This window comes from Dermacentor andersoni, chromosome 11 (assembly GCF_023375885.2).
Source record: "Dermacentor andersoni chromosome 11, qqDerAnde1_hic_scaffold, whole genome shotgun sequence".
Classification (NCBI taxonomy): Eukaryota; Metazoa; Arthropoda; class Arachnida; order Ixodida; family Ixodidae; genus Dermacentor; species Dermacentor andersoni.
The window spans coordinates 115,707,557-115,846,863 of NC_092824.1; the positions used below are offsets into that span (position 1 = coordinate 115,707,557).

The following is a 139,307-nucleotide window of genomic DNA, read 5'->3' on the forward strand; positions in this document are numbered from 1 at the left end:
ACCTGGGGTTCGTTAACGCGCACTTAAATCTAAGTACACGGGTGTTTTCGTATTTCGCCCCATCGAAATGCGGCCGCCGTGGTCGGGATTCGATCCCGCGACCTCGTGCTTATAGCAGCCGAACACCATAGCCACTAAGCGACCACGGCGGGTAACCTGACTGCGTTCTAAATGTAGCAGACAATCCAACACAGCGCAAGTTTCGAAAGCTTTTCCTGCGCCAACAACGGCCCAGATACAAGCATAGGCATTGAAATACGTGACGTCACTATAACGTTACAGATGCTGAGATTTCCCGCGCGAAAGTGAAAAAAAAAAAACGGCGAACTCAACCTACATTTTCCTCAAGGAAGAATCCACCGTTTACAAGCAAATTAATAATAGCAGATGCTGACATATAATAATCAACATTAAAAGAATACCTTGCATTCTATAAGCAACGCATGAACGGAATAGTACTAAGTTGTCCTCGTCCGTGAGTATACGCTGCTTAGAATGGATAAATTCACTCCTTACCCGAAGCTCAGAGGGTTTTGAGCTTAGGTGACAGCATGCTCAGCGTCGGTTATGTTGTAGTCCGAGACTGCAGGTCCAGAATATAGGTGACTTAGGTCAGTGTAGGCTACACCGTCCACACAAACCAGCCCATAGAAGAAATATGCATGGCTTCTTTTCTTTTAAATACAGCGTTTTCTTAGCGGGTTGCCCCCTCCTCCTCCCCCCTAACACACAATTTGCTATATCGGGTGTTTCTAGCCTCTTTAGTGGGCCGATCCCGAAGACAGTGCAGCCAACAAAATTTAAGCAGCCTACAAACTACAGCTGAAGCTAAATTTTCTTATATGATAGAGTGACCACATAAGTAATGCTTTTCTCTACTACACATCCCCTGCTTTGATAGCGAGGATCGTCTTTTGTGCCTTCTCGGGACGCCCTATAGCAGAGGACACGCGGTATTCGCCCTACACGCTCGCGTTGCGGAGGGTTCCTGGCACTGGGCAGCTCCCGCCCTAACAAATATCAGCAGTAAAGAAAACAGTGCCCATCCACTCTGTGAAGAAGGATGATAAGCTAACTTTTATTACTACTAATTTTATTAATACTTTCATTAATACTTGCACTTCAAGAAACTTCGTGTGACCTGTGTTAGTAGCTGGTGCACATTGCGACGTCCGCAGCCGCGGTAGAAGCGACCTCGACGCATGTTGCTCGTTTTATTGCGACAGCAATTATATCGACACTACATGCAAATTTTCTCAAGGCCGTATGAATGCGCGACCCATGCAACGTGGGTGCGACAAAAAGCACGTAAGAGTGAGCCGAAAAGGATGGCTGCTTGATGGGCATGCAAGCCGCCATTGAGGACTCGTGATCAAATGCGCGCTTGGGAAGTAGAGGCGTCTTCTTCTCTAGCCCTGTCGTAGCTGAGAATGACTGTGTGCGGCTGTCGCTTACGCGGCCCACGTGCGGTATCTAATTGTTGGTAACCATTGGTGGGTGCAATGATGAAGGGCGAGCAGGGATGACTGCTAACTTCATGCGTTTGCGTTAGTTTCCAGGCTGTATAACCACGCCCCTAGTATTGCAGATCGCGTAGTCTAAAAAGAGGCAGGGGTAATTGGAGATCGCTGACAGAGGCTGGCCTCTAGTGGACATAAAACCTGGCCGATGATGATGATGAATCTAATTTTCGAAGTGGCGGTGAATCGCGCGGCCATACGCACCCTTCACCCCCGCTGCCGGCATTCTTCATAATTCAAGCGTTGTGACAGCCAGTGGTCGTGGTCATTCACATGATCCGTACATTACACTATGCTTGTTATTTTAATTCGTAAGTGAATGTTTACTACAATTTCTATAGCGGATATAACCTATAGATTCGTATAGATTTTGACGAGCCTTACGTGGGACAGGGCCATTTGATCAATTTTTTCCAACTACGTGTATGAATCATCCCCCGAACTAAGGTCCCTAGGCAAAAGTTAGGTAACGCGTTCTACTTTCTGCTCCAACCTCCTCTTCATCGTTGTATGGAAGCGCCCCTAAGAAAGTTCAAATAGAATCAAGCTATACAGAAAAATAGGAATACTTATTTACTTTCGCATCAACTGCAGGTACTTCTTTCATAAAAACATTATTTAACATCCAGAGTAATCTTTTGTTTATATAAGGAAGCATATGCCAGCATCTATCCAAATTCACGCTATATAGCTACTTGCTCTCCACTCCGACAGCAAGAAATAAAAGATTAAAAACCCGCCGTGGTTGCTCTATGGTGTTGGGCCGCTGAGCACAACGTCGCGGTATCGAATCCCGGCCACGGTGGCCGCATTTCGATGGAAGCGAAATGCGAAAACATTCGTGTACTTAGATTTTGGGTGCAAGAACCCCAGGTGGCCGAAATTTCCGGAGTCCTCCACAATCAGAAAGTGGTTTTGGCACGTAAAACCCCATAATTTAAATAATTTAAAAGATTAAATCAGTCATCGCTCAGTCTCACCTCACGCTGAGGGTGCAACTGTTTTTAGAGTGCATGGAGATTACGCCACCGCGTGTGCGTTTTTATGACAGCGGTCGTGTTCGTTTTAGCTACGTCTTTTCTTCCAGCGAAAATTTGACCTATCATTGGTGCATGTGCACTAGTTTTGAACCTTCTGCGATGTATTAAATATCGTCTCTAGCCATTTAGCAAACCACGTGCAAGCAACGCACCCATCTAAGCATAGAGAAAGGATCCCTTCTCTATGCTCCAAGTAGAAAAGAGAGTGCAAGTGCAAGAGTGGAGGACGCGCAAAGAACAAGTGTTGGTACCTCGTAAACTTGCTTTCTTCAGGAACCTTAGTTATCTGATTGAGCTATGTCGAATGCTCGGTTGCGATAGTCAGAAGTTCGAATCCCCCCCCCCTCGCTTTATTTTTTAATCTGACGATGTTTTGTCTGAATTTGACATCCTCAAGTGCACTACATCTGCAGGCTTGGAGTGACGCCTGACACTGGCAAAAGATGCCGAGAGCAAGTGGGCTACACTAATCCAGGTACAACCAAATTAGGAAGGCCCGCAAAGCTTCAACAAGGACACTGCCTCACCAGAACAGGAATTGGCCTCCGTGGTGCAGTATTCAACTGCTACCTCCCTGATGATTCCTACAATTAACCCATGGCCCTCAGTCCCCAGCACCTGACCAAGGCAGCGGTCAGACCAGTAACACAGCAGAGGGTGCTAAGAATCTCTGGGTCCAAACAGGTTGCCAATGGAAACTGACCCTGTCAGCCTTTAACAGCCGAACTCTGTCGAGTGAGGTTAGCTTAGCGGGACTTTTTGAGGAACTATCAGACATTGTTTGGGATATTATCGGCCTTAGTGAAATTAGAAGAACTGGTGAGGCTTATACACTGCTGAATAACGACCATGTCCTCAGCTATAGAGGTCTCCCAGATAAGAAGCAATACGGGGTAGGATTCCTAATCCATAAGGACATAGCAGGAAACATTGACGAATTCTACAGCATTAATGAGAGGGTAGCACTAGTCGTAATCAAACGTAATAAGAGGTATAGATTAAAGGTAGTACAAGCCTACAGTCCAACATCCAGTCACGACGATGAGGAAGTAGATCAGGTTTATGAAAATGTTGAATTAGCGATGAGAAAAGTGAAAACTCGGTATACTGTAGTAATGGGCGACTTCAATGCAAAAGTGGGGAAAAAGCAGGTGGGTGAACAAGCAATTGGCAACTACGGCGTCGATTCTAGAAGCGCTAGAGGAGAGATGCTGGTAGAATTCGCAGAAAGGAATAAGCTGAGAATAATGAACACCTTTTTCAGGAAGCGTAGCAACAGAAAGTGGACCTGGAAAAGCCATTATGGTGAAACAAGAAATTCAATTGATTTTTTACTTTCTGCCGATACCAGCATAGTGCAGGATGTAGAAGCGATAGGTAGGGTAAAGTGCAGTGATCATAAGTTATAGAGGGCTAGGATTCACCTCAATTTGAACAGAGAAAGAGTCAAATTGGTCAAGAAGAAACACGTAAACTTAGAGGCAGTAAGGGTAAAAGCAGGGAAATTTAGGCTGGTACTTGCAAACAAATATGCAGCCTTAGAACAAAGGGATAATGATGACATAGAGGTAATGAATGAAATCGTAACGAGGCTGCCTTCAGTGGCAGCAATTGAAGTGGGAGGCAAGGCACCAAGGCAACCAGTAGGCAAGGACCTAATAAAGAAACGACAAAGAATGAATGTGTCCAACTCAAGAGATAAGATAGAATTCGTGGAACTGTCAAAACTGATCAATAAAGCGAAAATAAGTGATATTAGAAATTATGATGTGAGAAAGACTGAAGAAGCCGTAAAAAAATCGATGCAGACTGAAATTAGTGAGAAGGAAACTTGGCTAGGACAAACCATGATGTATGCACTGAAAGATAAGCAGGGTAATATCATCAGCAATCTCGAAGGTATAGTAAAAGCAGCGGAAGAATTCTGTACTGACCTGTAAGTACCCAGAGGACTCAGGAGAACTCCATTTGAAACAGTAATGAACAGGGTACAGGCACTCCTCCTATATTTAGTGATGAGATCAGAAGGGTCTTGCAAGATATGAAATGGGGAAAAGCGGCAGGAGAAGATAGAATAAGAGCCAGTTTAATCAAAGATGGAGGAGACATAATGCTTGGAAAACTGGCAGCTCTCTATATGAAGTGTTTATCAACTGCAAGGGTCCCAGAAAATTGGAAGAATGAAAACATTATACTAATCCACAAAAAGGGAGATGTTAAAGAATTGAAAAATTACAGGCCCATTAGCTTACTCCCAGCACTATATAAAATTCACCAAGATAATCTCCAATAGAATAGCGGCAACACTGGACTTTTGTCAACCAAAGGAACAGGCAGGTTTCAGGAAGGGATACTCAACAATGGATCACATCTATGTCATCAATAAGGTAATCGAGAAATCCGCAGAGTACAATCAGCCTCTCTATATGGTTTTCGTAGATTACGAAAAAGCATTTGATTCAGTAGAGATACCAGCAGTCATAGAGGCATTGCAGAATCAAGGAGTACAGACCGCTTACGTAAATACGTTGGAAAGTATCTACAGAGGTTCTTCAGCTACCTTAATTCTACACAAGAAAAGTAGGAAGATACCTATAAAGAAAGGGGTCAGGCAAGGAGACACAATCTCTCCAATGCTATTCACTGCGTGCTTGGAATAAGTATTCAAGCTATTAAACTGGGAAGGCTTAGGAGTAAGGATCGACGGCAAATACCTCAGCAACCTTCGGTTTGCCGATGACATTGTTCTATTCAGCAACACTGCAGACGAGTTACAACAAATAATTGAGGACCTTAACAAAGAGAGCGTAAGAGTGGGGTTGAAGATTAATATGCAGAAGACAAAGATAATGATGAATAAATGGGCAAGGGAACAAGCGTTCCGGATCGCCAGTCAGCCTCTAGAGTCTGTGAAGGAGCATGTTTACCTAGGTCAATTAATCACAGGGAAGCCTGATCATGAGAAGGAAATTCATAGAAGAATAAAAATGGGCTGTATCGCATACAGCAGACATTGTCAGCTCCTGACTGAAAGCTTACTGTTATCATTGAAAAGGAAGGCATACAATCAGTGCATTTTACCGGTGCTGACATATGGGGCAGAGACTGACAAAGAAGCTTGAGAACAAGTTAAGGACCGCGCAAAGAGCAATGGAACGAAGAATGCTAGGCATGACTTTAAGAGACATAAAGAGAGCGGTTTGGATTAGAGAGCAAACGGGTAAGACGATATTATAATTAACATAAAGAGAAAGAAATGGTTCTGGACAGGTGATGTAATGCGCAGATTAGATAACCGTTGGACCATTAGGGTGACAGAATGGGTACCAAGAAAAGGGAAGTGCAGTAGAGGATGGCAGAAGACTAGGTGCAACGAAATAAGGAACTTTGCAGGTGCTAGTTGGAATCTGTTGGAATAGTTGGAATTGGTAACTGGAGATCGCAAGGAGAGGCCTTTGTCCTGCAGTGGACATAAAATAGACTGATGATTTTATATATATATATATATATATATATATATATATATATATATATATATATGTATATATATATATAGCACCTAAGGTTGGACGCAAATGCCTGTATGTGAAGCCCAATCTTGTATGCCATGCTTAATTATGTACGTCGCACATACATATGTGTGGAAAAAATAATCTGGAGTTGTACATGCCAAAACCATGATAAGATTAAGGCACACCTGAGTGACCATCTGGGGCTCCTTAAAGTGTGTGCGTGTGTGCATGTTTGATTAGCATTCTGAGAATACTTCACGCATTATGCGGCATCTATTTCTACCTTTGTCTCAAACCGTTTTGCCGACAACAACAAAAAGAAAAGTAAAGCTGTGCACAAACTTCAGAACGAACCCACCGCACGCTGCTAGGAGCACCAAACCACTATGGCCGATTGTCAACGTCCACGAAAAATGAACAAGAAGGCAGTTTAAGTAGAGTGATTCAAGACTCTTACCTATTATAAAGTGCTGACCACAGACGTGGACGTTGTTGAACTTCTTCAAACCTTTCCTGTTGATGCGAGCCAGACAAATGCTCCAGTGGTTTTGAGACAGTACCTGCGTCCGCTCACATTGGCATGTTATATGATTTTAGGCAAACTAAACATGCTGATGTCTGGCTCTCTGTAGGTCAGTTTCACAGAAGTCTCGCTTCTGCTTCGACATCCAAACATCACACAAAATGGCACAGCTGTTGTGGCAAATAAAGCGCAGCAAAATATGCATGCTAGCTACAACATAGGGTGGCCGAGTCAAGCGAAGGGGCCCAGGTATGGTAGCTGCATTTAAGGGAAGTGCCAGTGGTGACGTAGTGTGACATCCATGGAAGCTATGTATAGCTCCTTGTTTTTAAAGCAAGGATTTCTTCACCTCTTCCTTTGACTTTTACACTACTGCTGCTGCTGTGTGGCACACTGTATCGGGGGAGGTGGTTCAATGCGTGTGTATAAATGGCAGAAGCGCAGCAGAAAGGCAACATGAGAAACTCATTTGGGTCATTCCATACGTCACCACAATGCCCTCTGGAGCTCCCTGGGCATGGCCACAACAGCCTCTTGACGGCTGTAATTATCCGTTGAATGAAATGACACGATGGACTGACTGGCCGTCATGTGGCACATGCAGAAATAATGGGCAGGACATGTATTCCCACACAGCCTTAGATGACAATGTTTCACTGTTGCTAGTTGAGCGGAAGAATGCACGTCCAACACCAAACACTACAAACGGCTTATAAGCAGAGCTTTTAGTTTATTGGTTTTCATTTTTGATTTTGTCATTTAGGTTGGCTTGTTAGCCGCAGTGGCACTGCAAGCGTAATGTGTGAATACAATTATTTATTTGGACTGACGCAAAGCATGACTGCAAATTCCTATATACTAAATCTCACAAATTCTGGCGCGCACAAACTATGCTTATAGCCTATTCTAAAACTCTGTTCTCAGGATGATTGTTGTTTGCGAATGTAAAAGAAGTTTAATTATTTCTCACATAAGTGTTGCTAATTCGCACAGAACTATAAGTCCATGCGACAAGGCTGTCATCAATGGTGTGCTTTGGCTGTTAGCTGGTCATTAGACCATGATGCTTTTCACACCGCCCAGGCATAGAAAAGCCAAACAGCTGCAGATGTGATACAGTAGCTGTGGAGATCCACGAGCGCCGTTTGCCTAAACACGGCAGGGTCGGCAGCGCCGAACAGGAGGGTTCTGCTTTCCACCTTCAAGAAGTAGATGTCGTGAGTCTGCACCACCGTTGCCCTGCATGCCAGTGTCAGAAAATACAAGGCTTAATTAAATAAACATTTAATAAATTATGCCGTTTTAGGTGCCAAAGTCATGATATGATTATGAGGCACAGTGTAGTGACGAGGTACTCTGGAATAATTTTGACTACATAAAAAGGGTTTGGGCGAGTTCGTAGCAATCCATAATAAACAGTTGTAGCGCACAAACTGAAAGACAAAGGACAAGGGATTTGACGAACACAAGTGCAAACTTTCAACAGAATTTTACTTGCAAAATAGGATGTATTATATACCTGGCCGATGTATGACAGGCACAAGGAGGGGTGAAAAAGAAACAAGGAAGCTGTACCGCATGGCAGGCTCCGACAGGCATGTCTACACACAACGCAGTCTTGTACCACCACTGATCTAGTGCTTCACCATAGATAACGAAGTTCTTTTTAGGACAACCCCAACGAGGCCATGTTGGCACAATCGACCCCTCGGCGGCTTATCTCAACCGCCTCGATGATCGCTCGTGTCGCCTGAAACATGGGAATCAGACGACACGAGAGATCATAAAGGCGACTGAGATAAGCCGTGGAATAAACTCAAATCACGAAACTTCTCAAAAGCTCAAAAAACCAAACAAGTGAACAAAACTGTGGCTTTTTCGGCACCTGTCTTTTTGTCTGTTGTTCCAATAATCTTACGAAAAACTATTCTTGAGCCTTACTTAAGGTGGTCGTGGTTTAAAAGCTTTTCTATCGAACCAGGAACAACAAATGGCCAGACATTCCATCAGCTCTTCCCAGACATCACAGTCCCCTGCCAATTTTCGTCCTGGCAACATGCTTTCATGATGACCTCGACCATGTTAGAGTTGCTGTATATGCTCCCCTTGGGGGCATATACAGCGACCTGACAAATGACCTGGCAAAGCCAAGTGAAGCCTAGCGCACCCACAATCATATAATGACTGGATTGCTAAAAATGCTTGAGCCAGCCTGAAACAAGCCAATCCGGAAAATACAATATGGCAGTGCCCGTCCATTGCTTGCGTTCATGGTGGTGCCAGCAGCTGTTACCTCGATTCAAGGTGCATGCAGATGACTATACTGCTCGCATGCTGCTTCCCCACATGGTTATATTACAGGGCGTAATAGCATTATAGCGACTGGGCGTTTAAAAAAAAACACGCTGTGCAGTGGCGGCCACTTTTTGGGAGATTTAAGGTTGCGTCCATACAATCAGGAGATGTGACCGAAATTCGGGAGGCTCCCAGACAATTCGGGAGAGTTGGCACGTATACACGTGCACACAAAATTATTTTGTGCAAGTGTTAATTCGAAAATTCGTTAATCATGTGTAACAGTGCAACCACCTGCACACAAGTTTACCAGGAATAAAACAGATAAGTAGCATTTCTGAAGCTCGCACATTTTTCTGTTATATTAAAAAATGTCACATGCCTGCGCAACACAGCCAGCGCAGTCAGAGCCTACAGTAGAGGAACAGCTCCAGAGGAGCTCCATTTTCCACAGCACTCACTATAGGGTCTTCACGCAAAGTCTCTCAGTGTTGTTTTCACGAGAGCTATCTGAACTGTCTGCCCAGCATTCATGGCAAGCTATGGCTTGTGCTGCTCTCTGCACAGTGACCTGCTGAGCCTGACGTTGCCTGGTTGTAGCGGAGCGCGCTCTAGGATTTACTTCTGCAGCAGCGGTTCGTACCTTGCAAGGAGGTGCCATAAAGTGTACCGAAGAGTAAACACGTGTATCGTGACTACACGGCGCACACGTCACATCTTTTGAACCATGGCATGATACGGTGCTGTTGATGATGATGATTTATTGGTATCCCCTTTGAAACGGGACGGTGACAAACAGTCAGTCACTTAGCCTGCTTGATGTAATCATGTATGCCATACAGGTTTTTCATGCTAGCATTTTTATACATCTCCTTAATCTTCTTTTTTTTTCAAAACAATTCAAACATTTCTTGGCCAATCCCCCATAGTGGGTAGGAGCCTGGCAATAGCTGCAATGGATACCAGCGGCGGTGGCAGACATCATCGCCAACCAAAATGGCTATTGGAATGAGCCCATAACAGCTTACGCTGTAAAACGAATAAAGTTTAACTTTGTATGTGCGGTATGATATGTAAGGCACAGACACATCCAAGAACAAGAAAAGTCAATAACAAAACAACATAAGAACTAAGATATCCAGCACTATTATCTATTGCCTAACCACCAGCATCATGTTCAGCCAATGTATCACAACCAAGAAAACTACATTATACATAATTTTACACCCCTTAGTGCTCAACTTTTCTCCAGCGGTAACTGCCATCAATCTTGTGTGCACTTCCTTTATTTAACATTCTGTGCTCACTACTTTCCTGTAAGGTGCACTACATAACACTGGCATGTCCACGCTTTTCGTTACCTGGTAGCACCATAAATGCAGCGTTAAAGAAATGCAAATCATGCAAAATATAGGATGAATAGTTGTTGAGGCCAAGATAAGCCCAAAAAAGTTCAAATATTATTTAGAGTGCAGTTCTTTACCTGCCTGGTGGATGCCATGCACTCATAATCTTGGCTACCAGCTCCCAGCCAGTGGTGCACAATAATCCAGTGTTATGTGAGCCAAACTAAAAATAAAATCTTCATTAGCCTGTAATTCTGATATTTCACTGCAATCTTGTGAGAGCCTCCTTGTCCCTTTTGGTTCAAACATTGTCCAAAAATTGGCAGGAAAGGATAGAATTCCTGCATGCGACGTCAGTGCACTGATTCTGTTTTCATGACTGAGTTTATGTTATTGGTCAGGGTCTTCGCTCCAAAGTATCCACACTGCCTTACCTAAAAATGGCCTGGACAAGATCCTTTGGCCTAGGTTCCGGTCTCCAGTGGACCACAACCTCCACCTTGTCTTTGCTGTCTCCATGGCTCACGGCACTCTACACCAAAGAGAGAGAGAGACGTTGGCGGCAGATGAGGCAGGCGTTTTCCTCTTTGGCATCAGTTGAGGCTGTCCCACTCTCACTGGTGAAAAGCAAATCTACTCATCGAATGACATAACAGGGAATTTCACAAATTTCACAAAGCACATTTCACAAATGCAACACTTGTGGCAAGCAATCTATAGACAATGCATGTAATAGAAAATGTAAATGCACGCCACTACAAGTGAAACCAATTCTATAGGCATCAAATTTATCCTTCCTGTCCCATAATTTAATCTCTGACGTGGCAGACCAGTCATTTGACTGTCAATGTTTTGGAAAGGTGGTAGCATGACCGGTTGGGCGGGACACTCTAGCAGTTTCCTGGCCCGGTGTGTCCAGCCCGTCCAACAGCAACAAGGAGAGGAAACTCCTGTCATTATAGGAACGTCGAATGAGCTCAAGGAAATTAATTTTAGTTTCCTCTAATTTCCAAAAGCTTGAGTGGCAGACACACACACGACAACCGCCATCTATGAGGGATCAAGGGAAATCGATTACGGACTGACTAGAGTGGCCAGAGAACTGAAACTGGCAAGAGTCTCCAACGATGCAAACATCAGCCATTGTGAATCCCTAAGAGAGAATGTAAGACAAGTGAATGAAGCCTAAGCAGTTCCTAAGCGAGGCTAAAGAACAATGCCCCAAGTCCCATGTGCATTCATAAAGGAGCATTCGTGATGTCGAATACACGCTGCGCCTCCACCTATAAAAATCATGAAGTGAAGAAAATCGTCACATGGCACTTCAATGGAAAAGTGTTACCTGCCGCCAGAAGCAAGACGGCTAAACCATGAGGCAAAGTGGCAATTTAGGCAAGTTGGTTATACATTGCAAAATTACTTTTGCACTAGAATACATGGACAAAGAAAGGGAGCACAGGACAACAAAGCACTTTGACTATTCAACTACTCAAAATCTGAATAGTTGTCTCAGAGGCTTTGCTTATCAGAGGCTATGCTCTCGAGCTTTGCTTATAAAGTAAGCAGCATTAGGGCCTGGATCTTGCAAAAATCAAAAAGTGCAGCAGCAAACTGAAATATGACCATGTTTACACTATAATGAACATATGAACGAGTCTGTGTTTTCAGGTTCACGCACATTTGTAACATTGGCGCTTTTCGGACTCCGTGACGTATAGCTTGGAGAATACAACATGTTTATGAACCAGGAGTACATCAATTGCACATTGCACTCCTAGTAATAAAGTGCAATTGCGTTCCCTTTCTTTTTGTCTGTTCACATTTCAAATCATGCTCATGGTCTCCATCCCTATGCCTAATGAAGTGCTCGAAAAGTTGTGGCGATATCCGTGAAAAGGGCACCTTTTCGTGGCCATCGCAGTTGACGTACAAGGAGTCCTGGAACTTCGCATCCTTCTCAAAGATCCCAGGGAAGAAGACCCAGCTGCTGCCCTTGAGCGACATGGCACGAATGAAGAAGCCCCGGAACTTGACGCTCTGATTGAGCGTAAGAAGTCTAATTGTAACCCGGCCTTCCAAGACACCAGTGTCCACCACCAGCTGCCATGCAAAGAATTATTCATTGTTTCCAGAGATATACAGTCATGTGCACAGTTAACACTATCACACACCATGTAGACATTAAATTTTTTTACTTTTGCTTTAAGTGATGTCCTGAACCTCGAAACCTTAGAAAATAGATCAGCAAGTCTCAGAGTGCTCTATGAAATTTGCTATAGTAGCTTTTCTACGAACCAGTTTCGATTTCATTTACTAGGATTTACATGTGTCGTAACATCATGACACAGAAGGTGGCCATGTGGGAGGAGGACATCACAACGTTTTGATACTCGTGCTGGCTCACTTGGTCGTCTGTTATCCTGCTACATCTGACCACGCAATGATTAGCAGCATAACAGACAACCCGGTGAGCCGAAGCAAATAACAAAAAAGGAAAAAAGTTGCAGTTTCGCTCAAAAGGCAAAGCATCGATTGCGATGGCAAATTAGTGTACAGCTATATGAAGTAAGGATGGTAGTTTTATCGGCCATATAGACTTGTAAACATAGGCATACTAAATAAATAAACAAGCATGGTGCACGTCACGCGCACAAGCAAACATAAACACATCTCACTCGATGACTGTGGAAACTCGCTGTCGAAACATTGGAGTGAGGAAGTGTGACAGCAGCAGCAAGTGACCTTCGTGCTGCCTCTCACATCAACGCGAACTAAACTGTGAAAACACAGCGCAAAGCGGACTATGTACCCATTGCAGATCAGTGGCATACCTTTTTTGAGTGGGGGCAAGCCATATCTCTTATATATATATATATATATATATATATATATATATATATAAACAGAGAGACTTCAGTGACAAAAGCCGGACCCCAGCCAAAACGTCAGAAAGGGAAATGTTTCGTAAAGTCATTCGTCCCTTTTGCGTGGTTTTAAAAGAACTGGATCATCCAGAGAAACAGTCATCTGGTGTGTGTGTGTGTGTGTGTGTGTGTGTGTGTATATATATATATATATATATATATATATATATATATATATATATATATATATATATATATATATATATATAGAGAGAGAGAGAGAGAGAGAGAGAGAGAGAGAGAGAGAGAGAGGCTTGCAGATTGGTAAGTGATCTTTGCAGTAAGTGCCACCTAGGATTGCTCTGCCGCCACATTCCTGTCGGCATGGACGACACGCCAACGGAAGCTGTGCTAATGTAAACCTGTACATAGCTTCCCCTCTGAATTCTGCAGTACATGTTCGTTTTTCGAATGTTTTAGTACAAAGCCTGACTAACAAGGAGGGCTCCTGCCAAGGGGCGTGGGGCAAGCCGGCGAGCAGCGCTGGTCGCAGGGGAGTTAGGTAGATGCTGCTTTAACGGCTGCAGACCAATAAAGAATGACACATTCTTTTATTTAATGTGTTACTTTTGTGTTGGTTTATTGTAAAGTATTCACTGGAGGTTATAAGAAGTTCATGCTCACGACTGGGCGAAGCATACTGAGAGCAGGCCCAGATGGCACGAGCTGTAAAGGTCGCCTCCCTTGCGGATTACGCGATTTCTATTGCGCTAAAAAAGGCTGAAAAATGTGCCAGTGAAAGTTACCTTTGTCATCTACATATCTGGTTTTCAATTGCACATTATGAACTATTATAGTGTACTGTTGCCAATATTTTCTGAAGTGTGTCAATCGAGTAAGACAATAAAGTCACTAAAATTGTAGCTATAACTGTGAAGTGGAATTTAAGAACGTAGGTATTCCGAAACACCCTGATATAAGTTAACATGAAGTAACTTATTACCTAGATGCATCATGTTGGTCTAATGTTCGTGAAGCTGAAGTAAAACAGTGAATTTACTAGCACGGTATAGAGGGCTTTACTAATGTAGGGTAGTGTAGGGTACTAATGTAGAGGGCTTTACTAATGTAGGGCTATAGGGTGGGAGAATATTCGACGTTACGAATGCAAATAATCTGTATGTAATACCTTATTTGTACCCGAAAATGAACTGTTCGGTATTTTCGAAAATCAAAACTGATCAAATATGCAATAACTGACTGTTAAAGTTGGGTTACTGTTCTCCACCTGCTGAACAAAGCGTCGTAAATTATAATTATCAGAAGTAAAACAGTGATAAAGTTTTCGATGCAATACAGAAACAAGATTGCTAATGCAAGCTTTGTTTTCAGTTTTGCAGTAGAAGTGCAGCGCTGGTTAACACTCCTTGGGTTAGATTTTGTGCACATACATAAATACACAAGAATGCGTGGACGTCGTCGCCGTAGCACAACTGGTAATGCCACGCGTGCGTAATGTGGAGGTTGTGGCTTCGGCTTTCACCATCAGCAAGCTGGTTTTTTCCTCTATTCCCCTTTAGTTTCTCATTTTTACATTTCAATTAAAAACTACACATAATTTTCCCTACACTTTCCTTTTCTTCATTACCTGTTGGTTTCATATAGTTCTGGCTAACAAATATGCACAAGCGTTCTTACAAAATCGGGCCCCTTGGTTTCCCTTCTTGCGTTCAATACATGACAACTGGCTATTTTTGCTTCTGGCCTGCCCATTAGTCTTTTTTTCAGTCTAGTTATGCAGCATTTCTATCTTATATGTTACAACCAGTAATGTTTTCTTTGTAACAGGCATTTTATTTTGTCTAGGGCACACAATTACTTCGTTTGCTTTTTTATTTTCCAGGACTTTTGATATTTCTTCAAGAACTATTTATTTTGTGTTTTTGGAAAGTTGGTCATACGGCAGCCTGTCATTCTTGGAAAGCTTGTTTGCTACCAGGCTCTAAAGGTGTCAAGCGGCTATTTGTGCAGTTCTTTTCATGACAGTTATAGTGATTTAGTGCTCAAAATGATCCAATTATCCATGATAGTTGACTGTCTATTCAGTATAAGCGTGTTCCTAACTATACCAAAATAAATATTCCTGCTGTAAATATATGCATCTGCTTTTGTCTCTTTGACATTCTATTCTACATTCGATACTTACCATATTCATAGTCGATTCATATTTGAAAAAGTCTATATTCAATTGCCTACCTCTAATATTTACACAATGGATTATGACAACTTAAATTTTTCATCCTTCAGATTGGAAGGTTACAAATACAGCACGATTCAAAAGAACACAAGCAACGTAATTTTCCTAGCATGAAAATGCACTTATCTGCATATTATCCCTAAATTTATTGTGCTTCTCTACATTCGTGGTTGCAGAATGTGCTTAGCAGAGTGTTGTTAACACAGCGATGACAATTACCCGGGCTTTGTACAGGTTAAATACCACATTTTAACCCTGGATCTACCTGAAAGCCGCCATTAAGTACTGATTGGTCTGAAAGCTGTGAGATTACAGAAGCGATTTGTTCAGCCGTGCATGAACGAGCTCAGCCGTTCAGATATCTATGCCTTTTTTATGCAATCGATAAGTCTTATTCACCTGCTGTGTTCTAAATCTGAACACAAAATTCGTTCCATTTGGTTTTGGTAAATTAGCTCTCCGACATGCTTGCGCACGTTTACCAATCAAAAGGATTTGGTGATACCACTGAACCCGCGGTGTTTAAACACATTCAAATAGGTTTTGTAAATAGTAAAGAAACGTCAATTTTATGAGCACTATGATGGCTATGATGACCACTGTGCTCTGAAGCACAATCACATTGATGTGAAGGCTACAAATGTGAAGGCAACCGTTGGTTCATCATGGTCACCGAGCCTATGCGTCATGCAGCGAGTTTCAGCCACTTACATGTACCTTTTGAATATTAGACTGCGTTCTAGAAAGCCATTTTTCAAGCGACTTTCCTAACTTATAGGTCATTAAAATATTGCCAATTGTTCATTTAAGTCACTAAAATAAGTAGCTGATTGCTAAATAAAAAACTTTGCTGTAAACAGACAAAAATGTCAATAAGTCTAGCAACAAAATCATTAAAGTAGCAACACTAATTAAATACCAGTAAATTATAAAAATCAAATTTGATTCTGCTTTCAAAGATGGTTAGGTAAGATGGCCCCAAGAAACCCAGGTTGATGGAAGGGACGGTGGAATGAACTTGTTTTGGACTACTGAACAACAGCTTTCTCAGCAATTCAGGCTTGCACGGCATGTCCCGCAGGCGTCTCACACCACTAAGTACGGTAACCCTAACTGCTTAGTGTGGCCAGCCATGCGTCATCTACTACCGCAAGTAGCGGCAATGCCCCCAAAACAATCCTAGCTGCCCAAGCAAGGATACGTAATAAAGATATTGTACCTATACGGGTGCAATTCTGAGAGAAAATTTGGCATCAGTTGTTTGTTGTATTTCAATAACGTGCTAACTTGGGCTGATTGGTACATGTCTGAAGAAAATCAGTAACAGCGCTGAACAACGTGACGTGACTGAGCGCTTTATCTGTCTCAGTCATGTCTCGTTGTTCAGATCTGTAACTCATTTTCTTCAGTTTTGTTGTATTTGTCAGTGTGCAGCCGACAGTGCCCACTTTCAGGAGTGTATGTGTGCATGGGGGGAGGGGGGCAAATTGCCTACTTTTCCCTTTCCCTTATGACTGTGGGGGAGAGGGGCATGCTTCCCCCCAAACTAGTAGATACACCTATGACAAGCACGGTGTCATGCACACACAGGTAAATATAAGCACACCTCACTCAATAATCATGAGCGCTTGCTGTCACAAAGCTGGCATGATGAAGAGCACTGGCAGCGAGAAGCAAACGTTTCGTGCTGCCCCAGTTTCACTGCGAGAACAGCATTCACGGCCAAATAAACGAAAGCAGTCTTGAAAGTACTGGGAACCTCGATTGCACTATTGAGGTTCAACTGCACTATTGGCAGACCAAGTAGCCTGGACCAATGTCTAGATCAAGATTTGAAAGAGTATACTACAGACTTGCAGAGGTGGTGAAATTTACCAGCTAGAACCAAGTACACCTTGTGTGCTATATAAATAACTGTGAAGAGTGTGCTGAAGAATCACTGTGGCTGAGACTCCGCATGCAGCTGGTGGAGAGGCCAAATCCCCTTTATGAGGATTTCAAGTGCCTTTATGTAGACTTGAGTGATCTTGGTCGAGACTCCAGGCGCCGTGTTCCCGGATTTCAAAAGTGGGGTGGGCAGGGGGCAAATGACCACTTTGCCTCCCCCCCGCGGTAGATATGCCTACGTCACAAATGGGTTTCAAGATACAGTGGCGCGGGTGGGCGCCTGCACTGCCCTGAGTAGAATGTGCTCCCCCTCCCTACCCTCCCCCCAGTCTTATGCCCGATGGAAGATGGCACGCTTCCTTCCCGCTTTCCTCTGTTCCGTGCATGGGATTGAGCCACAATCACTGGCTCACCCTCATACACTTTCAGTCGCACATACAGAATGTGGCATGCGGCAATGATTTTATCGCCCTTAGGCCTTACATGAAACCTCATCATGACGGCGACACCGACAGTAAAAATACACCTGAGGTGTCCATGTAATTGCCATTGCAATAAAAAAAAAATGAAATGTCGAAAACAAGATGCCAGCACTTCTTCATAAGAGTGGGACGGTTTGTATGAGTTGATAGCCTATCTGTTTATACGTTCACGTACGAAGAGGTGCTGATAAATATTGAGCCTTACCCAGAAAGAAAAGTAAGCAAGGTATCTGTAAATTTCAGGGAGTATTGGCTAATTTGTCTATATTCAGTGGTGCAAAAATTAGTTATCAATGTTCTCAGCTTATCATTCTATTTAAAGACCAAAGCAAAAACAGCAGCACCTCCAAAATGTTCAGTCTGGAAGAGCATACAACCATAATCAAGTTCTTGTTTTCCCAAGGGAAACATACAAAGCAGGTCCATGATAAGATGTCCCAAACTTTGCATGACAGTAGGCATTCATATGCTACCATAAACATTGTGCTGTCATTTTTAAAAGTGGTCACTTCAATATTAAAAGTGAGAAACCCAGTGGGAGGCCTGTTTCTGTCACTGCGCTTGCAAATGTGAAAGCTATCCATGACATGATAATAGATGACTGCTGAACATGAGCCAAAAATATTGCTACATGTCTGTAAATATCATGTGGAAGAGTTGGTGCCATTATCCACGATGACTTGGAAATGAGAAAGCTTGCAACAAAGTAAATTCCAAAACTTCTGACAATTGAATAAAAGAGGAAACGTGCAGAAATGTCAGCGACTGTTTTGGAACATTTTTCAAAACATGAGTCAAACTTGACAAACTAGCTACAGGTGATGATACATGCATCTACTGTTATGATCCCGAGGCAGAGGAACTGTCTGAAGAATGGAGGCGCAGCAGTTTCCCTGGCCAAAGAAGTTCAGTGTGCAAATGTCAGTACAGAAACAAATGGCAGCAGTTTTTTGCAACAAGAAGGAATTTCTATTAGTGGACTACCTTCAATGGAGTTGAACCATTAAAGCAGATTACTGTGCTTTATTGACGAAGTTAGGCAAACCATCAAGGAACGTCGAGGAAAACTCCCCAAAGCTGTCACACGGTTGCATGAGAATGCCTTATCACACACAGCAGGTTAAACAATGGTAAAACTGACCTCCTTGGGCATTCGGGCGATGCCCTATCCACCCTATTCGCCTGACCCGACTCCAGATTATAATTTGTTCCATAATCTTAAAGAACACCCGAAGGACAATGATTGGTAGTGTTCTAGAGGCAACTAATGCTGCAAATGAGTGGTTACACAGGCAAACGAAATAATTTTATTTGCAGGGACTTAAGAAACTGCAGGACATATGTCACAAGTACTTTGAGTTCCTTGGAAAATATGTAGAATAGTGTGGCCAACCCAGCAGAAGCAGCCACACTAAACATAGGAGGGATTAACAAAGAAAGCGTCACATTAAAACTGCAGATTTCCATCATATTACAGAGTAGCTGTTGCCTTAATGAGGACGTTCGTATGGCAGTGCAAGGAGAAGCTGGTTGTGAAGTACTCGTACCTGAAAGTTGTGGTGCGTGAAGGTGGGCCCTTTCTTGTGCCTGGGCACCATCTCCTTGCAGGCGCTCAGGGGCGCCCCTTTTGAGTAAGAGAGCGCAGGTTGCAGTGCACACATGATGAGCACTGCCAGCAGCACAGCTCCCTGCGTCAAGCTTAAGCGTTGCGGAGCAAAAAAAAAAAAGAAAAATGTGTGGACTGACAGAGCGAGTAGACACGAGCCCCATTTGTTTGGTCCACATGAAATGGCACAACCCACTATGAATCCAGCGGTAGAAGAAACAGAATGGAAATGAATGAATAACATATTGAAATGATGCCCGGAGGCCTGTTTGGGAAAATGGATAAGGAGAAGGGAAGAATTAGGTAAAATTCAAGAGAGCACTCCTGTGCATTCTTGGTTGATTGGTTTGCATTTACCAGTGGATCATACCCATTATGGGGAAATGGCTAAGAATCGGACATAATGTGTCAAATCTAAAATAAGATATACACAAATAAGAAATTCAAATAAATCAAAAGTAACATAAGATGAAAATTTAAGAATTTAGCAAGAAAAGTGTCTTTCAAACAGGGCCTCAATTTTTCAAGTAGGACAGAAATTTATACTCCCATAGGTGGGGTTGGTAATCAGTTAAATGTGTTAATGATGGTTTCAAAGAACCTTGGATTACTGGACGCCTCCTAAACCTATAGCAGCAATTATGAAAGCTGACAACGAAAGTATTGCGAGAACAGGACCACTAAGGGCTGTTCTCACCAAGCTATCTGCTATCTCATTCATAACTGAGCCTTTGTGGCCAGGTACTCATGCCAATCTAATTAGGAATAAGTGAGAAGGTACCAGAGAAGAAAATGTACATGAAAGATGTGAACCACTATTTGCAGTGAGAGCTGAACATAGAAATAAAGAATCCGTTACTACAACAACCATCAGAGATTGACGAATTCACTTTTCATAGGGCCGATATAACTGACAGTAAATCAGCTGAAAATACAGGTATGAAGTTGGGAAGTCCTACCAAGAATGGCCAGACAAAAGCAGAAGAGGAGATAAAATGAAATCTTGAGGTGAACACAACTGTCTTTAAAAAGACCACCTAAGGTATGTAGAACCGAAGCCAGAAAGATTGAAAAAATACCATAGGCTGAGAAATAAAAATTATTTGTAATTTTATAGGAGATTCATACATCTTTGAGAATGCTTGGACAGTTAATAAGCAAAATTTACACAAAATTAAGGGTAATCTTGCTTCTAAACATAGTAAATTGTTGGCAACGAACTTTGGCAAACCAAAGCATAGGTGTTCTGTACTCCTGTTTTTTTTCCCCCTTTTCTGTGCTTTATATTCCAGGCTAAGTGATATGGTGGGACTCTCACATATTTGTATGGAAACTACAGGATATTATAGGCGACGTTCATTAGCATTGACGCAAACATCGACTGTGGTGCCACTGAGAAAGACTTGCAACACGCTGGTCATATTTCCTTTGTTGTGTGCCCAGTCCACCTCGTGGGTATGTGTCACCATGAAAGGAATAAACATGAACAGCTTGCCTAGAACGTGATTAATCCAGCCTAAATGACCACACCAGCTTGACTCTCTGGGTACTACCACATGATGGCTGGCTGGTATAAGTAAACCTTAGCCACAAACCTTACAGGCCACCTCTGCAGCTGTACTCGTCTCCATCAGGTGTCACATCGACCTCTGACGAATGGGCATTGCCTCCAAGCTGAATCACAGGAGGATACCACTCAGCCAAGGTCCAAGTCCCGTTGCCACAACACATTTCCACATACTTTACACAGCTCAGTCAGGGCCGGGCTCTATTTCTAAGTATACCAGCTTAGGAATTAAGACAGTCTGCTCAGGACTCGGTAAACCGTGTAGTGCAACTTGTCCTTACCTTTTGTCCCTGTATGCTTCAGTGTGTCTCGGTCTGCACGAGAAGCTCATTTACTCTGTTTAGACAATTCACGGAATGCTGCAGTTTTTGTCCCTAAGCAATGGCACTTACCCACTACAGGGTATTGGCCCAGAAGCAGGCGGTTTTAAAGTTCATATGCATTTAGTGAATAATGTAAGTGGGCATAGTTGCTCGAGCGACATAAATAAATTGCAGACATTAGAATTATTGTAAGGTAATTATAGAATTTTAGAGAAAAAATTAATAAACTAATGATGTGAAGGACACTTCCTGAAATTTAAGTATGGTAGTCATTATGTGTAATGTTATCAGTAGCAATACAAACGTCCAGGTGGCTTCAGCCCAGTGAAGATAAGTTAGGGGAAGTGCAAGCTAGAAAAATCGAATTTCTAAAGAACTTTTTGTGGTGTAGACTCTTCTTCTCTGACTTGCCATCAAAAGATCTGCTGCCCCCATCTGCCCCTTTACCTTGTGTGTGTTCTCTTTTTCTCTTCCAGGCAGACTGGCTCTTATACAGAACAGGGAATATACTCAGAAACAATGGACGTGTACATTGTGCAGGAGCACAAAGTTGGGCTAGGTAGATGAGCATCGACCTTTAAATAAACATACAGCACAATACTTGAGGATAACTTCATGTGGCAATGAAATTAAAGCTATGGAGGCAGAGTGCACAAATGAACTGTCCTGAAAGAAGTCTCACATTCTCATCCACGATAGCTTAGGTTGGGGAAAAGAAGACTTCAGCATCTTATTTTTCTGCTTTTCTGCATTTGGACGAATGCAAAACCTACTCACGTGGCAACAACGCTGACTCAATTATGTGCTCCAAGAAATTACGAACGTTGTCAAACACTGCTGGAATATTTGTGTTGAAAATTTAACACTATAAAAGACAAAGACAAAGAAGAACACACAATGAGCGCTTACTGATTGAAGGTTTATTTGAGAAGAAAAAAAAAATATATATATAGTGAGACTTGTGCATGCGTGTGGAGAAAAAAGTTATTACAGCAATAACACAGCCAGAAGAAAGAAGCATGAGAGCACCAAAACGGGGCTCTATCACACACTGAACCAAGACATGAAAATGTGGTGGTCATACCACTACAAAATCGAAGGAAGACTTTTCTCATGTAGACGCTCTTTCTCATGTAGTGCTAGAGTTGGGCGACACAAATTCAAAATTTTATTTATATTGTAAGCCTCGCTGATTTCCTTCGCCATCTGGTCCACGTGTCGAGCATGTGACGGAGCCCTGTTTTGACATTTATGCTTCTTCTGGTTGTGTTATTGCTGCAATAACTTTTTTCTCCACACACATGCACAAGTCTTACTATAGATTTGTTTTTTATGAAATAAACCGTTAGCTGTCAGTAAGCACTCCTGATGTGTGCTTCCTTTGTCTTCATATTTACTAGCACTAAATTTTCAACATGGATCAATACCAACTTGCTCAGTTCACTCCCCTTATTAGAATATTTGGCTCAGTAACAAATGTGCAGAAGCTTTGCCCCTGTAGCTTTTCCTTCAATGCCACAGCAAGACGGACAATATGGTCGCTCGCATTTACTACCATATTTCTGTGGTCCTTAGCTAGTGCTGTTTTTTCAGTAGCATACTTGAAGTGGGTCCCATCGATTCTTGTGTGTTTCTAACAGTTTCAAATGAACAGACATCATGTTTGATGTGCATGCTGCGAAAATTAGTGGAAACGGTAGTTCCGCTTGCAAAAACTTCCCATAAAGCACTAAGCGCACCGAATCTGAAGGCAGAACAGACAGCCGTGTGCTGAGAAGTTGCTTCCCACTTCCTCTTCAATCAACCTCTCTCTTGGAAAACTGTTCCCACTGTTTACAAGTTAAATAAAGCGATAAATTTTTATTAATGCTTTACGAACAACTAAGAGGAGAGGGGAACAAAGCACACATAACTGACAAATGCCACACATCCCAATTAATTTTACCAACATGGTAGACCTTGGGACTGGTTTCACCATCCTTGCATCTTTCCTTCCCTCGCACCAACTAAGCTTATAAAATTAGTCTCCCAACTTCAACAGTAAGTAAGTAAATAGGGTTTAGTGGCACAAAAGTGACTAAGGCTATGCTGCACCAAACACAAGGTGTTATAAAATAAAATTGAAAAACAGTGAAAGCTGTGTTGTTCTATAGCATGTGTAAATAGCCAGTGTTGTATAGAAATTTAAGCAGGTCAGGCAACGGTACTAGTGTATCATTTCCTAAAGCTAAGGCAGGGTGTAAGGTGTAATTTATATAAATTGTGCAACAGCGTTCGTCTGTGTGTTTCAATATGTGTGCATTTCAGTAATATATGCATAACTGTTAGCAGTTCTTGGCACTTCTCACACGTTGGTGGGTCTTCCTTTGCAAGTAAAAAATTGTGTGTAAGGTGTGTGTGCCCAATCCGCAGGCAGCACAAAATTAATGCAATAAAACATTCCTGATGATTACAACACTTCCACTCGCCAAGCACGGTTTTTGCAAGATGTAGCTTGTTGTTTGTGCAAGAGTCCCATTCGTGTTGTCATTTTAACGCCAAGTCCTTCCAAATCGCTTGGATACTACCTCTGTAAGGAAATGTGTTCATTATGTCTTTGTATGCTGCCATAGATGCGCATCTATCTGCTGCTCCATTACTTGGTATCCCAACATGGTTTGGGACCCAGCAGAAATTAATTGATCTGCCGCATTTGTTGAAAGTCACCATGTTTAAAATATCCCCTACCAGGGGTTCACACTCGGATTTCAGATTTAGAGCCTTCAGGGTACTTAATGAATCAGTGTATACGATTGTATTTTCTTGCTTGTCAGTGATAGTTTGTAACTACAGTCCATACAGCATAAACTTCAGCAGTGAAAACAGAGGCATAGTATGGTATTTGAATACTTGTTTTACAATTTTTTGTTACGGCCCTCACACCGACGTCTTCGTGTTTTAGAATCATCCATGTAAAATTCTATGTAATCTTTATATCTGCCCAGAATATGGCAGAAAACGTATTCGTGTGAAGTGTCTCTTTTCTTTAGACATGGTAATGTCTGGCAATATGATATGGCAATATAGCAATAATGACTGGCAATAGTTAGGCTGCTTTCTTTTAGGTCAAGTTAAATGTGTGGAAAAATTTCAGTGTTACGTGGTAGGACAGAGCTTAATAAAGATATAATAGCTGCAGATCCCCTCCAGATCTGCTTTAGTACCACCAATGCAAGACCATTCATGCATTCTACTTTCCCTTCTTTCTATGCTAAATGGTTGGCATAGCTGCCGTGAAATAAGTGTGCAAACTATGCCACACTGAGGAAGGTGGTGATTGTTCCTTTTGGCAGCAATTCTGAAATGAAATGTTTGTGTGTTACCACATGTTTTACAGAAAACTGTGTGCAATATTCTGAGCTGTCATGCCATGGCCGTTCATCACATTTCTGTTACTTAATTTCAAAGACCATTGCTAAAGCCCCACACGAGTAAGTCAACAAACTCACTGATGAGCCGACTCCCTCAGACTCAGACAGACCCATGAGTTTGAGCGAGTCCAGCTGAGTAGAATTTTGGCGAGTCCGAGTCTGGGTGAGTCCTGCTGAGTAAAATTTTGACAAGTCTGAGTCCGAGAAAGCCTGGCTGAGTAGATTTTGGCAAGTATGAGTTCAAGTGAGCCTTAGGCAAAAAATAAATTTTGTGAGTAAGCCGGAGTGAGTTCCAATGGTTTTGTCTACCTAAACTCACCTATGCACAGCAATCGGCTCATTCATTGCATGTGGCTCTACACTACATTATTTGGACACCATGGGCCATAACCTTAATCAACCACTTTCCATGAAACACTGGCAGGACAAAACATACTGTGTAATATCCCTGTGGGACACAGAGCATTTGCCAACATAATGTTTCTACTTCTCTTTAAGGCAGTATCCCTGCAAGAGATGACATGTGAATATGACCTGTCAAGTGATACTTGATCGTGCGTAGAAGGTGAGGCAAGAAAATGTCTGCCAGACAGGTGGCCCACCATGAGCAAAACATTACCCTGCAATGAACTTGCATGCAGTGGATGACATCATGAGAAGCCAACAAGAGCCCCTCGGTTAACCCCCTTTCCTCTCATGCAGTGGACAAGCCACAATGGCTTGATCGAACGTGGTTATAAAAGTGCGTTTTGAGGACAAGACACAGAAAGAATGCACACAGGACAGACGCCGTGTGTATTCTTTCTGTGTCTTGTCCTCAAAACGTGCCGTTATAACGATGTTCCATCAAGCCAGCAACCAACTAGCCCATCTAAGTCTGTTAATGAGCCACAATGGCTTTCTTTCCAAAGTGTATTGGTTGCTTGTGCATACAGCTCCATGTGTGAGCTGCATGCCTGCCAATGCAGGGCAATGCAAGTGGTTAAACGAGTGCCTTTGCAATGTGCATTGTTGTCTATATGTACTACACCATCTGCTTCCTACCAGTGTTACTCGTCTCCCAATAAGTAACACACTTTCAATGCCTGGCACAATTACAGTAGGCAGCGTCTTGTTATGTATAATGAAAGGATTTATTTGCTGACAGAAATGTAAGAAAGAAACATTAGGAGGAATTTATATGTACAAATCGTAGAAAAATCTGCCCGCAAGAGTGAGTGTTGGCACTGGCAATTATTGTGGGACAACAGGCTCGTTTTGAAATGAACAAAGTCATCTGTTGAATTCTGTGAACTGCTTCAGACGTCGCCTACTTTCTGCTGTGAGATCCATTGCACTGAAATGAAAGAAAACACACATGCAAGCACAATTCAATGGCTAGCGTTGACAAAATGGACCAGCTACAATTAACATTTGCAGATAAGCACCCTACATAAAACACATCAATGATATCTTTAGAAACTGTTAATACTACCTACAGAAGCAAGTGAAAGTGTATTAGGCCATTTTCAGACATCCCTCTGTCTTTTGGAGTCTTGGAAAGAAGACTAAAAAAAAATTTAATTATGGGGTTTTACGTGCCAAAACCCCGATGTCACTATGAGGCACACTGTTGTGGGGGACTCCAGAAATTTGGACCAACTGAGGTTCTTAAACGTACACTAAAATACTAAATATTAATACTAAATAAATAAATACTAAAAATGCATAAAGCATCAATACTATCGAGCACAGAGCTTTAGCAAGCGAGAAATCGAGGTAAATGTAGGGCATGATTTAAGACTTTACCGGGACATTCTAGTACTGGCCTGATGATTTAGCAACTATTCTATAATTCTGTCACTAGTACTAAGACAATGATTATAAAAAGATCATTGCATCACATTATAAGATGGAAGAAAATGCTACTTCTTCAGTTCTATTCAATTCCTGGAGAAATGCAAATTTGTAAGTAACATATTATTTACACGTAATTAATTACATTTTCTGGTAATTTAACAATCACTTTGTTTACTCGGTAACATTATCTGCAATTTATTGGGTTTTTTTCAGTAACCGATTACATATAACCAGTTACATTTCTGGCAAAACGAGTTCTAACAGGCAAGGCAGCTCTGAGAACTTAAATTTGGAGGGAAATAGAGCCCAAAGGAATGAAAGCATGTATATAGGTTACCTCCTTCCCACAATCAGCATCCTGCAGCTACACCTGGATCATGTGAACATGGCAGGCTTGCAGATTTGAACACTTCTCTAGGAGGTCCAACCTCTCAGCTTAACCCATATACGTAATCAATTTCTCTGCCTCTCTTCTGGAAGCGCTTATAGGCGGGCCTTCATATGTGATAAGAGCTGCTACTGAATTCTTCCTCACTTAGTGCAGTCTATGACTTCTCGGACAGAGACGAGTTTTTGGCAGGTAAATTCATGTTTCTATTTGTTTGACATTATGTGACTCATATATACCTATTTTTGTGATTGTAATACAACAGTATATCTAGGGCTGAATACTATCCAGTATTACATTGAATTACATTACAGATTTGGACACCTTCTCAAGGAACTTGAATGTTTGCTGGCATCCATTACAATTAGTCTAAGTTTAAGTGGTTAATGACTGAAGGGTGCCAAGAGGAGGTCCACCAAATGTTGGCCGACAAGTTGAAATGGCTTGAGAGCAATGGCCGCTTCAGACATAGATGCCAGGGAATCACCTAATATGATTCTTTCAGCTTATTGCTGCCCAATCACGAACACCTTCTCCTAGCCCCAGCAACAATGAAGCACTTCACTTCATAGAGAACCCAGACCCAAGCATCACGGCCTTGAGTAACGACAATCGTTTGAGAGAGGTGTTCATACGTTACTACAGAACCCTTCTCTCCATGACACACATTGAGCAAGTTTTCAGTATTGCTGCCAGATGAGCTCACGAGAAAACAAGGGAAGATTACCAAATAAAATTTGGAAAAGGAATACTTAGTGAAGATAAACAATGTGTGAAGAGCTGCAGAGGACACATTGAAAGAGCCAGACCAGCTCATTCTACTTAATGCATTTGTGCAATGTTAATAAAGGTCTGGAGGAAAGTAGTGCTGAAATAATGTATTACTTTTTATTAATTGCTTAATTACTTTTGTGGGGCAGTAACTAGTAGTCATATTCAATTACACTTTTGAAAGAACACTGTGGTATAAAGTTTGTAAACAGGAATAAGGTGCCTCAGAAAGGCTATCTTGGTCAAAGGCGGCCTCGTCATCCTCAGCATGTTAGTTTTAAAGGGTTAGTGTAGTGACGTCACGTGCGGTTGTTGTCGGCGGCGGCTGGTTATAAAGGGAGAGACTTCAGAGATAATGAGTGCTGTCGCCCGACGTCTCTGAGCGTGGTTCCCAAGACGAGGGGACAAGAGTGTGAGTGGGAAGGCGGGGAGAAAAGAAAAGAAAGAAAATGAGAAAAAAAATTGGGGGGTGGGGACACCAGGGAAAAAAAAATGATGAAGAAAGAACAAGAGAAAAAAAAAAGAGGGGGGCATGGGAGGGCGTTGGGGAAGCGAGAGGTTAGGGCGCATTCAGGGGTGTCTTTGCCGGCATGTTTTTGTGGCTTTAGAAGAGCCAGTCAGGCGGTCAGTGCGCGAGTAACACAAAAGACCCCCCTCCAAGAAAAAAGCATTAGTTGAAAGAGTGACTTTTGTAGCATAGCAGCAATGCGTCGAGTAATTTTGAAATAGTTAAGACGGCAACAAGGAGTCTGGGGTGCAATGTATGGGGTAACTGGAAGGCAGCTGCACGTTGAGCTACTGGGGCTAACGTCCCTTGAAAGACCATGCCGCTGCCTTCCAGTTACCCCATACATTGCATCCCACTTGTCGCCATCTTAACTATTTCAAGATTACTCGACACATTGCTGCTATGCTACTAAAGTCACTCTCTCAAGTCGTTTTATTTTGGGGGGGGGTCTTTCGTGTTACTTAAGCACTGACTGCCTGATCGGCTCTTCTGAAGCCGCAAAAACGTGCTGCAAATGACACCCCTGAATGCTCCCTAATCTCTCACTTCCCCAACGCCCTCCCATGCCCCCCCCTTCTTTCTTTTTTCTCTTGTTCTTTCTTTTTTTTTTCCTGGTGTCCCCCCCCATTTTTTTCTCTCCGTTTCTTTTGTCCCGCCTTCCCACTCTCCCGCTCTTATCCCCTCGTCTTGGGAACCACGCTCACAGACGTCTGGCGACAGTGCTCATTATCTCTGAAGTCTCTCCCTTTATAACCAGCTGCCACCGACAACAACCACATGTGACCTCACTGCACTAACCCTTTAAAACTAACATGCCGAGGATGACGAGGCCGCCTTTGACCAAGATAGGTCCTCCTATCGAAACGTTGGCCAGCATTTCTGAGGCACCTTATCCCTGTTTACAAACTTTATACTACAGTGTGCTATTCCATCTGTCAGCCCCTTTCTTGATTTTGGACTTTTGAAAGAAGTAACTGTACTTGTAATCAGTTACTTTTTTTTTTCAGCGATGTGTACAAGTCTGGAAAAAAGAACTCATTGATGTTACCATTGACAACGATGCAGCGGATGGTCAAAATGTTCAGTTTTCGCTCGACCCCATGCCACCCGTGCTCTCATGCTTGGTAGTTTCATGCTTGGTAGTTTCTGGTAGTCTCATGGTATTGTGCTTGTTTTGCTGTCTTGCAAAGCTCACACTAATGAGTCAACCACATTCACACAATATTCAAGTAACGGTAGTGCGACAGACGGACCCTGTAGCACTGTCGTGTCTTGCTGCAGGAGACATGGGCGTGACATCACAAAAGAAAGTAATGACAAATTTTCATTGTTGTCCAAATATATATTATTGTACGCCCATAGAGAAATCTCAAACGTGCCGTGAGGCCAGCATTTTAACCAGAGGGTACTAGATCTAGTTTCAATATGCTGCCGTTGCCAGTAACGATGCATTCCATGCCGACAATGGTAAATGCTGTGGCGCCACCTGATAACTTGAAATGAGAACACTCATGAATCCATGGCCTCCAAGATTGCACACACGCTCAATCTTGGATATTTCGTACCCAGTGGGAATGAGGCGAAGTGATGGCTCATTTTACCACTTATTTCTTGCTGTCACGGAGGAGAGCAAACAGCAATAATGAATTCAGATCGAAGCAGGCACACTGGTTGCTGTCATGCTGTTATGCAATCATGCCGAGTACACTACACAGTGATAAGCGAAATTTCTGCAAGCAGGCAAAAAATATCCCGTCCGCGAGATGTCTTGGGATGATTTCAGCTGTTGTCATCACTGGATTTCTGGCCATGTGTCGCATTTTAGACAAAAAAAAAAAAAAAGAAAAGAAACACGGCGCTGGCTGAACGCACCGTTTTAACTCGCAGACAACAGCACAAGGCATGATGGCATATGCAACATCCTACTTCCTCGCTCATGGTGGATGATTTGATTGCACTAGAGGAATGTAAACCCTTCAGATGCATTTTCTCTTAAACTAAGCACTTTCTTGGCACAACACATGTGCTGCAGGGTTTCTGGAATGGTATTTTATAGTCCACGTGGACATATTTGCCTTTAGTGTCCTTTCTATATCTCAGTAGCAACCTTTCCAGCAGCTGGAATGATTGTTGCATTTTAACATGGTGTTGTATGGTTTTCCATTTCACATTCATGGTGCATAGTCTAAAGTGCACTGTCACAATAATGGTCCTGTCACTTGGACAGGCACCAGTTGCGATGCCGGTTCAACAGTCCGACTGCATAGCCAGCCATTTTCGCTTGACTCGTAATTTTGACTGAAAGCTTTATAGCCAGATGCAAGCATTTTGCCATTCTACAATGTTAGTCTACAGGCAAATCAACAAGTATTTGGCATTGGGCAAAAATTATCAGCTGGTTAATTGCAGGACACCACCTTACTTTAGTTAAATTGCCTCTCACTAGTCCACACTATGTGTGCTCAATTTCAGGTTCAATCACCATTAGTGAATAGCAACGAGCTGGCCCACTCCAAGGCGCGAGGTCTCGCTTTCCGCGACCATGGAGAACTCCAACGCCGGCCCGCAGTGGTGGAGAACAGAGATCAACCGACCACATACAATGAAATTGCGCAGCACTTCTATCTCGGCAGAAGAGACTTTCCCCTTCCACACAGGAAGTTAAATAGAGCGCAGGCACTGACCCTCAGATTATTGCAAACAGGCTCGTATCCCAGCCCGGCTTTATTCCACAAGATTTATCCCGACACCTATGCCACTAGTTCTTGCAGGCACTGCAATGACATCGCTAGCCTAGACCACATGCTCTGGCGTTGCCCCTCGTTACGAGGCACAGAACGAATTAATGAAGACAAGTGGCTCTCCGCTATCAAGAGCCCCGATGCCGGGGCGCAGCTATGGGCTGTCCAGAGGGCCCACGATGCGGCGGTCGGGCATGGCCTGACTGTCCCAACGTGGGAGCGGCCCGCAGCGCGCTGAGTCTCGTACCTCAGGACCTTTATTAAAGTTTTGCATCCATCCATCCAACCACTGGTGTGGTACTGAGGTACCCCAGCAATTGGGATACTTCTGGCCAGCAATATGTCCACTGTTCAGATTACTGTTCATATTACTGAAGATGTTAAAAGAAGTGAGCGTGCAAAGCAGTGGATCAGCCACTGTTTTTTGCCACGAGGGCAGTTGTCCAATGGTCAAACAGCCTGCAGTAGCAGAACCTCAGCCTACCTGATATAAAACGCGGCAACTTCAGTAAAATATTTGTAGCAAATGTCATTGGTGGCTGTAAGAAACTAATGGTTATAATAAAGAAACTGTGGCAATCTGTGCACTTTTTCCGAAACCTTTGTCTGTGAAGTTATAAAAGCAATTTATATTGTTTTGGTAAAAATGGTTCCCAAAACGTATGTTGGCATGGATGTGTAGCACCATCTTTTGGCAATAACCTATGTTTTTTACCTTGCTGTGTTAATCGCTACATGGTATTACATGGCAGAAAAATCTCTTGCTGCTAGTCATGGGCACATTCTAATGTGAGTGACTGTGGAGAGATTGACACCCATCTGAACAACATGTAAACATAAAATTTAGTGTGAAGCTTGCCAAGACAGCGACAATGATGTACAAGCTTCTTCGCTACACTTACAGGAACTAGACATTACCACGATGCGAATGTTAGAGGGACACAAGATATATTTGTCGAGGAGAATGTTGGCAGAAGATGACAGAAAAATTTTCACCAGAACAATATAAATTTCTTTTATAACTTCACAGACAAAGTTTTGAGAAAAAGTGCACACAATGCCACAGGGGTGCCCTTCAACCTCATAGAATAAGGACAATATAGCTCATATTAGGAAAATCATAGAGCGAGACTGCAACATTATAGTCTGTATACTATGAGATACCCTCAACATCAGTACGACAACATGCCACCAAATTTTGCATGAGAACTTAGGGAAACAAAAGCCGAATGCCAAACTAGTGCCCCATTCCCTCATGCAGGACCAAAAGAACATGCGGGCATCAGTTTGTGCTGATTTGCTCTAAGAGGCGCACAAAGATGCAGCGCTCGTCAACGGCATCATGCCATATGGCAACCAAAGCAAATAAAAATTATGAACATCATTGTTGAAGACGAAACATGCTGCTTTCAGTACAATCCTCGAAGGACGAGTCAGAGCGTCAAATAGCAGTCTCATGAGCTCTTTGGCGTTGAGAAAGGTGCGGTGAAAGCAATCCAAAACAAAGGCATGTTCATAGTTGTTTTCGATGCCAGACGCCACGAAGGCAGATGGTAAATGAAGAGTTTTATGTACCGGTGTGCTCAAATGCACACATGGTGCACTGCAATGTTTATGAACAATGGAGTCCATGATAATGCCAGGCTGCAAACTGCCTGGAGTGTCACAATGTTCCTTGACAAGAATAGCATATCTATACTTCCACATCTGCCACACTCTGCCACGCAACATTTTTCTGTTCCTGTGCGTGAAGGAAGCCCTAAAGAGATGCTGAATGGAGAGCATTGAGGCCATTCAAGATGCCATAACAAAGGAGCTGACAGCCCTCCTCACCAAAAAAAGCATTCTCTAAATACTTCCAGGAACTCAAGATGTGTCGGAAGCTGCACATAGGCTGGAAGTGAAACTGCTTCAAAGGGGAGTGCAGAAATGATTTAAATATTGAAAGCCTCTATTAAAGCGAAGCTTTATTCATCTACCTTCCTGGATTTAACATGGCTGCCAGGTAAATCAATGGATATGTATATGAGGATATCTGTATATCTACATTTGTGGATATATAGATGGTATAAATGAAAGTTATATATATGCCAATGAAAGTAGCTGCAAATGAGCTTATAAAGCAATTTTGACTCAGGTTAATTCGATCCTGGCCATAGGTCCTGGTTGGCTACCATACATATTTATGGCCCCAACTTTTGTTATTTTGATCCTAAAATTGGCCTTCGCTGGGTAATTCAAACTTGACCAGTCAGCACGCATGGGCCTGACCCCTATGATGACTCACCTCAATAGCAACAACTTCAGTGGCAGCATTTGTCTTGCTGAGCTCAGGGGACAATGAAAACGTTAAACACATATCCTCTCCTGTCAAGAATAACTGTTGTCGGCCTACCCCAGAAAGATATTTAAGCAAAAGCAGTAGCTCACAATTAATGATTACGGTATATACTTGATTCTAATGTGCCTTGTTTTTCAAGAAAATTGGACCAAAAATTGCCTGCAGGGTGCAATCAGATAGGTAACCAAAACCGTATTCACAGCATTCGAACAGCCTACATCAGAGCCAGCCTAGCCAGCATTACTGCCATTGCCATTACAAAATGATGTCAGACGATCTCGCATAGCATGACAGTGACATTGTGTCATTTTCAGTTTTCGATCACTAAAGCTAATTAAAAATATTATTTTACATGTTAAGCTAGTGGAAACAAGTCACGTCACTTGTTTTTGATGTTGTGGATAATTGCAGGTGTCGCAGAACAAACTAGCCAAGTGGTTAGTCTAGGCAGGGGACACGATCCCGTTTGCAATTGTTGCGGAGTCGTTTGATAAATCCAGAATATCAAATGCACAATGGGCCATACGGAGGACATGTGACTCACAGGCAGCACTAAAGTGCTTTCTGGGACTGATGACGGTAGACATTACGTGCAAATAAACTTGAATTCTGCAAAGGTAAAGTTCGCTAGTTTTGTTCTTTTCGTATTCCCAGAATTAAAGGCATGGTACATTTTTCTAGATAAAGAATTGGGTGCACGTTACATCTGTACATTGCTAAGGTCTTTAATGTCATTTTTACATTAGTCTTCCACTTCAAACTCCGAGAAAGTGGGCCCGTGTTCAACTCGGGGGCGTGTTTGTATCGGGAAAATGCTGCGAAATGAATGAGGTGTGCTTCAGTGTATTCTGCGCACCTTGTTTAATTTGACCTGCCGGACAATTTTATCAATTTTGACGGTCCTGCCAAGGTCAAAAGAATGGAGGTCGACCGTATACACCTTGTACAGTGACCAACAAAGTAGTGCAAGTAAGCACATCTCCCTGTTCTGTGCAGCAAAAAAATTAATTCCTATTAAAACCAGAACGTATATTGCTGGCTCATAGATGTCTCTCAAACACACCAACCTACTATTGGAATACACTAGAACCTCGTTATAACAAAGCTGAAAGGGAAGCTGAAATTACTTCGTTATATAGACTATTGTCCTTTACTGCAGTATATTCCCAGTGGATTGCACAACTTAATACATGCAAACAAGACACAGAATGCTGAAACAGTACCTGGCCACACATGTAATGACATTTTAATAAAACAGCAAAGACTCTTCGGAATGTGAAACATGCGACAGAGTGTGCAATGCTGTCGCTATCCCGACAACACGCGATACCGTCCTTATGTTCCATTGGTTTGGCCTTTCACTTACACTTTCCACTTGGTTCATTCACACTGTCGTGAAAACTGGTGAAACAGTGACGCGGTCGACAAGAACAGCTAGCAGGCTGCGATGCAAACGCAGTCCGTCGTGTTCAAGCAGCACGTGGCCCACAACACGGGGCACCGACTACACAGCCGGGGAGTTATTCTCAGGCAAGCTCCATGACTTTTGGAGATAGTCTCTCCCGTGATGTCGCGAACCTGTCAAGATGTATGGCTGACAGAGCTTGGCACAGTGCCAGAAACATTGTCAGCCATATACGCGGTCGCGTTCGGCCTGTGAAAGCGAAACTATCTCATGCTGTTTTCAAGCAATCTCAGAGGTCATGCCCAGCTGCGTCGGCCAGTACAGCGCGCGGCATTGAGACAAAGAGAAGTGGAGGCATTGGTTTATTGGCATGCCGCACACAAGATCATCATGGATATGTGGTGTGTCGGAGCCTCCAAGATTGCGATATGGAAGGGTGCGCCGAGCAGCCTAGCTTTGGCAGCTATGTGCCGCAGCAAGAAAGGTACGATAAGACAAGAAAGAAGTGCTGCTTGTGCATAGCCACCGAGCACACAAGTGCAGTGTGAAAGAAAGACTAGTGGTGCTGGAAAGTGTATTCGACACGGGAATTTTGGCGACACGTTTGGCGTTCTGCCACGCCAAACGAGTGCAGAACCCAACAGAAATCGATATGCATGCTCAGTGCACCACGGACGGTACCTTTGGTTTCGGACAGGAATCTAGTTCATTATATCCATTAGCAGAACAATTTTACTTCATTAAAACAAGGTTTTAAAAACATGAATCTCTATGAAGATTTCAAGGGGAGTTACATTTACTTCGTTATATCCACTATTTCGTTACGACCTGTCAAACTATAACGAGGTTCAAGTGCAGTACACTGCATTTAACTAATTTTTTTTTATTTAGCTATTCGGTACATGCCACTGGGTGTGTGCCCGTTCTTGGCCAATCCTCCAGAATTACTGCCACAATGACAAAACAGCTACAGAATCGTGCAATACTGCCCGATACATGTCATACTTTTCTGTACATACACCTGTCATAGCCATTTTTCCCTCGAGAAACATCATAGATTGCTTTCGTCCTTGTGACATTACTGCATGGACATTTCGCGCTGTGCATCTGCCTGGCCTGGAGAGTGCATCTTGGCATAGCATGTGAGCAGTCTGGTGCATGCACAAAGAATTGCATGAGAATAAAGTTGTGGCCTTTGTGGTTGATAAACATAAACATTGCATGAGATTACACGTTGCATAGGATGAAAGTAATCAAAATTCGATGCACTGTCTTTACTTGTAAAGCAGTTAGGTTGCCATGTTGCTTAACATAGTTTCCAGCATGTGCAGTGAATCTGCATGTTCTTTTTCAGTGAACTCAAGTCAGAGAACTTTACGGACAGAGGTGGTACAAACAAGATCTCTCAGTCAGTATTTGAATTCACTGCTATCCTTACATCCTTATGTACTTACCCGAGGTGCTGTCGAAAAGTGGTGGTCAGCTGGTAGAGACCTGTTGAGACTGCAGCTGCCAAGGCCCTCCCCAAACGCAGCTCATGGCCTGAGCTGCTGTTGGGACGGCGCAGGATGGAGAAACGCTTGCCATGGCGTTCCAGAAGCTGCATGCACATCGCCACCCAGTCTTTGGCAACACCACACAAACAAAATAGCACTATGCTACTCTAATCTCAGAATATGATCAGTTAAGTTAGTTAGTGTATTAATGCGTGAGCATTGGGAGCACATTGGGAGGATGGTCAATGGTGGGGTCAAGGGGGCTTTGATGGAATGGCACAAGACTTGTGGCCTCGAGTTCGCAGCGAACAATACGTGTGACATGCTCATTTAAAGGTAGTGAAGTGGTAAGGTTGACGCAAGACGACGTCGCAGCTGTGTTAGGGAGCCAGGAGAACTGTAGAATCACACGGCGGCTATTTGCGAGCTCAAAGCGGCGGCATTCCTTGACAATGATGTCGATGGTGGACAGATTGTTGAAGACCAACAAGTTGAATGCGTCGTCCACGTAGCCGACTCTGTCAACCTCGGCCATTTTCTCATCAACTTTCCGGCAAAGAGCGAGCACGTCTTGTATGTACAAGACATACGATTCAGTAGAAGACTGAACTCGGGTAGCAAAGAACGACAGAAAGCTAGTTGGTAAGGATTCATTATGCAAAAAGGTGAGGCGTGCAGACAGGACACAAGAGCAAAAAGGTGGACAACACGAACACCGCAAGCTCGGGTAGCAAGCTCTTTTCTAGCAGCCAGCTGCCAAACGGTGGGATTTCCAAAGAGGTAGCTGAGCTTCTCCTTGAAAGCATCCCAGCTAGAGATCTCATCCTCGTGTGTCCGGAACCAGACACGAGGAGTTCCGCCCAAGTAGAATAGGACATTCGCTAGCATAATGGTAGGGTCCCAGCGGTTGTTTCGGCTAACACGCTCATACAGGCTGAGCCAGTCTTCGACGTCGACATTATCTTGGCCGGAGAATATGCCAGCATCGCGGGGGTTGGTGACCGTAATGTATGTTGTTGTCGGGGTCGTAGGAGTAGAAGAAGACGAGATGTCGTCACCAGGAGCCATGGCAGAAAGCTGGACGGTGTGGCCGCTGCGGAGCTCCGTGGCAAGGATGGGAACGGCACCCTCCACCAAAACGTTACGCGAACGAAGGATTAAAACTGGAGACTATTTACAAAATATATTTACAAGGGATAATGCAGCGCTGGCCAGTTCGATAGCCAGAGAGCATTCTTCCTCCTCTTTTCTCAAGTAATGGCGGCCACGCACCTCATTCAAACAATCAAATTCCACACGCGTATAGCAATACAACAAAGAAATAAGCCTATGTAACACTATCACATACTTTCATGTCACAAATTATTGCATATTTATTACTTGGAAATTGTCACGGATCCGAACTTATTTGCCACCAAATGAGGGAGTGGCGCATTTCTGCGATCAGCAGCCACAGTACACCATTTACGCTCACAACCAAGACATAGTACTTCACATGCTAGAAACACAAAGATGCACAAATAATACATAATCTCGCGTAGCCTTACACCGATGAGTTGCAGTTGTAATATATGAAATATTTATTCAATAGAATGTGTCGCAAGCCTAAAACAACTACACTGGGAAATGAGACTTTCATGAACAGACATGTGTAGCTCCTGCAGCATTGCCTGCTATGTATGAAATGTAATACTATAAGCCAGTTCTGACGCGAAAGCGTCAAATGGCCAACTGAGTGAAAAAGCCAGTGTCTGTCGCCTGGAGCAGCGAAACGGCACTTAAATTCCTACTGGCTGCAACGCCAAGTCACAAGCGCACCTTGATGGAGTTCCCATTGGCTGCGATGCCATGTCAGGAGCTGCACCTAAACGGAGCAGAGCAGGCAGCGCCTCAAGCATTACATGAGGGGAGAGGTCACCGCCGTGATACCCCGCCACCCTCGCTTTTGGAAGCCTATTTTATTTGCTCGTTCCTTGTCTGCGCAAGCTCTTACCTGCATTCTAACTGCTCTTCGGTAATCACTATAAAGAAATTAATGTATAAAGAAACAGAATTAATTCAAAAGGAAAAACACTGGCAGTAGCGGGTTTCGAACCTACGAACGCAGGCTCAGAAGTAAAGTGTCTTACCCACTGGGCTAAACTAATGCCTCCTAGATGGCAGGCCTGTGCACTCTGCTTTATGACGTCAGGGCACTTGGACTAAAATTTCCATTGCCAAGCCCGGCTTGACGAAAGCGGTGACATCAAAATCATCACAGCTTACTCGGGAGAGTCCACACTAGATTCTATGGCAGTTGGGAAAGGCAGCGTGACATCACGGATTGAAGTGTACTGGCCTTACGCTATCTAGAAGGCAGTGGCCAAGCATCTTAATGTGATCGCTTGCCCCCCGGGGAGTTCAAAACTCGAAAGGCCACTCAGCAGCACTCAATTAGACATTAATGCTTTCGCATTCACAACTCATAAGATGTGCTTAGGAGTCCTCGGATTTCTTTCTTACCATTTTCAAGGTGTTTTGCAGGACCCTTTTAATTATGAGATAGTAACTGCATTCAAGGCAGCACTCTTAAGTGCCTGGCCCAGTTCTGAAGGAGTCTCTTCCGGAACACAAAAAGCAGCTTGCCTGATCTAGCTCCAGCAGGGCATTGAAGATGCTGGGTAGGCTGAACTGCACCACACCATACTGGTCTTCAGTCTTGGAAGCACATGCCAGCAAGCAAAGACCTGCACAGGTCAAACACCATAATCACGTCTAATGCTGCAAGGTGGTCAAAATGCAGACTGGTATGCTTTGACTTTGCATTGCCTAAATAAGGGTGCCATCGTGCCCTCAATGTTATTACTTCAGAATTATTCAGTAAAATGAGTTATCGATAATCTTTTTCATGCTCATCCCCCTGATTTTAATGTTTACCATTGCTACAAGTGTATATTAGTAAAAATTACTTTGGTTTGAACCTCATATTTTTATTGACTGGAGACAGCCATCACTTAAACATCCTCGTGTGAGCACAGAGAGACCCTCAATAAATGCCAAGCAGGGGCGCGATCGGAGATTGTCGTCCGGAGCATACATTTGGTTGCGCCGCGTGCAATTAGTCTAGGCCATGCCGACTTCATGAGCCGCGCAAAGTCGGCACAGCCTAGGCCAATCACACACGGCACAATCGAACGTGTACTTCCAAAACGATCCCCGATCGCACCCCAACACTGTAGCCAGGCGGAAGCAAGCAGTATAATGGCAGTCAAAATTTGACTAGACAGTGCTGGTTCTGTTGCTGTAGCGTACACAAAATGCAAGGATGAAAGCACAAACCTTCTATGGCCCAGATGAGAGGTTGGCAATCAGCAAACAGCTGCCTGCTCTTGACATCGGGCAGCTCCGAGATGAAGTAGGTCACCAGAGGCTTGCTCTTCAATGCAGCCAGCACCTGCGCCCATTCAGCGAGCAATCAACAAAATACTGCACATGCAGTATAGGGCCCACAGACAGATAGTCGAGGCTGTATTGGATTCGTAAATACATAACTCTGTGCCAGAAACAAATATCGCAGTTTGTAAACAGAATCTGTTAAGAGAATCTAAAGTGGACAAATTTAATATATAAGTTTACAGCTTAGAAAATTGTTACAACGTTTATAAGGTTTCTGCAAAAGTCCTATTCACAAATTAGTGGTATATTTTGGAGCGTCATATAATGCATCAATTTTGTGCACTTTATAAGTGTCATTAGAAAGTTTTAATACAGTCGAATCTTGTTATAATGAAGTTGCATTTGACACGAAAATAGCTTCACTATATCCAATATTCCTTATAAGCGTTTACCCTGACATTGGTACCAGACATACACAAATGAAACAAGCATGACGTCTCTGACAGGCCAGCAATGGGTCTCCTGCAAATTTTGATGGCCCGCCAGTAACCTGCTGTACCAACACGTGGCACGGGAACAACAATTCAATACACATGCCTTACACCATCACTAATACACAACTGTGTGATCTGTGGGATCATACGGAATTATTACTATGGCTTGCCAGCTGCAGTTTGCCCAAGCCACAACCATTCTAACTAGAGATCTGCTTTTTTTTTCACCTTGCCATTGCTACCCAATGGCAATTTATTCTCAAACATTTACACAGGTGATAAGCTGCCGACAAGAGTGTCTTTCGAAACTTTATTCTGATAATGCATGACCAAATATGCTCCGAAAACCTCTCAGTATGTGAAATGCTCACTTACAGTCAACCTGAGATATATCGTACTTGAAGGGAACTGTGAAATAGTTCCATATATCTATAATTAGAAATGTAACATATGCCTATCTGTAGCTAATCTTAAAACTCCATATGTCTCGTATAGTTTCCCGAGGTTGTGAAAAGAAGGAATTTACCTATTTATTTCTTCAAGGTTTTGTCAAACGCACTTAACTCATTTTTTGCACATGATCGTCATAAGTCACTTGTCCTGCAGAATGGTCTTTGATACATACTGATCGCAACACTAACGCTTAAAAGCCCGAATCGCCTGGCCGCAGAACCGCAGTGTGCCTTGCACGTATTGAAGTGCTTGCTGCAAGTTTTTATTCAGGATAAAGTAGAAGTGGACTCAGCACGAATGCAAATGAGCCTGTATGAACATGCGCTGTGACATCATGAGCACACTTGTACTGCGAATCGCATGTGAATGTGCCCAGCTACGCGTCCATCACAATACGCTATGCAAACTACCGATCGCCGTGCATCAGCAATGAGTTAACCAGGCAGATGCTGTGATATTCGAAAGTGGCTTGCAGCTTACAGAACATCCGAGTTGATTCCCACTCACGTGTAACCCCATGAGCACGAATGAAATGTGTTCAGCGCACACTGTGGGCCCGCAAATTGCAAATTGATGAGTCTGGCACGCCACTGCCACGATGGCCTTTCCAAGAAATGCATATGCGGTGTGCGGTGGTTTTGTTCAATCTAAACTAATGTAATAAAACCTATCAAGTGGGAGTGGGAGTTGGGGTTGAATTCATTTGTATTTCCAATGCATTTCAACAGACATCTTGAAAATTAATATCTCATAACTGGTGCTGTCCAGAGAATTCATTCCAAGTGGATACGCTGTGCGAACTCGGCGGCTATAATTTGTAGATCAAAATATGTAGTGTAAAGTAAATAATTAAACAGTTAATCAGCGTAATTATGTTAATCATTCAATTGAACATTTTGATTTCTCACAGAAGTAAAATTCAGATCAAGGGTTAAAATTGCGCTATCTGCCATTGGCAATCTTTAAAAAGTTTGGTGCAGTTAAAAAAAAAATGCCTAATATACATACATGACATGTGCAATGTGCATGACAGTACAATGTGCAGCCAGTGTACACATACATGATGTTGTTCATATATCACTACAATCATTACTATTTCTGAACAGTTTCTGGAACATTTTGCTGCAGTATCTCGAAATCCACAGCAAAATGCAAAGAGCATGGTCACATTACATAGGTGTAGGCGGCTGACCGAGAAAACTTCTGTCTCTTCCCACTAGCTTCGGATGATCCTTTCAGTGACTTCACACTGTCGTGCCGCAGCATTGTGGCAGTTTTGGTAGACTAAACAGCTCTCTGCTTGCTGTCTCCCCAAAGCTGCCACTGTGCAGCTTGGTTGGCCTGGTTTATCTGGTTGGTATGACTTACCCGATTAGCCAGTGACAATTTTGGAGGAGCAGGGGGTGGTGGCGGCTGAGCAGGACTCATCATCTGCCATGGGTTTGCTAGAAAAAAGAAAGACTCACAGCCTCAGTATACAGGTGAGGTGACCAGCAGTAGGTGAAACATTGTTCCATAATTTACTTTTCAAATGAAATATGGAGTGGTGTGAGAAATAGAACATGCACCCACACATTGCCAAGCGCCAGTACATTTCATTCACCTATAAGCCAAGCTGTCGTTCACATGGCATACCACTCACACAGGTTTTTAATTACAAATACCTTGAAATGCACTTTTCAGAGAATGCCATAAGGTAGTATACAAGGTTTTATTGGCTAGTTGCCTGCTCCCAAGCGCACTTAATTTGTGGTGCCTGTGACCAAAACGATATTCCATGTCCATTGCCTTGTTAATGTGCAGTGTTGGCTAACATTCCCAGGGCCAATCTTGTACACACAAACAAATGCCAAAGAAAATGGATGGGAGGATGGCTACTACGGTGGCTTAATTGATAAAGCATCGCATGCACAATGCAGAATACGTGGGTTCGGCTCCCACCTTGGCAAGTTATCATTTTGTGCACTTTCACTTTTCTTCACATTATTTACATGTTTGCTATCTATATGCTATTTCTTGTATATGATATCTATATACCATTTATATGATATCATTGTATAATGCTAAGATTTCATGTATTTTCATGCATAAAATATAACTTTTTTTTTCCAGCCTTGCCAACTACGTATGCTTCTGTGCGTTCTTTTAATTTTTCATATGCACAGTGCTAAGCATCACGTGCAGTGCTAAGATGCTGTATATGACATTTTGACGATGTATTTATTATTCTTTCTGCCCCATTATTTTGTTTAGTTGCTATCATTGACCGATGTTTTGCTTTTATGTAATCCCACTTCTGCCCAATGCCTGACACTAAAGTTGGCAGTATTTACGAAATAAAATAAAATTAATTAAGCGAATAAATAAATAGATAAATAAATTTAAATTAAGCTTAACACATAATTTTACCCATAATTTCTGTGGTATCATTGTCTGCGTCATTACAAGGTTCTGAATAACAGATCCCCTCAGATCCCCTTATATTAGTTGCTTAAAGCATGTCAGTACTAAATCCCATTGTTATAACCAATAATTGTTATATCGTAGAATCTCAGTGATACGATCATGACTCGTACTAATTTCAGGCAAGGTGAAGCTGGCAAGGTGCCAAGGTACGGTGCTATAAACTTGTGCATATATGTCATGTTATGCGCTTATTTCAAATATAAGGCCCATATTTGTTTGTCTCCTCTGGGTTTAACTTTATGCAAGCATCCTTTAATTACTTTCTGCAAATATTTGCAAAATATAAGTTCATACAATATTGATCTACCTTACCTAGAACACGAGTTGTGAAGTTTTTAAGTTCAAACTCGAAAGAGTGTTTTTCTGGTGCTTATCCTTGAACTCTCACAACTCTTGTTGATATGCTGTTTAGCAAAATCTAAGGAACTGATATTTTGCAAATCTTTGCAAAAGATTATTTAGAGGAAGCTCAGCTATAATTAGGACTAGAGGAGATAAACAAAAATGGAATGGAAGCGCATAACATACATACATGTACAAGATTTCAGCACCATATCTCAAAGAATAAAACACTTCTTGTTTTTCTAAAACTCACTTCCCCCTTTAATCGGAGAGAAGCTAATCCGGTCTTAAAAGCCAGTTATTCAGACTTATAAAACTGAATATACTGGATATCCAGTTTGTGTAACTGGATAGCCGGATAATCAAATATTCATATGTGGATATTTGGTATCACTAACTCTTCATTCGAATATTCGATTTCTTCACATATATTTTCATATCACGTGCTAAGTGTAACAATTCACAGCCTATAATATATGCTGTTTATTAGATGGTTAAAAATGTTTCCATGGATTCATCTATGCGTCCATTTATGCTCCATGCGTCACTGAATACCAACAAAGGGCTGCTATTATTCTTTATGCAAAGGCATCTGCACCTTTAGGCGTCCAATAAGTATGTGGGGCAAAAATCTGCGAAACTCCCCACAAGCTCGTATACGGTGTAGTCCAACCAGCATATTTGAAATAAAGAGCTTCGAGGATTTCTGATTATTCTGCTTATATTCAGCCCTAAAGTTGCCCATAAACTCATTGGTGATCTGCTCTATAGTATCATCGTGCAATTCTTAAGAATTATACCAACAGTCTCAAATCAGTAATGTGCGAATGTTCTCAGGCCTACGACTTACGCTGTCATATCTCATCGACGGCACTAACAAACTGTTAACAAAGGCAGACACTACTCAGGCTGTGTCCTTCACTCGCTTTACTTTTTCTTTAAAGGTGGCGGTGATTTTTGTTCAACAAAACTAGATAAAGACCAAAGTAAAGGAAGAGTGAAAGTTTACACACAGCTATTTAGCAAGATGTTCATTACTCCACGTGAAAAAGATGTGTGTAAATTTACGAAACTAAACCACATTTATGGCAGGGACTGTGAGTTAGCTCATGACAAATAAAGTTCATAATTACCCCTACTTAATTTGTTGGCAGCTCACAGCTGTTCTTTATCTTCTTATACAATATGTCGCAGCTAATGTAGCCAAGTTGTTAAACATAGTGGCACGATGATGTCAAACACTTACATGAGGAAGTGCCTGTTATTATTACTATAATTATTTTAATAACGAATATAGCCCAAACATCGCTGCGGCTTAGGGCTGAGCAAAGATACCTTGCAATTGTATCACGATATGATACAAGATACTCGGGCAACAAGCATTTGAAATACAGATACAAGATACTACCGTTATTATTGTATCTGATGCAACTTTCCATTAGTATCTCAAGATACTTCAATACATTTGCAAATTTCTCTCTCTCTCTATATATATATATATATATATATATATATATATATATATATATATAGTAACAATATAATGTAGCAACAAATGCATATGCACAAAAATGTTCGCTTGGAAATTTCTTACTCCAACCAACCTTGTTTCATTTGAGTAAAATGTATGTTAGTATCTCAAAATTTTTCTTTCTTGCTCAAAGTATAATATTGTCATTCCAAAACACTAGATGCAAGGCAACCCATTCTTGCATTCTTCAGACTGTAACAAAGTGCCATGCAAGAGGAACTTTGATAACGAGAATATAACAGCATCAAAATTTTCGCAAGAGACGTTACGCCGCACACACTGGCATACACAGTACAGTATGATGGCTACGAGAAAGTTTCATGGCACTGACGGGACTGAAAACAAAACATAAAGAAAACAAAAGGCTGGGTGCATGCAGACGTTCGTGCGCTTGTTCTTGCCAAGACTGTGCAAGCACCACCACATGATTTTGTTCCACCAACAGGAATGTGCAGACCCTTTAGTTTTGTTCAGCTGGCTTAGTGGCAGTAGTTTCAGCTTGAGAAGCGAAGTCCAGCCAATCTTTATAGTTTCGCTTGTGGTGTTCTGATAGTAGTATCTTGTATTTAGGATACACGATTACGTTCTTTCATGTATCGGAAATGCAGATATTGATACATGTCTTGCCAGATGTATCATGATACAAATATCTTCGATACTGCCCAGTACTGCTGCGGCCGTATGGCTCCTGAAGTGAAGACAAAGACCAACTGATCAGTGTCGCTGCCTTCCTCGCGCTGGCGCCGGGCTGGGACTGCTCAGCTGTTCTCTGTGTTGGACCCAACATCACTGAGCTTCGCACTAACTGTCAATAAACCCCGTAGCACTGTTGTTATATTTTGCAAATTGTGCTAGGAGCATACTACTACTCATGGGCCTTCTACCATTTCAGCGAGTTCAAGTTTAGTCCAAGCAGGGGCTAGAAGAGATCGTCTATCAGCTGAGTGACACGGAGCTGGGCAATGAATAGTCATGGCCACTGGAGAGAAAAAAAAAAAGAAGGTGCGACCTGTCACATGCATCAAAAACGCTGTCCTCCGCCGCGTCACCACCGGCTGGGATTCTTTGTCTGGGATTGGCCTAGAAAATGTGTCAGGAACACGCTTGTAACGCCCTCACCTGACGTGTCTTGTCCCCCGCAACTAGTGCCGTTCAGCCTAGCTAAGCAACTGTGGCTGTCACATTCGCTCCCATTGCAGCAGGACGCACCCCCTTTTTTTTTATGCAGCGGCCGTGGAACAGTATACGAAGTGCCACTGGTTGAAACTGGCTAGTGGCCCTCCAGCTTTCATCAAATGGAGGCACTGGGTCATCCAGCATGTCTCTAATATCGGCGATTCGTGCACTAGTACAATTCCTTAAGTACATTGGTTTAAGACATCGCTTATAGTGCTCCTGCACATCCTCCCTTGTGCACTCATTGCTCCTTCTCTTCTTTTTATTCCGCTTACCCTTACCCGCAGTGTAGGGTAGCAAACCGGACATGCGTTTCGTTGACCTTTCCGCCTTTCCTCTTCTTGCTTTCTCTCTCTAATATCGGTATGGATTGCGCCCTGGTATCTGGCTACTCATTTTGGAGGCCTTGGTACCTGGGATCAAGAAATGATGCCCTCTGACTAGCAGACACCAAGCTGCACTAGGCATCCCGGTTCTGAGAAATTTGATGAGATATATCTCTATACCAACCATCTCAACTAAATGAATCACTTGCTCGTGCTATAGATTCATTGCGAGCACCTTCATCCCAGGTAGAACAATGAAGACGGGGGATGCCACATCGCTGCAGATATTGGTAGCAGTAAGTTGAAGAATGCCAGTGGTGATGTGAAGGTAAGACAGCAATAAATGTATCCAGGTAAAATGCGTTTAGTGAATGGCTTTACTGCGGCTCTTTCTTCTTTGTTCTTTCAAAAGATTTTGCATCTTTTTTTCTTTTGGCGCAAGCACCCAGTAGCCAGACTTCATTTTTACAACCGATAATGCGGAACCATAGAACACATACAAAAGATGACGACGCATTGGCTGCTCGTTGTTATATCTTATATACAGTAGAACCTCATTCACATATTTAAAAAAAATAAAAGAAAAAAAATGAGAAAAAAAGATACTGAGTTGACGTACAATCGGAATTCCCTAAAAAATTGACTGATTCAAGTGTAGTTGACTACATAATATGAAGTGTTTCACGAATCACTGCAGCACGAGACGCCCATGCAAACCAAGCCCAACACACACATTGGCGTCTTTACGGCTTCGGCTAACTTACGTTTGCAATCTCCAAATTTAGCCTTGGTCAGCAGCTTCGTCAAGCGGAGAATTTCGGCAGGAATTTTTTACATGCCCACTCAGCGTGAATTGTTGCAGCACGAGACATGGACGCGCATTGAGCTGTTAAGGTCCAAGCAACCCGCGACATCTGTTGTTGTTTTCCTATTGTAATGTTTGAAGGCTGTGACGGGAAATATAAACGAAATCAAGCTGATGGGCAACAATGGAATACAATGCCTCTAATGCCACCAGATCGACATATGACGTTCCCTTTGCTCCTTCTGCAGCAGGGAGCGGCAGCACTTTTGGGTTAGGTAGTGACTACAGTGACGGGGCCCGACACTTTAACATCTACACTACAGTGACGGGGCCCGGCTGCATTAAAGCTTCACTCTGTTACGCTCCATTTGGTTACACAAAACCGGACATTAAGAATCATGACGCACTTGAGAACCGATACACCCAGCAGGCCAGTGTTCAATCAACTAAACATATTGCCATTCGATCTTATGCGTGAGCATAAAACAGCTAGCTACGTAAACAGTGTTGTGAAACGTAATCATCCTTTCCCAGTGTCCACATTTTTTTCATCATCATACCAGAAGTACTGCCGCTGGAAATTTCAACCTGCCTCCTGTACATAATGTATATCGCAAAAAACTACTTGAATGTGTTGGAGTTAAGACATGGAACAACATACCCTCCAAAATAAGAAACACAAAATTTATTAGCTATAAACCACTGATTTTGTGCCTGTATTCTTGCTTGGCGTTCTGTTGTATGCGGTTTGACAATTTATGTAACTGGTGATAATTTCTATGCATGCCATAAAAAAATTCTTTTTTTTTCTGTTTTTAATGTTCTCATGTGTTGCATTCATCCTCTGTATTGGTCCCCCTATGCTTGTACTGAATGTCTATTATATTTCGCATATCCGGGCCCATCCTCTAGCCTGCAGCTATTGGGTCCAACAGCCTTTTGTGTATGCACTGTAACACCTATGATGATAATAATAAAGAAAGAGAGAAAGAAAGTTCACTAGAATGTAAAGAAAACAGTAAAAAGAACATTTAAAAAAGGCATGGCATATGTTCATGCTTGTGTAGCACCTGACAATCAACATTCGGCTGGATTAAGAAAAGAAGCAGCCGGTAATTGCTCGCTTAGAAGACCGATAAACATACAGTGTGATGCAACTTGAGAAATAATTACATTGAAACTTCCAACACTTTAGAAGAAAAGAAAAAGAAAACACTCGCGACGACACATCACAAGTCGCCGTAGGCGTCGAAGCCTAGCTATAACGAAATTATTTTTGAACAGCTCTGATAGTGTCCATGTAACAATGGTTGCTTGCGTACTGTCAAATGCTCATATACTGCGGCATAAAGCTCACGGTACGGTGCGAAAACGCCTTCGCAGTGAAAGCAAAACATTGCGCGCAGACATGCATGCAGACGCGCAGTCGGTCACTGCAAACCTGTTTCATCGCTGCATTGAAGCTTCATTCTGCTTTGCTCCATTTGGTTACACAGACAGCTTGCTATAAGAACATATTTCACATAGTTTTCTCTCAGCGATTGCCTACCTTTCACACAAGAAACCGGTTCAGGGGAATCGACTGCGACGACCGCATGCAGTGTCCCAGCTTACTGCACGTAGTAGGTAAAGAGATAGCATCTGTAAACTATTCTGTGCTTTCTGTTTGTCCAAGATTATTATTTTAAAGGTAAAATACTTGTGTCATTTCGAGAGTACTTGCGAAAATGTCCGGGAGGGCTCCCGCATAGTTTCTTTATTTAGCACCGATAGCCAAACCTATGCGGAGCGCATTGCGCTATCCTTCAGACAACGCAAGTAAGGCGCTTCCGACAGATGGCAACTCCATAAGTCCTCACCCCCATAGTTGTACGAAACTCTAAGGCTCGTCCCCAACACCGACGTCGTTATAGTGGTGGCCCCGTCGCTACAGTGTTATTAAAATGACAGGCCCAGTCACTGTAGTGCTGATGTTAAAGTACCAGGCCCCGTCATTGTAGTCACTACCTTTGGGTTATTACCTATTGAAAGAGTGCTTTACACCTATTGCAATAGGATTAGCAGCGATAGCTGTAAATGCGGTGTGCGACGACTTGGGAGGAGATTTGCTAGTTCCAGAATAAGAAATTTAGTGCACACTAGTGTTTTCATGTGAGACTAGTGGGCAAGCATTGGAGGAAAACTGCTGCAGCAGGTGGCTACTGTTCTCAATCACGCATGCCTTGCCCCTTTACTTGTTTACATGGGATCTAGCAGTTTGGCGATCTACTGAACATTGGTGCCAAAAGATTGTGTCTTCCAGGAACGTATGAGCCGCTAAAAAATAGATGTAACTGCATTGGGTAATTTTTGCGTTCTTGATCGGGAATGTTGGCGCCGGGAAATCATGCATAATGGGATTATATCAATGAGATTCTACTGTACATATTGTTAAAACCGATATAGTTAGAAGTGGGTTCAACTGTATTACATTGGCCAAAGCAGTTGCTGCATCAATGATTTGTTCAATGAAAGGGTCATTTGGCTGTACATTGCAAGGAGCATGGCTGTGAACCCAGGCTTGTGTGCTGCTCACAAGAAACAATCGGAAGGTGCTGAAATGGAGCACTACAACAAATTATTCGTCAGTATACCTTTAATTTATCAACAAAAGATCTACAATTTTTTAATGTCACATGTAGTCATCTTGTTTGTTTGTTTGTTTGTTTGCTGGTTCTGCTTGTACAATTAGTACAAAAGATTCTTGTATCTGGTTTTTCATGCCATTTTTTGTAGCTATGTATGCTGTAGTAGTAGTTGGAAGTAAGCACTTGTCCTGTAATTTCGTTTATTTCCTTTGTCTTCCTCTTTTGCTTGTGCTGTTAAACTATTCCCTCAATTTTTCCACTAATGGTCATTTTCAACACCTCCTGTTTCAATCACCTTGCCCATTTGATAATTCAACATTTGCATATTCGTCACATTCCTTTTAGTGGTTCAAAAATAAAACAAATACGATTGTATATTATGTTGAATCTTCAAGCAAAAGATAAAATGGGTCATGTTTCAGCACAGCTGGCCCTAAAGAGGCCTACCTTTCCATTTCTTTACATTAAACGAAAGAAACATGCAGTGTACAGTACAAACAATCTATTCAATGTTTTTGGAACAACAATTAAGGACAAACAGTAGAAGTAGGTGAAGAGACTGACTCACGTGGTGGTGTTGTTGCCATCAGTGGCCGCATTCGTACGAAGGAAAGATTCTCAGGTGTTTTGGAAGCTGCAACAGCACAGTCAGCCAAAAATCACAAAATATTAACAAAAGATCCCTAGTGCAGCATTTAACGTGCCGAAAATTTTACACTGCTCTGATTAAACAAGACAGTGATTGCTTAGTGTATAGAGCACATTTAGAACCCCAACAACGCAATCAATAAAAATGACACTGCCGCCGCCACCAGAAAAGATGCAATAACGAAAGACAGATAGTGATGCCACCTTGAAGTTTTCACAACAGCTCGCCATGACACCATAGATTTTGATGGTGTCTGCTCAGGCTTAGCCCACTTTTCATTACTAAAATGGACTATAGTGTTCTCAAAAAGTGAACGACTGAATTTAGCAAGTTTCCAGACAGTTTACTCAAGAACAATCCAAATACTAAAGGAGATACTTGGAAGTCTATGAAGGCACACTGATGTGCACAAACTGGTGTTCAGGCACAAAATTTAAGGAAGATAAACATGACTTTCATTTTTTTTTCTAGTAATCAGCATCTCACAGCATAATTAACGAAAATACAGTTTCGAATGAATACCTTATCAGTGTAAACTGACTTCACGTTGCTCTTTAAGGTCCTCTTCAGGAAGGTGAATGCAAGTCTCACACTGCCAAGACATAGCACATGATATACAGTAGAACCTTGTTCATACGTTTTGGAAAAGGCTGCAAGAAGAAACATACTAACCAGGAAAATGTGCGATTCGAAATAAAAAATTTTGACAGACAACTTTCGTTTAAATTTACATAATGAGAAGCGTCGCATGGGTCGTTGCAGCATGAGACGCCGACGCATGTCGAGCTGGGAGTGCGCTAGCAACCCGAGAGGCGGCTTGTTGTTTTCCTATTGCATGGTAGCAGTATGCTAGTGCCATTGGTAGCGGTATGGCAACAATGGCACTACGCACCAAGCGCTGTAAAACAGATAGGTGAACATGCTTATCGCAATAGGTTTGGTGGCGATAGCTGTGTATGCGACTTGCAACGACAGGGGCGGAGATTTGCTGGTACCGGAATAAGAAACTGTGCCGTTGTTTTCACTTGTGAGGGAGGGCGAGTACTGCGGTGAGGCTGCCACGCCAGGCAGCTACATACTGTTCTCAATCGCGCACCTTGCACTTTTTCTTGTTCACATGAGATCTAGCAGCCGGAAAGCATATACAATCGCAGTCTGCAGCAGGGAACAGCAGTGCATTTTGCTTACCACCTATTAAAGGTGTGCGCTACTCTTCCGACGGCACCACGTGCTGTGAAACAGATAGGCGGAGATGCTTACAGCAATAGAATTGGTGATGATAGCTGTGAATGCCACGTGCGACAAGCCCGGAGAAGATATTGTGGTACCAAAGTGAGAAATTGAGTGCTTGGCGGCATTTTCACATGAGAGGGCGGGCAAATATTGCGGTGAAGCTGCCATGCCAGGCAGCTACATACTGTTCTCGATTGCACACGCCTCGCGCATTTTCTTATTTACATGGAATCTAGCAGTCGGAAAACGTATCATACGATCGCAGTTTGGCAACATGCTGAACGTTGGTGCCAAAATATCATGTTCTCCGGGAACGTATGAACCTGTCAAAAATGAGCGTAACTCTACTGGGTAATTTTTCATGTTCTAAAATGCAAACGCTAGCGCCGGGAAAGCATACGTAACGGGACCGTATGAACGAGGTTCTACTGTAGTAGTATACTCACTCTGAGAAGTTGTAGGTGGAGGCTGACTTGTTCGTGTCGGCGGTGGGACATCCACTTGCCCCAGTGCCTGGCTGAATTGGCGCACAGGAACCAAGCACGCTTCACAAAGTGCACCCCAGTGCAATGGGTGGAAGCCTGTAGAAAATGTCGACCAGGGTGAATCTGCTTCTACACAGCCTCACATAGCGACAATGTCAAAATTCAGACTTCCTATTGTAAACTAAACAAACTTATCACTAAGGTGGCCTAAATTTGTGCCAATTTGTGGACCACATGCCAGACATTGAGTGCCTGACTGATTAGCGTGGTGGAACGTTCTCGTTCTTCTGCTGTTCTGAAGTGTATCCCTTGTTGATTATATATATATATATATATATATATATGTATATATATATATATATACACACACACACACACACACACACCCTACTACTTTTATTTTCTCATCCCTTCATTTATTATGCCTCCTGCCCCGTCATATGTTTTTCTACTCTATTCTTTACTTGTTATTCTTTCGGTATGTACTTTCCTGCAATAACGCCAGATTTGCGTTCACTGCCAATAATTCCTTTTGTGTGTGCTTGTAATAAGCAAAAGTTCCATGAACGGGATGCTTCAACACGAGAACAGCATAACAAGTAGCAGTGATTGAGGCTCTGACTCACACAATGGCAAGAATCTCATGTTTGAACAAAGATGAAGTGTTCCCTTTCATGCAGGAGAGTGGATAACTGGGCCGGGTGGCATAGATTCATGGTTGTTTGGAAGTGCAAACACACAAAACGAAAAAGAATAGGGCACAATGAGCCCAAGCAACCACGAGTTCTCTTTCACACTAGCGGAGAATGTACTAGTACCTTCCTAAAGCGGACAGGCATAATTATTAGGAGATACATAGCAAAACAATTATGGCTATACCAGAAGTGTGCAGGGTTTATGAGTGAATGTGCCAGCATACCTGGTGTGCTGACAGCAAACACCTGTGCTCGGCGTGCTCGAGAATGCTCAGCCAGGTGCCTGAAGTCCTGGAAGCTCAGGTACTGCATCACAGAAGTAGCAAACATGCGAGTCTCGAATCTACACTGTCAAAAGCAAGCACCATCTATAACATAAAAAAAAAGAAAAACATCAACTGCACAAGGCTCCCTACTGTGCACTTCTGACCGCCACCAACGTGCACTTTTGACGCCCCAGTTTGCAAAATTTCGGATACATTACGACATGCCATTAAGCACTCAGACTTCGCCTGCACAAGAGCATGCCAATTTGGCCACAGAAACAGGCAAAAATAGCAATATTTTGGCTTTAATATGCGGCCGGCATAATTGTCGGCCATGTCACCGGTTCCTCCTTGAAACTGAAACTAGCGAAGCGTAGATGATCCAGCATCACAGACGGCATCCAAACTACCCAAACCGCAGAATAAGTCAAGTAAAGCCGCTAAGTATTGAAAGGCTGTAGGCTGCTTCAACTGCATTTGCCATTTGTCGTGGCAGTTCTGCATGTCCAGCATTGTTTATTTTTGTGTTAATTAGTGATATGATCCCAGGTGACTTATGCAAGCAGCTTCAAGTGGTGCCAAGCCCACTCTCAACACCCGCAGCGTAGAAGGCAGCGATTAAGTGAGGAAAAAGCTGGACAATGGCTGTTGCGAAGAAATCTGCAATGATCTGCAGCTTGGTCGACTTTAGTTATATTGATATGGGAGAAGGATTCGGTGCATGCATTGACTGTACTTTCGTCTATCTGTGGTGACAGTATGACAATGGTCGAAGTACGGACTCACCATGTCACAAGCAAGTGCAAATGCGCGCAGCAACATTTTGACAAACTTGGGCCATAATCTCAAATGATCACTTTCAAGGATACTGCTATCACTTTCATAGCACCAAATGCTTTGATGATCCTGGCACTGTGCCAAGAATGCTGTCATTCGTAGATGCCAATGCACCCCAGGCACTTGTCACGCAAACGCTTTCGAAACTGAAAATATCCCCAGTAATGATCATCTTAGAATGCGAATCCCCTTTCTTGCCGAATCCAACACTTTGGACTCCCAATTGTTCAGACATTTAGGCAGTCCCCGAAAAGTCCAAATTAGATGGTGGAGACTGTAAATCTTTTAAAGAGTGTTTTAATACTTAACAGATAGTTCTCATAAGTTTAACAGCATGTTTTCATAATACATCCCTCAAAATTATTTTTATTTTTTTCATGCGGTCCCATGGAAAATGTATTAGAGAGGTTCTACTGTATACCACTAACCTGCAAGTAGGACTTTTGAAAAACCCTTAGAAACACTGTTAACAGTTTACTGTTAACTATAAACACATATATCAAATTTCTCCACTTGAGGTGTTCTAAGAGATGCACTATACAGAACTGTGATATTTGCTTTCGGTGCAGAGTTACAGTTTCTTAAACTATGTGCTTCAGTCTTGCTTTTCTTAATCTTGGCAATTTCCGGCAGGTTCTGTCAATAATTTGAGGCCCTAAATCAAAATTCTGCGTTCTACAGTCAAGAGAATTCAGCGTTCTCTCTTAAATGACACAAATTTCATTCATATCGGTTCAGCAGTTGTCTAACAAGAATACTGCTACATTTCATAGGCATTTTTAAGAGGAAAATCTGAGTTGGCCCCAAGGTGAACCTTCTTCATGTTGGTGTCACACACCTGCACAAAAGCACAGCCACGTGATGCCATGGCCGTTGACAGCTGCATGGGCTTGTCTGCATCACATTGGACCATGACAGGAAAAACATGGCCCTATCAAGAGAAAAAGCAGTCTTAGCACAACTGCAAGCTTAAAACGAAGATAATTATTATCCTATAAATGATTTGCAATGACTTTCTTTAAAAGTAAAGAATATAGAATTAAAAAGTAAGTCAAGCATTTTACACTTTGTACTTCCAATCAAATCATACCAATATAATCATTGAGCGGCAACACAAATACTGCCAAAAATATGCTGCCGTGCGTTGACAGGGAAGTGGTACAGCACTCTACCATAAGGGGCCACTGCTAGAGGGCCAACAGCTGCTAGAGGGAAGCTCACAGTAAAATTAATTATCAAGAATGACTGAAGAATATAGAAGAAAGTAAACAGGCTGGGAGAGCGTTAAGGTATTTGTACAAGAATAACACTGATTCACAGTGGAGAAAAAGAACTAGTAAGCTTACCAGCAAGTATTCGGCCTGTATGGTGAGCAATATAGCAACAAAGAACGTTAAGCAGAAAGTCAGAGAGGCTGAGATAATCGCATGAGTGGCGGCAATGGAAAAGAAACCTGCCACAAGTAACTACCTAAGAAGAAAAAACGAAATCAGGAAAGAAACAATTTATGATAACTCAAAAGGAAGCTCATTACTTTTCGAAGCGAGATAAGAATGCGTTAGAACATGCACTTACAAAGTGAGATATAAGATGGAAGAAGAAGCATGTGCCTGCTGAGGTAAAGCTTGGGAAATTATAGAGCACATCCTATTAGAATGTGAAAATATCTGCCCAACAGTCTATTTAGAAATCACTGGCCTCCTTGAAGCCCTTGGGTACAGCAAGAGCAGGGGGCAAGTAAGCATGTGCGCAATAGAGATTAGTAAGAGGCGATCGGAAGATTGGTGGAAGTAGGGAAACGACAAACGGAGGTATACAAAAACAAAGTTCACAGTAGGAGTTCAGAAACTTTGGTATGGGAATTCATCGTGTGTGTTTTTTTCACGCGTTGACCACATTGGACTGTTCGTCTTTCCTTGCGAATAGTTTGCCACCTCTTGTCCACACAAACTTCCAGTCTTGTGCCTTCTATTTTCCGATGGTCATGCCTAGCATTGACCAGCTATAATAGAACTGACCAACCACACTCCATTCAGCTGCTGGTGAAACACATCTGGAGCGACATAACCATTAACATGCAGTTCATTTTGATTTTCCTATGCAACACAAAGACATTTCAAACATGTGGTTGGTCAATACTGTACAATACAAAGCAACACAAGAATATGTTACTGTATTTCCCGCCTTACACAATGCCTTCTCGAAGGCCTGTAAAGTACTTGCAAATAATAAATAAATAAATAAAAGAGGTTGCTAGCAGTATGCTGCCAGCATTGCTAATGCTATCCGGGTTTCCGGCAATCCAGTATTCGATAAAAAGCAATATGTATACAGACAATATAAAAATCTGTTGAAACAGGGTTCTGCCTCCTTGTCAACCATGACAAAATATTCTAACCAAATGCTCCTCCCAATTAGTCATTCCAACGGCATCTAACATTCGATAAACTTCTTATTGGCCTGAAAGCATTGCTGACTACAGCCACCAACCGATAAATCGGACACCGTTAATCCAGACATGCTTGGTAATTCATACAGCTTCGCAGCACCACCAATAGCCCCATAGACAATGTGTAAAGATGACTGATATACCGGACAGCTGCCAGCGCTACATTCGATTATCAAAACTCCGTCAATGGCTGTAACATGCGCCGACTCTGCCGCCATTATCTCCTCTGGCAACCTCGACAAGATGACAAGTATAGCCTCAGAGATGTGAGACATCAAGTATGGCTTCGGAGATTACACGATAGATTGTAATCCCTGAGGCCTTGCCTTAGTCAGAGCACTACACCTTAGATTTAACTGCAAATGTGGACATTGGAGGCTTTGCCTGAATTATAGGTCGCATCAACATCGCGATCATTACATCCTATTCTGGCTATTGCGGCAAACCCGTGGATTGGCTGCTCTCGCCATTCTGTTCATCGAGTTTGCCTTTCAGACAGCGTACCGCCATTCTGAGCTTGTTTGTTTAGTTTGCTTTCTAGACAGCGCTCTGCTAGCTCCAGGAAGGCTTTCTCATGAACTTATCGACAGGCCCCGTCGATGCCTCTACCAGATGTCACGTGGTAGTGACGTATAAAGAACACAGTAGCAATACCGTGAAAGACGAAACTAACTTTTATTGGGCAAACCTGTGCCCGCAAAAACAGGCTACATTTAAAGAATGGCGACAACGGCGAACACAGTCGGCGATCATCAAAATCTGATCAGCGAGTCAAGCGCATCAGCTTTTATACATCAGTCATCGAATGTCCCAGACTAATCGCTGGGACCCCCGTGTCTTCCACAAAGTTCTACACCATTCGCGTCACGCGATGAAATCAGATAACACAAGGTTCGGTAAAAACAGACAGCGGACAGAAGCATCGATAACTTTCGAGAAACTTCTGATACATGCAGGCACGTCCTGCACTGTGCGATAACATTTGTTAGGCGGTGAAACGTGGTCGCCCAATAGAGATATACAAGTACACGTGTCAATATACAGGATTGGGAAGAAAGAAATTAGAAGAAAAAATGTGTACGGTAAAACAAAAGGAAGTACTTTGCTATTTGAGGCTCGAGCTGGTTCCCTAAGGACAAAACATACCAGAGCAAATATTCACAACTAGATGAGACATTTGTACGCTTCAGCCAAATTCCAGAGACCACTAAGCACATCCTAATGGAATGCAAAGGGATCCACACAGTGAGACCCATAGGTAACATGTACTTTCCAAAAGCTCTTGGAGTTAAGTGGACAGAAGTATCATTCGGTTAGCAGTCAAGTTAAGCAAGAGACGTTTAGAAGTATTGGTAGGGAAAGAAGCAGGGCAGAGATTGATATGACAGGATTCATTACAGACATAGGTAGCGGTACACTGCAGATAGAGAAGTTTTGAGGAAGAAAAGATTAACAAGATGTATACAAAAATGCAACAACGAAAGCATGCATAGCGTACCTGAGTAACTAGAGCAGGGTAGGTGATTATTTGTCACTGCCCCATTCAAAGAGGATGTCAATCAATCATGATCATCATACATGCTTGTGTCTCCATAGTATTCCATAATGACATAAATGAAAATACACCGCCAGGCTAGAACTTTTAAATGAAACAAAGCAGAGAAAAAAGTGAGACAGTCCACACCTTGGTGAGAAAGCAGTCTCGCATCTGTACAGCCAGCTGGTCCAGAGTTCTGAGAGCAGTGCCAGTGACTACCAGTGCCCAGAAAAGCCGCAAGTCCACCAGACCACATATTGTCTGCAGGTCGCCAATCCTAGGCAGCAACAGCCATGTAGTTTTGAAAACATTAACATGAGATAATAAGAATGATGTATCCACACAAAAGATTTGCAGTAGCCTGCCAATTTTTTCTTGCATGAACCTTCCCTCCACCTCGTGGAATTCTGCAGAACTGATTTGCCATATTCATTCTCCTTGAGCTTCGAGTTGGAGATTAAATCGCCCTCGCGCTGCGATCAGCTAGCCTCCTGGTTACTTTAGATGGTAGAGCAACCGCCCCGGAAAGGCGTTTGTCCCGGGTTCAAATTCCTGACCAGAGCGAATTTTTCTTCAACTATGAAGCTTTGTTTCTGAGAAACCCTTGTGTGTTTCCTTTGTAGCTTCATGCCACATACGGGTGGATGCCAATTTTTCCTTTCATAATCTTGGCAAAGTCGCAGGGCTGGTAATTGTCTAATCTCATTAGCAGCATTCAAGTAGCTCCTAAGCAAACGACCCGAGTAACTGGCGGTGAGCGCTAGTGATGCAGATATGATGATAATCCCAGAACAGTACACGACTGCTGATCTCCAAGTTGCACCTAGTCGCCCAGGAGCATCACTCTCTCAAAATTTTTTTTACTGATGGGCGCCTCGCTTGGCATGCTTTCTCATTGCACACTGGCCTGATATGAGTTGTTGAAAGAATGCCAATGTCTTGCATACTCAAACACAAGTGATCACTGTGCAATGCACAATGCTGTGCTGAAAAGGGCAGAACACATTTTTCCCAGCATTCTGGATGCAAGCATCCACCCCACCACAGCCAGTAAGTGCGATGCAGACCAGCCAACACGCACAAAGCATGTAAAATTGTAAGCTACACTTGACAAAGCTGCACAGGCTATATTTTGCGAGCACAGTTTGTAGTTGCAGCAGCAGATGATCCTGCAATGCAGGAGATAAATGGGCGAAACTTTACGTGCACTTGGTACACGAGTGTCCACTACTTCCTATCCTTTACCACAGATGGTAGTTGCCTGCTCAGTCTAAGGTAGCTAAGGTCCTCTAGCTTGGGCTTGCTCACCTCCATGTACTCCTCGTCTCACAGCAGAGATGGAACTCATCGACTTAGAAGGAAATGAAAGAACATCACGGGCATGCAATAGCGTGGGCACAGCACACGAAGCAGCTAACAGTATCTACTAACTCTATGATTAGCAAAAATGTGTGGGACCTGTTAGCTGATACACGAAAACGGTGCAAGGAAGGGAAGTGGACGACACAGGCGCTGGTTTTCCACGGTCGAAGTTGTATGTCACTTCCGGCAAGTGGTAATAAAGGCATTTTTTTGTCCGTTTTGTATTCTTGCAAGTGTTTTGGGCCACATCCACTTTGTCGAAAATTTTGTTGCAGTTGGCCTTTAAGCATTTGTACTCCACTGCAGACGCTTTTCATGATAGCGTCATCTCACTGCGGCTTACACTGTCGGCTGCAGGGGAGGAGTGGATATGAAAGCATACCTTCGATGTGAACATATTATCAACAGGGCATGAAATTCGGCATGAGTCTGCAATTCATGAAACATTCATTGCAGACTCTCTATTTCACCAAAATGAATATTGTTCTAATTCAAATTTGCTTTTTCCAATTGCCCCATAATTCAGAAAATCTTGTGGGCCCATCTGTGCAAAAATATATCCATCGGCAACTGTACTTATTTGTCTAAGAGGTCAAATTTCAATATAACGAAACTAACTGCCGATTGCACCGACTTTGTAATGTCAAGGTTTAACTACATCCATTATCGTTGTATTGAGGTTCAACTGTAACATGGCCACTGAAAGAATTTTAACATTTCATGCAAATACAGTTCATCTCGATTGATTGCCTTCGGGTATACATATAGGATACGATCACTTTCACGCTCGCCACTGGACACGTCTGTGTCTCCGGGCGACAGCATAAGCTGGAAAAATGCTGCTGCATGCGCGTAGCACTGCCGCTCTGTGTCCAGTGCCAAATTACACAAAATCTTGCATAAGTGATCATATCTCTGCAAGCTCTGATCGAGAATACTGCTTCACGGCAGTGCTGCCAACTGCTGATCGAGGCATGCGGCACACTTTGTACTGTCTGCAATGCAGTTCTCTGTCCTCGATCAAGGCTTGCCAATGTAGGCTAAAAGAATTTTGACAGTAAAGTTTCGTTCTGCGACGCATTACCTATCTGTGTTGTCTCATTCCGCAACAACGAAATTTTTGCAAAAGCGAATTTATTCGCATTCTCTACCGATTTTGTTATTGTATTGTGAGCACTGCATCAAAAGGAACACATTTGAAGCTGTCACAATTTCAAAAGTCAAGGAAGTTGCCAAAGCTGCCCTTTTATGCCCAACTTGCTAACGCCATCAGCAGCATATACATTTCCCAGCATTTTAATGTTATTTTTATTTTGAAAATGAGGTACGAAAACTTTTTTTCTGTGTGCTTGCGACCAGTACAGTAACTCTGTTGCTAATTGAAATTGCTCCTAAATATATATATATATATTTTAGGAAGCCAACAAACAAAGACACCAAGGACAACATAAGGTGAATGAATGAATGAATGAATGAAAGAATGAATGTGTGGTTTTTATTGGCGTAAGGGCCAGGTATGGCCAAAGAACGCCATGCCAGTTTTAGTGACTTCGCAGTGGAGTGATGGATTCTATGAAGTTGAAGTGACGTAGCTGTAAAGGGGCCTAAATAATAGTCGCTGTAAAGTGCGTAAAATCTACATGTAATAAGATTATGGTGATGACTACTGACGTGTACTATGAGCCTTAAAATACATTGCGAAAAATGATATGATATACAAAACATGTCATATGCAAAGACTGGCCACAGCACTATGGCCTCACCAGAGCCCTTGAGACACAGGCGCCTGGAGGCATGTGCTATACAATACTGCTATCACAGCCGCATCCTCTGAAGGGAGGAAGCGCTACGAATGTATGGGACTAATAACATCTAGGAAAACATCATTGAAGAAACCGAGGACTGCTTTGGCATTAAAAAGCGGTTCTATGCCAAGATACATAGCCGGGTAAAGTGGGGTACAATAGCAGTATGGCAGAAGAAAATGTTTCTTTCTCTCAGCTTCGGCTTCCCGACACTCCAGCAGGACGTGGAGCACGGTCAGCCTCTCCCCACTTCAACCACAGGTTGGAGGTTCATTTCCAGAAAGTAGAAAATTATGGGTCCCAAATGTGTGTCCTATTCTGAGTCGACAGAATAGGAAATCTGTTTGCCATGGTTTTGTTATGGAAGACCAAAACCTAACTGTGGCTTTATCACGTGGAGCTTATTATTTGTTGCCGCATCCCACAAGTGTTGCCAGTGGTTCCGCAGTTTCCTTCGTAAGAGAGGCTTCAGATCTATAGCAGGGACTGCAGCGGTAAGAGTAGTTTACAATGTAATTGATTTGGCCATTTGGTCTGCTAGAACATTTCCCTCAATGCTTCTATGGCCAGGTACCTAGCATATAATGATATGCTGGTTAGATGTGTAAGCTCTACACAGAATGGAGTAGAGCTCAATAAGTACAGGGTTTGTGTGTTTGCAGAGTTACTCCAGGGCTTTTACAACGCTTAGGAAGTCTGTAAATACGACTGTTTTTCGAAGTTTTGATTTCATTATATGCTTCTTTGTCGACAATAGTGCATGGGCTTCTGCCATAAATATACTAGTTTCTGGGTGCAGTGCGCCGGTTTCTGAAAAAGATGGGCCGATGGCTGCGTAAGAAACCCCTACATCTGACTTGGAAGCATCCGTGTAAAACTCAGTGCAGGAGTACTTATACTGGAGTTCTAAAATATGCATTTTACTATGTGCCTCTGGCACATGTTTCATGACATCTCAAACGACCTATCACAGTCAATGAGCTGCCACTGCCATGGAGGCAACGGTTTTACTTGAGTCATAGGACAATGTTCAAGAAGTGGAACACCCATTTCCGCAATGAGGTTATTCACACGCAAAGCAAACGGCTTCCTCACTGCAGGTCGGTTATGGAAGAGCGTAGCAGCGGCGATATCGTTTATGGTTGAATAGCAAGGATGTTCAATGTTCGCTTGTACTTTCAGAAAATATGTAAAACTGCTATATGATCGCTGCAGATGAAGTGACCACTGATTTGACTCTATGTAAAGGCTCTGGATTGGACTTGTCCTGAAAGCACCGGTCGCGAGACGGATACCCAGATGGTGGACGGGGTCTAGGGTTTTTAATGCACTTGGTGTTGCAGAGTTATAAATTATTGCTCCATAATCAAGGCGGGAGCGGACAAGACTGTAATATAATTTCAGAAGGCACTTTCGATCACTACCCTATGTAGTGCATTCAGACTAATTAGTTGTACTTATTTGAATTAAAGAAATAATAAATTAATGGCAATGAAAGTGGATGAAAAAACAATTTGCCACAGGTGAGGAATGATCCCACTTCTTCGCATTATGCATGTGATGCTCTAACCAATTTAGCTACTGCGGCACCATTTTCCCGTCCACTTTCTTGGGTATTCATGTTTTACTACTAGAACTAACCTTGGCTGTGTTAGCCAGCAACACCATTCACAAGCCTTGGCAGCAGATGTGGAACATCCTTTCTGCCCCAGGCATCACGAGTACGTTACCTTTTTGGGTGAAGGCAACTGGTCAATAAACCCACACATGCTACTTGGAGGCATCAACGTTGCCGGGTTTAAGACCCTCGTTAATTCACTTATTAAGTACAACTAATTTCCCCTATGTTGTTCTTGGTGTCTTTGTTTGTTGGCTTCTTATATATGATTAATACATAATACATATACATACATAATGCATCATGAGTCGGTTCATGTCGATATGTGAGATCAACAAACTGTTCTAGTTATTGAATGTTATAAAAAAGCTACCCTAAAAGTACTTTGTCAACCTTTCACCCTACCTTCTGTGTTTATCTTATTTATTGAATTCTTTAATTTTCACACAGAAAACCAAAACCTGACCCCTTATTATTATTATTACTATTATTATTATTATTATTATTATTATTATTATTATTATTATTATTATTATTATCTAAGCATCTTACAACCACAGGCCACTATTACAGTGTTTAACCAAGAAACATCTCCCTGTACATTGAACTGTTTATTCTATAAGTTTGTGATCAATATGTAAACTGAAACTGAATATGCATGAAAGAAATATCTTGCCTACCATATGGTTGGTTCCACATCACCATAAATCCAACTTCTTGGCAAGGAACCTTTGAAACAGAGGGAGAAGAGATGACAGTCCAATCTATCATTACATACACCTTATGTAATGCCTTCGGGCCTTTAAGGCCACAATAAATGAAATTAAATATTGATACGCGCAATAGGCAATGCATAAAATTTCGTACCAACATTAATAAAGAGAAACCCAACGCTGCAATTGTTCAGCCACTATAAAAAGCATGAGTAGTACATGGCTTTGTCTACAATTTGCCTTGGAACCATTAAGAAAGCACACTGCAGCTTCCTTCACTCTTCTTTTTTAGCCCCACATTTGCTTAAAATCAATTAAGTGTTTTTAATTTGCAAATCAGTTCATTCTTCAACTTTAAGTGCACAAAAACATTACAGCATTTTTTACAATTCATGTAACTAAATATATAAAAGTCGACCAAATGAAAATGGAACACACGGAGTTGACATCGAATTGTATAACATCTTGTACTGAGTATCATTATGAAGAAGTGCTGATAGTGTCCTTTTTTGTGTGTACGTGGTGCCCATGGGGATGATGTTTAAATAAACATGGTTAATACCATTTGCTGGGCACTATTTCATTTTCATTTGATCCACCCTTATAGATGTTTATTACATAACTACCTAACTAACACCCCGGATGGTGAACTCATGCTAAATGGAGCATTTATTTCTTGCACAAAGGACACCATGTGTCTGAAAAAGTTACATAGTGAGTTACGCATACATATGGAACCCGCATTAGAAAGCTACTGGCAGCAATATATAGAACTACTGAGCTTCCATAATCGAACTATTTTATTTCACTTGGCAACACTATCAAAAAACGTATTCATAATGTCTGCTAAAGAAATGAAGGTCTTTCTAGGTGTCAACCTTGTGATGAGCTATCACATCCTGCCAACAAAAAAAATTTAACCTATGAAAGGGCCCAAAGGTCGAAAATAAAACACTACCTTCGAGTGCTCTTTGAATTCCTGGACATTGGAGTAAACAATGCCTACATTATGTACGTCAAACGGCGAGCTACCGAGCCTGCCATGCCCGCTCTGACGTCGCTTCAATTCTGCCCAGCAGTCGCATGAGTTCAAATTCGAAATCTTTCGAGCCTAGAGTGGAGCACAAGTCTTGGCCAGATATATACAGGCGCATAAGAACTGCCCACAAGACAACAAGCTCCTTCACACCAAATTACGGGAGCTCGCTCTCGAAAGAGGGGCACGAATGATGCCAACTCAAAGCTTGAAAACTGCACATTTAACTGCTGCAACATTCGCAATGTTCACTAATGCTTTCCTATTGCAGGAAATTGTTTCATGGAGATTCAAGGTGGAAGCAGCTAAGAAACTCGCATAAATGTTCCATTCCCTTAAGGCACATAGAGACATATATGGCCCAGAGAGTAAGACATATGCTACAATATATTTTTAAGCAGTGTTCCATAGGTGTTTGGAAGGCCCAAATAAAAAAAACATACAATACATTAATAATATTGTGGCTCATTGGCTTAAGCACCTGAGGGAGTTACACAGTTTAACTATTACTTTTGACAACATAACCAGCAAATGAGAAAAAAATATACAAGAACACCATTGTGCAGTTTGGCAAAGAGCTCTTTTCACACAGACAAGTGCCATTGCAGCCAGCCACACAATCAAGTGTGATAATGGAGCCCAGCTGGATACTAGACGGCGTGCATCCTTTTCCAAAGAGTGTGGTAATTAAGTTAGAAAGGTCTATAATGTCTTCAATACCATCAAATCATAAAAATTAGAGCCTATGTGACAGAAATCATTGCAACACAATAATTTTGCGATGATGAGTGATCTTCAAGAAGGCTAATATAATAATGCACACAGTCGTTTGAAGCCGTAAGGATAAAGTTTAGACAGATCTATGTGCTTCTTTTCATTCCCATGGAAGTAAAGTATTTCAGAAGAAACCTGCATAGGTACTAGAGATTCATATTTCCCTAGAGTTTTTATTTATGAACACTGTGGTGCCATAGATTATGTTACCCACCTAGAAAAAAATACAGCAGGTAATAGATGTAAGCATGCCTGATGGTCTCCCAGGTAGCTCTGAGCACAGTGGACCTGATGTGCAGGTGCATTCTCACTGACGCCACCTGGAAAACAAATTCGCACAATGCTTTGAAGAACACTGTAGTGACAACAGTGCAGGCTTAAGTACAGTTTATTTGAGGGGAAGACTTACTTCTGGAGCTTCCATCTAAATGCATGGAAACTGATAAATGATGTGCAGCATCCGCCAAACCAACCTTGATGAAATTCGTTTTATTTAAACAAAATAGTTGAAATGAAATTGGGAGGTTATTGAATTATCAAGAGGTTAAATTATTGCCCCAGAAGTGCACAGTGGGCTATCAGGCAGCGGGGAGGTCCGAATTAATTTTGACCACTTGGGTCTCTTTAACATGCACCTAAATTTATGTGCATGGGTGTTCTAGTATTCCACCTTCATCATAACATGGCTGACGGGAATAAAACCCATGACCTTGGGCTCAGCAGCAGAATGTCATAGCCACTAGGCTAGTATGGCGAGATTTTCTATTTGGGCTATCAATTTTTGCACAAGAATCACTGAAAATCATAAAAAAGAAATAAAGAAGATCAAAGCACCAGGTTTACAAGGCAGCAAGAAAAGTCTACATTGCAATCTTGTAAACTGCATCTGTTGAGACCACAAAATAGACAAAATTGATATAATATGCACTACTCTGAATTATACCAACAATTCGGAGAGGTTATGGAAAGCTGAAGTAAACAGTGCAACAATTTCAGGTAAACTCTGAACTATGCTCTGTTTCTCACATAGCAGGCTAAAACAGCTAAGACAAGAAAAACATCTAAGAAAACTAAGACATCTGCAGCTAAAAAAAAACACGTCATCTAATCTGATGTAAAATTTACTCTCCTACAATTATACCTCAAAATGACATATTCATTACACGAAAGGCATCCAAGATCTGAACCGACCTGCCACCAAACAAGTGTAGTGACATGTTTCTACAAACAGCAGCCACACCACATAATTTACACTCGCGGCTAACGTAGTAGGCCACACACTGAATGCACAAAGACACGCAAGTACTGTGTAAATTGACATAAACTTGCTTCTTAAGGTGTTGCATATCAAGAGCAACTGTACTGCAAAGCATGCCCAGTGAGACTTCTGGGACCACTCTACTATATAGCTTCCGCAGCGTTGTCTGCAGAACTGAGTATAATGTTACCGTATTTGAATGCTGTAGGCCACCAAACAGACATTCACAGAATTATGACATATGTTTTTAAAGCTGAAGGTGCAAGGAATTCATAAAAACTAAATTTCAATTCAACAGAATTAACTGGCACTTGATAGGGCTATCCTAGCTGTCAAAGTGAATGGACTTCTGCTAAGTATATGTGTCTTATGCTCTAACCAGCAGCTTTAATTCTGCAACTGAAACATGTGCCCTAAAAATACTGATTTACTTTCTTGTTAAAAATTTACTGCAGGAAGACATGCTCATTAGAATTTAGTGTGAAACCCAAGTATTTTTAAGCCGTTCCATTCATTCATCACAAGAATCATCACGAGGCCTTCTATAAGCACACCGGTAGGAAAAATAACTTGATCTCTACTGCTGTGCCCTTAAAAACTTTGGCTTGTATCATTTAAAGCACATGGGACAGGGAAGAGAGGGAGAGCACCAACCTGTATTGGAGGGAAGGCAAGGCAGGACCCTTTCGCAGCCAACTGGGTCAAGTGCAGGCTGACAGAGGTGAACGCTCCATGCAGCACCAGAAACACGTACGCCTCACTCATGCAGTATTCACCCCTGCACAAGCACAACCTCTGAGCCTAGGACCATCTCATCGTGTTGTCTTGCCTGCAACCGCTACAAACAATGGGCTTTGGTGAAACGCACATTGACTGATATTACGTGGGCCCTGAAGAGGAGACAAGCAAACACAAACAAGGCACACCCCTCATGTTTCTCACGTACTCATTTTCCACGCCGTTTGAAATTTTCATTACAAATTATTCACTCGTCCAAGCTTCCACACTTGAGCACGTTTCGGCAACATGGTAACATTAGGTCCATTCGATTCACCTGCACCTCACTGCAACAGGATGTCTACACGTCACCATCCATTTCAAGTAGTGCAGGCTTCTTACAAAAAAAAAGGGAAAATTGCAAGTGCTATGGCACAGAATTCACTAAATTTATTCTGCTACTACTACTCGCTTTGCATTAAATGTATGACAATGCTTGCTAGCAAGAGTCCTTACTGTCACTCTTTACAGATGGCTTTCTACATAAAAAAGCAGAAATATTGAAAGAAAATTTCCCATACTGGATCTTACTGAAAAAGAAAAAAAAGCTTCATGCTGGTGTTGCCAGTTCTGTTTGTTCGAGTGTCGAAACATGTTCTGTGGTTCCATTTACACAGATATGCAAATTTTGGGCCCAATTAACAAAAGTGTTTGGCATTACCGAGAAAACTTAGAGGCAGTTGTTGCGTCAAGTAAAACTTTGTTTACTGAGAATCTACTATAAGTACCATATTTATTCATTTGTAATGTGCCCTCGATTGCGGCATGCATCTGACGTTGCAAGCAAGGTGGTTTCCATACCTGAATAAATAATAAATAAGGTACCCTTGACTGTTCACTCAGCAGTTTTTCATGATGAGCAGTAATAGAAACTTTATTGTATCCAAGCTACAGTAGATCAAGCGTAGATCATCATTATTGACAGAAGCGTCCTTATCAATCTATAACTGTCCTGCGCGCTGCAAAATTCTAGATACCCCATTTCCTAAGTGGCCTTGCAAACCATGGCAGCTTAAAGGGCCCCTGAAACGGTTCGGACAAATTTTGTAGACGCGTAGGGTACAACTTAAGTAGAAGATTCGCACCACAATTTAGGTGAAGCGTTACGTATTAATGGAGCTACAAGCGATTAGAAGTTACCCTCCTCCCTAGTCATGCTTTTCCTCCTCAACTCGTTCGCCGAGCCATCGGGGCTAAGCTCCGCCTTCACTGGTTTCGCGTCACGATGCGACGTCACATCGTCGCTTCCGGTTGTTTTGGAGCCCACCCCGCCCGCGTGAAACCTCTCCGCTAGCCGCTTGGCCGTCGACCCCAAGCGAGAGCTATCGAAGCAGCGTGCGTTGCGAGCATTCTGTCGTAGCGCCGAACGTGTCTGGTATTCCGGTAACCACAGGCAAGCTGGTCATTTCGGCAAATGAATGGAGGCATAAACTCAAGCTGATGAAGGAACTTTAGCGTAGACGTACGTGCGGCCTGATCGGTCTGCACGGTCCAGCCACTTGTTGGCGCAGCGCTTAACCAGCCAAACAAAGCGCTAATATTGCTCTAACCAAGTGTAAAACATTTTAAACATTTATAAAAACAAAGTGTTGATGATTACACTCCTGCGAAAAATGCACACCAGCAGCAAAGAAGAATACACTTCGTTACTGCTACTGTGTATGGTTGAGCTCTGTGCCACCAGGTGGCTGCACCGTGCAGACCATTCGCATTTGCGATTCTGCTCATCCCATGGCTCATCCCGTTACGGCACAGTCAAGCGGCCAGACCCTGTCCTCTTGCGCTTGCATTTGCCCTAATACCGGACTCGCGAAACGCTATTGCGTTAGTAATTTTCCGGTGTAAAGTGACGACCACAAACGCGCAAACCCTGGCGCCGATCGGATAGCGGCAGTCCGATGCGCAGCAGCCAGTTCGCTCGTATGCTGCCTTGCAGAGGGACACGATGTCGCAGCTTGACATATTGCCAGTCGCTACGTTTGCAGTCCACAAAGCAACAAAGTCGAATCATAGTGCTCGTGAAAAGACTGAGACCGACTCTGACCGCTGGGCTCTCGTCAAAATGGAGTACGTTGTAACACAAGCAGACGACACTTGCTGTGTGCCGGAAGTGCTTAATTGTATTGAAAAATTGTTCTTGTGCATTCTCTTTATGTTACTTTCTGTTTATAAAAACAAATGAACTAACATTCCAACTATTACGAAGATCATTTGTTTACCATAATGTTGGAAAAATTATTGATCACGCACCCTGGTCAGCCAATCGGATAGCTCGCCCCACTGACGTCATATGGGTGATTTTCGTCATATGGGTAGGGGCGGCTTAAAATTCCGCCGAGCAGCGTGCTCCGATCGGCAGCGATGTGCATTTTTAAAACCTTATAATAAATTACACGCTTTACGCGGAGCACTTAGATGTGTCAATTAATGATCAGAAGGACCTACTCTAACGACTCAGTACGTTTGTAGAAAATCGTCAAAATCGTTTCAGGGTCCCTTTAATTATAGTGTTCAGAATATATACTATATCCTAACAAACTTACTTGAGGCAGGCATAATTTTACCCAAGCTTCTACAGCTGCAGTGACATATGGATTGGATTGGATTACAGAAAATTTTAATGCCAATGACAACAGCTTGCCCCCTATTATAGTTTTTGTTTCGTATTCAAACCTAACATGCATGCCATCTTTTAGTACACTTTTCCTTGAAAAATGTGTGCGTTACAATATAGTAAATACGGTAAAAGTCAGCAAAATGTGCTTCAAAAACTCTAACAGTGCGATATCATCCACTGTGGTATAACAACTAGCTGAGGCTGGATGCTTTTTGATCAAGAAAATTTTTTTAAATTGGTCATACAAAAAAAAAACACAAAATTCAACTCCAGAGCTCTTACTTATGTCTGAGGCACCACACTGCTGCCACATTATGGGTGCAAGAGAAAGTTTAGAAAACTTTTCTTCTAGGTGTTATTACATTCACTTTTTTCAACCAAAGCAAATGCCAAGGACTATAAAAGATAACATCTTGGTCTTGCCTGATTTATGGTTTGCTTTAATGACTGTTTTCAAAGGTAATGAACCCAGCACCACAACCAGATAAATTAGCTGAAGCCTGTGAAATGCTATATGAATGATGACACCCGCTGGCAATAGTATCTGCCACCACTGTTCCATAATTAACCGAAGAAAGCCCAAGCACCATGCCACATAAAGAAAATTTAGAACAGCTTTAGATCACTTACTTATGGCCATGGAGAACAATGAAATGCTGCTTCAGTTATAAATTAATTTCCTAAGCTGGCCACAATTGAATGTTCCCTCCAACATGTAAAAATCACTACTATGGCTCTTGATCTACGGTTCTCATGCCTAAATCAGCATTTTGAAGTGTCAAATTTGTCAAACTCAATAAGATACATTGGGCTTTTTGAGGGTTAAAACGTTTCGCTATCAGCTGGACTGTGCGCTGCATACACTGACTTTATCCGGCAAGAGCTTCAAGAAATACAAGTGAAAAGACTCACTCCGACGATGGGGTGCAGAGCACGTCCAGATGGGCATACGGGCTGCTCGAGATGCCCAGTAGTGCACGGACAAAGACAGCCCCAGCAAGTGCTCGCAACATGGCATGACCTTGGCTACGTGGGTGCCCAAAGTGGACCACTTGTGCCAGGCGTGTCACATGTACCACAGGAACCACTGCAGAGGTCACGCTGCTTTACAGATGTGCAAAGTGTTGTTTCACTATAGGAAGATAAAAATTAGCTGTGCTTGGAAACTCGGAACACTCTCGCAATGCTGTTTACGTTCGGCTGGTCAAAAGTGAGCACTTGTATCACTAGTAAACCTTCGACAGGGGCTGGTTAGTGTGCCTTCATGGCTGAACACACTGCCATGTTTTTGACGAAAGACTGGTAAAAGAATACACAAGACAAACAGACAAGGTGATGTGTGAACTGGTTTATTTGTCTTCAGGCATGCACCTTATGTACAGAATTCGAAAGCCAATGACAGAAAACAGCCCCCCCCCCCAAAAAAAAAAAGAGAAAGGAAACAACAGATTAAAACCACACGGCTCACTTACCATGAACATACCAAGCCACTTACCAAGTCAGACACATTTCTCTGTTTTCTTTGTGCATTTGCAACTTTCAAAAATTCTATTCTTCTTTAATAGAGCAATCGAAGGGATGTTCACACATCCACACTGATATGCATTTGAAATACTTCATTTGTCTCTTTTTCTGTCTGGTCCTTCATGTCATGGAAGCACGGTTCACACATGCATGCCGTACAGTGCGCAGCTAAATTTCCGGGGTATGCGATTGGTGAGCTGTGTGGTTTTAATCTATTGTCTCCTTTTTAGGGGCCCTGTTTTCTGTTATTGTCTTTTCAAGTTCTGTACATAAGGTGCACAGTGGAAAAAAAATAAACCAGTTGTCAGTTTACACATTACCTTGTCTGTCCTGCATCTTCTTTTACCAATCTTTTGTCAAAATCTTGGCAGCACGCTCAGCCATGAAGCTCATAGCACACTAGGCCGGTTCATTCAGAGCCCCATGCTCAAGCTTAGAGCCCTCAAAGGTGCTTTTCCCTACGAGCTTGAAGTAAGATCGAAATCCAACAGAACTCGGATCACGTGGTTCCTCCAACTGCTCTACAGCAGCTGCATCTTTAGCTCAGGCATTGTTTTTCAGGCTCCAATGTGGAGAGGGCTCTGCACTACTGAAAACTGAGTCGAAGCATGGTAGGAACCAGTCACACATAACATTTTTTTTTATTGAACTGTATAATTAATCTAATATTTTATGAGGAGCACACATGCCCATTTCCTCCCATGCACTCACGTTGCCACATTAGCACGTGGTGTACACGTCGAGAGCCAGTGCAGGCATGGGAGAGGTGCACTACAGCTGCACCCTTCCCCTCCCCCAGGCTCGTGAGAAAGGGAAAGGTATTCGATGCACAAGAAGGACAGCCTTCCCGCAAAGCTAAAACAGTATAAAAAAGCATTATTAAAGGGAGAGTGTCTCTCTGGCATCCCAACCTCGAATCTAACCAATGACCTAACGGATACCTGCTGCAAACAGTGAGTGGCCACGTTGCCTGACTATCCCGTGCAATGAAGCAAACCTATTTATTACAGAATGTACTTTACCACTGCAAGTGTTACTTGTCGCCCACAGCAACAAGCATCGTGAGGGCTGACGCAGCTGGTTGCCTTATTCGTTCGAATCCAACACAGCTGCGATTACAAGCACTATGGCTTGGGGAGTACTATGGTTGGGGAGGCTGAAGGAAAGCTCCAGATCTAGCCACACAATGTAGTTCCATAATACTCCCCAACTCATAGGCAACTAGCACAGTCAGCTCAAACAATGTTTATTGCTGCGAGCAGTGTCTGCTCCCCACAATCTTTAATAAAGAAAAGTAGACATAAACATGGAAGAACAGATAACTTTTCTAGGGGTGGTAACCAAACCCACAAATTCTGCATTATGAGTGTAGTGCTTTATCAACTGAGCTATAGTGATGGCTGTCTCTCCTACCACATTCTAATGTATCTAATGTACATGTATGTTTCACCTAGCTCTGCAAGTGTTAGCCAGCCCACTTGTGACCATGGTGGCAAACGTGGGATAGTGATTACCAGCAGGTGTCGTATAGTATGTAGACTTTCCTATGAAACTGTAGAAAATTCGTCCCTCATCCATAATCAATTGCACAGTTCAGTAAGAGGAAATCAGCCAATTTCTTCCATGCTTTCCTTAGCTTCATTGTATCTTGGCTTTATATGGCTCTATCTGCCCTTAGAAATTTTAGCTGCCATTTTTACTTCCTGTAGTAAGTGACTTCTTAGTCATTCTAAAAAAAAAAACGTTTTCATAGTACACACATTGATTCAAAGGCAAGACTGCTGGTGGGTGCATCAAGAGCTGCATCCCTTGCAATCAAGTTTTGCAGAAGCTGAACCAACATGTCACCAAACTTTGCTCCACTCAAATTGTTTCCTTACAAATGGAGCAGCACAAACTTGAAAGAGTCAACAGCACTGTCATTATTAGCTAGACAACCGTGCAGCAGCAATCACATGCAAAGGTTGATTGTAAACAAAATTGAGACATCCACATAAAAGGCATTACATTCAGGTGACTAATGTAAAGCCAGAGTTAACGAATTACAAAAAGAGCATTAGAAAATTAAATTACCTGCATTTACAATATCAAAAGATTAATTCTGAGGACTGTTAGAGCTAGCCCTCAAGCACTGTTACCTCCCTGAGATTATGATATTTCATGCTCTCCAGCAAGCCATCAATTTTTTTAAATAAATTTCAAAGAAGTACTGACACAAAAAATGTCTATCTGCTTTTTTTTTTCTGCTTTAATACGTAGATAATGACCTAGTAATCACAGCACGAAACCTCATTTACTTCAGAGCATGACTGGTAATTATCTGAAGTCTCGTTTGTAGCGACCAGTCCCAGTTTCAGTTTCAGAGGGCAACAACATGGGCCAGAGACGGAATGTAAACACAGCTGGGCATGTGATCGGAAAAAACTCTGACGTAAGCTCTGATGCACATGCCAGCAAGCGTGCTGGCGTGCGAGCTTCATGTTGCTAGTACGAACGTCTGCTATGACTGCACGTGCTTTGCGATGTCCCCGCCGCCATCATCATTGTCCTCGTTTATGTCGTCCGGTGGCGACAATTTCCTGCAGGTGGAAGTTGCCGCCATATTAGACGTGTCCAATCGCTTTCGATTCCACCCACTAGAAATCAGCAATTCGAATATTGCGGCCGGCTACAGTGAGGATGAACCTCAAGACCCTTGCATTGGCCACGTTCAAAGGTAAGACATGACAAATCAGCATCGAACGTCGTGGCCTGCATGGTATTTAACACAACAAAAACTTACGCTTAATTCCCCAGTTGAAGCGACACGGAGAGCGTTCCACTACAAGCAACAATTGAGACGAGGACATGCACGCAGCATGGCAGGCAACGAAAATTTGTGACGTAGTGTTTTCTCGGTTGTTTACAATTCTTCTTTGATGTCGATGTCGCAAGATGCTGCGTTTTGCAGTTGGCTCTGTGCACATACTTTCAAATTTATTTTAAATATGCTCTAAGCTATATTCGGCTCTGATATTTTGCAGATGATGTGTGTGTGCCCACATAAATCGATCGCACGTGTTATCTCCACTAAAAAATTTTGAGTCAGTACTCCTTTAAAACAACATCAGTGTTTTCAAAATGGAACCTTTGCACACGAGATGCACAATACATAAGACGCACAGATGGGTGGGTAAGTGGGTGGGTGGGTGGGTTGGTAAGTGGGGGTTGTGGGGGAGGCAGGGTTGGGGATGAATTCTGTAAGTATCTACTTAGTGGACATGCCCATTCTGTTTGCTGCTACAGTTCTAATTGTCTGGGCTGGGGTACGGAGACAGGCACCTTCAGCCAATCAGCACTTCACCAGCAGACGAAATGGACACGTCCACTTGCAGAATACGCCCCCTGCTCGTATGAGCTGCAGACAAAGATGACGTTCCACAACCTTTGCGCATGTTCCAATGATTCTTTGTGGCACCTTCAGTCACACAGATTATATTTCCATATTGTGTTACTAGAGGGAAATCTGCCACAGAAATCATTCAACTACTTTGGGAATGATGGAAGTATGTCATTGTTTAAAAAGATTTTAAAGGGCTTAAAGGTATGGTTAAAGGGCAATTTGATGCTGCTGCACTACTATACAACTTACAAATAATTAAATGCTACCTTCCTCTCAAGCAGTGGCTTGTATTCGTTTAACTTGTATTCCTTGCAGCCATGGCTATGTCCCACCTTCTTGTCTACTTCCGGTTGATTTGAAGCAAGTGTTTTCTGCATCTCTTTTCAATGCAGTTATTCTCATCAGCATGACAAGTAGTGCAAAAATACAACTGCTGCTTGATTAGAAAGTACAGTGCTGATAGTATTATTCCTGTCTCTGCCACAAGAAGAAGACAACAACCCCTCTGTGTCCAACCATCAACTGTTGCTACTGGCTATTGTTAATTCTTGTTGCATCTTTTCCCATCCTTGTCTTTGATCCGTGCAATGTTACAAAAGCTTACCAAGAGCCCAGCTTTTCAGAATAAACCCTGTATTCCCTTCTTTTCCACATGCACATGCCTTCACAAGTAGACAACCACTGCAGCAAACAATGAATTCTCAGGTGAAAATGTGCCATCGATTTGCAGAAAAGTCTACATTTCTTGCACTTGTGTTATTGTTTCCATAGGGTAAGAGATTACCATGTATACATATGCATCAAAAATAAGCTTACTGGAGCAGCATGCTAGAAGTACACTCAATGACATTACATCTGAAGCCAATCGGGTCACTCGCCTAAATGATATCGCATCACTTACCCATTCTATGTAGAATGGGAAAAAGCGGGTGAATTTGCAGGAAGCAGCACCACTGCAACCTGTAGCAATGCAGATTAAAACCTAATAATAAATTACACGGTTTATGCAGAGCACTTAAATTTGGCCCCCGATTATCACAAGTGCTACACTACCAGCTCAGTGTATTCTTGCACAAACATCAAAATTGTTTCAGGGTCCCTTCAATGATTTGGGCACTTTAATAAGTTTTCCACTTGGGCTTGTTGGTTTTCCATTATGAAGGTGTAGTGCTGCGTGTAAAAGACGGACAAAAGAAGGAACACGGTGGCATACACCAAGCGCGAACTGGTTTGTGCTCCGTGTATGTCACCGCATTCCTTCTTTTGTCTGGGTTTTAGACGCAACACTACAGGTTCTTAATTTGGACACAGTGTAACTTATATTGCTCACTGCATGCAGTTCAGCTATGTCTTATGCTTTAGAGTAAATTAGTGTTTTGCTGTAACCAATTCACCCAATGGTGTTAGTTCCAGGCTTAAATAAGTGTTGTCCCTTTGTAGCATGCATTTCGCTATATCTAGATGTATTCACATTAACACTCACCATGGGCGACAAACTCTTTAATTCAAACAGCTCCTTTTATATGGAACATGTTGAAAGTGGCACGGTGGCAGAATGTGTAAATTCAATGAAGCTAATATTTGCCACACAGCAAGATTAAGCGTTGTTTGATGACAAGAGGTAGATGCTCAGACAGATCTATGTACTACTCATCATTCCTATACTCGATGAAGCACTGCGCTGGCTATGAGAGACACCAACAGCAGATTTCCATTCGATATTCAGAAACTCAATGTAACTGACAGACTGCTAGCATCCATTTCAATGTATTCCTAGATCCGCTGTAACTGGGCTTGAAATCATGCTCCTGACAGCACTACATGAGCAGTGGTCAATGTGGGGGCTTACCATTTACGCAGGTGACGTGATAGATAGCTAGAATGAAAACCGCACCAAGCAAGCAAATGTGGTACCATGGTGAGTTTGTGAATGATGTCAGCCAACCTGCACAGACAGATGAACATCATGGACAACGCAAGAAACAGTTCACGAGTACAACTACCAACACTTGCATCAGCATTTCTTAGATTAGAGCTAAAGCCTTTTTGCGTGCGTGGCTGGTCCAATTGATGCTCTGACCACTCACAAATGCAAGAAGCACCGAAAAGGCATTAGCATCAGAAAAGGCATCTATACAAAATCGTGGTCTATGGCAAGTTACAGCTCGAAGGCCGTATGTGGCTGTCTTATTTGCCTCCATCTGGCTTGCTGATCCCTACAAATTATTTACCTACTCCATTCCAAATATTTATATCAAGATAAAAACACACTGTTACCAGTAGCAGTACCAAAATAAGAGCAAAAAAAAAGAAGGAAAGAAAAAAACAAATAAAAAAAGAGAAAACCACACAATCTCATTGACGTGACAGAATGTTCTTCAGCAAATTGGTCAAGTTCTCTAGGACAGTCGCAGTGTGTCAGAAGGTATTTAAGAACTGACTGACCACTCACGTCCTACACCCTACAGCCCCCAACTCGTTAAGAGAAAGAAAAAGAGCTGCAGCACTTAGGGTCTTTCACATTGGCATAAGATATTGTCACACTGTAGTGTCACGTTGTAGTCGATACATGCATGTATGTCCTTCACTGAGCGATAAACATTTAACCTTTGCTGGCCAGTGAAAAAAAGCGGTCACCTGAGAAAGATAAATTAAGTACACATGTCAATGTCCCCCTCTTAAAAAGCATCGTCCCGATGCTACAAACATAACAGGAGAGTGAAAACAAAAAACAAAAGCATGCTTAACAAAGAAAAAGTAACAACGAAATAGAGTTCCAAATTTTCTCAGCACTGGTAGAACGACTTAACCTGCACAACATGGACAAGTGGCACCTGGCACAACCTCATAGTCCAGTGCCCCAATTCGTCGGATTATTTTATACTGTCTGAAGTAGTGTTGCAGAAGTTTCTCCCTAAGACCTCATCGGCATATTGTGGTCCAAACCCAAACATGGTCACCCAGCTGTTGCTCCACGATGACATGTAAAAAGCCGACACGCTTACCTTGCACTTCCATCAGATGTCACATTATAGTGACAATGAAGAGAACAATAGCAAAACTTTGAATGACGCAACTAACTTTTTACTGGGCGAACCTGTGTCCACAAAAGCAAGCTACACTCAAAGCACAATAGCAGAGAACACAGTTGGCGATCGGAGAAATCTGATCTGCAGTGCAAGCACATCGGCTTTTTTTATGCATGGATCATCGAAGGTACCGGAATAATCGCATGTGCCCGCATGTCTCCCAGAAAGTACTACACAATTCGCGCCGCGCATGTAATTAGATTACGCAAGGTTCGGTGACAAGAGATAATGGATAGAACCATCAATAACATTTAAGAAACTTCCAATACATGCGTGCGCATCCTGCACTGAGCGATAATGTTTAACTTTTGTTAACCGGTGAAAAAGCGGTCACCCGAGAAAGATAGACAAGTACGTGTGTCAACATCAAATTTCAGTGTAAAAACAATCATGAGGCTTTTCATTTAACTTTCAAAATCACCTGCTTTTTATCTATGCATATCTTCATTCAGCCCCACTTGCAAAACTGAATAAAATATGCAAAAGAATATCAGGTTTTATATAACAAAGCCAGTCTTCCTATCAGAGGGGAAAGGTAAAGAGGTTTTAAAAAACCTAAGCACTTCTTACGAGTTGTGTATACGAAAGCATTAATGTCCAGCAGTGCACTGTTGAGGGGTCCCTCTAGTTAGGAACTCCTCGCAAGCAAGCAAGCGCGTTGAAACGCTTGGCACGTTTTGATATGACCTGAACTAAGGCACAATTAGAATGCAGGCGAGAGCTTGCGCAGACAAGGAACGAGCCAATAACACAGATTTCTGAGAGCAAGAGCAAGGGCAATGTAGTGTCGCGGTGATGCACTCTCCCCTCATGCAACACCTGGCACACTGGTGTTGTTTCGCTCACTCTGCTCCGTTAAGGTGCACTCGTGCCGTGGTGTCGCAGCCAATGGGAATTTAGGCTACTGCAAACACCGGACGCTGGCTTATTTGCTCAATGAGCCATTTGATGCTTTCGCATCAATGTTAGACCAGCTGGAGCTTTTACAGCAAAGCTGTTAAGGAGAGTTTCACAACGATTTTCAGGTGGCAGCGGTGGTGAAGGCTGGAGAGGTGTGGCAGCACAGTCAGCATCAAATTCAATCAAATAACAGCCAGCAACGCAGCCTGCATCAGAGCCCTAATTTGCTTTGAAACGTAATTATCAGAAGTTGTAGACCGGCAGTCCAGTATTCTACCTCTCAACCACTCTGCCAATGCAGTAGATAATACCGATCCTGAAGAGCACTATCCCACCCACAGCTGCCATGATTGGCTAACAAATGCTCAACATCTGTGTACTAGATAGAGCTGGCGTCCGCGCCATCTTTTTGTTCTAGCATGTCGCCTTCCCAGTTGTGAAGGCGATCCTAAATTAAAGGGGCCTTGAAACATCTTTTAAACAGAGTAAGGAAACATTGGTTGCCGATCTGTACAAGAAATGAAATTCTAGGGTTTAAGTGCCAAAACAATGACATGGCACGCCATAGGCTGCGACTCTAAATTAATTAAAACAAAGGCATGCTGTAGCGGGGTACTCTGGTTTAATTTGGACCACCTGGAGTTCTTTAGCGTCATGCCGCGCAGCGTAATCTGCCGTATCTACCACAGGGTGCCACAATGAGCCCTTTTACCGCCGAGACACTCAATTTTTGGGCCTGGTTTTTGTCCCCTTGGCTTCCCCAGCGTAGCTTCGAGTGTGCTAGCGGAGACTAAAAGAGAGCGAAAGTCACATATTGGTGCAATGAGTGCACTTATACTTGAAGAATTCAAGTATAAGTGTTGCAGCATGAGATTTGTGAGATTATGTCCTTTAATAGCGAGGCCATTCTATGATTAGTTAGAAAATTCTTTGAGGGCCTCTTTAAGCTTTCTTCTTCTACATGTAAAGAAAATGAATGACTGCGTCTGCTTTGTCTTCATTGGTCTACTTTCTAGCAATCAGCTCCTCCAGATGTTTACTGAGTGGTGCTAATGTCATCTTGCTTTCTTCAAAGACTGGCTGTGGCCAGGGAACATCGCACTCGACAGACTGCAGAGTAGAAAGCAGCAAAGGGCATATCTCACTGGTGGCAATGGGAAGAAACTTTGGCTTGTATTAGCAAGGCGTGGATGCTTTATCGAAACAACTCTGAGGTACGTGCAACTTAGAACAAGGCCCAACAACTATGCCACAAAGACACTCATAAGAGTGCAAGAGAGCAACTCCAAGCAACTGTGCTGACATCAGCCTGACAAGCAGGAGCATTAAAATGAGGAAAGGAGGCTCTTGAAAATAGACGATTTGCTCATATTTGCAAATGTGCACTCCAACATACACTTACTTACTGCACATTATATTTTGGCAACTATCACGTCACTGTTTTGTGTTTTGGGCAAAACCATAATTTTTTTTTTACTTCCACCCTAAGATCAGTACAGATGCATTTTAAAGCGAATATCTTTCTTTGCCTCTTTCGTCCATTTTCGTGGCCGGCAGCAATCGGCAGTCAGTAAATGATGGTCTGTGGTCGGACTTATATATATTAATGACATTAACTTAGGTATTGACTCTAACATGCGGGTCTTCGCAGATGACTGTATTGTGTATAGAAAAATCGATAATGAACATGATGTTCTCAAACTGCAGGCCGACCTAGATCATATTTGCGAATGGTGCTCAAAGTGGAAAATGAATTTAAATACCGGTAAGTGCATCCATATGCGGTTTATTAAGAAGAAAAAAAGTAATCGATGCCAGCTACAGTCTAATGAATAATATATTAAGCAGTAAATCCAAGACTAAATATTTGGACGTCATGCTGTCGGGCGACTGCTCTTGGCGGGCACACGTGCACTACGTAGTTGGCAAAGCGGCAGTTGCTTTGAACTACATTCAAAGAAACTTAAAATGCGCAAATACTAACCTTAGAAACACGGCGTACCTAACTTGTATACGACCTATTTTGGATGATGCTTGTACCCTTTGGGACCCGTCACAGATGTCTTATAAATAAACTAGAAAAAATACAGAACAGAGCAGCCAGGTTCGTCTCGGGTAGGTACGGGAGGAAGTACAGTTGAACAGCAATGAAAACAGAGCTCAACTGGGAATCTCTGTCGTCACGCCGAAAAAAGCTGCGGCTAAAGCTTTTGTATGAAATCTATCACAACAAAACTGGAATTGATAGGGAAATGTACATAAAACCACCAAACTATATATCGGCACGCACTGACCCCCAGTGCAAAATTAGAGAATACCGGGCTAGGACGGGCCTGTATGCCAATTCTTTTTTTTTGTAAAAACTATCGCTCAGTGGAATCGACTGTCATGTGAACAGGTGTGCAGTGAGAATCAAGATGTATTCTTTTCATGCTTGTAGCCCCCCTGCTGTAACGCATTCGGGCTAAGCGGGGATATGTCTGAATAAAGAATAAAAATAAAGGCGTCAAGAGAAAGGGCATGTTCTCTCAAGGTGCAGGAAGAGACCATCAAACGCGAGTTCTGTGGCGTCCGATTGTTTGTACTCAGCATGGACCGCCCTCTTTTCCCACTGCCTTCCCCCCACGAGGAGCTGCAGTAAAGAAACATTTTGTTCACTCATTCATTTGTTTGCCCGCTCGCTCAAGCTATTTACTTACATTGACAATCATTGTTGATTATTTCTGAACAATTTTTCTATTCTGCCCCAATCAAAATGGGGTCACCACAGCCAAGGATCGAAACAGTGACCTCACGCTCAACAGCAGAACACCATAGCCACAGGGCAGCCGCCATGGCAGACAAACTATGTGTGCAACGTTGTGCACGAGTCTAACTGACACAAGCAGGAGTGTTTTGGCCTGTAGTCAAAACAAGTGGCCATGTAGGGCAGCACTTTGGGAAGGGCTCAGCATAGACCTTTGCACTGCATGCCGCTTTGCAAGGACGTTTACCCGTTTAAACAGATGTAAACAGACAATGTTGGATGAAAATTGGCTTCCACTTAGCATTTTTTTATTCTTTCCCTTTCTTATGGCAAATTGTTCACGGAACGATCTGGAAACCTATGCACTAACTTTTCCCATTTCAGTTACTAATGTCTAACAATGTGACTTTTATTAAATTTTTCAATAGGATACCCCTAAATTTGGGGTCAGGTTGGAAAGCGGCACAATAATTTAAATTTGCAAAATACTTTCAAACACTTGACACACTCTCAACTCTTGGCTCTGATACTATCTCGACCGGTTGAGGTGGGCCTTCACCGCAAGAATCAGGAAACGACGACGAAGCTGGGCATTGTGATGATGAAAAAAAAAGTAGAAAACATTGTGTTCACTTCATTGGTACATGGCGGTGACTCTTATCCAAGTCTTGAGGGGTTCTGATTAACCTGGGAACCAGGACAGCCTTAAATAACCCCTTGTGGTCTTGTGGTCGTCGATGTCTTCTTGGGGAGCCTGTGGAAGTATTAATGCTTTCGTCACGTTCTGCCGTCGATGACCTCTTGCCCTTTGTGTTTTCTTCTCTTCGTCCTTCCCTCTGTGTCAGCTCAGGGAATAAAAGGGGTGACGCTGTTTCGGAGAAGAGGGCAATTATGTCGTCATGGGGACGCCCACTTGAACGCTTCTCACACTTGACTGGTCGATGTCCAGGCTTATCGTAGCAACCTTTTCTGGGACGAGGCAAAGAATCTTGTCATGGTAATGTACGCCTCAATGTCTCTCACACTTGACAAGTCGATCATAACAGCTCCATAAGCTGGGTCTTCCTGCGTGTGTCTATCTACCATCAGTTCTCATTTCCGAGTGGCCAGGTTTTCTCTCCTGCAGTCATTTGCAGTTGCATTCTGGGCTAATGCTACAGTTCTGCTCCTCAGTTTTTCCTGTGCAACACTTGGGTTTTAACTCGCCAACATTCAGCTTACTCTGAACATTGACTGAGGGAAATGAGTGGACCAACCAGCCAGCACCTAATGGGAGCCTGAGACACCTTTGGAATGAATCTATATGGTTATCACCAGCTAACACATAAAGTGATGCAGTTATTTCATCTGACAGTTAATCGCTTGATGATTGACTACACATTCCTGAATGTTACAAAGCACCTGATGAAGCGGTGCACAGAATGCAGTGTAGTAAATAGCTGACTATAGATACGAATAAAGGAAAGCGCATAATATCACACCAGTGTAATATCCCAAAAACTTTACCGCAAAACATCCATATGCCTCTGAGAACATTAACTCATATGTTTCTCGATATTCAGGTAGCAAGCAACTTTTCTTAAAGCACAGATCTAAACTGCATGATGATGGTACTGTTACCCCATAGTGACAGCAAGAACTGAAGAAGAGGAGAGTGAAGTGCACTTGGGCTTTGCGCAACGTGTCATCAATTAAAGTGTGTATGTTAAGATTAGTACCCGCTTCAAAAGAGGCAAATCAGATACCGCTGTATAGCACACTAGACTGGGAGAATAAATTTGACACCTTCAGTGTAGTTGTTCCACAGGCCACAGAGAGGATACATCGAGGTACGAGGCACACTTTTCTTCAGAATGATCAAAGGCACAGGCTCGACAATAGCACCAAATGTATCGGCGTCGAAGCCGCAAGCAGCAACTCAAAATTCTGGATAAGGAAAGTGCAGGTAAGACAGCATCTTCAATGACAGCGAGAGCACGTGAAAAGGTAGCAGGTTGTTCTGCAAGAGGAGAGAAGAAAAGCTCACCGCTACTGTACTCAACAGTGGAACCCCACTAGTGTGGGGAATCAAGGCGAAGAATTACATTGCGAGTGGATTTAGCAAGCACTCCAAATTCAACTGGATACACATCATCGGAGAAATAAACGTTTGCAGTGCACACACCAATAGTTCAGAGCAACTCTCTACTCACAGCACAAAATGTATTAGTGTTATCACTTTACGGGCTAGTTAGATCTTGAAATCCAGGCTGATAACGAAGACACTCACTCCTGTGTCCACTAACGACAATGTAGTAACACTGTCCACCATTACACGAATCTTATTATGGCACAAGGAGACTGGCAGAGGCATAGGGGCATGTAGCTGAAGATGACTGGTGACCTCCTGACCTCCCCTCTGTTGGTTGTGCCACCTAGTTTCCCGGCAGCGGTGACGTGAGACATCGTCGCGAAGATGGAGACCTGCGCTGGCATGAAGGCAGCATTGTCAAGCTCCGCACAGAAGCTGGTGAGTCGCTACTGCAACTCGCCTTGTGGTTTGTCCTGCTATCATAGTCAGAGGGCCAGCCTGTTCCCACACCGTGCCAAATGCTACGGCAATAAAAGTATGCGGTTGCTTGTAGGACAGTGGTGACATGCGACGGTGATGACGACAAAATCGGGTGATGTGGCCGCGAATGCCACATTGGAAGCAGATGGGGTGCTCACAGGATGCACTGAAATTGTCAGCAGAAGAATAATTGACACAGCCATCCCACACTAGAAACTGCGGGTGCTCTGCGTAAGTAACCGTCATGGAACTGGCAACTGGGATGCACGTTCATAGCAGGGTTTGGCACTCTTGGATGAGGCACATAGTTGTAGGCATCTACAGAGGCGGTGGTGATGATTGTCTCACCAAAGTTGCAGGAAGAAAAAGGGTCTCAAACCCAAGGAGTCGAGAGGGAAACTGCCCCACTTTGGTCAAGCACTTCCCACACCACTTGCAAATCACTGACACAAGGTTAGCTGTAGCAGGGACCACATCATCATTGGTGACATTAGTTGCGTTGGCCAGGCAGCCGAACTTTGGTGTGATACACCGCGCTTTCAGAGCTTCAAATGTGTCGCAAATGCTGAATGATGTCACTTACAGACTCCAGACACTTTTCCAATGAGGAACCGGTACACATCCTCAGCAATCCCTTTTAGAAGATGGCCAACTTTGTCCTCTTCCGTCATCTGAGGATCCAAGGCCTTGCACAACTTGAGCAGTTCTTCGATGTATGTCATGCAAGTTTCGCTGGGAGCTTGAGCTCATTGCATTAGCGTTTGCTCTGTACACTTCTTTTTAGCTGCTGGATCTCCAAAGCCATTTTTGATTTCTTCTATGAACATTTCCCATGCTGTCAAGCTTTCTTCATGGTTTTCAAGCCACAAAGATGCGGTTCCCTTGAGGAGGAAGGCAACATTGTTAAGTTTGGCGATGGCATTCCAGCCACTGAACCGAATTGCTCCTTGGTAGACGCTGAGCCATCCATCCACGGCTTCCCTGGCTTTTCTGGCGAAGGTTCGTGGTTCGATGTAGGGCTGCCATGGGACACTAGAAGAAGGTGGTCGGTTGATGCCGTCAGAAGCAATCTCTGGTGGCAGAATAGCAATTTGGAAAAGCTCCACAGACTGCACCTCTGCGGTCAGGTCATTATCATTCTTCAGGGGCGCTATAGTTTTACCCTGTTCCTCCACCAAAATTGTTACGATATGGTGCATTCATTTAAAGATGAATTAATGAAAAGGGTATAAAGGGTTGCCGCACTGGCACCAAGCCACTCCAAAGACAAGTGCGCTTCGTCGTCCTCTTCTTCCGTCCTTGCTGTCACTACGGCCTAACAATATGAACATTCCTTTTGAACAGTGTTATCCCATCCTGTGTGCTACAAAGCTTTCAGCCATCTGATCATTAATACTACAAGTTGCATTTTTAGTTGCGCACACAGAAACTTTGTTAAGTCCCAGCAGGCCTTAAGCTAACAGTTCACTGCTGCACTAAGTTGACCTAATCTAGAATATGATTTACAGTACAGGTTCTGCGCAGCCAACATGAATTGATACCCTGAAAACAGTTCAAGATCGCTGAAATCATTTTGTTTTTGTAACTATTGTCACACCGCTAGCACTTCTTTACTGAAGTCAGACTTCATCATCATCATCATCAGCCTGTTTTATGTTTACTGCAGGACGAGGGCCTCTCCCTGCGATTTCCAATTACCCCTGTCTTGCGCCAACCGATCAGACTTCAGTCTTCCTAGAAAGAAAAACAATTTTTCATATGCTGCACAAATGCATTAATAAAGCATGAACACTATTGTGACTATGTTACTGATGATCTCGTGTGGATAGCATTTTCTGAAGTCCAAGTTCAGTTAATGTCACACAAAATAGTGCTCAAACTTCTCTTAAGTGATAAACACATTAAACAAAGCCAGTCACCTTTTCCTGTCCGTCACCTGTACAGAGTCACAACTTCCCTCAACATGGCTATTGCAAACATTTTAAAACAATTTACATGTCTTTCTTTTTTCTTTTATTTGTGAACATATGAATAAATTATTTCTTTTTCATCTATTCTTAACAGTCAATGTAGGCCACATTTAGAAAAACACTAACATACTTCACTGTTAGCCGGTGTACAGGTGTTCAAAACAGTTAAGAACGATTTGGCACAGATCGACATACGTGCCAATACAGACATAAGTATGTATGAAAGAAGCAGCATTGGTGTTTTGCTACTTGTGTCAGTTTAGCACGCCTGCCTATCAGTAACATGTTAGCACATTTAACCTATTTATTGCATACAGTACCGCTATTCCTCTATCTACGTTAACTTTCACATGGTGCTGTTGGCGCCAGAATAAGCGAGTAGACAAATGAATCAACAAAGGCAAGTCACTAACTTATCAAGCGTCTGTACCAGTCGTTTTCCTTGGTCTTCTGCTTCCCTGCTTACACAGCTACATTCCCTCATTCAAACTACTATACATTGGATGCACAAATTAAGCAACACGGGGCATAGCATTCTGCCCTCGACATGCGAACTCGAAAGCATTCTTGGGTTATATTCATCCTTTACCACCTCCTCACCGATGAAGCCGTCGAACGGACAAAACACGTTGAACTGGAGGAACACCAAAGCGATCGGGGTGAGAATGAACTGCACGGCTAGAACTGTCTCGATGGTGTGCACACACCGCCAGAAGTGAACCTGAAGTAAAACAAAAAAGAAATTAATGGAAAGGCATGCGCAGAAGCACGTGTGCGCTTTTGGAAATGTTGTGAGGAACCTTTTTATCGCTTCCTACAGACATTCACTCTCGTCCATTATATAAAAGATATCGTACCTCATTTCTAAACCACTCCTTCACGTTGCTACTCATGTTTCCCGGGCTACTCGCGCATCTTTAGTCAATCACCTCAATGGCGCTGGCTCATCTTGGCTATCTTAGCATCAAGTTTTGTATTCATCGACTTTTGAGTCAACAACTTCAAAAGTTATAATAAAACGTTACAACTATATCAGATACAAATTGCACAAACAGGACTTGATAACATGTTTATTATTAACTTGTTAATTATCTTGAGAATCATTTCTTTTTCATAGTTTTTACGTATTTGACGTGGTCAAACGTGTCCTCCAAGATTTCATTGATGCCCATTTTCGATCTCGGAGGCCACAATCAAGGACTGTTGAATTCGTCTGCTATCCAATTTTTCTCGGAAGAGTGTGTTCACGATCATAGTCACATCCATAGAGTCTCCCATAGAGCTTCATACAAAAATTTTTGTATGAAACTCTGTGGTGTCTCCTACATGAAATTTAGGAAACTATATGGTCACATCACGCTACGTTACAGCAAACTTTTAGTGGCGGTAGTGATTAAATATATATACCACTAAAGGTGATGAGCAAAGCGACAACAAGGACAAAGCAGGAGCCAACGTTTCGACAAGTGGACTTGCATGTCTTCTTCAAGGCGACATAACAACTCATAACATAGTGACAAGAAACAATATATCCGTGAAACGAGACAAACAATGAACGTCAGATTAAACGGACATCGCACGGACACAGCTAAAGAGCTTCTCAAAGCCGTCGCCGAGCATTCCAACGAACCAGGTCATAACTTTGATGAACTTGCATCTTACAGTCAAATTTCCGTTCTGAACGAGAAAGAATATACAGAGAATCGTACCTTATCCATAAGTTCAAGACATTGCAACAGGCATAAACGTTTCAAAGGGAGCTTTAAAATCTATTCGCTATGCTAAATTTCAAGCTACAGGTTTGGTTGGTTAGTGGGGACTTTTTTCTCGTTTTTTTTTTCTTTTATTTGTGTATTCCATTTCAGTATTTTTTAATTTTTTTTTCCTTCAAGAGCACCTGTTTCTGACGCTCCTATTATCTCTTTCAGACACGATAGCCCTCGACCACCAGCGAAAGAGGGAATAGATGGGTGCTGAGCACGCTGCTGACACGCCGGTCGACACATGGTGGTCACTGGTGCTCACTGTGCATGTTCCTCTAGTTTGAGCGGTCTATAAAGGAGTGACGCAATAAAATGATGTCAGTTGAGAGTAGCGCTTTGTCCTGTCGTCTTTCTTGTGTCTGTTGTTTTTTGCGCTAAACAAAGTATTCATACATGATTGACAGACGGCCGTGTCACTGGCCTTGTGCACAGCACTCCTTTATTCTCAATTCTGCACCCTCGCCGCAAACACACCTTCGCTCGTTGCCGCGCCCACCCGCCTTACGCCCTCTCCCCTTTAGAATTAAGAACCCCACCTATATATACTGTGGCGAGGAAAGCATATGTCGCCATGAGACAAGACCACTTATCGAAACGTTGGCTCCTGCTTTCACCTTGTTCTCGCTTCGCTCATCGTCTTTAATTTCCATCTCCCGCCTTCCCCCTGTTTTCCCTGGATCACCACCACTAAAACGATTTAAGGAGCCAACAAACAGACACCAAGAACAACATAGGGAAAATTACTTGCACTTATTAATTGAATTAAAGAAATTAGAAATTAATAGGAATGAAAGTGGAAAACGGCGCTGCTGTAAGCCATGTTGGTAAGAGCTTCGCACGCGTAATGCGAGGACGCGGGTTCGTATCGCACCTGCGGCCAGTTTGAGCGGAGCTCAATTAAGCGCCCGTTCTTGCGTTGAGCGTCGACGTGCCTTGGCATCGTCGGCGCAACCGAGCGAATAAGCAGAGCGAAGGATGAAAGCGCGAACGCGGAGCGCAGCGGAAGATGAAAAGTGTAGAGAGCGCGAGAAGGAAAGCGGAGGAGGAGGGTACGACGAAAGCGTGAGAAAGACGAAGTACCGCTCTGCAGCGACGATGATTACGAGATGGCGTCAGAGTAGCGCGCGTCGCACTATGTGGTGGGTGCCGCACCCGGATTTAATGGATCAGCCTTATCCACCCATCGTCTGTTCACCGATGGCATGCGGCGAGTGCGTCCGCCGATACTCTACATGAACACAAAGCGCTGCATCAGTCAGCGGAGGTCTGTTTGTGGCGGTTGTTGTGCATCTCGCCCACGCGTCACCCACACTCTGTCGCTCGCCATCTCCCGATTATCGATGCAGTCGCGCCACACGAACCAGAATGTCCGCGCCAGCCAATATATCGCAAAATGAAAACACATACAGAGCTGCACTCAAATTCCGCATTAGGGAGCATCATAATCGCCGTTGAATTTTTTTTTCATTCACTATCATTTCCATTAATTTATAATTTCTTTTATTCAATTAATAAGTACGAGTAATGTCACCTATGCTGTCCTTGGCGTCTGTTCTCCAATTCTTATGATAGGAGTAATAAAAAATCGAACCCCTCGGTTTCCTTTCTTCTCTGTTGAAATTAAATACTTGTGCTTGTGATCTTATAGAGCATATAGCTGAAGTTATTTACGTTTGAAAGGTAGCCTGAAGAATTTCTCTTTACCATATATATATATATATATATATATATATATATACTTCGTTAGTTCGTTGTTTGCACACGGCGTTTGCTTTTTGTGCTCAGTCAACATTACCTTGCTTCCATTCACATGTCCCTTTTTTGCTCCTCGATACCAAATGTGCTGAAAAATGATCACAAGCTCGTCGTAGTCGCATGAAATAAAGCTGCAATGCCTGCAACTTATAGAATGTAGAATGGTCTATTGTTCGCCAGTGAGTTATATAGCAAAAAGGAAGAAAGAAGAAAAGAAAATGGGAGCCGGTACATTTACCATGCATTGTAAACCACGTTATTAGTTTCGCTCTGTTCATGCCATGGACTCAGCCACTCTTTCAGTCCTCCTGTTTGTGCAGTACATTTAATTCGTCCAATGAGATTAATGAACTCTGTCGCATTCGACAAGGGCACACAAGTTCATATATGTTAGAGGTTGGATTGCGCAACATTTTGACGAGACACACAGAAGAGGGAAGGGCGGTCCTCCCCCCTGAGTATCTTCCTGTATTTATTCCACTGACAAGGGAATAAAACGATAGTTGCAAGTAGCGCTCTGTGGTGTGTGTCTCTTCTGTGTGTCTCGTCAAAATGTTGTCTAATATGCTATACCAACACGCCCAGTCGTCAACCTTGGCAAGTTTCATATATGTGTTCTGTGGGCACACCTCATCAACCTGTTTCATGCGAGTCACGGATACTAACGTTTAAATATCCCGCGCTTTTAGCCAACAAAATTAGCGTACTCTATTTTCACGTACCTGACGTAATTTTGTGAGCCAATAAGCGTTGTCAATATCGCGCCGCTATTGGTTGGGAAATGTGCGATTCCGACCAATACTTCCGTACGCACTTCTGTCAGAGCAATGGTCGGAGTTTCTTCCGCCCCTTCCATTTGATACGGGATCCGTGCAGTCAAGCTTTTGTGCCTTGCTGTTTTGCTCCTCAATATTGACGGAGTGGAGACTCCAGGGCGATGGCCTTTCAGCACCAGCCCGGCACAGCTATGCAGTGCTTGAGTGTACGTTTGCTCGAATATTTTCTACCCGTTTCGTCAATCAGACGCAAAAGCCGTTCTCTAAATGCTTGCGGGAGCTGTCAATACTCCGAGTGAGGCTAAAAATTTCGTGCCTGTGCCGTGCATGCTCTATGTTTTGGTTTTGGTAATTGATAAAAAAACGCCTTGTGGTCTGGCCGCGATTTACACGAAGACTTTTCTCAGCTTTGTGCGCGTGATCACTTCATCGCAGTTCTTGGAAACCACTTCTGCTTTTGCAGATCCCTATAAAGCTTGCAAAGGAGGTTGGCATCGACTCCGAAGGCAGGGAAGTGATGAAATGCGGATTCAAGATTGGAGGTGGCATCGATCAGGACTTCACACGTAGCCCGCAAGGATATACCGATAACGTATGCACGTCCTACCACATGTGTCGACAGAGCTGTCAATTTGCACTTTTTTCCACTGCAGGGCATCTACGTAACCGAAGTTTACGAGAGCAGCCCTGCAGCCAAGTGCGGTCTCAAAGTGCACGACAAGATCCTGCAGGTGCGGCAGTATAACTTACGATCTCAGAGTAACAATTGCTGAAGGGCTGTAGCATCGCATATCCAGCGTTTCTGATTGCGCGTAGAGACGCCGAAACCCCGGAAATGTAAACCTATCTAAGTGCTCTGTGTCGAAGATTTTCGCTGCACGTTTTGACGAGTTTAGAATCACTTCCTGCACACGCGCAGAAGGAATTGCGATGCTCATGACATTCTTTCTCGAAATAGACTTCAGTTGGTCTTGTATTATTTATCGCAATGTGGCACGGTGGACGTCATCAAGCTCATGCATGCTTCACAATTATCGATCCCGCTTCCCAGGTGAACGGCTACGACTTTACTATGGTGACGCACAAGAAGGCTGTCGAGTACATCAAGAAACACCCTGTGCTCAACATGCTGATAGCGAGGAAGGGAGTGACTCATTCCTGAAGAATTTTCTGGGACAACTGTTGAGCACTCCCAAATCCTGACATTGAGTTCTGAAAAAGTACTCTCTCCAATTTCTTAGCTGATACATCACATATTCATTGCTTGTCATTTTCTCAGTGTTCATTTTTGTGTTCTCGTGAGCATCGTGATACTGTACTTCATTTTAGGCTAGTAGTGTACTGTTGGTCACACCAGTGTCTACGCCTTGGCCACTCCTTGACATTTTACTTTACTTTTGGCACTTCACCTGTTTTAGTTTAATCAACTGACATAGTGTTTAATAGTGCAGCTGATACTATTTATAGGACTTTGGCCTACTTTCAGGGATCATGTTTGCACAAGGAGGCAGAATTTATAAGTTTTTGTGCTCCATTACATTTTACAAGGAATTGTGGGTGCACTGCATTTTGCACCTTGCATGGTGCTGTCCCCTCAAGTGCACCTGGTTACTTAAATATATGCTAATGCTTCCCACCTCTATGTTACGTTTTTTTTTTTTTTTTTTTTTGCAGTTCTATTGTACACATTTCAAGGCTGCACTTCTGCAGATCTCAACAAAACAAAGTACATCAGTCTTGCCATCAGTCTAGATGCAGTGGCAAGACGTTTTGTAATAAGTCTTATAGTACCTTTTCTTCATTTTGCTTGCTTTCTGCCTTGACCTGTGAAATCAAACCATGACAAGCGCAGGCTGCAGTGGCTACGACTCGATTCCTGGCTGCCGCATTCCAATGGAGGTGAAAAGGAGAAGCATTTATGTAACATGTTTTGGGCATTCATGAAAGGATGTCAGGAGGTCAAAATTAATCTAGAATGCTCCACAACATCTCAAATAGCCCCTCTGTTTTAAGATAAATCCTATCAATAAAACCATAATTATAGTGAGAGATTCCATGACACACACTTTGCAGCGTAATGCAAATTCCAGCCAAGGGTACATGATATAACCAGCTACCCATGTGCCCAACATAGTTACTAAATTTTGGGAAGTTGTTCTACAAGCCACCCATACTTCCAGATAAAATGTATAATAGCCCCATTGTTGTGAAAAAAATGTATTGCAGTACTGCCACTTGTTATCAAGACTTCACAATGGGCAATGCACATGCTTACTCTTAGTACTGTTGATGTCAAAACTGCTCTTCTCATAGAACATTTGTTCATAGTCCTCGCAATCTTTCAACAATGGAACAGCTTCACACAGCTACCTCTTAATGGTTCAGATGAGAAAGTAGAGTGGTACTTAGAAGTTGGAAGTCTTGATCAAGCTCAGACAAAATTATTAAATCTAGCTGTTGAGCTTCAAGGAAGTTATGCAGCTGCATCCATGTGGCTGCATACTGATTCATGTTGATCATTTTATTCCTATGCTGCCACTGACATGTTAGGGATGGTATCCTCAGACAATCACTTTCAGGGCTACTTGTGCGACTAGCACCCGACATATTGGCCCCTGCAGGTGACGGTGCCCCTGGCGCTTTACTAGGACAACCTGCTTGGCTCTGTGCCACGAATGGTGTCAGTTGTAGACACCATTAGTCTACTGCTATTCATGCCAGTGAAAGTATCCCCAAAAGCAATCGTCTGAGAATACTGCCCCATGATGCAGAACGAGATGTGCTGGTTGTTTCCATGCGCAATGCTGCAGCACCTTCGCTGCATTTCAGTTCTATGTGCTGTAGAAGGAAAAAGGTGGAAGTGCTGTTCTGGCTGTCTGCATTTTCTCCAGTGACTGCCTTTATGAGAGCCCTCGGTCGTCAAGGTATCTAATGCACTGCCCATATGACCGCCGATTTATCTACCATATACAGGCATTATAAAGAAGTACTGCACTTTGTATAGTTGTTGTACGAAAATGGTAATTACAGTTGGGTTAATTTCCAGTTAAGAACATCCTGTGTATGAAATATTCCACATGTGCGTTTGAAAGCAAATGAGCTTCAATACCATTACTGTTGTGGGACAATGTGTACTTGAATGTGAAACTTTCTAAAACTGTTAAAACGTACCTTATAGCAGCATAGCAAGCGCCCAAATGCAATTCTTGTTGCCTTGGTGTATGTTTAAGTAGGCATGGTTGAAAGGGTAGCTTTACGTCAACACTGCTTTTAATAGGTGATAAAGTGCTCACCTGTTGCTTATTGGTGTGTTGGCATTAGCTGCAACTTTGTTGTGTTGTGTGTTACATGTAGAGCCACCAAAGTTTTAATATATAGACATATTATACAAAGAATGCATATTGTATACATTATATAGCCCTGTTAGTCAGTCTGTGTTGGTTGCTGTGCTGTATTGTGAAAATACTTAGGGTTTTTATTATTATTATCATCGTTTGTTTTTGGACATTATGAGCAACATTTGCACTATGAGTGCATATTTACATTCCAGTTATATTAGACTACCAGAATTACGGTGGTAACTAAACTTCATGCCCCTAGCTTTTTGTATTTTTCCATCATTTTTCGATTCGCTTTGGAAACTGCTCTCCATCTTATGTGATCACTTTCAAACTTCTTTTCCAGCACATTCTTATAGATGCCTCTGAGAAATTACTGTTTTCGAAGGAAATAAAACTTGGTTGTTTGACTGAGGTTATTGTATGAAAAATTGTTGGATCTATTGTTACCTGTTCAGAACTTGGGCCATCTATACAGTCATAACAAAAGCCTCTATGATGAACCAATAATGGGAAACAACAGCTACACACCATCCCACAAATTCATGTCTGCCTATTCCTAGACTTGAGCGCTTGTGCAAAGCCTCTTGTTTGGGGCATGTGCTAGAACAGGTGGAAAAGAAAACACATGCAAGTGAAGTGGCATGGTAGATGGACCTCTTTAATTATGGCATTTACCTGCATGCCACCCCCTACTATCTCACTTGGCAAAAGTGAGCACACCTCAATGGACACCATGATATCAAAAGATGTCTGTCTGAGTAGTAAAATTTAAATGAATTCATGTGGCATTTCCTGCACAGCAGCAAGGACCAGCACTCCTAGGTCACATGAAAACATCGGGCAACTGTGGCAGCATAATCTTTCAGGAAGCACCTTGGTCAAGCAGATGCAAACGTTCAGAGCCTCCAGCGGTACCAATGACACCCATGTGGCAGAAACAACTCGCACCAAGGAATGTTTATGCACTGTAATAGCGATGTAAAGGTAGCAGTGTAGGCTTAGGTGCAACCACGTGGATGGCTTCAAGTGCACCAGTGAGTCCATCAAACCAGCTGTTCTTGCAAGGAGATTCACTGGACCATCACACTGGCCTAGCAGTGCTTGAATAAAATGTACTGGCACTCATTCTAAGTGAGTCTTCAATGTATCATCACATAAACTCAAAAGTCATCTCGACACCCAAGCAATTAGGCAGTGCCTCATATTATTGTGAGAATGCCTTTTAGAATAAAATCTTAAAACACCACAGCTGTTGCCGGTACGACATGTTCATATGAACTGTGGATAATTGTGTAGCTTTTAAGACAATTACAGATTCACTCAAATATGAAGGTGTGTTCTGTACCATTTTAGGTCATTATGCAAGAAATCTGCTTCTCTACATGCTTTTTAAACAACCTATCCCCTTATGCAGTAACAACTCTTGCAGCAGAAAGTATGCTTTACTTCAAGTGGAGCTTGTACAAATTTTTTCTAAGTAATTTGGCCAAAGAGCTGTTGCAATGTGGCCATCATCTGCACAGACGTTAACCTGGTGCTACCTGCAGTAGTTGCACTATTACAAGCCAATAAATATATAGGGTGTATTTTTGAAGACTGAGCACAGCGCGCGTGGCAATTTTGCTGAGAATTTGTAAAGTCAGGCAGACATTGCCGCCGAGACAAAAAAAAGTTCATTAACTTATTAATGGAACCTCGGGGGCATGTTTACATAGCAAATTTGGAAGCAGCCGAATTTTTTTTTTTTAATCCTGAAAGTTGCACCTAATTCAAAACGTTAATATAAAATTCATAAGCTCAATGCAAACAATATCGAAACTGAGCATGCTACTGAGGCATTCCCGCTACTATGTCATAAACACCCGATGACAAAGTGCATGAAGTATGAATCATGGCACATCATGGCAGATGCTTGCCAGATGAATTGGCAAGTCATCTCACAAGCACGAGCTAACTGCTTAGCCTTCAAGTTTCGTCATACATTTCGTCATGGGGCTGCCTTCCCAACTCTCCTAGTGCACACACATTTAAAATTGCCTGGATTGAGCATAGAAATTCAATGATAATAATCTCAACTTGGGCAAGAATTTTAGCAGTAAAGAAAAAAAAAAATATCTGTGCGTAAAAATGTGACTGCCTCCAAATTAGCTCTATAAACTGCCTCCAAGGTTCAAATAAAATGATAATGATCTTTTGTTAACTTAAATGAATATCAAAAATCGTCTGCCTCGCCTTAAAACTCCTTTGCAAGAACACTGTGTGCGCCATGCTCACAGTCTTGCCATAAAAAATCTTGCATAGTACAAAAAACACTATTAATTGGCCAGTCACTACACCAGGCCATAATGTTAAGCATCAAACTCGGCTGACGCATCACCGTGGTAACTCTGCATAACTATTCATTTCTTGACTTTTCAGCTTCTCTGCTGTGTCAGACATTGCATTTGGCTAAGACTTCCACTCTAGTGCCCACATTCCTCTACATGGATAATAACTTCAAAGCTCTTCATTGCATGATGAATCTTGTCTTCCTGAAGCACACAACATTGTTGATTTCACATCCATGATCAAATCCTTGTTCTATACAGTAGTCTCCAGTGAGCTACAGTTAAAATGCTCAACAACAGTTGCTAGAAGTGGCGACTTTGTCTGCTGTTCAGAGATGAACATTCTTCACTCGCACCAACAACCATACAAGCACCTGTCAAGAGCTTGTACGGTTAATGTACACAAAAGCGTCACAGTCACGAGCTGGTACCAGGTATTACATTCTGGTGCACTGGAGAATTGAAGGACACAAGTTGGGTGGCCACAGCTGCTGCAATGCTTCGCACAATTGTTGGTGAGAACTTCTTCAAGGCAAGGCTTAGGAGAACAGTCTTTGAGGACTTGATTGTCATTGCTATGAGCTTGGCAGTTGCATCTACCTCTGCCTGAAAGAACAAGAACGGCACTGGTAACATGCACACAGCAAAAGAGCAAAAGCAAAAAACAAGAAAACTCGTGGTGACCAAGACAGAAATTAACTCTGTGGGTCATTTTTTTCCCCAAATGCAACCCTTCAGAGAAATCTTCATTGCAGATTGAAAATCCTCAGACTGGCCAATATTGAAAAAAATTAGCGCTATTTTTTTACAGTGACCATAAAGTGACAAGTATTTTCTGTAGGTAAACATGCATTGTTTATTCATGAACACAGATGGCCTTGCATAAGTACTTATAATAAATATAAGCAGATACATTGAAACAGGTATTGGCGGCGAGGAATTAGGGAGTCGCCATCTATTGGAAGCGCCTCGCTGGTGTAGTATGAGGGATCACGCGGCGCGCTCCTCATAGGTGTTGCTGTCAGCGCTCACTGAAAACACCACGCGGGAGCTCTCCCAAATATTTCTGTAAGTACTTTCGAAACGAGAGTTTTTTACTGTCTAAATAATAATCTTGGGCAAACTAAAAGCACATAATCGTTTACAGACGCTATCTCTTTACCGAATATTTATTTATTTATTTATTTCATACATACTGCTAGCCTCCATTTTGAGGCTGTTGCAGGACATGGGAAGATACATTGCATCAAAATAAGAATGACAAACTTATACACTTGTTAGTATTGTGGTTTACAAGTAGACGTAGTTGGGTAATACAACAAAGGGTGTGACCTTCCTGAGTCAGTTTAAAGGTTAATGAACAGAAATACAGAAGCATAAGATAAACAACAAAAAAGTACATCAAAACCAAAAAATGCGGGGTCTGCAGGCGATACTGGTAAATCAAGATGCGCATTCATAGACATATTTTTCCATCATAGGAAGGAAATCGTCAGGTGAGCAAATTATGATATCACTAGGCAATGAATTCCAGTCTCTGATTGTCTGGGGAAAGAAAGAATACCTGAATGTGTCTGTGTGGAACCTGTATTCAATTAAATGTTTATGATGTTTAGTTCTAGTGTTTCGCTGCTCAGTGAAAGATACATATGCACCACTGTTTAATTTGTAGACCCCGTTAAGGAGGTGGAACAGAAACTTGAGACGTAAGTATTTCGCACGCTTGTAAATAGTCGGGAGACAAGCTTTATCGAGGAGTTCTGTCGGAGAATCATTACGGTTGTACCTATTATAAATGAATCTGATGGCTTTTCTACTTACAGTGAACGTCACTGCGCGCGGTCGCCGCGATGGAGTCTCCCGATTCGGCTTCTTGCGCGAAAGGTAGGCAAATGCTGAGAGCAAACTACGTGAAATATGTTCTTATAGTGTTTGTATAACTAAATGGAGCGTAATAGAATGAAGCCTCAATGCAGCCATCGCACAGTTTTGCCGCGACCGACTGCGTCTGCATGTTTGCCCACGCACTGTTTCGCTTTCACCACGTGCGCGTTTTCGCACTGTGCCATGAGCTTTAGGCCACAGAATATGAGCATTTGACAGTATACAAGCAACCATTGTTGCATGGGCGCTATCAGAGTTGTTAAAAAATAATTTCATTGTAAAGACTTCGAGGCCTACGGGGACTGTGATGTGCAGTCGCGACGATTCAATCTTTCTTTTTCTAAATTCTTGGACGTTTCAATATTATTTCTCGAGTTGCGTAGCACTATATGTTTATCAGTGTTCTCAGTGCGCGATTTCCCGCTGCTTTTTTTTTGTAAGCCAGTGCATTAATTCATAATACGAACATGACCATATGCAATGCTTTTTTTTAATGTGCCTCTTACCGCTCTCTTTCCACTCCAGTGAACTTGCCGGTATCTATAGCATCGACAAGTTCATAGACCAAACCGTCATGACATTAGTCGGGCAGCGGACTCGGGCGAGCGTCTCATTGCGCGTTTTTCGAACATCGCAGACCCGGCGCCGTAGCAGAAATCTTCCTCGTGTCTGTGCTTGCTGCATACCCGAGTTGTAGCCAATGACTGTTTGCCAGTTTTATGTTTCGCGAGCCAAGCTTCACGCAGCTTCTTGTCCTGCGGCTATGTATGAATAAGGCTGACATCGGGCTCCGTTGCGTACGTTCGGCACTGCGGCACCGAGCAGTAGCCTGCCATGTAGCACGCCTTCAAAGGCAGCCACTATGTAATGTAGTGCTTTCAATCGTTGAAAAGGAGACACACGAAGCGGGAAAATCTCGCCACTAAATGAGGACCGCAGCGTACGAGGGAATTTAAACTCGTTTTCAGCTCGCTTCGGCGCTCCCGAAGCAGCCGACGTGGCCGCTATGTCCACACGATCCCTAATAGCACGTCACGCCGACGGTGGCGCCAGCTTTTCCAGTGGTGGAGCTCGAGGCCAATAGTCGGATTAGGTGCTTGGGCAGTAGTCTGTATCGGAGAAATCTCCGCTTGACTAAATTGCAGTAGAACTGGCGCACATGCCCACAGTGTAATTGAATTGTGTATGTGAGTGCACGCAAGACAACTCAATGGTTGTGCCCCTGTCAGATAAACCAAACGAGTCAGAAACTTGCAGTTAACCATTATCCCATCACTAATGAGGGGCTAACAGTTTTCTGGAGGATCAAGAAAAAGAAATGCAGGCATGGCAGCAACGTTCGTATATACTAGCACCCATCTGTGAACAGATGTAATTGCTCCCCTTTGAGAGATTAGAAAACAGACAGACATCAATTTTTATGAACACAACGAATGGACACAACCTGCAAGAGAAAACCACAAATAATCAAAGCGCACTTGTGTGCGTGCGGAAGCTGAAACGCCGGCATAAAGAAACCATAGAATGAAAACAAAATTCCTTCTGTCCACACAGGGTGACAGTACTTGCTGAGCAACAAAGAGCTGAAAAAGTGATGTGTTTTTCAAACATACAAACAGCACCGTGGACAAACGGCATCATCCATTTGGGACTTGTTCAAGGCACTGTATATTTATGTCTTTGACCCTCAAAGGGTTGAAACACATATTTTGTTGTTTTTGGCATGCTTAAAGAATCCCTGAAATTATTTTTGTCGTACACTAACTTAAAGAGTACCTCTCATGGAATGCTATCTCACAAGAATTTTACATCAGCACACGCGCATTTGTACCATGTGTCCCAAATCGGCGTATGTGGCATGTTAGACTATGATGTGTGATGTGATGACATGATGAGATTTTTTAAGACTATCTTTAGAAAAATTGACAGGCTAAACAAAATGTTCACTTCCTGCAGTCACTGGATTTTAACTTTTCTTTTTTGACACAGATTTCATTGAAATTGGTGCAGTGGTTGAAGGGAAAAACGATTTCTACATTTCCATATAGTTGGATAGGAGCTGCCGAGCTAAAGCTTCCTCTCAAATGTTTACATCTTTGGAAAGACAACAGCTGGCTGCAGGAATGCATGTTTAGGACTAATAAATAAGCCGGACAGAAAGACAGGTAAGAAACTGTTTTTTTAAGACTATTTTATTTCTTGAAACACTGCATCTTGTAAAAATTAAGTGAAAGGTAACAAAGCATGGAATGTGGCACTGTTATGTTAGCGGGCGCAGTTACGTTGTGAAAGAGGTGAAAACATCAACACATTACAGAAAAGGAAACAGTGGTTCAGTGCCTGATGCTTAAGATTAGTCAAACAAGTGAGAGAAGCAGTTATTAAATCTAACAATATCAAATAGTATTCACAACTCAAGAAATGCAAGCAATAATCTGAAGCACTGCTCATTTGCTGCTTGATAGTGCTAACCACATCTACCTTCATGGGCAGCGGTCATAGGAATTGGATGCCTACTAAGAATCTGTTCTCTCCACTACAGACTGGTGCTGTCGAGCAAGTGGTCCCTGCAATGCAGCATTCTACCGTGCGCAGCTACACATGCCTGCACATGCCACCCTGCTGCGCTTTCTCCTGTGGCCAACTGCACCTGCGCTACGTGACTACCGGAACATTGTCATCGCCTTTGCTATGGTTGCATTGTGCGGCCTTTAGCATTCTGTTGCTTGCCTGGGCTGCATTTCTGCCCTACGACACCATTACGCTTGCACTAGCTGCGTCGGAGGGTATATAAGGGAGCGACCCAGACATTTTTTGGGCAGCGGCTGCAGGAATTGGATGTCTACTAAGAATCTGTTCTCTCCGCTACAGGTTGGTTTACATACTTGCATACTATTATTTTCATCCATGTTGCATACTCGCCTGTGGCTGTTGTTCATAAGTGTTGCCTTGTGCTTTTGCTTGCTAAGCAGTCTATCTACTACTACTGAACTTGCCAAGAAAATTCAGCACCTTGAGTCCCTGCTTCATGCTAAACTGGATGACCTTGTTGATGATCTTGTGTCTAAAATTTCCAAAAAGCTAGAAGGTCAGGGTCTTTGTAATCTTGGTTCACTTGTTGACAGTGTGCGTTTCATGAGTGACCAATATGATTCAGTACACTCGTCTGTTGAATTGGTCAATTCAAACAAAATGATGAGAACCAAAAACGAACATCTATCCAAGAGGATTGCAGATATGTAGCAATACAGTAGGCTGAATAACATCAAAATGAAAGGTGTCCCTTGTACACAAGGGGAGGATTGCACAGTGATTTTGAAAACCATTGAAGGAGTAAATGAATGCCCTGTTTCATCGACTGACATTGACACGATTCAGCGTGCGGAGCAGCGTGCGTTGAGAGCATTCTGTCACAGTGCCGAACGTGTCTGGTATTCCGGTAACCACAAGTAATTTGGGCATTTCGATGGATGGGTGGAGGCATAAACTCAAGCTGATGAAGGAACTTTAGAGTAGATGTACGTAAGGAGATTGATCGGTCTGCACGGTCCAGCCACCTGTTGGCGCGGAGCTTAACCAGCCAAACAAAGAGCTAATATTGCTCTAACCTAGTGCAAAACATTTTAAACATTTACAAAAACAATGTGTTAACAATTACGCTCCTGCGAAAAATTTACGCCAGCAGCAAAGAAGAATACACAATTGACCAAAGTTATTCAATGGTGTTGTTCAAACAACCTAATTTTGAACCTACTTAAAACTCAGTTCACGATTTTTAATATGCCTCAAAAAGTTTTCCGTTATCTACCATAAGTATCCATAAACCACCATTTAATCCCAGCAGTTTATTGTAACTTTCCTTGGCATAAAATCAGACCTGGACTTGAAGTTTAATGATCATATCATATTGCTTATGTTAAACAAAAACTGCTTTTGGTATAAGAGCTCTCATTAAATCTTGTCCATTTCTTTCTGTTCATGCCTTATTGTCTTTATACTTTGCCTTCATACATAGTCGCATCACATATGACATTACTTCGTGGGGAAATACATATAACTGTCACCTTCCATCCATACAGCACATTCAGAACCAGGCCATTTGCATTATTACCAACTGTTCTTTTTACTCTAAGACTCCTCCGCACTTTCAGGCTAACTTCATTCTGCCTATATCTGACTCGTTTAAATTTCATTTACTTACCACTCTATTCAAATTAACAAACAGCTCGAATTTCAATTAAGAGACTCCAGGTTGCTCACAAATTGCTCACGTTCTATTACCTAAATGCAGCACGAACAATGGCAAAATGACATCCTCCTTCTCGGCGATCAAATTGTGGAATCACTTACCCTGTGCCCTTAAATAATCAACATCTTTGCATGCTTTCAAATATGAACTTAAAATTTCATTTTGTATAACTAGTTGTCCTGATTAAATTACTTTGTATATAAAGTGCGTACTTCATTTGTTAAATAGGTTTAAACAATTTTGATTGATAATGCAAAAATTTTTTTATTTTACATGTATGACTCCTTGCTAAGAATCGAATTTATTCCTTTCCACAACTTCGTTCACTTTTCATTTACCTGTAGATTGCATAATTTTACACTGCTGTACCAATTATCATTTTGTACTAATATTCTTGTTAACCGAGGGTCCTGCTGCAGACGTTTGACTTCGGGACCCTCACCTGTATACTACTAACAACCAACTATGTATCTTGAATGAACAATAAACTGAAACTGAAATGATACAATCTGTTCACTTATTTATTTCTACCACTTTCTACATCAAAAGAAGAGTACGGATGAAAGTATAACCAATGCCTCGCATGGTCATAGAATGCATATAAAGTCAACATTCCTACAGATCACACATTTGACTGGTCATTTCCATGCATTTATGTGCACCTTTAAGCTCATTTAACAAATCAATTAAGATGTATGCAGACAACAGGCACACTGTAGCAAAAACCATGTAACAACTTTGTTTCATGAAACTGTTATAGCACTCAAAAACGACCAGTTGAAAGTGACAAAGTTTACTGCTTCCAAGTGCTGCTGAGCGTCTCTCACATTAACAATTGACAAACAGGTTCCTTTGTGCAAATACAAGTCAATAAGGAAACTTCAATGCATACCGGTATTTCATATTGCAATACATGCAGATTAATTTCCCAGTTTAAGGACTGCCAAAATGTAAACACATGAGTACTACTGCATCTATACACAAAAGTGTCACAATTTGGGAATGTCAAGCTCAAATAATGTGAAGCGCCCTTCTGACAATATACGTCCTTGCTGGCTAACCACCACAAGAAGAAAAATAATTGGTAAGAGCACTTTGCGTAGCTGCTGCGTGTTAACTAACACAAGCTTTAAAAGAAACATGCTATTCACATCGTGAGACAATGAACCTGGGTGAAATTTTAGTCACTGAATAAGCACTGCTGTCGACCACTACTACCACAAAACTTCAGTTGGCGAAGTGGATAAGCATCGCACAGGGCTTTCCAGCCATGTTCAAATATCTCCCGAGAACTGCAAGTTATGGCAGCAAGAAAACTTCTGGTAAGCGCAGGTATGTGCAGTGGGCATTGCGAGATATATGTATACAGAAGTCTACTGTGTACTGTAATTATGCCTATGCGAGAACCCCTCCTTGTATGGGCTTTTATCGCCTCTATACTGTTGTTAACATTTGCCACGCTCTTTCTTACTTCTGCATTCCTCCGTGCAGCCTCACAAAGTTTCCATAAACCTGAGCTATTTGGAAGAAACCCCTTATTCCACTCCTTTGTGGAGTAACACGCACTAGGTCACACTAGTGCCGCTGGCAACCAAATGGCCGACTTTCTGGCAATTAAGAGAGCCTCTTTCCTGTCCGTCGAAGACTTAGCCCCAGAGTAGAGTGCTAGATATACGCAAAACACTTTTCCCGAGCTTTATGAAGAAGCGTATGAGCCTGCGTTATAACACAAATGCTACCTGGTAAAATAAAACCTTCAACAGCCTATCTACAGAGTATGTTTCACAATTCACTGCCAAGAAAAATAAACTAACAGTAGAAATAGTTCTGCTGACTGTCCAATGTACAGTGAACACAAAGTTACATTTTAATGATACGACATTTATTAACTTTTATTACTTATGTATTAAATTTTATTAACAATGGTGCCTCACTCCATGTTGATGGCTATACCACCTGAGGGTTGATTGGTAGCTTCATGGTCTTGTTGAATGCAGGGTTTTAGAAAACTGGTATTTCCTGGGCCAATGTTTATATATTGAAGGCACAGAGCAATATATTATGTCACACCACTGCAGACCGTTATGATCAAGCCTTTTATGCTCAAGTATGGTTGACAAGAACTAAAGTACATTGCTCATAGGTTACCTCGTCCTTTCCGAACAGCACTTTCGTGGTGTACACAAGCTTCTGGGGGTTGTCGCAGTTTGCGGCGTCTTTTGTTATGAGCACCTGGAACATGAACCATATAAGGAAATAACTGTTTTATTTATTGATTTCTGCAGCCTTTTAAGAGGCATGATAAAGACATACAGGAGTCTTAAATACATATGTGAGACATTGTGACACCACAACTGCAGAGGTACAGTCATAGAGAAAAAATACTAGCACAAATGGCCAATCACTGATATCAAAATATTACAACATATATCGAACTATATTTCATGAGGGAGAGAGAAAAACGAGAGTAAGAACGCTGGTCTGTTCCCGATGCTCATTTGTAGAGCCATCCATCAAACACTTGTAGTTCACCTGCTAGAAGGGGCCACTCATCAAAACTGCAACAAGTACTCTCTTCTGAATCATCCTTATGAATATAAAGACTAGTTTTGCCATTTGCTAACAGCTGGTTAGTGACCTGCGGCATAGCATGTTGCGATTTCGCTGCTTTAATCAGCAAAACTGATCTTCGTTTCTTGAGCACTGAACATCTTCTGTCGAATGATTCAATCTGTCACAGTGAATGGCCGAAGCTGTCTTGAAGACCTATTGCGGCGCACCAGTGACATCCCTAGCTCTACAAGACAGGTGAAAATATTTAGTAACACACCAGACCTAGCATTAGGTCCTGACCACAAGTGAGCGAGGCTTTCGAAATCTGGGGCAGACTAAGGATGCAATGATAGAATCAGTATGCGGCTCAGATTTCCACACATATTATATAGGGAATAACAGCCGCACAAAATATGGTCTTTTTTTTTTTTTGAGGCACATCAGAAGCCAGGCATGGGTTTTAAGAGGCCCTTACCAAGCCTGCAAATTGCAAACAAATGAGCATGGGGCATAGATCATGCAGCTATGATTGTACACATAAAATAAAGGCAAATACGGGGAGGGAGTGCAGAGCATACGACGTGTGCTTTACCTCCTGCCACACACTAGAGCTACCGACACTACTGCCTGCTAATATGGCTCTATGTGTGGGCCTGCTGTGGCTGCATAACATTAAAATTCATTAACTGGCATTCATGTAAACACATTGATTGCTTTCTCCCATGTCCAGGTAATTTTTGCCTCCTTCTGACAAAACCTGCATATGTGTGATGCAGGCAAGCCAACTGTGCTGGGCAACGCATTGTTATGAGGCTAGAAAAAGTGGACTAAGCTGAACCAATACGTGAACAATAAAGAAATCGGAGTGCATTGAGCCTGAATGAAACCTCCAGTTTGACATCCTGGTTAGATTATCAGCAAACACTGCCGAGTTATGAGCATGACCAAAGACAGCGGTCGGTGATCAAAACACGATACTTGGACAGTATGGCGGTCAGCGATTCTTGCACCACCAGTGAGCATTGAGTGATTGCCGAGGGGGCCCAATTGCTTCTCAGTGCATCAAAACGACTTGTTTTCGTGTGACACAAAAGTGCATCAACTCAATGTCACCAGCGTCCAACAGTGGCGCAAAAAGGTGCCGGCTGCCATGCTGTCGGGGTATCACGTTTCAATCGCTGAGCACTGTACATGCGAGCCTGAGCAGAAGAGTGTGTAAGTGAGCGCATGGCAGTGCATGTTTGTAGAAGCGAGTGATCACAAGCGAGTTCGGCTCAGAAGAATTTTGGCGAGTACGAGTCTGAATGAGCTCGGCTGAGTAGAATATTGGCAAGCTTGAATACACTTGAGACAGGCTTGAGACATGCTCTCTACTGTAATAGAGTATGAATGAGTTTCATTTATTTTGCTGACCGATGCTCAAGTGAGGTTAAAAAGATCGCAAAAAGCAAGAAGGCCTTGCAAAACAAAGCAGAAAGCTCATCACTGATTTGATGGTGGCACTAAAGCTTGGCAGGGATGAACTGCACCTATAGAAACAGCATGGGCATCACTTTGTGTGGCGACTAGTCCCAGAGCGCCAAGAACAAAAACATAGTAAGGTCGTCATGGCATGGCACAGGTAACACATGGTTGTCGATAACTTCATCCACATGAACTTTAATAATAATTAAAAAAAAAAAAGAGGTTGCTCAAAAAGATTTGTGGGACAGTGCCCTTTGATAACTAACGTATTCCACATTCTTAGTGGTGCTGCAGGACAACCTGAATTATTCCCTAGGTCACGATGAATTTAGCAAATCTCCAAGGGAGCTGAGGCTTACTAAGCACATAATTCTAGAGGTGTTTGAATGTTTCAGCCTGCACGAGGCTGCCGCAGATCTGGTGAGGCAGTCACGATTTACTTGTTGAAATGCTTAAAAACAAGCGCACACTCAGATGAAGACAGGAGAGGTTTCTGCACGAGTATGCAGAATCCTCAAAAGCCCAAACAGACGCCGAACCTACGAACACACAACATAGCTTGAGCGGACACTGCTAAGGAGAAAGCAACACTAATGCAGGCGCGCAGTGTTCACTTCTACATACCACTGTTGCTGCGACAGCCTCGTCTATATTCAAACAACGCTTTTTCGCTCGCACGAGCTTCCCCTCAAGAGGAAGGACAAAATACTTACGAGGGTTCCGAGTTTCTTGTATTGGGAAATCACGACAAACAGTTTGTCCGTAAACTCCATGATGGATATGTCGGTATTACAACCTTCAATGCTGACAGACGCCTGAAAAACAGACATATATATGCGCAGAAGAATGTAATGTGTGACCAGTACGTGAATAAACTGTGTATACTTTTTGTACTTACGACGATGCTCGGTATGAAACCGCTGGGGATTGAACGAAAGACAAGGCTACTGTCAGAGTCGATGCTTTCCGCTTTCGCAGCGTCCATTGTTTTGCCGCGGTGAAGTTTGAAAGCACAACTAAATGCGATGCTACAAAATAAAGTCAACGCTAATCGTACAGGCACTTGCCACAGAACACCTAAACTTCCTTCGAAACAATGACAACAACGGCAATGTGCTAGAGTGCTACACTCTAAATGTGCTACACTCTAAACATCCATGACTCTAAATGTGCTTTTACTTTAGGACTCGGCTTGGCTACTTGGCTGTCTTCGAACGCGAGACCGAGACGTTCGCTCGGTCGACGGAACGCAAGCGGTACGGAGCGGTACGTTTACCTAAACGTCACGTCCGGTATGTCGCATCCTTGAGCCCATAGAGTTTCTCACAAATGCTTGAGCCTTCTCTTGCGTCTATGATGTCACATCCGTCTTTGGTTCTGGCGGCAGAATGGCAAGTTCAAACAAGTGCATGGAGATGTGGATCGTTTACGTTTTGAGCTTGTGGCTTGCGTAGAGTGTAAGCTATCGTAAGGACTTCACTTTTCCGTTCGATGTGCATCGTTTATGCGAACCTAAGCTTTCGGCTTACCAGGTTTCTCGGGAGCTTACAGCTTATTTTCCTTCTGGTGCATCGCACGGACCGTCACACCGGCCAGCCAGTGCCGGGAATGCAACCAACTGTTTATTTTAGGTTCCTTCAGATTTATTAAGAGCCTTATTCAGCATCACTTACATTACCTGGTTACTATGCTGCTACATGGCAGAATTTGTAAATGGCAGATGACCCAAGGGTGGGATGTACGCGCGCTTGTTATGCCTAAATAAGAGTATTCATCTTTTATTTCCTGCCGTCCGGGGGTAGTGGATGAGGTCGCTAAACATTGTTCGTTTTACAGCCAAAGTAATATCGCTGTGATGTCAGCAGCCATTCGCTGATCTTTTTCTCCGCAGCGTAACGCTCGAGTGCTCCGTGCAGGTGTGGCGGGGGTTGTGTGTGCGGTCGGTATGTGTGATTTTCCAGAAGAAAAAAAAAACAGCTTCATTACACAGTGCATGACCAGGCTGCGTGGTCGTCCGTTGTACTAGAGCGATTCAAGAAACGATACAAGGATAGACAAACATGTTACTGCCAAATAAATTTTAAGGTGGGTTCATATTTAATAGTGGTGATTTAATCATAAAGGACGAAAGACTGATGTTCTCTTTATGTGCTTACTTCAAATGGGATAAATCGAAACTTGACCAACCAATTTTACTAGTGTTATGAAGTTTTGTGAGAAAGAGTGTTGTGTATTGCTTTGGAACTAGTGACTGAGCGTGACATGTGGCATTGTCGGCCATCGCACGCGTACTTTCGCTGCTGGAAGTGATGTCCATGTTATGCTCAACAATGTTTGCTTTGAGAACCCTCTGAGCACTTAAACATTGATATTACATCACTTGTGAATTCTGGTCCTAATGTAAGCATTAAAGGGCTTTAGCACTCATTTTGGTGATAACTTTAGAGGTTAATTCTGTTGTGTACATTGTTGACTGAAAAGAGAAGCTGGGTCTGGTACGTTTTACGTCTTGACACTAATAACATGTCGCACGAAGAGCTTACACAAAAGAACTGTGCAGGTCCCATCATGTGCGTTCGTTGTCCTTGCCTTGTTGTGCCTTGAGTCCTTAACATCACTGTCATATCGTTTCCATCTTGTCAAAATGTTAAGTCTATGGTAATTGATGTCTCAACATTGTAGCACATATGCCTTTCTGCTACCATCGGTGTGAAACGTGGGCCAGGGTTCCTGAACAAGAACAAATATTAATTTGGCTTGTTTGCCATTGGGTGCACACACAATATCTGCTAGATAATCTTCCCCGAAGCCCAGTGTGCAGCGCACTTTGACAGCCTTATCGTGGAGTGTCATTCAGTGAAGTGCACAGCTGTGGCTGAAATGGATGTAGCACTTTGGCATGGTGCAAGCATGGTGGTTGGTGTACCAAATAAGGATTGTCCGATTCATGCACAGTGTAATTCACCATGCGCACCAGTCACGGTGTGTTGTACCATAGCCCTATATTCTTTGGTGCAAAAGCATGCTGCTGCACCACAGTTCTCAATTGTGGCATGGTGCAGGCGAGGTTCCACTGCGTTGCAGGGAACCTCTGCGCCTGCTGGTTGGCTGGCGTTGCTGAGATGTACAGCATCATGCAAATTACACTTGCAATGCGATGTTTCCAGATGCAGTGACCGTGGATATGCTCCCCAACCTCTTTGACAATGTTTCAACATGCAGCCAGAAAAGTGTCCAACACATTGAAATTTGTTGTGGGCACTATTAATTTAAAAACTCGTTAATATGTTGTTGGCAGGGGACGTGGCTCAGGTATGCACAAAGCGTTGTACTAATTAACCTACAATGGCAGATCTGCGGCTATAGACTTATCCGGCGTCCCGCGTCGGACATCGCTTCGACAGAAAGAATTCTGAACCGCGCTTACCGAACCACTCAGGCCCTCCATGTGGCGCAAGGAAATTACTGAACTAATTGAATTTCTCAAGGTAAAATACGTAGAAAAATCGTGAAGTACGACTTACACATAAGCTACAGACATGATAGCGTCCCATTGTAATTTGAATGTACGAGAAAACGTAACTCTGTTACGTGGAAACTCGAACACAAGCCCCTTTTAACGCGATTGCGTTTTTCAGCTGACGTTTGAGGTCCGTCTTATAGGAGTGGCGCGGCCCCCTCGGTTCCCTGCACACCATCAAAAAAAGAACCACAAAGCTCGCCTTCGTGCATAGCGTTCGCCACCAGCGTTTCCGGTGAACGTATGACGGTTCATAATTAAGCTGCAGTTGCCCGGAAGCATGAGAAGCACACGGGGATCTTTGAATGCTATCGCGTTCCCCGCTTAAAGGCGAAGCTCAAGCGCACTCAAAGTTTTTTTATGCATAAATGAGGTTGTCAAATACACAAGCTTCTCTCATGTTCTACGTGAGAGATTTCCACTCTGGCAAACAATAATTACTAACTTTGGACATGAAGAACCATGACGCCATATGAATATTAGCAATGAGAAAATATCAGGAATACGGCTTAGAATGTTAATAACGTTTGCACCGAAGCTTAAAATTATTTTCTTCTCCCAAAATACAATTACCCTATGTTTTGCATGCAAACAAACAATTTGTAGGGACATCCAAATGCGTTTCGAGAGTAAAAATTACTGCAGCTGGCTAAGATTTTACAGCAAAATTATAAGATGACCATAGGTGACCTGCAAATGAATGCATGGTATCTTTGTATATATGGAAGGGGGAAAATCGAAATGTCACAACAGCAAATATTCAGGTGAGTTTGTAAACAAAACAGGTGTAACAAAAGCTTCACTGCCCGATCCGCCAGGGTAGCTTCGGCATCACTAGGTAACAAGAGCAATGTGGACCAACCAGGTAACAAAAAGACGGCACTGCTTTCAACACTCCTTATTTGTCAGAGTTGGTGTAAGCACGCAAAGCCACACATCTTTAGATCGCACAGGCATCCAGCGTGAATTGGCCAATAGTCCGGGATATTCAAGGTGCCTACACGACCATCAAGGTATGTTATAATACTTGTCCTTGCCCTGACTGTTTAGTGTTGGACGCTGCAACAACACAAGTCTCCATCTACTAGCGAAAGCCATCTACCAGCTACTAGCGAAAGCAGCCAAGGCAATCACGCGAACCATGCCTTCATAACGAGTTAACCAAACACGCGACCAAGAACACATTCTATAACTCTAGCACGTTAAAATTACAGGTGAAGACGGTTTCCACATGAACCAGATTGTTAAACCGGCCAAACCTACTAACTGCGGCAGCGACTAATGCTACAGAAAACGATCGCACGACACGAGACGAAAACGCATTCACAATATTTGCCATCCTCGCGCCACGCAGAGTCAAGCGCCGCTTTTTTTTTTTTTTTATCCAAAGGAAGCCAAGCCAAATCAGCACTTTTTGGCTATTTGGGTGACTGCAGAGAGGGCGTTACAGCAATCCGGTGCGCGAAACGCCGGCCGTAATATTGTAATGATGTAATAGGTGGTGTCCAAAACCAATGTCTATGAGGCGTTTTCGGCCCCCAAATCGCTTCCGCCGCAAGCAACCAGCAGAAGCATAGTCTTGAAGATCTGCACTTTAAATCCAGAGGACGTCATTCTATGGGGCGTGGATTCGAACACACCTGTCTTGGCTCTCGCAAACCTACCCTACTAACGCTTGCTTCGAAGTACTGAAGCATGGGCCTTGATCGGCTTCTGTTACTTCAAAGCCCGATCGCTGGAACGCGCGATTCATGATTTACTACATTGGGCTGGCGCATGCAGCCTGCAAAAGCATGGCCTTTGAGACCTGTATTTGTTACCTGGAGGGGGGCCTTCGTTGGGACGTGAATTTGGATGCCACCTTTGTGTAGCAGGTGTCCGGACGAGTGGCAAAACGTGCCGATGTCCTGCAGCCGCGCAACAAGTGACCACATTTCTGTGTAATGACTTCAAGACAAATACACTTGAGAAACGAAGAAGCGTAGACAGCTGGGCGAGTTGGTACGGGTTCATCTTTTGTAACAAACTGCGCGGCAGGACAGGACACAACAAGAAGTGAGACAGGCGAGTGCTGACTAGGAACTGATTTATTGAAAGCATGTAATCCACCTTAGTGTCCAGCCTGGGTGACATGCCACTATCAGTGTTAACGCAGCAAGAAAAACCGGTAGATAAAATCCTTAGAAAAAAAGTCTGCACGTGGAAGGCCGTGTGAGTCGGCGGTAGCACATGGAGCATAGATACGCGTACTCTGTCAGATCAATAGACGGGTGGCTGATGCTCATGCGTGTGCCGAAGGGCTCAGGAACCGCTACACATATCAGTCTGTGCTATCCTTTAAATTGAAATTTCAGAGTAGACAACGTAAAGCGTGACCGTTTTTTCATAGGTGCCACCGTATATTGCAACGCAGTGTCGGCATGCTGGCTTGGGCGAGCGCTCCGTTTTGCATGGCAGGTATACGGTCGGCGGTAGTTTCTGGCGTTTGTTTTCGCGCTCGTGCGGTCTATTTAGTATGACGTGGCGTCTTCTACGTGGAAAACGGTTCTTTGAGACGTACTGAAGTGGTTTAAGTCGGTATGGCCGGACTTCCTGCTGGCGTTGAGGCGGATGGATCATGCAGCGCGATGTGTGTGCGCATGTTCGAGCCTGCAATCAGCCTCTGTGATCAATTGTGTATTTTTGAAAGTTCCAGTCACTAATGTGGCCTTATTTCAGTATTATCCTCTAGTTCTAAGCTGCGGTTTTGGTTAGAATAACAACATACCTTACAGTGTGAACTATACTTGTCCAGCAAAGCGACCGTTTACAAACCGCGCGAGCATCCTAAGCACTGGTAGGTGCTGGATTACAGATATCTCTGTTCTCTATAGCGCATGGTCCAAGCATGTGGCATCAACGTCTATAGATCTATAAACGTTGTGCGGTGTGACTATGCGAGGTCGTACTGCGGCGTTAGCCCGTTTCCTCTTTCTTTTCCGAAAAGGCGGATGATAACCGACTTTTTTTTTTCGGTTATGCTCGTTCGGTTCTCTACGACGCACTCACACGTGTTATGGAAATTTTGTCTTCAACAATAGCCATCGCATTATTTTTATGCGATCCACTTTGGGCATTATGGCTTTAAAGGGCAAAAAGGCAATGCCGAAGCACATATAGCTTATATATGTGTCATGCTGGTTCACCAACCGAAGTGATCGCTGTGTTGAGCAGCACCACCGGCCTCACGCAGGAAGCTAGCGTAGACATATAGTGATTTCATGCCTACTAGACTTGAAATGCGTGAGAACGATGCTGGTGTATCACAAATATTTCATAGCGCCTGCCGCTTAGATGTTTCGTGGTTGCCTTAGGTTGGCCATACACGAGCATGCGCTCTTATGTTTTAGTCCCTACGCCAAGCGATCAGATAGTGAGCAGATTTACTACTTCATGCTGGCAATACAAAGACGCCGGTTCTCTTCGTTGAATTAAAACCGATATACACAAAATAGTTCACAACATATACACACACCGTGGCTGATAATGCGCGTCGCTTGTTTGCGCCCCCAAGAGATATTTCCGCGTAGTGTAGTTACCGATGCACCGAAAGGCTTCCCTGACGACCTTATATGAACGGACATTGCGTAAGTTTCACAAGATACGATCTAAAACATCTCAAAATCGTTGCGCAGCACGCGACAGCAATATTTTGAAGCAGCGCCGCGCCGTGTCGCACAAGCCAGAGGAGGAAAGGCCCGCCCGGCGCCCTTTTCTCCTCGGCAGAAAGTCGTTTTCACCCAAGTTTTCACCCGACCGCATGGATGGATGGATGGATGAATGGATGAATGAGAATGAATGTATGAATGAGGCTCAACCCTTTGAATCGGGCGGCGGCGGCGCGCGCCACCTAGCCTTGAATGGTACTATATGCATGCATACCTATGTATTTACTCCTTCACTTTCGCGTTGATATTATCCACCAATCAGATAGCCTCCGTTTAGTTATCTCTACCTGTTCAAAGTCTATTTTACTTTTACAGTCTTTAAAACCCAAAGCTTTGAATAGTTCCCCGTTACATACAACTGCAGAGTGAAGTTGTTTACAAGCAAGTATCAAGTGTTCAGCCGTTTCCTCCTCCTCTCCACACGCCCCGCACAACAAGTATATCTCCTGGTATCTGGCTCGGTACGTTTTAGTCCGCAGTACACCTGTCCTGGCCTCACACAACAATGAGCTTCCCTTAGAGTTTTCGTAAATATTTTCTGCTATTTCTTGCTTAAATGTCCTGTATGTCTCTAATGCCGATTTGGTTTGAATCTCTGTTTTCCACATACGCCTCTCTGTCTCCTTAACCTTTTTCTTGACAGATGATTCCTTACCTGTCTCCCCACTGCTGCCCAAGTATTTCCTTCACAATTTTCTAGTTCGCTTCCTCCACCTTGTGTCAACATTCCTTGTGTATAAGTAACTGAAAATTTTTCTAGCCCACCGCATTTCCCCCATTTTTCTCAATCGCTCCTCAAATGCTATCTTGCTACTAGCCTCTCTGTCCTCGAAAGAAGACCATCCCAGGTCCCCCTGCACACCAAGATTTGGTGTCTTGCCATGTGCTCCCAGAGCGAGTCTACCCAAACCACGTTGCCTAGTTTCCAACTGTGCCCGGGTCTCTGCTCTCATACATAGAACTGCATTGGCAAAAGTCAGGCCCGGAACCATTACCCCCTTCCATATCCCTCGTACTACCTCGTACCTATTGTAGTTCCACAGTGCCCTACTCTTCATAATCGCTGCACTTCTGTTACCTTTAGTCGTTACATATTTTTCGTACTCTGTCAGATACTCAATTCCATTATTTATCTACACCCCGAGATACTCGTACTTATCGACTATCTCCAGCGTGACCTTCCGTATCTTATGCTCGCCGCAAATGTTATCATTAAAAATCATGACTGCTGATTTTTCTTTGCTAAACTTCAAGCCTAATCTGTCTCCTTCTGTACCACATATGTCCATCAATTCTTGCAGATATTCTGTATTGTCAGCCATAAATACAATATCATCCGCATGCATCAGTACTGGTAATGACTGTTCAATCAATTTTCCTTGTTTGAAAAACGATAGGTTGAAGCCGAGTCCGCTTTGCTGTATTTTGGCCTCTAAACCTTGTAGGTACAACATAAACATCAGAGGTGACAATGGACACCCTTGCCTAAGCCCCCGCCGAATCATTACAGGCTCCGAAACCTGCTTTTCTCATTGTATAATCACCCGGCTACATTTATAGATATCTTTTAAGAAATTGGTTACTCCATCTTGCACTCCTAAAGTTTCCAGAATGCCCCACAAGCGCTTTTGAAGTACACAGTCATAGGCTCCCTTGATATCCAAGAAAGCCAGCCATAGGGGGTCTGTGTCCCTTTTCAGCTATTTCAATGCACTGTTTTAGTGAGAACAGATTGTCTTCTAGCCTCCTATGCTTCCAGAACCCATTTTGTAGCTCTCCAAGCACCCCCCTCGTTCTCTACCCATGCCTGCAGTCTGTCCTTTATAATCTACATAACCACCCTGTAAACCACTGACGTCACTGTTATAGGCCGGTAGTTATTTATATCAGCTTTGTCCCCATTTCCCTTATATATCATTCTCATCCTACTTAGCCTCCATTCGTCAGGTACTTTACCATCCATTAGAATTTTGCTCACCACCTCCTTTAATGCTTTCTTAGATTTTGCCGTCTTAGATTTCGGGCCCAATTTCTTTATTAACATAATTGGAATACCGGGTCTGCCGATGTGCTACTTGGTACCCTCTTCTCGGCTCTTTTCCACTCTCTTTGTCCAAGCGAAAGCAGTGGATTGACCGGGCTATCCCTCTCCGACATACTGCATGTACCATTTCTCTGTTCCGTAAATTTTTCCCTCATCATGTTTCTTATATGCTCCTTTGCCTCCTCTCTTTCTAACCGAGTACCTTGAGCTGTTTTAGGCTTGTCCTATTACCCAAGGAGTTCAGATGTTGCCAAAATTTCCTAGCTGCCTGTTTATCTTTTTTATTGCTTACTTCTGACAGCCATTGGGACCCTTTTGTCTTGATTTTCTCGTTGATCAAATAGGATGCTTCGCTTCTGCATTTTATGTAGTTTACCCATTTCCTCTCTACTTCTGCTTCACGTTCTCCCTTACTTTTGGAATACCTGTGTTCCCTGGAAGCCTCCTGACGTTGCTTATGGCCTTCTTAACCTCTTCATGCCACCAGCTCTTGAGTTTTCGTATCCCTTGCCGTGGTTTCCTGACTCGCACCTTACCTAGCTCACGCTCAAATAGTCTCATTAACTTTGGGTAAGTCCAATCAGTTTCAGTACCCTCCGATATTTCCTCTTCAGTTTGTTTGGCCGCTATTTCCACTTGCTCTTCTGAGTAAAAAATCCCATCTGGCATTTCCTCACGCCTCGTTTGTGCTTTAGTTTCCCCTCTTAAAACTCAACTTCGTCGAATGCGCACAATGCCCTCCGGAGCTCCCTGGCCGTCGCTACCTTAGCCGGTTAACAGCTGTAATTATCCGTGACTCTCCTCAGAAGCACTGTTGAAACTGCAGCGCTTCCCTTTCTACACTCTCTAGAGAACTTAAGGGCTTCTGGCTGTACCCTCTCCCCTTGAGCTACGTCACGCAAAAGAGGCCCACATGTTCGGTGCAGCTTGCTACGAAGCTACGAGCGGCGCACCTGTGTTGAAAATGAGACGCGGAAGACCGAGTGGGCGACGACGGGGATAACAATTCTAGTTTCGGAAACCCTGCCACTCCTTTGATAGCTTCGGGGTTAGGAAATTCCTGGCATGCTGCGACATGCTTCCGAGCGCACTTTTTTTTTCTGGACATGAACCATGCATGTAGTCTCTGCGCATGTGCTGCGATTGTTGTTGTGTGTCCGGCAAGCCTTCGTTGCCGCGGAATGTGGATTACGTTTATGCCAGGATATGCCTAATAAATGCTGCGTGCCCAATTGCTGGAGCAATTACAAATCGGGGCCGAAAAATCATGCGTTCATGTTTCCGCAAGATGAATGACAGAATATTGGGTGCGGATGCTAAGGCAAAGAAGAAAATAAGGCAGCTGTTTCTTTGTAAATAGTTGCACGAATGTTTTGTATCGCCGTTGCTAAACTCATTTGAGGTGTTATAAATATGGGGTGAACTGCGGTACTGTATGTAATTATGCCTCGAAAGCGAAATTATTCGTTTAGAGCCCAATCTAGACTGGAATAAATACATGTGTCCCGAATGTGAAGAAGGGCACACCAGTGAAGTTGTCATGAGATATGTGTTATGGTGCAGTGCTAACATTTTGTTGAACTTTTGTGGTCGCATGAACGGCGAACTCTTTGACGCCGACGATAAATCAAGGCAAAGAAGCTACTCTGAAAAAGAGTGCAGCACTGTGACTTTTCAATATAAGCCATGCTCCCTGTCATCATTCACCCGAAATTCTTTCTCAATCCTAAGGTTGAACCATTTCATTTATTTTGGACGGGCTTTTTAATAATGCAGCGCGTAAATAGTTTTGCATAAATAAAACAATCTTAGAACACCCTCTGTTCTCTGCGTGCTCAACTATGCACAAAAAAAAGTCAATAACTGCGCTCTGGTTAACGTTGCCCATAAGGGCGCGATCCCATCATTCAACCCGTATCCCCGAGTACGCCGCCGACCTCTTTTCCATGACGTCACTCGCCGAGCGCTCAGGCCAGATAGAACTGTAGAGAGAAGGGAGGAGAAGAGGCAGTTCCCATAGTAGCAGTGATGCTGCAGTGATAATTAGCGGTGATGCTGACGGCGGATGCTTAATTTCTTCAACGCTCAGTCCATCACAAGAGTGGCGAGTTGACGGTAAACGTTACCTTGCGTGCACCACTGCTGTTTGTCTGCGTAGTACACAGAACACCCAGGCGGAGGTGTTTGCTGCTAAGCTCGAGACTGCGGGATCAAATCCCGGCCGCGTTTCGATGTGGGCGAAATGCAAAAACGCCCGTGCATCGGGGGCACGTTAAAGATCTCCTGGTTGTCAAAATTTATCCGGAGTTCCCCACCACGGCGTTCCTGATAATCAGAGCGTGGTTATGGCGGGTACAACCCCAGAATTTAATTTTCACCTGCCTTTTCCGTGGCTTCACTCCTAACCACTCATCCTCTTAGCTCTCCGCTGCGATTACGAAATTGCCACTACACAAAAAAGAGGCACGCTGCATGCGGCATCATTGCCCAGCATAGCTATTTAGCCAGCTCTCCTTTATTGGTCGCCTGAGCTATTAGTTTGGTTCCTGTAGGCGTCCCAAAATTGAAGTCGCACATCGAGCCATGTCGTTCTGGCTAGACGCATATGTGTCTAGTTCCTTGCTATGCCTAGAAATATAGCTCGTAACGTCACAAAACGCAAAATGCAAAAAACGCCCGTGCCCCGTGCATTGGGGGCACGTTAAAGATCCCCTGGTGGTCAAAATTTATCCGGAGTCCCCCACTACGGCGTGCTTCATGATCATAGCGCGGTTATGGCGCGTAAGACCCAAGCCTTCAATTCAATTCTCTGTGCCGCAGATCCATCGCTCATTCTTATGACGCGCACAGATCGGCTCATCCATGAAAGGGTGGAAACTTTCCATTCTGTAAAGTACACGTGCAGCCATGTGAGAGCCGGCCAAGTCCAATGTCCTTTGGGCCCAAAGTATGAGTTCGCCTATTGTGGTTCCACATAACTACGCCTGGAGCGGCTTGCACGAACATTTAATAACGGAAATAAAGAATTTAAGAACGCGCTCTTACATTTGTAATTTTTTTTCGTTATGAAATGTTCGTGCAAGCCGACTCTGGTGCTATGTGCTTTGCGACTTTGTTATCGCTTTGGTTGTTTGTTCTTGCTTTTGTTTTTCTAGCTTTTTCGTGCTTTACCCTGTATTTGATCGTCAAATATTTTCAATAAACCTATCGTTAAAACATGAAAGACAAACGCTCATAATTCGTCCACGTTTTCTTATTTTTTTAGCCTTGTTCCAGTGCTGTCTTTTTAAAGCGAAGTATTCTTTGCCTCTTCCTTCGACTTTGTGTGAAGTGATTTTTGAAGGGAGACGGAAGAGATAAGTGCAGCGCCGTAACTGTCTCAACTGCTGCTGTCTGTCACACCACGTCGGGGTTGTGGTTCAGAGCAGACATGGAAGTAGCGTTGCAGAGAGAAAACGCGACGCGAAAAATTGGACATTTACACCGCGCGAATGTACACAATGCCCTATGGAGCTCCCTCGTTGTCGCCACATTAGCCTCTTGATAGCTCTAATTATCTGTGACCCCTGCAAAAGCTTTACAGAAAATGCAGCGCTTATCTTACTACCAACGTGCGCTCGGGCACTTAGATTTAGGGACACGTTAAAGAACACTACGGATTCAAATTAACCCGGTGTCCGCCACTACAGCGTGCCTCATAATCCGATTGTGGTTTTGGCACGTGCAGCCCGACAATTCAATTAAAGCTTAATAGTTTTGCCACGATGCGATGTGTCATGTGAGGCAATGAATATGCTCAACACTCTCAGAGGTTATGAAATACGGCGCACAACAACGCCTCAAGCAAACACCTCTATTTTACAACTTTTTTACAACTTTGCAAGATCTCCGTCTCGTTCAGATTTATAGTCGGCATCTGAATGTTCGGAAAGCACATTCTCTTGCATAGCTGCGGAGGTCGATTTTGTGTTACGCGGTATTTCCTTCTCGTGAGCTGTTTCTGTAACTGACCAAACAGTCAGCGCGCCACATATTTTTTTAATTATCGGAGCACGTTTTTAGACTACCCGAAGAACGTCCTGCTAGAGAGAGAAAGAAGTAACTGTTACGCGAGCAAGTCAGCGAGCGTGTAGCTCTGTGGGCGCCACTGGCCTCCTTTCTTAAGGATGCGGGCGATGACCGTTTTGGTGCCGTTATCATCAGGAAGTAGAGTTTGGCGCTGTCTGCTTTTATTTTGTGTTCGTTTGCGGTCGAATTAGCTATACCTTTGGTAGCCATTTGTGGTTTGACAAGACAAGTATGTCGACGAATGAGAATCTTCTTTCTTCCAGTTCTCCGGTCGAAGTTGTATGGGGTAATGAGTGAGGTGGTTAAGAAATCTGGGAAAAGAAAAGCATGTCTTGGCAATAAAAATCTTATAATGCATCGTTTTGAAATCTACATGTCGTACCGCGGCACTAATTCAGCACTACATACTTTGGGCTTTCTCCCGAGACGTAGTAGGTACCTTGAGCTGCAGCTATACTCAGCGGGTCTCCAGCATGTCATAGAGATTACAAAGTTCTGTTGAACTGTGAAACTAATTGTTAAGTTAACGACGTTGTATATCGCTAGTCTGTGTACAGTAAAGGTTCTGGATAGCGCAAGGGCGTGAGAAGACTACGGGATACAGCGCTCTGCCTTTGCCACGATAGTGAACTATATATAAGACCAGTTGAGAAATTTTCCGTCCCTCCGCTAAATGCATTCACGTCGTGTTTATCAGTTTTTTTCCCAGAACCCCTTCCTCATATAAGCACTGCGAGATAAAACTATGCAGAACGCGGACGTATTTAGAGGCAGATTTTTGGGGACGAATAACTCGATACTAGACCCATGATGGCTAGTAAGCAGACACGCCTTGCACACCCACTGGCTTCAGTTAACAAATTGCAACATGAGTAACGAATGTTGGCGGGCTAGTTGGTTCGGATTCATGATGAAATTGTGCAGCGCAGCTAGAACACGGAGAAAGACGACCCACAGCGATTTGGCAATTTGCATAGAGGCAAACCAACCAATCCCAACGCACAATCATTATCATGCAATATGTGCTTTAGGATTGGTGCTATGAAAAAAAAAATACATGAATAGGTTACTTAGTCAAAGAGATTATCGTACAATTTTTCTCATGTCTACTGGAGCACATGTGACGCCGACAGAACAAATTCATCTCTTTTTGCACATGTGCTAATTCAGGAGATATACTCGAGGTCTTCGCTATCAAACATTTCGCATAACTGTCTTTCTTGCTGGCCTATACGCAACGTGCCCCGTTGAATGATATATGCAGTCCACCACTTTTCGGTAGCCAACCGTCATATATATAATATTGTTTGGAAACAATAAACCCGCGAGCAAGATTTAGCCTCGGCGCCGCGGGCGTTTTAGTTTCGAGCGCTTGGCAGGTCCGCCCGCTACGGGTCGTTGGGGGCTGCGCCCTACTTCCCTCTAGCAAAGCACGCGAAACGCTGCATTCAGAGCGTGGGATTTTAGTTCCAGTGTAATGACATGCGTATTCGACAGCGGCGCACCGTTCGTGAGCCGCATGAAGCGTTTTCTTCACACACCTGGGCGGCACGCCATGTTTCTTGCTATGCTGACGAGTTTTGTATGGCTGCGGGTGTCAAGATAGATGTAATACAACCAACTCGTGTTGGTTGCAGTAACTATATATGTCGAGAGACCCAAACACAGTGTTGGCAGCACTGTGTAGTAAAAGTTGGATAAACAGATGTAAAATGTCTGATAGGGCGACCGATGTTTCGATATGTGGGCCTCGCTTAGTCAAAGGTCTATGACGAAGGTATGTCCACCTATCGAAACGTTGGCCAGTTTGTCTGAGGAACTTTACCGCTGTTGTATCCAACTTTTATGTCAAAGTGTTTGCATCAGTCAGGCCATATCTTGACTTGTGTGTTGGGCACATGTATGCTAAATGTAGACGCACTTGACGCTTCAGGCACGGATATGCGAAATATAATAAGGGTTTTCATTCGAGCATAAATGCATCCCGAAGAGGCGAGAGCAAGGTCGGCTCTGCTCCCAAGTATTACGCAGGTGCCCTTGGCTGCTTTCGCAGCCAAGTGAACGGCCTTGTTCTGCGCGCTGTTGCATAGCGTCAGCGCCGGCCAAGGCTTACCCAAGCCTCGCTGTAAATGTCCCACACTACGGGAAAACACACATGTGGAAAGCGGCGCGTCAGAAAGCGCGTCGCCCGTGCTTGAGGGGAAACTGTGGCGACGACTGTCGAGGAAGCTCTCTCTCAGATGAAAACAAGAGTGCCAACAACCAGAAGTGCTGTGATAACAAATGCGTTTATTCAAACTAGCACACCGATTTAAATGCGCTATAGAAGTTACACATTCCCCCGCCCCCCTTTCCGTATTTGCTAAAGTCTTTATGTTCAACAGCAAAATGCAGACGTCGCTGAAATAGTGTCACCACTGATGAACAGCATTTATCTCATTTGAACATGAGCGGCGTCTCAGCGCTGCCTCTGTTTCGCTGTTGAACAAAGCAAAATTTTAAAGCAGCAAACAACAGAAATGTTACGCTTATCTAGCGCAATTTATATTACATGTTTAAATGAGTGTCTGAAACATATAGTATACTATTTGGCAAAAATACACGTCATAAGTTCGCCACAACGCCAGCATCGTTAACGAACCAAAAAAATGCTAACAAGGCACTGATGGCCAAAACCTGTCAGGGTCGGCCGGTGCTAATGGACCAACTTCTTTTCAAAAGAAATTGTCCAGTCCTTGTTTTCTCGGTACGTTGTAGTTCATCTCTTGGTTTGTAGTTGTTTCTACATACTCAAGAGAAGAATAGGAACTGACCACGCCTGCAAAGTACACAGGCAGCGTTGAGATCCATGACCTGAAGGGATGAACGGCCTTCGGAGAAGAGGTCCAATGATGTGCAAAGTTTGAAAGCATGCGTGACGTGGTTGGCGCCCGCATTGCCACTTAAGTCACTGCACTTTGATGACATGTGCAGGTGATCGAAAAAAAAAAGGACAGTATACGACACATCATGCGCGCATGAAGTCGTGCGAGAGCGTCCGTCTCGTGAAAGTTCCAACGAAAGTTGTATCTGTCCACTCGCTATGGGCACACAAACATTGGGCCCATGCTCTGGATGAGTATGCGCGCATGTTTCGCGAAACACACAGCCCAAGCAGAAATCAGAACTCTGGGAAGGCGTTCTACAGCTCGGACGATATTGTGTGTGTGTGTGTGCTGGGCGCCCGCATGGGACAACACTGCTGCACACGCCTCGCACACGAAAGAACACTACGTGGGCACGCCGCACTGCTGTCCGCTGCGCATAAAGTGGAAATAGACGAATCCAGTCTCGTGCCACCAGACTAGCGACAGGAACACAATGACGTGCCAAATCTGGTGGCTCGAGAAGACGTAGTCGACGCGGCCGGGCCACAGGCACTCGGGGAGTCGGAAGCGGTACACGGCGAACGCCATGCCGATGAGGCCGAAGAGCACAGCGATGCGTGGAAGGAGCAGGCGGACGATTGGCGCCTCGAGGCCGCCGTTGAGAGAGAACCAGTGCGCGGTGGGCGCCAGGCCGAAGAGGACCAGCGAACTGAGCACCAGCAGCCGCGCGGGTTCCAGCTCCGCTCGGTCGGCGAAGCGGGGCGCGAAGTTGAGCACCAGCACGACCGCGACAAGCAGCAGCTCGACGCCGCCGTAGGCGAGCTCCAGCCCCGGCCGGCAGCTGAAGGCAAAGTGGACGCCCGAGAGGAACGTCATGCTGAGGCTGAGCGCCACGCCGAGAACGTCCCACTTGAGCAGCCGCTGGTAGCACTGCTCCGAGTGGCAGTTGAACGTGTGGTACACCACCGACAGCAGCAGCGTCGTCATGTACGCCAGGCAGATGGCGACGCAGAACGCGCGGTCCACCGCAGAGGGAGACACCTCGTCCAGCCGCTGGACGAGGTCGTGCACGAACAGCGCCAGCATGACGAAGAAGCCCGACAGGTGCGTCCAAATGTTGAGCGTCTCGTTGTTCCACTCGAATGCGGAGCGCGCGCACCGGCGCAGTGCCAAGTTGCAGCGGTAGCCCGTCAGGATGAACGGGTTCTGGCGGAGGAACTCGGGCGCCTCATCGTAGGTGCGCAGTTCTTCTTCGGCTGCTTTGTCGCCGCCATGCGCCGAGAAATAGTCGATCACCCTTTTCCAGGCCGACTTGACGGTCTCGCCCGAAATGGCAACGCACCGGTGTTCCCCCTTCAAGTCGCACATGGCTGCTTCGAGATTGGCGCGCTGCTCTCTGACGACCCGTCCGCGGACGATGGCCGGTTTTTCAACGTCCCGACGCGAGCGCCGCGCCGCGGTGTGACGTCGGCGGTTGCGTCAATTGTGGCACCGTGACGGCGGCGGGGCTTCATGGGGCAGTACGGGACGGCCGAGCAGGGCGACCTCCGACGCTTTCCGGTTTTCCGATAAGCTGCGAGATGGTCTCTTCGCATGGGCACGCGACGCACGCAAACTGCTCGCTCGCGGCCGTCGAAACCAAGATTCGCCGCTGGCGGGTCGAACGCGCTTCCGGTGGTTTCGCCGACCTCTACGCAGAGGCGGAAGCGCTCGCGGCCTACCGAACGGAATCGGGCTAATCGTGGTCAATGTCGGTCAGGGAGGCAAGCCGGTACGCACGGCGAGTTCGATATCGCGCCATTACACCACCGTCATCGCTGACCCCAACGAATGATTAGAGCGATGAATTGACGCAAGAATAAATCATCGTAAACGTATCCAAGGATTCTCAGAGGTCTACACAAGGGAAGCAAACGTCATGTTTTAAGTGAAATGCATAAATAATATCGCACTTGCACTTTGTACGGAATATCATGACGACAGCGGTAATGCACCTAGAGTGTCCATATAATTGATATAGCAATAATATCGCAAAGTGAAATGAAAGTGCACGAAAAAATTTAATCACTGAAGTATCATGACGTGATTTGAATGCGAAAGCATTATAACTTGTTTAAGTTATCGCCTAAATTAAAACTCCACCTTAATCCACCTTGCCCTAATTTGCAGCAACCTTAATCCAATTTTGGGAGCGGGCCAGGTCCGACGCCGTGGCTGTTCACCGTGGGTTTTCACAGTGCGAGCCGCAGCTGGTCCAGCGCAGGGAACGTGACGTCATCACTCGTTCGCGTGGGTTTTGGTACCATCGGACAACCAACAACGGACGCCGGATTTTCTGCTTCATGGGGCATTCAATGCTTTTGCATTAAAAGAACTTACTGCGCGTGCGAGCCAAACCAACAAACGAGTGCGGCGCGTTTTAATTGCTACGAACCATCCTCCCGGCCTCTTGGGGTATTTGTGTATGCGTACAAGATTAGTCCTGCAGGAGCGTCAGCCAGCGCCCACTCTCTCCTTTTAAAAGCGAAGCTTTGCGAATCTCGCCGGGTTTCGTGACAGTGGCTACGGCCTGGCCGTGGCTCTTGCCGAATAGGCCAACGAATCACATCGGAGCACGCGCGCCGCCGGGTTCCTTGTAGCATTGCAGATGACGCTCGCCTTCGCGCATCCCTTACGCATCCCTAGAGTTACTGTATAGCATGTACAGTAACTCTGCGCGTCCTTAGCTGCACGGTAATGAGGAAGTAAACGCTTCTTGCGGATATAATGGATTTGAATTGCGCTACGTACGTACGCGCATTGCTGCCTCTGAAACCATGATGCGTTCAAGGCGTCCGTCGTGCTCGACAGTAGTGAGCGTTTTCGCTTAACAAAACGCTCGGTATAATTTGTGTGCGCCCGCTCTTGTGTGTGTGTGCGTGTACTCCTGTTTCGACACTTTATGCACTCACACAAAGCTTCGTTGTATATAGATTCCAATTCGTTGGATCTGCCGCAATCTTTTCATTGTTGTATCTAAATTTCAACTAAACATAACAATCAATTTCCCCTACGGCTTTCTCAGGCTTCGACCATTCGTTGATCATTCTGCATATGGTTGAAGCGACAGCTTAATGTGTTATGCACGGAGGATTGCGTTTTGTCGTCGGACTTGTATGACAAAAAGCTTAGCATCGGTAATTTTCTGATGTGTTCCATGCGTAAATAAAATTTTGCTGTGCTAACCCGACAATCAAAAAGCCAGTACAGTCAACAAAATAAAGGAATGGCACCGTCATCCGAATACCCCAATCTGCCTCCTGTATTCTCTGTCTCTCATATGCACAAGTGCGATCGCATATAATAAAATTAAATTTGGGGTTTCACATTACAACTGCCACAACTGTCTGCGAGAGATGTCGTAGTCAATGACTTGTTGTAGGGAACTCTATGCTTTTAACCACTATTGTGCCACTATACGTGCCTATCATCGGGGCCTAGAATTCTTTTTTCAGTGTTCAAAAAACGAGTATCAATACCCCCCCCCCCCCCCTTCCTTTGTGCAAGTTGCTTGCTTGACTGGTTGACAAACGTGTTTAATTAGTTTCATGATCGTTGACACGCATGCAGGCAAGCGCAGTTGCGTGTATGACTGAAGAAAAACAGAAACATTCAACGGCTGCGTCCGATGACAGTGCTGTCCACTTCCAGTCACTGGAACGAGTAGGCCAAGGTCAACGGGATGCAGCTGAGACCTGTGCCAGGGCGCCCTTTCGCACTAAACGAAGCTGGTTTGCCGCTTCCCGCAGATGCTATACATGACAACAAGGCAGTGATGCCGTACGCGCGAATGTGCAGACTGCACAAGAGGCGCTATGAGACGCGCTGGTGGCGTTACTGCAAGAACCGGTTCTCGAGCAGATAAGACCCCTGGCCAGCCACTACATAGTTAGCCAAGTTCACGTTGTAAATGCTGATGGGTGGCCGAGATCCTGCGCGCAGCCATCGAGATTTGGCGTGCAGAAGTCGCTCTGCCACAGCGATTCATACACTGATCTGGCAAGCCGCTGCTCAGTGTCAGATGCCAACGCAATACTGACTGCTTCGTAAGTAGATATATACAGAGTTACTGCTATATATGCTCCGAATTAGGAGCGATAAGTTTAAAAAACAAATCGAATGCAAGGACGGGATAATGTGGGGCTATGAGTTATAAATGGGTCGTGGCCACTTGTCTGACTTATCTTCAGCTCTAAGGACCGGACATGCAACGTAAACTCAATGCAGCCAGCTACTACCCAACGCTTCAAGAAGCTAAAGCAGAGAAGTCTGCTCAACTGACGTGCTACGTTAGCTTGATGACTTTTCACATTTTTAACGTGACCTTTCTTTCCCCTTTAATGAGAAAGGCGATGTGGCTTCTTAAGTAATCTTGGAAGTGCGAATTGTAGCGCAAGAAGTAGAAGACAAGAACGAATAGCGCTAAGGAACGAAGACACGCCAGCGCCGAGCGTATGTGTTTAATGTACCTTTGTATTTTTTAACGCGAAATCGTTAAGAGCATCGTGTCGCAATATATCTGGTGTCGGCGTCGGACGTCTTTAGGCGAAAAATCATTCCGAACCACAATGACGCAGGCCCACCGCGTGACGCAGAGGCCTTGGTTGACTAATTGAATACCACAAAGTAAAATGCGCCAGAAAGATCGTAAAGTACGACCTATACACAACCTACATACATGGTGGCGTCGAACTGTAATTTGAATATGCCAGAAAGCACAATTCTGTTACGCGAAAACGCAAACCCCCTTTTCAGCGTTGCTACCATATATAGGGCGGCGCGGCCCGCTCGGTCTCTTGGAACAACACCATCCAGATGGCGCTCGCCTCCGCGCATCCGCAAGAAAGCTGCGGTTGTCGGGAAGCGTGACAAATACTCAGGGATGTTTGAATGTTATCGCGCTCCACTCTTAAAGGCGAATTTGATTTTCACTTCGCTGTTAGCGCCACTGTCTGCGGAAAAAAAAAATGTGCTCTAACTTCACGTTCTGCCGTCGTGAGCTGTGGTGACGTTCAATTTATTTCAACTGTATTTTCCAACATATGAATCGCTTTATGCTTGGATCGACGACCCAAGCCATACACATACCCACGCACTGCCCCCCCCCCCCCCCCCCCGCCCCACTTCTTTTTTTCTATCTGGTGATGGCTTGCTGCAACTAAGTAACATCTAAGCTTAGAAGTTTATAGTACTCAATAAGTGAGAGATAAGAACGGCTACTGATTTATATTTTATTAACCAACAAAACAAACGCGCACGGAACAATTCCGCCCACACAATATAAAATAGAGAATTTAAGCATCCTTGTATATCGGATCTTGCAAAATTTCGCACTTAAAACAGTGGGCATACTTTCCACCAGCGTTATTTTCACTCGGCGTAGTACTCCGCATACAATGCCACGAGCGGGCAGCGAAAACGTCGCGGCTGGCGGTTACATCACGGGCGAAAGTATCGCCGAGGTAAGCCAGATAAAAGAAAAAGTTCCGGCGCTGGATTTCGGTGAGGAAGTACTATATACACACTTTCGCACTGCCAGCCCAGCAACGAGACGCTTTCCTCTGCTTCTGTTCAGTTTGCCCAAACACCAGCGCGTAAAACGGGTCGTCCGTGGAACGGCCGCAAGCGCGGGCAGGCGGCCGTTGAACTTGGTCGCCTCGAGGGAGCCTGTTGTAGGTCGTCGACTGCGAGGTCAACGCTAGAGCCGCCGTCCTCCAAACAAGCACGCCGGCGTACGTCAGACGGCATCATGGAGCAAGATCGGCGCAGATAAAGCTCGCAAGGGCGCTTTCGAACGCAATATGCAAAAAGGCGCCGACGCCAAGCGCGACAGCTCCGCCGACCTTCCAGTAAATCACCGCGGTGCGCGTAAATTCGAACTCAACTTACAATGGTATACACAGCAAATCTAAACGGAGGTACCGATTGAAGTGATCCGCTTTCTCGGGAAATAAAGGAACACATTCGTGTCGTGTAGTGTATATATATATATATATATATATATATATATATATATATATATATATATATATATATATATATATATATATATATAGACTGAAATCCTATAACTGTGGGAGTCAGCTGCAGGCGCATCAAAAATCGTGGTGGTATACCTTTTTTTTTTCAGTGGGAACAATTAACCTCAAATTTAGTTTTCGGCTGCTAAAACTAAAGTAACCCCAGAACGAGCTTCAAATGCTAACTGGTCCGAAGAACGCGAAATTAAGAAATGTATATTCCATGTTGTTGACGAATATACGTCCGTGTTTATTCACGCCCTTTATTTATGCCGTTAACTTCGCTTTATGGCGCCACTCATTAGTGGTTCAACTTCCAAGCAACCTTGTTGGAGGACGACTCCGCCTATTCCTAATGTACGCTTTCCGTGTCGAACCTCGGACGCACGCTTATGCATGCGTGGACGGACAAACGGTACACTGTACAGCGTGACCAGACTGCCTCAAGGGCCGCGGGCGAGGCACCCACTTATTAATTGAATCCCGGGAAGGCCTCGTCACTGCCACGGCGATGAAGCATGTGCTCCGAGATCACCTCGGAGAACGCGTCACTTCAGACGGCCTGCACCGCGGCGAAGGCCGCCGCCCGCTCGCTTTTTTCGCACACTTTCTTCGCACGCGGGCAGTTCTCTCCGGCCATGGCTCTCGCACTGGGACCAGTTCGACGGAATATTCCCGACCGCGGTTTCAACGGCACCGCTGCCCGCAGCAACCGTGCGTACAGTGCTTTTTTTTTCATGCATTGATTTATACGGGTCTCTGACGTCTCAATAACGCGCCAAGACCAGCACCGCGTGCGCTGAATGATTCACCCGAAACATGACCAGCCAAGGTAAACTTGAGGCCATACTAGTATAACCACAACTCGGCAGAATGCAGTCAAGCACGCTCGACGTTTGAAGAAAAAGAAACGTAGTAAATCAGTCGATTACCTTCGCGTCACCTTCCTGTGGGTAATCAAGCCCGCCTTAGCTGGTTCCCTTCGCCATATATAATTATGTTTGTCAACACGACTTTATATTCCCATCTAAATGGGAACGGAGACCTCGTTTTAACCGGCAACCAATGTAGCGAAGTTGATTAGGTTTATTGCATTTAAAAGAAAATGTTAAAATCTTGAGATTGTAGGAAGGAGATTTTATTTAGGCCGTCGTTTTTTCTTAAATAAAAACTGAGAATTCTAACATTAAAAGGAAAATGCTATCAAGTTTGAGACTCAGTAATTCAGTGGCTATGGTGTTGGGCTGTTGAGCAAGAGGTCGCGGGATCGAATCCCGGTCACAGCGGCCGCATTGCGAAGGGGGCGAAATGCGAAAACACCCGTGTACTTAGATTTAGGTGCACATTAAAGAACCTCAGGTGGTCCAAATTTCCGGAGCCCCCACTAGGGCGTGCCTCATAATCAAAGTGGTTTTGGCAAGTAAAACCCCATAATTTATTTTTTTTAGTAGTTTGGCAATAAAAAGTGATATCGCAATTCTGTAAATTGAACCTATTATTACATCTAAAGCAGACCTAATTTATGTATTATACACTGCTCTGAAATGTACAATAATTAGGAAATATGATTTTTACATAGCTTTTGCAAAAATTAGCGTAACCACTGTAACAAGTTCAGGTAAGCTGTAAATGCACATCATATTTTCCGATTTCGATTCTCTCCCAGGTGCAGCTAGCAAAACTGCGATATTTGTTTCTGATGCAGAGTTACAAATTTGTAAACTTCATGCTGCAATTTGTTTTAAGCTTACCGATTTCTGGAAATATGTTATCAAATTCCAGGCCATAAAGCAAAATTTTGCTGCCTACACCAACTAAAATTAAACTTTCTCTAGCAAACGCATCGAATTTCATTCAATTTCCTCTAGTTGTCTCATGAAAGCATTCCTGCGTTTTACGCAAGTGTATAGAATATAGGCAATCGGAGTTGGCCCCGAGCTAAAGCTTCCTCTTTAACTACTTATTACACATCCTCGCAGAAATCGGGTATAATTCGAAGAGCCGCTCTTGTAGCTCTAATTCGCCTCATGATCGGACCCTCAACTCCATGGCACTAGGACCCTCAGGAGGGCCACTTTTCGCTGCCTTCGAAGCGCGCCAGGTGCGCGTCGAGTGACAACTTTCTCGGCTGTGAGTTACGACCATAGTTGCGACTCGTGATGAATGATTTCTCATGCATTCTGTGGAATGACGGTGAGGATAATGATGGGAAAGGAATGCGAGGCTAACCCCTGAGGAAACTGAAAAGAAAAAAGAAGGCTTTAATTATTCTGTCGCTGTGACGAAGACGACGGTCACCGGTAGGGTGGAGATGATGAAGTGAGGAACAATTCATGCCGACAAGAAACATTCGGATACAGAGTAGACGGTCATTTTCATATTACTTCGACGGCTGCCATATGGCCCGTTACATAGCGGATTCTTTCCATTTAGCCCTTTCGCTAGATACGCACACGGTCATTTCTACAAGCTCGCCGCTCTCGAAATGTAGTCGCCAATGCAATCATGAATCAGCCGTTCTGTGCATCCTTTTATACAAAAAGACCACTGAGTTGCTAATTGAACGTACGGTGGCGCAGACGAAGACAGGTCTTCAAAAATCTGACATGCACAAACAATGCTTGAAAAAAAGCTAACAATCCTCGACTGCGCAAGACCGCATGTCACTGATCCAAACGATGAGAGGCAACATTTGTCGTCCACTCGACGGTATATAGCCGAAGCTACAAAGCAAGCCCCTTACGCGTTTCTCAGAAAATATAGCTTCGCAGCTGAAGACCATCACGGTAAGGCGTCAGTCCCGGATTCGATCCTCTGACCACCGCAAATTTTCCTTCAATTGCGAAGCTTTGTTTTTGAAGAAATTCACTTCGGCTTCCTTTGTGGCATTGGCTAATGTCAGGTGGACGTCAAATTTGCCCTTTCATATTTTTTTTTTCCTCCACCTTGCATGCATGCTTCGGCATGCATGCATGCTTCGGCATGCATGCTTCGAATGCTTCAAAAGGTACACTCGCTGAAAGGAACAACTCATACTGAGGCCGAACAGAAGGCGTTCGTGCGAAATAATGCGGTAATAATAACGCCGACCAGTAGTTTGCAGACATCGTCATACTTGGAGTTCCGTTCCCTGAAGCAAATGAACACGGATACTTCAGCGACATGACGTTTAACCTGAAGCTGCGCCTATTCAGACGGCATCGGTACTAATATATGGCTTCAAATGCGTTAGAGAACAACACAGAAGTTGCTCTGAAGGCTGTTTAAAGCAAGCATACGATACGGCGCGTTCGGCCGATGAAAAGACGGGTTTTTATCATCCGCGACTATCAACTATGGGAAGGAGGAAAGTGGCAAGTCTGCGAGCACGACGACCACGACCGAAAGCGCTCGGAGCAGGTGTGTAGACGAGTTGCAGTGTGACCCGTTCGGAAGTGTTTTGCCAGCTCTATATAGATTATGAATAGTCTCCTTGGCAATATATGTTAATCAGTACGACTACCTAGTTTTTATCCGGTGGGGCGATAATGGTATGCACGCCACGGACAATCACGTAACTCATTTTGTTCGATTTGCTCTTGTCTCGTCGTGGTTCTGCCAGTGCCCTTATTGTTTTGATTTAAAGCGTGGCACCTAATGAAAAAAAAAAAAAAAAAAGAGTCTACAAAATTTCCCTGGACTTCCGTGTGCTTATGACCAACAATTTCTGGGGGTTTCAATTTTACACCTCCTTTCTCTCTTCAACAAACAACCCGCGCGGTCAAGACACGGACAGGTATGCCGTCTCCGAGAACGCGATATGGGTTCCATGCCGCTCTTTAATTTTTAACTCGCTCTATGCCGCAATCGTTGCAGTTTTGGTTATGACGAACATATCGTTTCATTCAATCTGGTTGACTGAATGCGTTAATTGTTTTTGTCTTTACGGAATGAGGATCGAAGCAACGTTGCAAGGCGGTTTATCACTAAGTTGCAGTTGCGAAAAGCACTGCATTGAAAAAATGCCTAAAATACATTGCGTCAAGTTCTTTCTCGTGCCGGCAGTCACCATCTCGGCCGTACAACTTTTCTCGGGGGGCGGAGTTGCCGAGGTCAGTGCACTCGGTCCAAGGCAAGATCGTGGCGAAGAATATCGCTGGACACTCGAGATTAGGGTTTCGCCTGGAGGCCTACGAGCCTACAGCAGACATTCATATCACTCGCTAAAGTGTCGCGGCTGTCGCCTTTCCAAAGCAGACATAGTCAACAGCAAGTCCTGTTCACGGGGGGCGCATGTGGGAGTAGCGTGTCATACGAGTGCTCATCGGGTGGAGTCAGGATGGCACACAGATGAGATCGCGGGAACATGCACCAAGAGAAAAGCCGAAGTTACACGCCGCCAGGAATGAAAAGGTCCACGACTTTCACCGCGCATAATATCAGCGCAGACTGAAATGTCAGCGGGAAATGCAGGAAATACTGGGTGAGATAATCAAACGCCTTTATAACGACCACATATGAAGCCGACACTGATAATGAGGCAAAGGAAAACATGGTTGCAAATAACAAAAATCGGACGCCTTGGTTTCCTTTCTTCTCGGCCTTTAAATAACGAAGAAGTTGAGACCTCCAAACGCTTTCATTATAGACATGTCATTTCGTTGTGAAAATCGCGCACCGTACCGCTCGCGAAATACGGCAGGCCAAGCACGTGCATCAAGATATAAATTCAACAGCCAGTTGGTGCAAACAGTGTTAATTGCCTCCTAAAAACTTCGCCCAAAGTAACGTGAAAGTGCAGCCGATCTTATGGCATTGAGGTTCACGGCACGTTCCGCAGTGAAACCCGGACGTGACGCAAGGGACTGCTGCAACCCGCCCGTGTACCGTGCATTGGGTGCAAGTTAACGGACCCCAGGTGGTCGAAATTTATCTAGTTTCCCGCTATACGGCTGCCTCATATTCATATCGTGGTTATGGCACGTGAAACCCCAGTATTTAAATGAAATATTTTTTAAGGCACAGCTCCACAGCATCGTATGGCGCCTTTGCCCCCCTTATCAAAATTTTTGTCTGTCTTCGTGGCACTCCTGCTTTTGTCGACATTTGCCTCCTTCCCGATCTTGGTGGCTCCGAAGATGTCACACGTCATCGTTGGCCCCGACACCCGCTGCTGTGTTGCAAAAAACGGTGTACGAGCTGAGCAATTTCAGTTCTTTCTTTGCGTCTGGGGTGTAGAGGATAGCTGTGAAGACCAGGAGCTCCCGCGGGGTGTTTCCTGTCAGTCGGCGCCTCTATGCGCCCCATTTATGTTGGAGTGTACCCTAGTGCATGTTGTTGTCCCATACCATGAGCACCACGTGGAAACCACGAGGGATACGGGAGCTGCCATACTACATGCACCACGTGCCTACCACGAGGCGACGGGAGCTCCCACTTCTCCGCGACGAATCAATAATTAGACACGGGAGGCGACTTCAAGAAGCGCCCAGCCATCTGCGCGACGAATCAAGAATTCGACGCGGGCGACGTCATCACCCTGCCCCACCTGGTTCCTGCCGAGGAGGGGTCGCCGAAGGGATTTAAGGGAGAACCGGCCCATTGTGAGAAGAGAGGGTCGCTTCTAGCCGCCCAGTCGGTCTGACGCGCTCTTACTGCTACCTGTACGCTATCATCCACTATCTGTAAATATGGTATAAAGTTTTTCGTTTCTTCTTCGTCTGCGAAAAGAGTCCGTCTTTCGTCCTCCACCCCGAAGTCACAACAACGTGCGTTCGTTGCAAAAAAAAAAAAAAAGAAAGAAAGAAAAAAAAAGCCGCCTTCGAGGACGCCCAGACTCCTCCGTTGTACAGGCAAATTCTTTGCAGTGGTCTTCGCTATAACGGCGTTCACATTACCCACGAAATATAGAAATTCGGCCGGGATACACCGAATCTTTATATGTACAGTCGCGGACAGAATAAAATGGACCACGGGATCTCCGAAAACGTTCAATTCCCGAGCAGCCTGTAGCAGTAACCAGTAAAACTGTCCATGACAACATTGTTAGCATATTCTAGTCGAGGTCCAAAATGCAAATACCAGATTGCGTTGCGAGATTGCGGAGATATTCAGCTTTTTCTTAGATTTCATGGTCCGTAATATTCTGTCCGCGACTGTACGTGCAAGTTTTCCTTAGAGGCGTTCGACTGTATCTACAGACGTCGAGGGTCAATCACACACACACACAGTTCAAGGAATAGAAACACGTAGGAAAAGAAATATATGCAAATCCCACGCACTGTGGGAATCGATGTAAGCGAAGCTTTCCGTGCTGGATGCTTTGATCGATGATAATTAGCGGTGATGCTGACGGCTAAAGCTTATTTTCTTCAATGTTTCGGCTAACACGAGAGTGGTGAGTTGATGTTAAACATTACCTTGCGTGTACCCCTGCTGTTTGTCGGCGTAGTACACAGAACACACAGGGAGAGGTGCTTGCTTGAGACGTTGCTGTGCGCCATATTTTATAACCTCTGAGAGGGTTGATCGTTGTCATTGCCTCACATGGCACATCGCATTGTGGCAGAAGTATTAAACTTAATTGAATTGTATTATGGGACTGTACGTGCCAAAACCACATTCAGATTATGAGGAACGCCATAGTGGCGGACTCCAGATTAATTTTGACACCGTGATGTTCTTTAACGTGTCCCAAAATTTAAGTGCACGTGCGTTTTCTATTTCGCCCCCCGTCGAAATGCGGCTGCCGCGATTGGGATCAAATCCACGACCTCTAGCAATGCCACAGTCGCAAAGCTTGATTTGACGGTCGACCGCTTCCGTAGTGTCCCCTGAACCCTGTGGTGCGCTTTAATTAATGCGGCTCTGCTTCTGCACGCCCTGCGTAAGTTGCCCGCTTGACATATTTGCATGGCGTTTAATTTATAATGCACTGTACCGTACTTTGAACTTAGGCTCATTCTGTTTCCCCGCAACCGCTGCCTTCTCACTACACCTCCCCCCCCTCCCCCGCCTCTCTTGTATGGGAACTGCCTCTTCTCTCTCTCCTTCTCCTCTCTACAGTTCTATCTGCATCCCCTCTGGCCTCGCACGTTCGTAGAAAGGGAAGCGCAGCAGTTTCTCCAATGCTTCTGAGGAGAGTCACGGATAATTACAGCTGTCAAGCAGCTAATGTGGCGACGGCCAGGGAGCTGCAGAGGGCACTGGGGATATTCGACGCGGTGGGGTGAAAATGAGTTTCTCCCGTAGCCTTTCCTCTGACTCATATCGGTCAAAATGGCTGCCGAGACGGTGATAAGTCGATCTCGCAAGCGTATGCATCTCCAGCAGCAAAGCACGTCAGGCCATCTAGTTTCACTGCAAACCACACTTTCTCTCTTGCTAAAGAGATGCAAAGGTGTGTAAATGAAGGCGAAGCTACGTTCAACGCCGGTCACATCATATGCTGCGGCATCACGTCCATTAGAGACGATTTTTGCAAAAGGGAGCGCAGAAGCGTTGCAGTAAAAGGAGACGTGGATAGGAAAGACGCTCACTCGCAAGTAAGTATACATTCAGAGACAAAGCACCAGAAACGTTATTGCTCATGCGCTGTCATAGAGAATTGCAAAAAAAAAAAGAAAAAATGTTTACATTTTCTTATATATATAAAATTCGCTTAACAACGGAGCATGCATCACTACATCAATAATGACAACTGTAGTGTAGGTGATAGCAACAACGGCACGTGTAAGTGTCCTGACAGAAGTAATTCCAAAAGAACCTTCGGGGGAAGAGTGACAGAGGAGGTGCCGGAGCAACGTCAGCCAAGGGCTAGGAACGTAAATTCTTTATCCATCAGATGCACTGCCGGGGCACCAATACAAAGGTTAGCATGTACGTGAATCTGACCTGCCTCGAGGATTTCCCTTTCGAGCCTGCCTTTGGATCTGCTTTTAATCTCGGTTTTATCGAAAAGGGGGTTTACAGCCACAATCCCTGCAGTGCGCAGGAATGTGCGCGGAGTTGCTCAGCACCTTTAAAGATGAGGAATGCTATCTTAGCCTGTCATTAAGACAGCGCCCATTTGTCCAATGTAAACTATCCCACAGTCGAGTGGTATCTTATATACCACTTCGGTAGCACATGAGGCGAGCGGTTTCGTGTGTTTCTTTCCACAGGTCTTGTTCTTGTTGTGGCCGTTTTGCAAGGGCGCCCAACCGAGAAAGCTTGAGAGAAGCTGTGGAGACGAGGTCAACGCCGTGCTTTTTTCTGATCCCTTTTAGGTTGTGTAAAATCGTTTTGTCTTTGAAAATATACTTAGTCGCAGGTGAGCGTCTTTCTTGTCTACGTCTCCTCCTTCCGCAACGATTCTGCGCTCCCCTTTGCAAAAATCATGTCAGACCGACTAGCCCAACAGCTTACTATTCCATTAGACACACCGAGGTCAGCGTTATTGGATCTGGAGGACAATCCCACCGCTGTCCACCAGGTATTAGATCTTGCCGTTGAGTGCGGTAGTTGGCCGACGTTGAGGAGGATTTTAAGATGAAACTGGAGGTTTGTTTACATTATTTACAGTAATAAGACAAAGTAATCAAAAGTCATTGATGGCCGGAAGCAAATCGGACGCTGCGGCCCGTGGCAAGAAGCCCGAAAGAGATGAAAGAATGAAGGAATGCTTTCTCTGCTCCGTCTCTGGCTTTTAAGCCCTTCGGTGCCTCGGGGTCACGTCATTTCCGGCCAATCGTCGAGCGCGCTCAGGTGTCATTTTCCTCCAATGGTAGGCGCCCGTGCAAGTGCAGTCACATTCAGCTCAGGGGGTCGCTCTAAGGGCTCCACTGCCCGAGGGATGACTTGCCACCGGTGTTGCCTCCTAGCGTGCAAGTGCCGTTACAATCGGCTCAGGGGGGTCGCTCCAAGGGCTCCACTGTCCCAGGGGTGACTTGCCATGGCGTTGCCTCCGGGTTTGCAAGCGCTCAGCGGGGGGGGGGGGGGGGGGGAGACGGGTTGTTTTCGAGCGACCCTGCAGAGCTGCAAAACAACTTCGCTCGGGACTCAGATTACCTGGAACATTGCCAGGCTCCCGTTGCACTTTCGGAAAGAGTCAAGCAGTGGGACAATAGCTCCACGTGCGGCGCCTCGGGTGTGGGTCGCCAACTTGTCTGACAGGTCCGGGAACGTGTTAGACGCGCTTCTGCGCACCTTAATTGGGTGCAACGGCGATTGGATGTCGTCTGGTGAACTCGAGTGATGCCAGGAAAAGGGTCTGCGCTCTTGTTCTCAACAAATTAATCCTTTGCAGTAAGAAACAAGCTTTTGCGCTTCGAAACGCCAACTAAAAGAACGGCTGTAAAATACAACAATTTACGAAACTCTTTTAACGCACAAGGGTGATCGCGCTCGTATAGAGCCTCGAGCAGCGTACGGCGGAGCAAATGAACTAAAATCTAGCGTAGCTGTTCGACTAAGGACAAAGTACTTGTGCCTGAACGGGTTTCACGTTTTTCCCACTTGCGTTTCTAGTTGTTTCTTCGTAACTCGATACCTCCCTTATAATTTGTTTCTTTCTTGCGCAGAGGTCGGCTCGATCGCTGTAGACAAGTGGTATCACTGTACGCGATTCAGTGTCATGCAAAGGTATACGTAGTGCGAGCTTCTTAACTAGTTCCAGTGCCTCAGGTCGTTACGCCTGTCTTGAAGTACATTTTAAAGATACCTTAGCAGTGAACAATCGCTACGGCAAGGTTTCGGTACGCTGCACATGTGATTACTATTCCCTTTTTTCCTCATCGGCGCGTCCATGACCACCGCCAGACCGAACCGCCGAAGTGCGTCGCAGATTTCTATCACCGGGTGATTGCTTCGGAGGAGGGCAGCGTGGCGTCGCTTGCGTCGCTGGAATGACCGACATTGAACCACCCTCCGACGCGGTGCGTGCGACCGCAGCAGCCACAGCAGCCCACAGCAGCAGCAGCAGTGGGAAAGTCGAAGGAAGAGGCAAAGAAAGCTTCGCTTTAATAACATGACTTTACTGACGTTTCGGTCGGGGTCCGGCCTTCGTCAAGAGTGCGACTGCAAGCTCAGAGAGCTCAATTTATACATTTTCTTAGTAAGAAGAGAAAACGAGCGAGAGGAAACAAAAACATGAATATGAACTTTACGATCTCGCGCGTGTACAGAAAGAAAAAAAAAAGTAGTGGTGTCAAGAATACCAGCACGTGCACTGGCTCATGTCAAAGTCAACGAAAACAACCGTGAATGCAAACTTGCATGAAAAAGAAAATGAAAAAAGAAAACTTCAAGGAAAGCAAAATGGGTAGGCAGTTTGTGAACGACCCACACGTCAACAGGTGCACATTCAGTGGTGTCCACAAGGAAAGATGACCGATGCAGCCAGAGTAATGTAGGGAGGGCTGACAAGTTTGACAGGGCTTGCAGCTGCTGCGACCTTGAAGATGGTCAATACCCCACTTGGTTAGAAGGCACCTGTAGTGTGACCTCCATTGACCCCCCCCCCCCCCCCCCCGGAGTTGGACAAAGCTGCGTTCCATTGCCCTCTTTGCACAAGTGGTACAATTTTTGTCTGAGGGCAAGCTGTTCTTTATACAAAGTCTATGCCTGTGTGAAGAATAAAATATAAGTAAAAATTATTTTACAAGGTGAACTGATAAGTATGAACATAGCAGCAGGGCAACAAGAATTTCTAAGAAATGTGGAAATATAGATGTCATTTCATAAACGTGCCCTACGATATATCATCTGTTATGTATAATCTGATGTGTATCACTCGTGCAAAGAGGGCAATGGAACGCAGCTTTGTTCAACTCAGGGGTAAGTGGAGGTCACACTGCAGGTGCCTTCTAACGAAGCCTGCTTGAATATGTGTATACAAACGGGCTCCTAGATCGTCACTAGACATCGGCCTCCCTTGGGCCTCTGCCTCGCTCGCCGGCTATCGCCCCTAGATGATGCTGTCGT

General features: G+C 43.8%; 5 protein-coding genes across 5 annotated transcripts; 1 reads left to right on the top strand and 4 right to left on the bottom strand.

Annotated features, from left to right (window-relative positions):
• Nucleotides 1–7,244: 7,244 nt before the first annotated feature.
• On the bottom strand, nt 7,245–20,435 carry LOC126539552 (putative defense protein Hdd11). The gene is made up of 4 exons (XM_050186432.3): nt 19,274–20,435; nt 12,139–12,336; nt 10,671–10,768; nt 7,245–7,834 (listed from the first exon to the last, which is right to left on the bottom strand). Exons 1-4 carry the CDS (start codon nt 19,574–19,576, stop codon nt 7,666–7,668), a joined length of 768 nt encoding a protein of 255 aa, XP_050042389.1. The 5' UTR covers nt 19,577–20,435; the 3' UTR covers nt 7,245–7,665.
• A 5,308-nt stretch (nt 20,436–25,743) lies between these two features.
• On the bottom strand, nt 25,744–86,934 carry Ndc1 (Nuclear division cycle 1). Its single transcript, XM_050186434.2, has 17 exons — nt 86,847–86,934; nt 86,590–86,710; nt 76,583–76,678; nt 70,740–70,914; nt 67,088–67,211; nt 65,390–65,495; nt 63,333–63,381; nt 58,015–58,144; nt 54,720–54,812; nt 53,003–53,084; nt 52,045–52,179; nt 50,285–50,350; nt 41,812–41,888; nt 39,440–39,554; nt 38,747–38,847; nt 36,080–36,225; nt 25,744–25,968 (listed from the first exon to the last, which is right to left on the bottom strand). The coding sequence occupies exons 1-17, from the start codon at nt 86,880–86,882 to the stop codon at nt 25,905–25,907; spliced, it is 1,716 nt and encodes a 571-aa protein (XP_050042391.1). The 5' UTR covers nt 86,883–86,934; the 3' UTR covers nt 25,744–25,904.
• Nucleotides 86,935–90,305: 3,371 nt separating this feature from the next.
• LOC126539556 (tax1-binding protein 3 homolog) lies at nt 90,306–94,035 on the top strand. Its single transcript, XM_050186438.3, has 4 exons — nt 90,306–90,489; nt 90,747–90,875; nt 90,937–91,014; nt 91,335–94,035. Exons 1-4 carry the CDS (start codon nt 90,445–90,447, stop codon nt 91,443–91,445), a joined length of 363 nt encoding a protein of 120 aa, XP_050042395.1. The 5' UTR covers nt 90,306–90,444; the 3' UTR covers nt 91,446–94,035.
• Nucleotides 94,036–94,261: 226 nt separating this feature from the next.
• LOC126539555 (proteasome assembly chaperone 3-like) lies at nt 94,262–107,307 on the bottom strand. The gene is made up of 4 exons (XM_050186436.3): nt 107,000–107,307; nt 106,815–106,916; nt 104,233–104,316; nt 94,262–96,557 (listed from the first exon to the last, which is right to left on the bottom strand). Exons 1-4 carry the CDS (start codon nt 107,084–107,086, stop codon nt 96,369–96,371), a joined length of 462 nt encoding a protein of 153 aa, XP_050042393.1. The 5' UTR covers nt 107,087–107,307; the 3' UTR covers nt 94,262–96,368.
• A 14,402-nt stretch (nt 107,308–121,709) lies between these two features.
• On the bottom strand, nt 121,710–123,771 carry LOC126539557 (progestin and adipoQ receptor family member 3). Its single transcript, XM_050186439.2, has one exon. It carries the CDS (start codon nt 123,673–123,675, stop codon nt 122,710–122,712), a length of 966 nt encoding a protein of 321 aa, XP_050042396.1. The 5' UTR covers nt 123,676–123,771; the 3' UTR covers nt 121,710–122,709.
• Between the last annotated feature and the right edge of the window lie 15,536 nt (nt 123,772–139,307).

What these genes read in the sequence shown, in the direction of transcription:
- LOC126539552 (XM_050186432.3), bottom strand. Translation starts at nt 19,576, where the DNA reads ATGTTATTCATTCATTTCCATTCTGTTTCTTCTACCGCTGGATTCATA. An exon ending in TCACGCACCACAACTTTCAG is followed by an intron (nt 12,337 to 19,273) that starts GTACGAGTACTT and finishes TTTGCATGGCAG; the next exon opens with CTGGTGGTGGACACTGGTGT. An exon ending in ACTGCGATGGCCACGAAAAG is followed by an intron (nt 10,769 to 12,138) that starts GTGCCCTTTTCA and finishes TCTTTGGTGTAG; the next exon opens with AGTGCCGTGAGCCATGGAGA.
- Ndc1 (XM_050186434.2), bottom strand. Translation starts at nt 86,882, where the DNA reads ATGAGTAGCAACGTGAAGGAGTGGTTTAGAAATGAG. An exon ending in TCACGTCACCTGCGTAAATG is followed by an intron (nt 70,915 to 76,582) that starts GTAAGCCCCCAC and finishes TGACCTCTGCAG; the next exon opens with TGGTTCCTGTGGTACATGTG. An exon ending in CCCTGCTGGAGCTAGATCAG is followed by an intron (nt 36,226 to 38,746) that starts GCAAGCTGCTTT and finishes ATGTGCATGCAG; the next exon opens with CTTCTGGAACGCCATGGCAA.
- LOC126539556 (XM_050186438.3), top strand. Translation starts at nt 90,445, where the DNA reads ATGGCCTTTCAGCACCAGCCCGGCACAGCTATGCAGTGCTTGAGT. An exon ending in CAGCTATGCAGTGCTTGAGT is followed by an intron (nt 90,490 to 90,746) that starts GTACGTTTGCTC and finishes CTGCTTTTGCAG; the next exon opens with ATCCCTATAAAGCTTGCAAA. An exon ending in CGCAAGGATATACCGATAAC is followed by an intron (nt 90,876 to 90,936) that starts GTATGCACGTCC and finishes TTTCCACTGCAG; the next exon opens with GGCATCTACGTAACCGAAGT.
- LOC126539555 (XM_050186436.3), bottom strand. Translation starts at nt 107,086, where the DNA reads ATGGACGCTGCGAAAGCGGAAAGCATCGACTCTGACAGTAGCCTTGTC. An exon ending in ACAAGAAACTCGGAACCCTC is followed by an intron (nt 104,317 to 106,814) that starts GTAAGTATTTTG and finishes TTCATGTTCCAG; the next exon opens with GTGCTCATAACAAAAGACGC. An exon ending in TGCTGTTCGGAAAGGACGAG is followed by an intron (nt 96,558 to 104,232) that starts GTAACCTATGAG and finishes TTGTTCTTTCAG; the next exon opens with GCAGAGGTAGATGCAACTGC.
- LOC126539557 (XM_050186439.2), bottom strand. Translation starts at nt 123,675, where the DNA reads ATGTGCGACTTGAAGGGGGAACACCGGTGCGTTGCCATTTCGGGCGAG.